General features: G+C 42.4%; 2 protein-coding genes and 1 long non-coding RNA gene across 5 annotated transcripts; 2 read left to right on the plus strand and 1 right to left on the minus strand.

Annotated features, from left to right (window-relative positions):
* The first annotated feature begins 18,106 nt into the window (after window positions 1-18,106).
* On the plus strand, window positions 18,107-82,234 carry LOC134882813 (dihydropyridine-sensitive L-type skeletal muscle calcium channel subunit alpha-1-like). 2 transcript variants are annotated; one of them, XM_063910767.1, is made up of 42 exons: window positions 18,107-18,450; window positions 18,836-18,941; window positions 21,862-22,001; window positions 23,469-23,611; window positions 25,448-25,600; window positions 27,752-27,957; window positions 28,683-28,786; window positions 28,940-29,085; window positions 32,246-32,327; window positions 35,552-35,712; window positions 37,018-37,243; window positions 37,594-37,801; window positions 37,920-38,040; window positions 38,236-38,350; window positions 39,069-39,171; window positions 39,273-39,342; window positions 39,436-39,568; window positions 39,769-39,898; window positions 40,014-40,073; window positions 44,097-44,203; window positions 58,305-58,392; window positions 58,474-58,581; window positions 58,687-58,739; window positions 59,982-60,128; window positions 60,271-60,472; window positions 60,620-60,778; window positions 64,912-65,022; window positions 65,332-65,415; window positions 68,961-69,008; window positions 72,172-72,198; window positions 72,289-72,414; window positions 72,492-72,557; window positions 72,882-72,973; window positions 73,547-73,706; window positions 74,927-75,054; window positions 75,967-76,063; window positions 78,106-78,208; window positions 78,892-78,993; window positions 79,528-79,658; window positions 80,878-80,994; window positions 81,475-81,620; window positions 81,861-82,234. In XM_063910767.1, the coding sequence occupies exons 1-42, from the start codon at window positions 18,263-18,265 to the stop codon at window positions 81,868-81,870; spliced, it is 5,007 nt and encodes a 1,668-aa protein (XP_063766837.1). In that variant the 5' UTR covers window positions 18,107-18,262; the 3' UTR covers window positions 81,871-82,234. The 2 variants fall into 2 exon arrangements, with proteins under 2 accessions (XP_063766837.1, XP_063766838.1); XM_063910768.1 differs by lacking the exon at window positions 68,961-69,008.
* On the plus strand, window positions 53,651-54,334 carry LOC134882815 (uncharacterized). Its single transcript, XR_010168195.1, has 3 exons — window positions 53,651-53,787; window positions 54,012-54,104; window positions 54,232-54,334. It is a non-coding gene; the product is annotated as an uncharacterized LOC134882815 (long non-coding RNA).
* An 817-nt stretch (window positions 82,235-83,051) lies between the features above and the next one.
* optc (opticin) lies at window positions 83,052-120,541 on the minus strand. 2 transcript variants are annotated; one of them, XM_063910770.1, is made up of 7 exons: window positions 120,395-120,541; window positions 114,640-114,864; window positions 86,525-86,672; window positions 86,260-86,418; window positions 85,968-86,170; window positions 85,103-85,198; window positions 83,052-83,530 (listed from the first exon to the last, which is right to left on the minus strand). In XM_063910770.1, exons 2-7 carry the CDS (start codon window positions 114,835-114,837, stop codon window positions 83,363-83,365), a joined length of 972 nt encoding a protein of 323 aa, XP_063766840.1. In that variant the 5' UTR covers window positions 114,838-114,864; window positions 120,395-120,541; the 3' UTR covers window positions 83,052-83,362. The 2 variants fall into 2 exon arrangements, with proteins under 2 accessions (XP_063766840.1, XP_063766839.1); XM_063910769.1 differs by having other exon boundaries at window positions 120,402-120,525.
* Between the last annotated feature and the right edge of the window lie 1,355 nt (window positions 120,542-121,896).

The following is a 121,896-nucleotide window of genomic DNA, read 5'->3' on the forward strand; positions in this document are numbered from 1 at the left end:
AGCTCTTGAGAGACCCCTGCACATCTCATCCAAGCACACAGGCAACTTCAGCTGAAATACAGGCTTCTCTGCGAAAAAGTGGTGTGGCTGTTTCAAGATGCACAATAAGGAGGTACTTGAACAACAATGGGCCTCACTGTAGAGCTGCCAGAAAAAAGCTATTACTGCACCAACGCCATAAAACAACCACACCAGTTTTTTGCAGAGAAGTCTGGCTGAAATCACTGTTGGTTTACGTCACCGTGGCTTGCTATCAACAGACCCTAATTTTTACCCCACCCCCCCCCAATTTTCATATTTTTGTACACCAACACAAAATGATGCAGATCCATGCCCTACTTTTTAAGCTATTCACAAGAGTTACACCTCGTCTTCAAGCCAATTTTGGCCAGCAAGTCTAACCTTTGTGGCGCTCGCAACAGCACCACCGTTTCCATACCAACACTATTGTTACACTGCTCGTTTTAACTAGTGAGCCGGCTAGTAGTTAGCCAGTCAACCAATGAAGCTTATAGCCAAAGGTGCATGAAATTATGTTTGGTATTGTGATTTTACTAGCATACCAGCTATAGTCCATGAGCCACAGGGGTCGTCCCTACCATTCGGGATGGGATCGTATATTTCAGAAAGCTATGCATCGCTGGAGAATATTTTTGTATGTTAGCAACTTACATACCTCCCGCAAGTTGCAGACTGCAGCTTGCTTGCTGAGCAGGTTCTTCAAACACAAAAGCTGGTGATCACGTGACTAAGGGGTGACGGACACCTTCAGAGCAGAGATAACAAGTTCACTAACAAATCTCCGTTTCAATACAAAAGCTTTATGTTTGGTTTAATCCAGGTTTAGTGTTTTTTGGCCGATGAAATTAACATCACATTAACTATTTTTGTTTGGTTGCTTAACAATTAAATCCCGAACAGGTCTACTTGGCAACTAAATATTCTAGAGCTAGTTGACAGACAGCCGGCCAAAAAATACTGCCAGGTTTATAAATTGATAAACTAACCAAACGCTGAAAAGTTCAACTTCAATAACTTACGGGCTAAGAATAAGAAATAGGTTACAACTAATAAATAAGATGCCAACCAGTCACAGGGAAGAACAAGCCTGGATGCACTCAACAGGCAGGCTGTCAACTGTCTCCGCATTGAATGTCGGGCAAGACACAAAGTCTGGCGTAACTTCAGCTATTGGCATAATCCTATTTATGTTTTGACTAAATGTAAAATGAATATAAATGCATTCACCTGTTCTCTTCTCTTTGGTCTTCACAGGGTCGGATGGAACAGCAGGTGGAAGATCCCCACAATTGAAATTCCCAATTATTTTGAAATAAAACTATAATAAATTGATATGTGATGCTGTACAGCTGTTTTTTCTTTTGAATGGGCTTGGGGTCAACATCGCAGGTAAAATATGAATGTGATACTAGATTTTGGGGGTTCTAGGGCAAATGAGGACAGCACCATGCAGATCCGCCCTAATGGCAACGTTATGGCAACATTTCTCAAGAAGATTGCTGCAACGTCGCCAAGATATGTTGCGTCTTTCACCCACACGTATCGGCAACTTACGTGGCGGCAATGTATGTTTGCTCATAAAGTTACATAACTGCAACGTAGCGGCGACGTAACTGTGTTAGCTGGGAAGTCATCAAATTCATGACTTGAGTCTGACTCGAGTCCAAGTCATTTGACTCAAGTCCACAACTCTGGCACATACAAAACACAATGGTTTAGAGCAGGGCTATTCAATTACAAATTTAGTTGGGCCAAATTTTCAAACCAAGATATTGAGCTGGGCCAGACATTCTCGGCAGCCAGTAAGCAGCAGGTAATAACACATTTTAAAACAACACAAATGAATGTATTGAAAAACAAGTAATATTTATTCATTGTTTCCTTCTTAAATGTGGTCACATCTAACACAGGAACATCAAAAGTACATACAAAAATAAAAAAGCTATAACTACGCAAAATCTTTGGCAGTAGCAACACTTTTTTCCACTTTTGAAATAAAAAAATAAACATTTTGGTCATACCTGACCGAGGAACATCTCAAAGTGCATAAAAACAAACTAGTGCACATTCGCAGTAACGTTTGTTTCCCTTTAGGAATAAAATAAAAAATGTGCTCACATCTTACCCAGGAACATGTCAAGGTACATAAAATTAAATAGTGCAAAGTATTACAAATAACACCAGTATCCATTTTGAAACAAAAAAATATATTTTGTTCATATATGACCCAGGCACATCACAAAGTGCATGTAACAGAATTAAAAGGAACCATCAATTCTATCAAAGCTATCAGTGCATAAACCCACACAAGTGATAACAGTAACTAACAGTAAATAACACATGAATACAACGTCTACTACTGCACACTGAGGGAACACGTGTGATTAGGCATGGCTTTGTTACACATCCCACATACACCGATCAGCCATAACATTATGACCAAATTAAATTATATTAATTTGGTGATTACTATTGTCTCTTTTAGGCCACCCTACTAAGATTCAGAGAGCCAAAAATATGGAGACACCTCTCAAGATAATGCACTCCAGTTCAACACCAGTTCAAAATACAACTTAAATAATCACCATGTAGTTGAATTAATTGTTATTATCTTTGCAAAGGCAGAATTAATGGCAGAGCTGTTGTATTGATCACATTAGATTGTACAAGTGGTCATGATGTTATGGCTGATCGGTGTATGTTGATATGTAATCTATAATCTGATGACCTTCTTAGTGGGAGAAGTGACATTTTTTGTTCTGAACAAGAGCATTGACTTTTGGCTCATACGATGTTAATGCAATCCGAAGGCATTGGTGAAGAGTGCTGTCAGTCAGAGAGCAGCGAGAGCTGCTTTTTATTGTGTTCATGTGTGAAAAGCTTGATTCACAGGTGTATGTTGATCCAAACATATTGAGCATGATAACTGCTACTTTCCTAACATTAGGGAACTGATGGACATTGACATCCATCAGTTTGCAGGCCCGTGAGTGCGAAGCTCCCGTGCCATGGTTATGGAGGACTGCATGTCAACTAGCTCGAGAATGAATTTCCCCTCGTCAATGGAAGGGACCACGTCCTTTGCTCTGGTGGATAAGTCCCCTCCTGTTGCAGCGGTGAACGGGTCTCTGGCAAAGTCCATCACCTCTGTGGGCAGAGGAAGTCCATCGAATCGACCGACAAAGTTCTCTTTCAACCTCGCAATAAATTCTTTCATCGTATCCGCGATTTGTGCCGGGGATGAGATGCAGTTGCGGAGTGTCGGGAAATGCAGCATCCGGCCTGTGGTCAAGTCAGTCGCGAAAAGGTCCAGTTTGACTTGGAATGCGCGCGTCTGTTCCACAAGTTCAGTGACAGTTTTGTCTCTGCCTTGTAGTCCCACATTTAGGTCGTTAAGGTGTTTGAATATGTCGCTCAGAAAGCAGACATGGGCCATGAAGTTGTTGTCGTCCAGTATGCGATTTAAGTGTGTTTCTGCCTTTTTCTGCTTGCTGCTGCGGAGAAAAGTTGTGATCTCCTCTCTGAGATTGCAGAAACGCTCCAGTGCTCTGCCTTTGGACAGCCATCTGATGTCATTGTGAAGAAGCAGGTCGTGGTGCTCAGCGGACATTTCTGACAGCAGCATGCAGAATAAGCGGTGTTGGAGGCTTGATGTGGAGCGGATAAAATTAATTGTTGCCATCACGCTGTCCATTGTCGTTTTAAGCTCCCCGCTTAGTTTTGCGCACAACACCGTCTGATGCACAATGCAGTGCAAGGATATCATCCTTGGTGTAACAGCAGACCAACGTGCTGCCAAACCATTCACTTTTCCTGCCATAGATGGTGCCCCATCAGTCACAAGCATACACACACGTGTGGAGATCGTATTGAAACGCAGGAGACGTTCATTACAGTTGAGCACACGAATGCGTGTCTCGTTTAATCACAGTCAAAGTTAACAAAACAAGATGGCGCTGTCCTGACCAACAAGCATGGGGCTCCACGTCATCGTAAACACAGATTAATTAAAGGGACCACGATCCCTTTTTACAGTTGTACTTTCAAGCATAAACCAACGGTCATACTTACAGGCATGAAACAACAGTGTGTAGAACCACACTTTAGAAGGAGGTGAATTATGTGTATTACAGTCACTACACACGCTTCATATCCAGACCAGTGTCTTTGAAAAAAGCTGAAATTTTCTCAAACAGTATCTCGCCAGTTGTGACCTTCCAGCGGCAGTAGACCAAGCAGTTCCTCTCGGAAGCAATTCCCATCAAAAAAACGGACATATATGCACAACTGTGCGGTATCCGTTTTGTCTGTGGACTCATCTACAGCTATAGACATCACCTCAGCTTTCCTCAGGTCTTCTAACAGTGTTTCAAACACATCTGTGGCAAGAATTTCCACCCTTCGAATGTTTGAGGTGTCTGACATGGGTACATTTTTAATAGCAGATGTCACACTCGTTTTAATTTTGTCGTCATTTATTACTTCATCCACGATGGCCAGCATGCAGTCTTTGACAGTTTCTGAGTCTGTAAACGGTCTTTTCTTTTTGGCCAAGATCCAGGAGACTCGAAGGGAAGCTGCTGTAGCTCTCTCTTGGGCTGTGCATGACCGTACCATGGTAGTACAGCTCCGGTTGTAAGATGCAACCAAACTCTGCACTTTTGCAGCCCTCTCCTGGGATCCCTCGGGAAAGTTTGCGCGGAAAGTCGGGTGTTTCTCAACGTGGTGCCTCCGCACGTTGTAATCTTTTAGAACCGCGACACACTCATTACAGATTAAACACATCGGTTTGGCATTTAAACTTGGCGGTAATATAAATAGATAGTTATCAGTCCAGGCGGGGTTAAACCGACGGTTTTCATTTTCAACTGTACGTTTCTGCTTTGAGAAAGACATGTTTGTTACTACCCGCGACTACTACCACTTCTGTCAACAAAAACGCGCTGATTTATGGGTTGCTAGGATACGCGGAGTGTTGCATTCAAGGTCTGTACGACTGTAGGGATTTTTAAAGACTCCCGAAATGTTTTTTATTTATTTTGAATATGCGGCTCTCACTCTGCCTTTCTGGTGGGACCACGGGCTGGGCCACTCGGGTGTTGCCTCTGGGCCGCATGTGGCCCGCGGGCCGCCATTTGAATAGCCCTGGTTTAGAGTATCTTGACTCAACATAAAATTCAACCGAGAGCGACTCAGGTCTCCCAGAGATTTCTGAACATAGCTGTTTTATACCCCGAACCCAGTTCGTGTATCTCCGGGAGGTTTCCTTTACCCCGAATACCTCCCAGAGGTTTCCTTTACCGAACCCAGTTTGTGTATCTCCCAGAAGATTCCTTTACCCCGAATATCTCCCAGAGGTTTCCTAAACACAAGCCCAGTTTGTTTCTATGTCCACACACTCTAAAACACCCGGTGCGCCCACATTCACACACACACACTCAGACACACACATAATCCAATGCACTCCTACCATATCATCAGTCCTACTTGTTATTTCACTTCTATCAGGATACAACTCACTGCTGGCACTCACACCTACTATCTAATTCCAGTGTTGTGCCAGTTCACAGCTTTTCTGAACTAGTTCAAGTTCAGTTCATACATGCTCAAAGTGAACAGTTCACGTTCAAAGTTCACAATTTTAATTCTGAACTAGTTCAAAGTTCAGTTCATTTCACTTTTTTCGTGAGATATTCAAATAAATACTTTTTTTCACACTACGAGCTAGAAATCACTATAGGCTACGTTCTTTGAAACTGTTCATTGTAGACATTTGCTCATAACACTGCTATTGTGGGTTTCTTAACAGGTGCTGAAACTTGTAGCAATACAGACAAGATAGACCAGTTCTATACTTAGTGCAATGAAATCTACTAGCATTCAATTAAATAAAGAATATATAATATGAAATATGAATATATTATTTGATATATATGATATTATATATACCTATGTGTGTGTATGAAATGAGCAAAACTCTTGAATTGCATTCACACTGGATGGATGTTTTAATTCAATGTGCCGTTTCAAATTCGAGAAGGACGTTGTCGATGTCCTAACTTGTTTTTGCTGCGCAGGTGGACACATCTTACACAGGAAGGAAAGATTTTTGCCGTCGGGGTCTTGGTTTGCAAGAGTGTAAAATTGTTTTAAATGTTCGTGAGGAGAATCGGAGTCCGTCTCCGTGCCATCACTTCCACTAGCCATCTTGTTTGTTTTTTTTAAATCGCAGCGCTTTCTCTCACTCTCGTCATTGGTCTCTGTATCTCTCTCTCTCTCTCGAGCCTCCAGCCCTCCGCGCTCTCGGCGTTGCTATGCCTAAACCGCTCTGCTGCAATTCATCATGGGTAACGTCGTGCGGAAGCCAGTACGTTTCAACTATTCAACTCAACTATTCTCAGCCTCAGCAATGCATTGCGCATACAGTGCCAAAACTATTTCTGCGTTGATACATGATTTAAGCGGCACCTACAGGAGGGAGGAACTTTCTCTCTCGTTGCGTTTCAAAAGAGAAAACAGATGTCACTCAGTTTTCAATGGAAAACACATGCCAACGTTCATTTACAGTGATGTCTGCCGTTCATGACACATAATGTGAACGAATTCACGTTCAAGTTCTTTATTGAAAAATGTGTTGCGTTCAGTTCAACGTTCACGAAAAAATGAGCGTGTTCAATGAACGCGTTCTTTTGAACTCGTTCACGCACAACACTGTCTAATTCTAAGCTATGCAGTGGATAACACCGGAAGCCACACAGACTTTTCAAAATAAAACAAAGAGGCACAAAACCCTTAAATAAATTATTCAGAGCTAAAATAATGATAAAATAATAAAAGTCTTGACACCTCCCACTTGGCCTATTGATCAAAGATCCAAAGAGGCCACAATTAACAGTCATTTGAGTCTCTCTGTAGGTATCTCAAACGTAAAGGTTAGGTGTTCTTCATGGGTCCAACATGAACACAAAAGCTAACTAAGGAGGTAGGCACCACCACCTTTCCTCCTACTGAGTGTAGGTTTGTCCTCTAATCACTCAGTTGCCTCCCAGGGTTGCCTACCAACTAAACAACACAGTCTTTTGGGTAACCCTTAGCAAGGACTTATCCAACTTCTGTTGATCCTCAAATGGAATCAAGACCACCAGCCTTCGCACATCCCTGCGAAGGACGATGGTCGTAGGCAAATCTGAGTTTTCTCTCCGGACACTGGATACATGGGGGCCGGGAAGTCCCATGCAGATTTTCAAGTCCACGTCCCGGACGATCCCTTTCTTATCAGGATATGTAGCGATGACTCAGCCGAGCCGGAACTGTCCTCTCAAAGTATTTTGGTCTGCCATCCAGACCATATCTCCAACCTTGACGCTTCTCTCCGCTCTGTGCCACTTGTGCCGGATGAACAAGTTTGGACCTGCCAGCTCACTCCACTTTGACCAGAACTTGTCCACTCCAGCCTGGACAGCCCTCAGCCTTTGCCAAGGGTGGGTTTCCACGTTGATTCCGTAGATGTCTCCTCCCTGTTCGGTGCGTCCCAGGATAAGGGAGTTAGGAGTCAAATACTCTACTGCGTCTTCCTGCTCCTGCGCCTTGGCGTCAATGGGTCGATCGTTGGTCAAGTTAGCTGCAGAGTAAAGAAGGTTTTGGAATTCCCCCCAGGTGTAGCAGCTAGTTCCACAAAGGCTGTGAAGCTCTCTTTTAATGAGCTTAACCGCTGCCTCGGCTGCTCCATTTCTGTCAGGCGCGTCTGCAGGATGGAAGTCCCACTGCCATTCTGTGCCATTCCTGGCGGCCATGTTCTCAACAGATGCCTTCTGCAAACAAGCGAAATGTCTGTGTAGCTCTCTCGGTGCAGGCCTAGCGCCCACGAAGTTTGAGCCTCTGTCCGACCATAGCTTCTTCGGATGCCCCCTCAGAGCAGTGAATCGAGAGTAAGCCTGAAGAAAGCTTTCAGAAAACTGGTCATCGACGAGGGCGGTGTGGATAGCTCTAGAAGCCATGCAGCAGTACACTACTCCCCAGACCTTTTTTTTGACTTTCTTCTTTACAGCGTTTCTCACCTCGAAGGGGCCGAAGAGGTCTAGTGTGGTGTACTCAAATGGGTTTGCTCTGCTTGTACGTTCCTAAAGGAGGTTGCTCATCACTTACTGGCACAATCTGGCTCTCTGCTTCTTGCAAGTGAGACACTCATTGATCACCGTCTTGACTGTCCTCTGACCTTGCACCACCCAGGCCTTTCTTCTTGTACGCAGAAGTGTGGCAGCAACGCTTTCATGATTTGACTCATGAGCTTCTCTTGCCAGCAAAGTTCCCAGTCACGACTGGAAAGGGAGTAACGGTACAGCTGTTCCGTCTTCGTTCCAAGACTGGACTCTACCACCACACAGCAATAGTCCTGTATTGACATCCTTGAACACAACCAGGCGGTTTAAGAGTCGTGTCGTGGAATTCCACGCCGTCCTGGGCTGCAAGGACAAGGTCTTGGAAAGCAGTTGCTCTTTCTTCTGCAGACAGCCTGGAATACTTTTCTTCCCACTTTGCTGGATCTGAGATTTGCCGTTCTTTATTTAACCAGGATTCTGCAGCTCGTCGTGTCCAGGCAACGGTCTCACACAGCTTTGACAAGGTACTGAACCGCTTGGGTCCAACAAGGCGCACAAGATCTACGCCCCAGTGTTTCCTCTTTTGTCTCTCTGCTGCTGAGGTTGGACCCTGACCTTCATTCAATGAGTCTTCCAAGTCTACGCTAACATCAGCTTTGCTGGGGCTTCTGGCCATCTTCGGAACTCAGGACCTCTTTGCCACACTGACTGTTCATCGAGCTCCTCAGGAGATGCTCCCCTTGTAATGATGTCTGATATGTCTTCTACTGGTCCAGCCTTCTGGATTTCCCCGATATGATTCGCGAAGAAGGTCTGATAGCCATAACTGTCCTTCTGGATCGCTCCCAGGATTGTTTAGCTATCTACGAAGTGGATCCAGTGCTCAACATCGATGCGGCAGTGCTTCTCAAAGTACCTTTTAAGACGAGTTGCGAAGACAGCGCCGCATAACTCTGCCTTAATCACGTCCGCCTTTTGGTTAAGGGGAGTAAGTTTGGCCTTTGACTCAACCACTCTTACGAAGGTAGAGCACAGCTCCGTAGGAGGCCTCACTTCCATCTGAAAACGTGACTCCCACTGGGCGGCCTATGGCTCCTGGTGGCGCAAGGCTTCTCTCGAACTTGACGTGACCGAGTCTCACGTACATCTCAAAGAGTCTTATGGACGCCTCGCAGAGTTTTGGCGAGAGAGGGTAATCCCAACTATCTTTAGTCGTGTTGTTTCTCCCTGCTTCACCCCTTGCTGCTTAGTTGGTGTGGCTAGACCAATGGGGTTGTAGAATGCAGCAGTCTGACTTAGCAACACTCGCATTAAGGAATTTGGGGTGTTACTTCTGACTTCGTCCTCGCGCAATTCGAGTCCCGTCCTCATTTTGCCTCGCTTCTTCGAGAAGTTAATTGACATCATAATCCGCAGTTTGTCAGTCACTCGTTCATAGCCAACTCCTAATGCCTTGCTTTCTTCGTCCTGCATCAGGTTTGACGTTTCTCTCATAGCAACCTGAGCTATGCAGCCTGCAGGCTTATCACCGATGTTGACCCTTACGACGTCAAAAGCCTCGATATCATCCTTCGGGTAGTCTCTCCAGAGGAAACGGTGAAGATGCACTTCTTTGTCTTTTAGACAAACGGGGTTGTACATTTTTTTCACATCGCCTAAGGCAGCATACAACCCACTCCTGAACCTCAGAAAGACTCCCCTGATCGGATTGAGGACGTCTGGACCCTTGTGCAGGAGGTCGTTCAAACTTACCCCCAAGCACTCTTGGCTAATGTTCCAAACAATCGTTACAGGGGTAGTGGTTGAGTGAGGATTAGGAGCGACCAGATGACTGATGTACCACGTCAGTCCCTCCCAACGGTCGATTTCGTCTTGTCCGCTTGCACGTAGGTGAGGCACTCTTTGATCTTTTCTAGGTCCCTTTCCTCTCCTAGCGTCTTTTCTTTGCCTCCAGGGGGACACCTATCGCATCTGCAGCCACCACATTGAGGATCACAAGCCGCGCCAACTGAACCACTCGAAGACTTCTTTGTTGGTAGTTGCAGCACTCCGGATGATTGTTTCTCCATTCTCCACTTGGGCTTCGCTAGGTCTTTCCAGGTCCACAAGGATCTCTCTGCACGCCCTTGAAGCTGTTCTCATTGACCTCGCAAAGTGTGTGTCAGACCTATGCACTGCGAGGTCTAAATCTTCAAGAAGCTCAGGGTGAGTTCCACCGACAGTCTTACCCAGGGGTCCATCCCAGAGGACAAGGTCTCCCTCCACTTTGGTTGGCTGTGGGACCAGGCGACCTTCCCTGTGACTTATTAAAAGATCAATCTTCTCGGGACGGATCAAATCCTTGGTTGCAACATCAGGGAAGAACTTTTGTATTTGCTCCGATGTGACTGCTTGGTTCACCTTTGCAATGTTATCCAAGCCGTAGCAGAGGAGTTTGTGCTCTGTTACTGTACCCTTGGGTTTTTTTATTCTGAGCCTCAAGGTATACCTGTTAGTAGTGACTGTCTTTTTCATTCCTCCAACTCCTTGAACAATCATCTTGATGTTCTCACCATTCAGCTTGAGACGCTCCGCGGCTTCAGTTGAGATGTAATTCGTATCTGACGCAAGGTCAATCAAAGTGCCGACCAGCTGGCCTGAGTTTATAGTCACTTCCAGTAGCATCATTATGACTGGGTTCTCTTTCGGCTTATTACTGTTGCTGGCGCACACTGTCGTTGAAACTTTGTTTGAAAAAGCTTCCTTGAACTCTGCTATCAGCTCTGGAGAGAGTTTAGCAAGAAGCTCCTCTTGTTTGTCAGTCAGTCCAAGTCCTCTTCTCTGCACTTTTGGATCACTCTGCTCTCCGCTTGTTTTATCCCTCTTCTTGATTGGTGGCTTTGGACAGGGCAAGTAGCTGTTATCTCCTCTTCGACAGTCATCCCTTGAGCAGAGATACTTGAGGGTGCAACTGCCATCTTCGCCATGGTGGCGCAAGCACTTGAAGCATGCTCCTTCCTTCTTCAGGTTAGTCTTTTTACTAGACAGGTTGAGCCTTTTGAAGACTTTGCAGGCAAACCATTTGCCCGCATCCACAACGTCTCCACACACGATGCATGAATTTGATGAGAGTTCTTTTGAGTGTTCCCCGATGTAGCCCTAGTGAATGCTTTCTTTTCCCTCATCCTCTCAGGTTTGTTCACTGGGCTGGGCTTCAGCTGATCTATCTCCTCAAGAATGTCTTCCTGCCTTTTCAGGTACTGCAAAAAAACAGTCGAAGTGGTTTTGTGATGAAAAGCCGCTTGCAGTGTCATTCTTGTGTGTTAGCCACTTTTCCTTTAGGGAATCAGGGAACTTACTCTCAATCGACTGTGCTACTAGCCGGTTTTTCACAGCATCTTCCTCCCCAGGACTTGGAGGTCATGAAGTGCTCTCTACACTGCCTGAATCAGTTCAATTGTCTTTCTGGGTTGGTTTACCTTTATGGGGGGAAGTTCTTGCACTTCTTTTGTGATCAGCAGCACTATTTTTGGCTTGTTTCCATATTTATTGTCCAGGACCCTGAACACGTAGCCGACGGATATACAACTGGACAACACAAGGTCCCTTTTGACTTTGTCGTCTAAGCTACCTAAAAGGTGGAATTTCCTCACATTCTCCAATCCGTGTGGGTTTCCCAGTCTCTGTAAGTCTTCCCATTCAGCTTTCCAACGGTAGTTATCCCTCAAGTCACCGGACAATATAGGCAGGCGTGCCCTCTCCAGACTAAAAAGGGGCTTGACATTGTAAGTCCCAGAGTTCATGCCGGAACTACCTTGCCGTGCTTTGAAAGTTCCATTTGGTGTGCTCACGGCATCTGGAACTACACCCTAGCTGAAATTTGGGGGTACACTGGGCAAGCTAGGCTGGATGCCTCCTACAGGAAGTTGAGTGTTCCCAGGGCCGAACAGGTCAGGGTTAGGTTGAGCACCAAGAGACGCTGCTTCCTCACCGGGCTTGCTTCGTTGTTCATCTTGGTTTTGCTCTACCGCCTCTTCTGGTTCCTCCTCTTCAACACCGGACAGGACCCAGCCTTGAGTATTGCCTTTCCATGCCCACTCATCCCAAAGTTTCTCACGTTGTTTCTTCAGCTTCCTAAGAAATTATTTTGTGCGGCACTATCATCATTAAAAGGAAACTTTCCGGTGAAATTACAGCCCCCCACTTTTGGGGGAAAACATTTGCATTAATTTGAATGGCGGTCAATACAGATTCTGAAGTTTTCGGCAATCACACGCATTAAGACCGCCTCTAGTGTCAGATTTTGGAAAATTGGGGATTTACTTCCTCTTGACACCGTCGGTTATTTACAAAAAAACACCCAAATACACTTGTTATGTCTTTTCATCTGCTCCGTCAACTCCCTCAATACTCGCTCTCTTCTCTTGATCGCCCTCTCACAAAGGGGGACCAATTCACTGTCCCGCTTCATTGTAGGATTTCTGCCATATCTCTACCATTTTAGTTTGACCATCTGTTATTTAGTTATGGAATACTAAACAAATAAGTAATTCGATACCTTACCGTTACTGCGCTCATAAAGAATGATAAGAATAATGGGTATTGAACTGGTTTCTTTAATTAGTGAGTTTATTTAAGGTAAATAGTCAGAAGCCCTTTTTCCAGTTTAGAGCAATAGCCCCTCCAAGTGTCTGCGCACGTCCCTGATGGGAGGAGTGTTAGGAAAATGTTTGTTGTTTGAAGACCAAGAGTTATTGAAAAGTAGACCTGGAAACTGCTAGGTGAAATTTAAAAGTATTCATTAAAGCAACATTGTAGTAGGTTTGCAAAGGGGCACAGCTGCGGTCCTCCCCCACGCCACTGGACCACAGGCCACATTTAGGCAGTTAGCTGTCTCCCAGCAGCGCGGAGGTGAAGAGGCCGATGTTTTCCCTACATCAGGCACTTCTACTCTGTGTTCGTTCCGGTCTCGTCTTCTCTCATTGGTTGGCAACGGGGGCTGGATCCTGTTGGTCCCTTGTCCTCACATGGGTGTTTCCCGGTCTCTTGTATTGGCTGACGTCGTCGGAGGCGCGTCCTTTGCAAGATCTGCATAGCGCTTATGACGTCACCGTCGCCGCCTGTTGGCGTAGTCATGAAGCTTCCACCTACGATATTCTTATTATGCAGTTCTTCTTAGGTTTATGGATTATTAAAGACGTAATAGTATAATTGCAGCATAAACGAGTGAAAGGTAGAGGCGGTATGTTTAGTATGTAACTCCACGCGTCTTTCTCCCTCTATTCATATATACAATACAATATTAGTTACATGCTATCTGAGGCTAAAAACACAACATCCAAAAGTACTACCGGAAGTCCACAAATATGATCCGTCCAGAAACAGTGAATTATATATTTTATGTTCCGTCACAATATATTAATTATTCTTACAGTAGGAGCGGGGCATAAAATTCACTGAGGATGGGTGGGAAAGGGCTATAAAAAGGACCCATGCGAGATCTGTGTGTGCCCGACTTGGACTCATGCAGTTTAAATTCTTACACATGGTTCAATTTTCTAAGACCCGCCTGTCTGAGATATTCCCAGGGGTTGAGAACGAGTGTGACAGATGTCATACATCTCCATGTCACGTAAGTCTAAGTCTACACATGCGCAAAGTTAATAGATTTTTGGCAGGGCTATTTTAACACCATCTCTAAAATATTTAAGATAAAATTACAAATCTGCCCCTTTATTGCAGTATTTGGGGGCCCGCAAGACTAGTATATTCAATTCTAATCAGTTGGCCTGACAAATCCACGCTCTATGTTAGAGGCGGAGCTGGGGTATGAAGGGCGATCAACTCCAATCTCAAGGGGGGAACTCACCTGGGAGGGACTCGGAGTACAACCGCTGCTCCTTCGCGTTGAAAGGAGCCAGTCAAACAACTCCACAGTGGCATGCTGAAGGCTCTGGGTGTTGAGGGACTGTCATGGTTGACACGTCTCATCAACATTGCGTGGAAGTCGGAAACAGTACTGAAGGAGTGGCAGACCGGGGTGGTGGTTCCCCTTTTTAAAAAGAGGGATCAGAAGGTGTGTTACAGAGGCATCACATTACTCAGCCTCCCCGGGAAAGTTTACTCTAAGGTGCTGGAAAGGAGGGTCCGGCCGATTGTCAAACCTAAGATTGAGGAGGAACAATGCGGATTTTGTCCTGGTCGTGGAACGACGGACCAGCTTTTTACTCTTGCAAGGATCCTGGAGGGGGCCTGGGAGTACGCTCATCTGGTCTACATGTGCTTTGTGGATTTGGAGAAGGCGTAAGACCGGGTTCCCAGGGAGATACTGTGGGAGGTCCAGTCGACTCCATCCTCTCCTGTCTCATCGCGGGTCCCGCTGACTTCTGATCCTGTCTGATCAAGGATCCCGCCGAAACCTGTTCCGTTGGGGGTCTTGCCATCACCTGTTCCGATGGGGGTCCCGCCAACACCTGCTCCTGCTTGGTTGGGGGTCCCGCCGTCACCTGTTCCGATGGGGGTCCTGCTAACTTCTGCCCCTGCTCCGTTGGGGGTCCTGCCGTCAGCTGTTCCGATGGGGGTCCCGTCAACACCTGTTCCTGCTCTGTTGGGCTCCTGCCGTCACCCGCTCCGATGGGGGTACCACCAAAACCTGTTTCTTGTCCATTGGGGGTCCCACCATCACCTGTTCCGATGGGGGTCCCGCCGTACCCTGTTCCGGGTCCTCCGGAGCGGTCCCGAAGCCCTTCAGGCCCGTCCTCCAGAAGCGTCTCGCCATCCTCGAGCCCCACCTCCAGAAGCTTCTCACCGTCCTCTGGAAGCGTCTCGCCGTCCTCCAGCCCGTCCTCCAGAGGCGTCTCGCCGTCCTCCAGAGGCGTCTCACCGTCCTCCAGAGGCTTCTCACCACCCTCCTGCCCGGCCCCCAGAGTGTCCCCGCCGCGGCCTCCGTCGCCTTCCTGCCCGGCCCCGAGAGTGTCCCTGCCACGGCCTCCCCCACGGCCTCCGTCACCCTCCTACCCGGCCCCCAGAGTGTCCCCGCCGCGGCCTCCTCTGGCACCGTCTTTGGCCCCGTCTTTGGCCTTGCCTCCTCCCCCCAGTGTTCCCTCGCCGTGACCTACGCCCCTGTCTCTGGGGCTTCACGGCCTCTACCTTGCTCCCGGGCCGTCCGCCCGAATCCCTCCTCCGGACCCCCTTCACCCATCCTGCTGGGTTTTGATTACTTTTTGTGGACGTCTGGAATCCGCCCCTTGAGGGGGGGATTATGTTAGGATCTCAGCTTCTGTATTTATAGTTTACTGTTTTATTTTGAAATGTATCTTGTTTTGTCACTTCCTGTCTTGTCTAGTTTACTTGCTGTCTTTACTTTCCCTCCTGTCTGATTGTCTGATCGTGATCATCTGTTGCCCCTGTGTTTCACCTCCCCCTTCCCAGCTGTTTCCTGTCTTGTGATTACCCTCCTCTGTATTTAGCCTGGTCTTTCCTTTGTGTTCTTTGTCGCGTTGTCGTCATTGTTTTCTGTTTCCCTGTGATGTCTTGGATCTCCTTTTTTCAGCCCTCCTTTTTCCACCGCTTTGCCTTTGTTTTCATTCGATACTTTTCCTTTGTTCCGAGTTTTGCATTTTTGTTATACGCTTTTTATAAATAAAAGCTCGCCCTTTGTTATACCTTTGTACCCCTGCCTCCTCTATTGCTTCTGCGCCTGGGTCCTTCCCCCCCAACTGTGACAGTTTTGCTATATCACAAATAAATGCCTCCAATCTTCAGTCACATTTGAATGTGTTTATTTAACATTTTTAGTAAGAATTACAGAAAAAAGGAGTGCAAAAACAAATTAAATGTATTGAAATGTGAACCAGAAATGATCAAAGATGGACCATCAAAAATGTTTTATATGAAAAACGCATAATATACAGAAGGTGTCAACCTATTAAATGTAACAGTAAACACATTTTGTCAAATAAAGTGACTGGGCCTGTGCAGGAGGTAACAGCTATGCCCAGCATGGGCTGATGGTTCTGTAGGTGCAGCTGGTGCAGGTCCTCCTCCCTCAGGCCTGAGCCTCTTTGCAGGGAAGACCCTCAGTCATCTCTGGCCAAACTGGCTAAACCAACAGACAGGACGTCCATCACACTGAGGTTTCTCCCCCAAGTCTCTGCAGAAATTAATCGCTTTGAATCCAAAATAGATCGTTTGTGTGATTTGTGCAGATCTGCAATATATGCAAAAAATGCTTTGGGTATGAGGGGTGGTCCGGGACTCCAAGTAATATGCGACTGCGAACTGTTCTATGGCATCATGACGCGCAGGGTGTTGTTTTTTTTAATGGTGCGCGAGCTGTGTACTCAAGTCTTCCTGTCTGTAAACGCCGCTGCGATGGGGGACCTACGCCGTAGGTCCTACGGGTGCGTTCATTTATAGGCATTTTGCGCACTGCAGTCACTCTGGCACAGACTTGACTGTTGGTGAACGCGGAATGCTTTTGGAACTGTCAAAACGGCTGCTTTGATACTTAGAGCAGAGCTCAGTGTCGGAGCTGTCCCTCGCGCTCTGCTGCAGTGAATGTTTCAAAGTTACTTTTTCGTGATATTATTTTATAAATCGTTTAGCTTGCTAGCTAAATAGAAAACATTGTCACTAACTCCTAACACTCGCTCCAGTCTGTAGTTTTCTAACTGATTTGTTCATGGGCATTATGTTACATACCATCACATGTCAATATGGATATCCTTTAAATACTATGTTAAGGCTATAAACAGAGGTAGGAGAATTACTCAGTTTTGTACCCAGATCTTGTACTTAAGTAAAAATAGAAGAACCAGAGAGTAGAAATATTCTGTGACGTGAAGTAAAAATCCTGAAATAAAAATGTTATTCAAGTAAAAGTACAAACATTATAAGCATCTAAATATATACTTAACTTAGCGACAGTAAAAGTAGTCATTGTGCAGATTTGTACATTTCAGAATAATATATCTGGTATGTTTTGATTAAAATTATTGATGCATTAAAGTGTTATCAAAGCTGGTAAAGGTGCAGATAGTTTTAATTACTAAAGATGTATTTTCTCTATTTAATGGTTTTAATGCAGCCCTAGAAGAACATAATACATATCTACTGTTTATATTTCTGTAAAGTTCAATGTTATGCGACAATAAATATTGCCGAAATGTTTTTTAATTGTTAATTTTTCAGTCAGTTGTTGATTACATGCAGACATTAATACAGCGATTAGGCTACTTCAACATATATATCACACTAAATGATAATGCAGGTTTGACATTATGATGTTTCGGACCTTTTTCTTGAGGACCTTTTCTTTAACTGGACCTCGTTGAATTTTAGTTGAATACCCCTGCCTTAAAACATGAATGTTTACTCCCTATTTGAAACAAAGCAGATTTTGAATAAACAAGTCGCTTCTTGCGAAATAGGTCACTTAAAAGAAATGTTTTAACAGAAAGTAAGCATAGCAATTGTCAAAAACTACACAGTTTTTCTTTTCAGTAGCTAGTTACTTAAATAGTAGCTTGTAGACAAGTTAGCTACCGTAAACTTTATCTAACATTTCCAGCCAGTGAGAGCCTTCTCTGAAGCAGAGGCCACCATGGAGAAATGGAAGTCTCGCTGTGGCTTCACTTGATGTTGTTAGGCTTGTGAAGTGTGGACATATGTAACATAATATATCATTCTTAATTTTAAATGGTATTGTAACATCCTGCTAGTAATCTGATCAGAACTTGATTTTGTAACTGTAACAGTATACATAAACACCTTTACATGTATTCCATTACTCCCTCAGCCCGCCCTCTCTACCAAGACTATATCTGCGCAAATGTTCTCCTTTGTCACCCTATGCTACAACCACCACGCTCATTGTCTATATTTATTCTCTTGACCAAACAGCTGCTCAGTAAACCAATCCCTTACAAGTCGGGGGGACAGCTGCCATTCCACAGATAGAGACAGAGAAAGAGAGGGAGCTCAAGCCAGCCATCAGAGAGAGAGTGTGACTGAGATGATTGAGACAAGTTGAGAATGGTAACAGATAAGTGGACAGACAAAGCAAACAAGACTACTGCATTTTGAAAGAAACTGCGACGGACTATTTGGAATATCTCCTCCTATTCAAGTAAACTTGGTACAAATACTTTATTGAAGTTGCGATGGCAGAAAGCAGCGGTTCACCATTGTCATCCTACATCATGGATGAGGAAACTCTCAAGAGAAAACAAAAAGAAAAGCTGAAGAAGTTGATGGCTACAGGAGGCAACCCAAGGCCTGCACGCTCTCTCCTCTTCCTGTCACTGAGGAATCCCTTCCGTAAGGCATGCATCAGCATTGTGGAGTGGAAGTATCCTACTGTAGCAAAGGGTCAAAAATATAACATTTTTTAAAGTAATTGTAGCTACCACAGATTAGCATGCGGTAATCAAAAGATGTTATATGTGCAATGTTCTATTTTATTTCAAGATGTGTGTGTGTGTGTGTGTGTGTGTGTGTGTGTGTGTGTGTGTGTGTGTGTGTGTGTGTGTGTGTGTGTGTGTGTGTGTGTGTGTGTGTGTGTGTGTGTGTGTGTGTGTGTGTGTGTGTGTGTGTTTGTGTCTGTGTGTGTGTGTGTGTGTGTCTGTCCTTCTGTCTGTCTAGTATCTAGTAATATCTGTCAAGTTGTTTGCTCTTTAATTTGGCCATGTCTGTGAACTGCTATGGTATAGAAGCTTCCTATAACTCACTTCCAGGCCATTTGAAATCATAATCCTACTGGCAATCTTTGCCAACTGCGTGGCCCTGGCCGTGTACCTGCCCATGCCCGAGGAAGACAGCAACAACACCAACAGCAACCTGGTGAGTCTGCCTGCTTCTGCTCTCTTTCTATTGTACAGCAACACTGACAGTTGTCTTAGGCCAGTGGTTCCCAAAGTTGGGACCCTGGGCTGCCTTAAGGTCAGCCATATGGTTAGGATCAGTCCATGTTTACTCCTGTTTGCTTTTTGTTCCATTCCAAAGTAGTCCACATGCTCTCCTCAGCTGAACCTTGACCCATAAAAGCATGCTATACTTTGCCCCATGGCTAATTATTATGCAGAATGATATCAGACATTTACATTTTTTTTTACTAATGGGACCTGCCCTGCTGTTTTTTGGAAGAAATGTTTAGATTTAGTCATGCTGAATCAGATCAGGGTAAGCCAACCAGAGGCAGGTCATACGTTTGTGCAAGGAACAGAAGCCTTTAGCTCTTTTTCTCCTACTATGGCAGAGAGTGTGTGCTGTAAACAGGCACTGTTTTCAGGATAATGGGCTGTCAGAACATTTTAACTATAGGGGTTTCAGTATATTGTCCCTTATGGCACTGAAGGTACTGATCTGAGTGAACATAGAGCTGAGGAAAACATTGTATGGAAACAAACAAACTCCCATATTTTTTTAGTATTTTGGACTTTATCAAATAAGTCATTTACACTATTACACTTAAATCTGGTGCTTTCAAACAAATCAACATAGAAAAACGATAGACCAATAAATATAAAAATCATTGGCTTTAAAACTGTTTCATATGCAGTTAAAATTAAGTTATGCCGCAGCTAATAACATGACAACTCACAGTTGTTGTTTGTGCTAGAAACACAACACACCATCCAGCTCCAGTTTGACAGGAGCTCAGCAGTCACAAAAATACTGAAAATCAGAGCAGCAATAAAAGGATTAGTGTTGCCAACATATTGTGTGATATGGCTACCTGTATTCTCTAGTTTACATAAAAACAAAAAGGTCCCGACGACTTTACGAACAGTCTTTTCGAGTCGTTCACATTGATTACAGCTGATTTTAGTTTGTGAGGAAATAAGAGGAAGACCTTTAAAGATTAGCAAATGTAATTGTATTGAAGTAAAATATGAATATGTAAATCTTCAGAGCAAATATTGGATTTAATTTGGAGTTATTGAGAATGATTTAACTTACAATTGATATGATATAGAAGCACAGTAATCATGTTACACAGCTGGTTGTCCTGGCAGGCAGTGTTCCCATAGAAGAGAATAAACCCTTCGTGGTCCCACAGAGGGGAAATTCCCATCCTGCATTTGACCCATCTAGTGTTAGGAGCAGTGGGCTGCCATATGTAAGGTGCACAGGGAGCAGTGTAGGGAATGGTGCCTTGCTCAGGGACAGAAAGCACTTGGTCTTTCGGGGACTTGAACCAGTAACCTTAATGTTCCCAAACCAACTGGTTTAAGGACACTGTCCTTATTTCGTATACAGTACTCAGTGCATCGTCTATTTCTTTTGTTATTACCTATAACTTGACCATTATGACACAGTTAGTTCTAACACACTGCAACAGAACCATCTTGATTTTCTTGATTCAGTTATTTCCACAATTACTGCAAAACTGATTTTTGTTCAATGTTTTGTTAAAAATTGTCAATAAGACATCACCTACTGAAATGGCAATCCAACATGGCTGCAAAGCCATTCGAACATCATATACTGAAATTGTCCAAATAACTAACCTGGGAAAAACAATAGGAAAAACTAAAAACAGGCGGAAAACCAAAAAAATTGCTTAATTTTATGTTTTTTTGGTTTTAAAAACAAATTGGGGAAATTGAGAGAACAGAAAAACCGATATTTTAATTCAACCCAGTGTTTGTGACCGGAACTGGTCATGGAAGGCGATGAGTAATTTGCCAGTTCATAGCAGTTCCGAAACTAATGATGAACTATTAGGACCTATGCATATGTACAGTGATTCACCCGTAGGCAAGGGCTGCCAACTGCTGCCAAGTTATTTTTAACATTTAGATGTTAGCTACAACACATGGTAAAAATAGCCTTTGCAGAGTCAAAAGTCACCACCGATAGGTTATCTATTATGTGTGCTCTGTTGGTTCGTATAACCTTTCGTGCAGCGATAGGACTACTGTGGTTTTAAGGCTTGGCTATAATAATAATACAAAATACCTTACCTGAAAAATCATGCTGATTTTGGCTGAGGAAAGGTCGTCTGACATTAGGCTGAGCTGCCGACTCCCTCGGAACATCATAAAAGACACGTTTAACAGTTTTCTGGTGGAAGTTTAACAAGGCTAATAGCACACATTGAAATAACGCGCCTGCACCTTCTCCTCGTTTTCCCAGCATTAACTGGCTTATCCGTGAATCATACAAACAAAACAAAAAGTTGATTTATCTGTTTTTCCGTTTGGTTTTAAAACAGAATAACGTTCGGGTTTTTGGGGGTTTTTTTCCGAACGAACCATACACAGATTTTTATAAAATGCTGCAATGATATGTTTTGCGTTTCAGCCAGTCAGAGACATGTTCTGTATATATATATATATGAGACCTGTAATATATTGTTGAAAAAGAGGATAATAGGGGAGCTTTAAAACATTATGGTGGTGTTTGAGTTTGGAAGTGACATAAGTAGAGAAAAGTAGACTAGAGGGCTCAACATCAAACTCTCATGAAGAACAATTAGCTGGGATTTTCCCACTAAACTAAAACACAGTTGAAAAAGAAATGTAATGCTGTTTTTCTATAAAACACAAACAATGGACAATGGAAATATCTCTAGAACTTAATTGCTCTATCCTTAACAATGTCTCATATATGATCTATTATTTTATTATTATACATTTTATAAAGTTATATCAGAATGTTAAAACAAATGCATGATATAACACTGACGTATCAAAGCTATTTAGGGCTAATTCACAAAGTAAGGCATATTCAAAGAAATGCTATTGTTGTCTTACAGGAAAGCCTTGAGTACATCTTCCTCATCATCTTCTCTATAGAATGTTTCCTGAAGATCGTTGCCTATGGATTTCTTTTTCATGCAGATGCATACTTAAGAAACTGCTGGAACATTTTGGACTTTGTATGTGTATCAGTTGGGTAAGTAATTAAGTTTGCATTGAGTCCACTTGAGTCTGTTGTTTAATAATGATTTGAATGGCTCAGGGGTTAGATTGTAACAGTTTGGACAACATCTGCTAGCTACACCCAATTCTTAGGAATCCTAAACACTTTGGGACTCAGAATGGTCCCAACAAATGGAGATTCGATTTTGCTGTTTTTGGAGTGTTGTGCTGGAATTGCCATATTGCACCAACCAGGTGAGGAGGTAGCTCCAGAAGTGTAAGGTGCGGAAGGCAGAGGGTCCAGAAGGCATAATCTTGAGGTTCCTCAAACCCTGGGCAGACCAGCTGTGTGGGATTGTGGAGTTTCTGTTCAACCTTAGCCTGAAGTAAGGGAGTATGCCGCTACTGTAGAAGATGTCCTGTGTGGTACCTGTGCCAAAAATCTAGCTGCTACCGGCCGGTGGCGCTGACATCGCAGCTGATGAAGACGCTGGAAAGGCTGATCCTTGGATACCTTCCGCCTCTTGTGAGACCATCGAAGGACCCGCTAGTTTGCCCCCCAGCTGAACATCGAGGTGGATGACGCCATCATCTACCTGCTGCAGAGGTCCCTCTCCCACCTGGAGAAGGCTGGGGGCACTTTGAGGATCATGTTCTTTAATTTCTCCAGTGTCTTCAACACATCCAGCCTCTGCTCCTTGGAGACAAGCTGCAGCTCCTGGATCCTAGACTACCTCATCAACCATCCACAGTACGTGAGGACAAAGTCAGTCAAACACCATCATCTGCATTACAGGGCCCCCACTGGGGATGGTTCTGGTGCTGTTTCTCTTCATCCGATACACTGCAGACTTCACCCACAACCCTGCCAACTGTCACTCTTGAGAAGGCAGTGACCAAATGCGAGGTCATTCAGATGTAATCTGTAAGAGGAGTTTGTTACAGAGCCAGAAAATGGCAAAAATACATTAAATAATGACTATAAATAAAAAATGGCTGACTTCCTGTTGGGTTTAGCTGTTTTAGACAGCTTTCTTTGTATCTGACAATACAACACATCGTACATCTAGGTGAAATGTACAGCAAGGGCTGCTTTGTCAAAGTTTTGAGGGCGGCACAATTGAGTCACCTTGGAACACAAAAAAACAATCACAATATCAGTTGAACAAGCAAAGAAGTATTTATGCGTGTGCCATGAATTGTTTGTGTGCATCCCTAAGCAATGAAACGTCATCGTTATCATGGATAAAAAGATTGCAAACGAATTACAAAAGAATTTACAAACATATAAATCAATGCAGATCAAGTTATTTTTGTTATATTATTGTAGTAGTATTGCTTTGATAAAAGTTGGTAAAACCTTTAAACTTGAAGCAGCAGTCAATGAACATCGACAGGAAAGATGCACACTGCCTCAACCTCTGTATTCTGCAACTGTCAAATATATCAGCAACCACAGTGTGTCACTTCCAAAGAAAACATCATGTTTTCATTGTTCCAGCTTGTTCACTGTGGTAGTGGATGCCATCAACCACATCAGTGGGGTGGAGGCTCCGGTCGGAGAGAAAGGTGGAGGCTTTGACATGAAAGCTCTGCGGGCCTTCAGAGTCCTCAGACCTCTTCGTCTGGTTTCTGGAGTGCCAAGTGAGTAAATACAGTTTCTGTAGGGGAGAGTGGGGTAAGATGAGCCAGTGGGTAAGTTGACTCACCCCTTGTATCTAGGCAACTGTGCACATTTGTTGTCATGTGACCATACATTCAAGAAGCACCCATCATTTCATTTGGCTGTGACGGAGAGAAGCACATGGTAAAGTGGTAAATGTGTTTTTTCACAATAAACCATGTTCTGCTTTTTCTAAAAGCAGAACATGGGATATAAGATTTTCATTGCCAACATATACGTTGTATATGCTGTGCATATGACAAATAAAACCTTGAAACCTTGAAACCTTAAATGTTTAACATGTCAGGTATTATAACTTTTCTGTCAAAGCAAATGTATCCAGCTCTGAAAATGTGTATCATACATGTTGGTTATTTAGCTAAAAGTTAGCGTGTCTCTGGGGCAAAATGAGCCAGTGGTTCAACTTAACCCTGTCATGATCCTTGTTTCGTATCTGTCATGTCTTTGTATTGTGTTTTTATTTTGAAATGTTTCCCCTCTTGTGTCACTTGTTAAACTTCACTTCCTGTCTGCGTTTCCCTCCTGTGCCTGATTGTATCATTGTGTTCACCTGTTGCCCCTGTGTTTCTCCTCCCACTTCCAGCTGTCTCTCGTCTTGTGATTACCCATGTGTATTTAGTCCCTGTTTCCCTTTTGTCTGTTGTTCGGTCGTCATCATTTCTTCCCTGATCTTGTCCATGTTACCTGCCTGTTCCTGTCGCCCTTCATGTCTGGAGCTAAGTGTTTTTCATGCCCTGTGTTCCCCTTGCTTCTTGTTTTCATCAACAGCTTTTGAATAAAGCTCGCTTTTTGTTTTTGACCCTTACCTGCATCCCCTTGATTTACTGCACTTGGGTCCTGTTTCCCCAACCCTGACAAACCCCCCATGAGGCACTGACATTACGTTTAGTCTCTGTAATATAAAATGGTATTTCAGTGTAGTTTTACACAACTGATTCGTTTTTGATGTTTTAAACATTGTACAAACAACAACATTCCTGTATCAAACAGCTGGAGAGAGAAGGGTTAAGCAGTTAGGGGGTGCAGGAGATCACATAATCTAGTAGTCAGCTCAGGGTAACTGTAGATTAATACAGAATCTGCATAGAATTAATTTTACTTTTTTAGGTTTAGATTGGTTCAATCATTTTAAGGCTCGCCTCCCTCTTTCCTGCCGTATGCCTGGCAGGAGTTCTTTGACAATCTGGTTAAAGTGATTGACTGAGTAGCAACTAGTCATAATAGTTATTCATGTTATAAAATATCGTTAATCATGATTTATATAGGCTTGTCACTAGCCTATATAAAACAGTAAAGTAAACATACAACAGACTGGCACATCTGTTACATTTACAAGGATATCTATTTATGGCTGTTTAGTTCATTCTGATCTGGCTCTCAGGTTTGGTTTACTGGCATGCATAGATGAAACGGCTGTCACTACAGTGCAGGCAGTGGCAGAGAAAGGATGACCTTATGTTTTACTTGTGCTCAGGTTTAAACTTGATAAAGTCGATTGGTCAGTTTACCCCCTGGTGGATCAACTTACCCCTTAGATGGGGCAAGTTAAGCCACACAACACCTCTTCTGGGATGTCATACGTTCATGTCCCATTGATTATAGATGCATTATTTTCATTTTAATTGACAGAAGACCTGAAGTAAAGGTTGTTGTTCATTTGTTCATCTTACCCCACTCCCGCCTAAAATAGACTATAAGTTCATTATGCTATTAACAATATCAATTACATATCGGCAATAAAGGTTTATGAAATGAAATATTATGATGATTTGGTTTGTTCCTGTTATTCCCCTCAGGCCTCCAAGTGGTGATGAACTCCATACTGAAGTCCTTGCTGCCTCTCTTCCACATCGCCCTACTGGTCCTTTTCATGGTCACCATTTACTCCATTATGGGATTGGAGCTCTTCAAATGCAAAATGCACAAGACCTGCTACTACACAGGCACAAGTAAAGTATGCAGCACAGGGTTATATAGGGGAAATACTAGAAATGCTCTGCAGTTCATTGGGGGAAATACCGACCTAATGTGTAATGTTTGGTCAAGAAATGTTCAATCCAATTTGGGTTTTTCATCACTGTCAGTAACTTTCCTAATATTTCACTTTTTTATTTAAAAATTGTTTTGGGCCAGTTTAGCCTTTACTAGAGAGTTGCAATGTTGAAAGGGGGACATAGAGGAGAGGGCTTGTATAAGAAGACTCTTCAGCAAGGACTGAGCCCAGAGCATGGGCTGTCAGCTCAAACCACGGAGTTATGCAGCATGGATATCAGCTTTCAGCTATTGTATTTTCTTCTGTATTACAACCTGCAAAACATCACTTATTACTATTTGCAATTTGGTCACTCAAATAGTATTGATGCAACATTAGTCTGGTGGAAAATTGAGACTCCCCTTTTTTCCAGGCAGTATCTTAAAAAAACCTAGAAATTGACTAACAATCAAGAGATGGATATCTTACAGCTGTGTTGTACGCATTTGTCCATCCAGCCAGACGTGCAACATCATGTCCTTGGCGTTCCCTTTTCAGGCGGTGTGCCATTGTTGTGCTCCTCTTCCTCTTGCTGAGAAGCAGCATGGAGCGGAAGATTCTGCTGCATCGCCCAGGATGTCTAGCCGATTAGCTTTATCCAAAGTCTGAACCTGCTGAGCGGTCGCGTAGACGACTCTGAAGTCCACCTCAGTTTTGTTTCCCTGAATAGGTGGCTTACAAAGAACTGACCATTCCTTTGGAGGAGACTACATGAACATCTTGTACGTTTAATGGAAGAAAAAATGTTCAAGCACCTCAAGATTTCCTGTGCTGGCCGACAGTGAGAGCTCTGTGGTGCATAGTCAAAAGTAGACACTTCTCTTCGATCATCATCATTGAATTCAGGTGTTTCGTTCAGTCCTATTGCTACAGGTGTACAAATCAAGCACCTAGCCATGCAGTCTGCCTTTACAAACATTTGTGAAAAAATAGGTCGTTCTAAAGAGCTCACTGGATTCGGACTTGATCCTGTAATAGGATGCCACCGTTGCAACAAGTCACAGCCAAGCGTGGGATGGAGGGGCGTAAAGCAAGCCACCACTGGACTCTGGAGTAGTGGAAACGTGTTCTGTGGAGTGACCAATCACACCTCTCTATCTGGCAGTCTGATGGACAAGTCTAGGTTTGGAGAATGCCAGGAGAACGTTACCTGCCTGACTGCAATGTGCCAGCTGTAAAGTGTGGTGGAGGAGGAATCATTTTATGGGATGTTTTTCTGGGGTTGGCCCCTTAGTTCCAGTAAAGGGGATTCTTAATGGTTCCTCTCACATCATTCTGGACTATTCTATGTTTCCAACTTGGTGGAAACAGTTTGAGGAAGGCTCTTTCTGTTCCAGCATGGCTGTGCCCCAATGCACAAAGTAAGGTCCATAAAGGCATGGCTGGATGAGTTTGGTGTGGAAGCACTTGACTGGTCCGCACAGAGCCCTGACCTCAACCCCACTAAACACCTTTGGGATGAACTAGAATGGAGAGCCAGGCCTTCTCATTCAACATCAGTGTCTGACTGACGATAACTTTCATTTTTGTGCGTTACAGACAGAGTCTAAGCCTGTAACTCTGCACAACCACTGACAACACTGTGTGAGGATGTTTTTCAGGCAAATCTGCTTTCTGTAGTGTATCATGAGAAGAAATACCACCAGAGGAGTTTCATCCACAACGTTGCTCATAAGAATAACAGTGGAAGACATTCTCACTCTTGCTCTTCCTTCTGCTCTTTCAGTTCAATTTCCTTTATTGCTCACACAAAAGGGACCTTTGTACAACATACATTTTCTTCAAGAAAAAGCACTGGTGTAGAATGTGTACTGAATGAGGGCATTTATTGGAGATCTTAGAGTTGAAAGGGGGAGACAGAGGGGAGGATATGACTGAAATGTTCGGCCGGCCCCTGATTTGACCCGGCTACCTGGTATGCATATGAGCCGCCAGCTCTAACCACTGAGCTATCCGACTGCCCGGTGTACTGTGTATTGACCAACATTGAATTTAGGGGAAGATAGCTTTGGGAGAGTGTGTACAATTCACACTCATAAATGTCCACTTATCCTCCCTTGGTCTTTAGATATCATCGCTACCGTGGAGGATGAGAAGCCGTCTCCATGTGCCCAGGCGGGAAATGGCCGGCGTTGCACCATCAATGGCACAGAGTGTAGAGCCGGATGGCCAGGTCCAAATGATGGAATCACACACTTTGACAACCTTGGCTTCTCCATGCTGACTGTCTACCAGTGCATCACCACACAAGGATGGACTGATGTCCTCTACTGGGTAAGGTCTCAGTGCGGTCTAAAAGCATATGTTATCTGGAGTTCTTATTTCAACGATCATTTGTTGTCAGTATGCAGTTGAACAATAAAATGAAGGTTTTAATAGGAAAACACAAAATGAAAGACAAACATCAGTGCATTCCTGCATTGCATTTTATAAATTGGCTTCAGTAGGAATGTGAAAGGCAGAAACAGAAACACCTGTGAATGTTAATTTTCCTTTTTCTTAAACAAAATATACAGTGTCCAAGAGAAGAAAAACAGGTGTGCAAGTTGTCCATTTGTTTAACCCCTCCACAGATTCGGACAACATTTATAGTACAAAAACATTTAAAATGTAGAAAACAATTGTTTGAAATCACAGCACAAAAAAACACATAAAAAGGTCGAGGTAAATGTTGGTCATGGTTGACTATAGTAAATCTGTATTCTAATTCAGTTTTTCTTAATAAATAAAAAGCGATGAATCAGTTAGGGAAGAGTACACAGTTTTCATGCAGATTAAAAATGGTTGCCATGCCCTATAAAAAGTGGAGCCACACAAAGTACACTTTATTTTCTCCATGTGTAGAAACATCATAAGTTCTGTCACCCACTGGACATGAGTGGGAGTAAGTACACTTTTTAAGCCATTTCTCAAATGTTAAAGTGTTCTTTTAATTGTTGCTAATTACAATATTCAAGTTACAACAACCCATTTTCTACAAAACTGTTCTTCTTGTGCAGGTAAATGATGCTATAGGAATGGAATGGCCATGGATCTTTTTCACCACACTGATCCTTGTTGGCTCCTTCTTTGTGCTGAACCTGGTTCTTGGAGTGCTCAGCGGGTAGGATGACCCAAACTACACCCTTCCATTCATTTTGTGTGCACTATTTGCTCTGTCCACATTACCCTGCCTTCTTTTTCTGTCTGCTCTTCACAATACTTCTCAGTGTGATCTGTCTTTTTCTGTCTTACAATTGTCTTTTTTTCCCACTAGTGAGTTCACAAAAGAGCGAGAGAAGGCTAAGTCGCGTGGGGAGTTTCAGAAGCTGAGGGAAACTCAGCAGCTGGATGAGGACCTCAAGGGCTACATGGAATGGATAACTCAGGCTGAGGTCATGGACATGGACCAGGAGGGACAAGGTGAGACACAAGACACGTTGTAGAATACCTGTTGATTGAACACAGTTCAAGGGAAGAGAATGCCTAGGAAATCAATGGAATGATGTTTGTAATGGTTGAGCTCTAAACGCTATAAGTTTCCTCTATTTTTTATTTTGTAAAATTAACATTCAGTATAGTTTTTATCTCTAAATATATTTTTGTGGTGAATAAACCCCTGTGTTTCTGAACCTTAATCAGAACCAGCTTTGTTGCCTGGGAGGCTTACATATACATGTACTTTGCCTTGTATTTTTTATATTGCTCAACATCCAAATTATACAAAGTAAGGGAAAATACCTCCAACCGATCTTTCTACACCATGTCAACAGATGGTCCATCTTCCCACCTGTAGGGACGTATCCCCAACAGCATGTAACTCATCTGTTGCTTGAAGAAGTTGTTGACTTCACTCCCATGATGGAAGAAGCATTCAGAGTGGTTGGAGAGAAGTTGACAAGTATAGCTCAGTATAGAGTGTGTGTTTGAACTGGTGGAGGAGATGGTATCAAAACTGTCCCCTCCACAACCAGAGGTGGAGAAGTACTCAGATCTTGTATTTGAGTAAAGTAGAAGTACTCAGATCTTGTACTTGAGTAAAAGTAGAAGTACTCAGATATTGTATTTGAGTAAAGTAGAAGTACTCAGATCTTGTACTTGAGTAAAAGTAGAAGTAATCAGATCTTGTACTTGAGTAAAAGTAGAAGTACTCAGATCTTGTACTTGAGTAAAAGTAGAAGTACTCAGATCTTGTATTTGAGTAAAAGTAGAAGTACTCAGATCTTGTACTTGAGTAAAAGTAGAAGTACTCAGATCTTGTACTTGAGTAAAGTAGCAGTACCAGAGTGTAGGAATACTCTGTTACAGTAAAAGTCCTGCATTCTAAATGTTCCTCCAGTAAAAGTAGAAAGTACTCTCATCTAAATGTACTTAAAGTAGCGACAGTAAAAGTAGAAGTACTCAGATCTTGTACTTGAGTAAAAGTAGAAGTACTCAGATCTTGTACTTGAGTAAAAGTAGAAGTACTCAGATATTGTACTTGAGTAAAGTAGAAGTACTCAGATCTTGTACTTGAGTAAAGTAGAAGTACCAGAGTGTAGGAATACTCTGTCACAGTAAAAGTCCTGCATTCAAAATGTTCCTCCAGTGAAAGTAGAAAGTACTCTCATCTAAATGTACTTAAAGCAGCGACAGTAAAAGTAGTCATTGTTTGATTGGTCCATTTCAGAATAATATCTCTGATATGTTTTATAATGATTGATCATTAAAGTGTTCTCAGAGCTGGTAAAGGTGCAGCTAGTTTGAATGGCTTTGTATACTGCAGGGTAGCTGCTGGATTTACTGCAGGTGTACTAAAGTCTGATTTAAGGGCTGATTATATTTACCATCATTAATCCAGATCTGTAAAGTAACTAAAGGGATTACATACATGTAGTGGAGTAGACGTACAAAGTAGGAAAAAAAACTGAAATAGTCAATTAAAGTACAAGTATCTCAAAATTGTATTTAAGTACTGTACTTAAGTACATCTACTTAGTTACTTTACATCACTGCCACCAGTCACCAGTAGAACTGATCAGCTGTTTTTCCAGTGTTGCGCCAATCGCAGGTGAGCTGCTGCATGCCAAGGGCAATTGTTCTTCTCATCCTGTCATATTCTTTCGTAGAAGTTTGAGGCAATAGGTATGACCAAACTAAGTGTCAAAGCAGGAACACCAGGGGCCCGAGGGTGATATGAGGGTCAGAGGCAGGGAGACAGTGCAGAGGTGTCAGCAGAGGAGCTCACATCTTGTCAACCTGGTGAACAATAGCTGAAATACCAAACAAAGACAACAACTGTAAGAATTGGTGGAATCAGGATTTCATCTGCTCTCTATCTGGGCAAAGGTTAGTCAATGAAATGCATTATTAGGAGTTGAATGTTCAAACTGCGAGCAGACAAGCATTTCACAGATGGGAATCACATTTATTCACTTTAAATGGCCAGAGCAGAGATGAATATCAGATTATGTAAGGACATGTACGCCAATTCTGTTAATAAGTCAAAGGAAATCATGAATTATTATAGAAAGAGTAAATACTTACAAATCACCATGTTACATTTAACAGTGTAGTTTGTACAAGTTTATACCCTGTGCAGAGTGCATCAGACATTTGAATGTTAGAATAAAGCAAAAAAACGTTGGATTTCCTTTACCAGTTTGTCATTTATTTCTCTATTTCTCGTTACGAATGCCATAGATTTGTTTTATCTCATCCAAAAAATAAAGTAAATACTACTATTTTAAACTTCTGAGTAATCATGAATGATCACATATTACTGTGGTGGAAACTTCTGAAGCAATGGAGGCGAAACAGAGAGGCGCTGGAGAGCAGGAACTTGATGGCAAAACACTGTTGGGTTTATTCAGAGTTACGGCCGGAGAATTGACAAGACATTTACTGTAGACACGAGTTGCCACAGCAGTTGCCAAACCAATTCTGAAGGTCTCAGGGATATAAAGAGGTTTTAAGTAGTTCCAAATGGGTAAGAAACATTCTCAGAGCAGCAGACTAAACAATCTAGGACAATATATCAAAACTTAACCTCACATCCCGGTCACACATAGGGTGTCTAACGAAGCATCTGGGCTCAGCCCTCAACAATAAAACCAATCTAAGAACATGCGTGAGCTTGTACCCACTGTGGGAACAAGGCCGCGGAAGCCCAGGCTGCCCCTCCTTAATGAAGATAACAGCACCTGCAAGACCATAGAGCCAGGTCGAAGGAGGATAGAGAGAAGAGATGCAAATGAGCTAAAGATTTACAAGCTTACAAAAAATATTCCCTAACAATTACAACCGCATTAAAGCCTTGAGTTTGCCAGAAAGACTGAAAGCGGCGCAACTAAGATGTGGGACAAGGTGGTTAATACACCAACAATTCTGTTTTCTGAAAATGAGTGCATATAAAACAATCCAAAAATATGTGTGTATGAACCTGAAAGATTATGTTAACTTTGTAAACATCTAATGAAATGTTCTAAATCTCCCCCAGATCTGCTTTCTCACTAGGATGGATACTACAATAGAATATCTTTAGTGATTAATAACATCAACAATAGTATTTAACCAATGTGTCTGTGTGTGTGTATTTCCTCAGGTTTGCTCACCACAGAAAATGGAGGATCAGAAACCGGAAGTGTGGGCAAAATGGACACCATGCAGCTGATCGTCTATTACTAGTCAGTAGCGTGTTTTTCATCTTTAGGGTCATTATCATTATAAAGTGCCTTTGAGACGTTGTAATTTCGATAAGAAAAGGGTAAGATTTCCCCTTACACTTTATAATCATGTTATTAAGCTGCCCCTAGGGTGTTAAAAATACATATTGGTCAAGCTTAAATACTTTTTATGAATTAAATACAGAATGTCAAAATATGGGCATATTGCAAAATATGTCCACCCTGTCGGGGACAAATGTAATCTTCAGATATATGTTTTTTATTACATAATTATAATAAAACATACCTTTTCAGAAAGGTCTTTTGTCCCTTTCTAGTTAATACGTTTCAGGTAATGGGAAAAGTCTTTGGTAAATACTACAATTAAAATAAAATTGCAGTTTTATCTAAGCGATGGCCATAGGTCTTCTTTGATTTTAAAATAAAATGACAAAAACAAATCTAACAAGCAAAACTTTTTAATGGTATTGTTTGATAATCATTTGGACATCAGGAAACACACACAGGGTTACTGTATATTCAATACATATTTTGTTTTTTTTCATTAAACTTAAATTTGACAGGGTGGACATTGGCACGATAGGGTGGAAAATCACATGACAGGGTGGACAAACGCAATTCATTAAGTACAGAAAAACATTAAAAAGGATGAGTTAGGTACAAACTGTACTCAGTTAACATCAGAACACATATCAAGGGTAGGCTACTCATCAGAACATCAGGACATCTAGGTCTACTGTAATTGGTCCTCCATGTACTTCCATACAGATGGCTCAACTGAGAAGGCACGCCTGTTCACAAGTTGTGGTTCCGACATGAGGCACAGAATCTGCCAATCCCCATACCAGTTGATGTCATCACGAGGACTTGGCCAACAGAATTTGTTGATGCCTTTGTTGTGCATGCATTTCACTTTCACATTGTGCTCCTCTACATCAAGAATGATACCAGGGTATCCATCATTGTCATAGTTGACTACACACCATTCACCAATGTGCTTCTCCTCGATGGCTTCTGGCCTCTGTTCCTTCACATTCAATTTTTTGTATTTCTGCGCTTTGGCTCTCTCCTTTGCCAGGATTGCCTCCAATTCAGCTATCTTAATTTTCAGTTTCTTATTTGCACTCCTTCGCATACTTTCCCCTCTGCGTCTTTGTCTGGAAAACAAGATAATTATAAGGATTTTCTTTAAACATATCCATTTTTTTATATCATGACTTTACCTTTCTATACATACTTTTCTCCCTCCTCTATTCTCACTTTCATTCCCTGTTCTCATTTCATTAAATTTCGCGCAGTATTGGCCAAGGAGCCAGGTTTCCATCTCTGCACCTGTTCCCTTCTGTATTCTCCCCTCCCCCCTTCCTCTCATCATATTTGAGATGTAATGAAAAATCCTTAATCTCTTACAAACTTAACAACTTCTAACCTGGAGGGCCCTGGCTCGGGCTGAGTTTCAGGAGTGCTGGGTGGTGTCTCCGACAAAAGCAAAGCGCTGGCCCTGGACTTTGCTCTGGCTGCTTTTTTTGCCTCTCTCCACTTCTTTCTTTTTGCCCTCTTCTCTCGCTCACTCAGCTCATCAATGCCCTTTTTCTTTCCAGTGTCTCTGTCCTTCTTCCACCTGACCCTCTCTTTTTCAAGATACTGTCTTTTTCTGTCAGGGTCAGCATCACGGCGCTCCCGGTAGGGTTTTGCTATTTCAGCTCCTCTTTGACGCATAACTAAAACAGACGCAAGACACCCTTAAACCAGCAGTCTGACTTCAATTGTTATTGTTAACAAATGGTGTGTATAATGTTATTTTATGACGTTATTATTGTCATTATAGTCAAAAAACTATCCACCTGTCCCCCCTGTCATGCATCATGTCCACCCTATCAGGGAAGTATTAATGACAGGGTGGACAACGATAGGGTGGACATTTTCAGCTAAGATTAGCAATTGATAAGCACATGGGGGCCCCTCAGCTAGCAGAGATAGCAGTAGTGAAGGTGACCTCAAAATAAATGAGAATATTTAAACATTTTGAAAAATAATAATATTTTTTAATATATCCCCATGATAGGGTGGACATGTTAAGCTCGACACCTTGCAACAAGAAAGACAATATGAAGAAAATTGTGAAATTAAGGTGTAAATACTTACTGATAAGGGGTCATGTGTGTCAACCATCACTGAAGAGTGTCAAAATGGTGGTCATGATGTCACCGATGACATCAGCTACCGCATTAAAGGGCCAGTTACAACATAATGACAGGGTGGACACTGATTTGAGGGACATGTATTAAATACTTAATATCTATATTAAATATTTGTTGAAGACTACTAGAATTACCCATTTATGAAAGTTCTTGTCAATAATAATAAGACCATAAAAAATCATTTTAATTTTGTTTAATTTAATGACTTTATTATACTCATAGTTGCTCCCACTATTGTGTGAGGGACATGGCAAAATCGCCTACACACACTTAAAGAAAATGGTACAAATTAATACAAAATAACTCTAAGATGGTAAATATAGTATAGATGTATGTCTTAATGATTATACATTTGAAATACAAACTCAAAACATCATTATTTTGCATTAAATTGAAAATAAATGTGTGATTCTGACTGGGACCTTGAAAGGCACTTTATAATGATAATGACCCTTTACAGTTTGGATCTCTTCTTATGAAGATTTAACTTCAGCAGATATGTATTTATTAAAGCTTTAGCATTTCTTTTTAATTACATAAAATAATTACATTTACATTCGCATTTTATAAATTCTGCCTTTGTTTTCAGTAAATACTGGTGACAGTTTTCAGCTTAACTTCAATAAAGTAATACTGGGGTGCAATTCACAATGGAAAGGACATCGAGGACTTCCCATTTCATACCTGAGGACTCCTCTGTCCCCGTGTCTCGTCCTCGCGTCTCTCACTCGCATCACGGGGGTGGAGCAAAGACGCGAGGAAGAGAAGAGAGTGAGGGAAAGGAGGAGGCGAAATAAACACATGGGATGAACCTGTTAACACGCGCACAGGACAGAAGGTTCCATCTTAAACTGAATTTGTATTCATTCAGTTATGCGACGTGACGGACTGTGTTTTGATGGCACCAGTAAATGTGATCTCCCAGGCCCCTTGTTTCACATGAAGGGGGGGGGCAGATCTTACTTTAAGTGATATTTAGTACTCCTTTCTCCTTTTCAATTGGTGTTTTCTCCCTTTACGCAGTAAGCTTGCTCGTAAATGGAATCGTTGGTTACGGCGTAAATGCAGAGTGTACGTGAAGTCCAGACTCTTCTACTGGTGGGTGATCATGCTTGTCTTCCTCAACACACTGGCCATCGCAACGGAGCACCACATGCAGTCCCAGAGGCTCACCAACTGGCAAGGTCAGCACACACATCCTACACATCTCAACTTGCTTTGCAAAAGGACAGGGGCCCAGTGTTCACAGTGTAAGGACAGTGAATTTACACAGCATAAGGCCCAGTTACAATCCTGCCCCTTACTCCCTCCCTACCCACTTCAATTCTATACCCTTTGTAGTGGCCAAAATCCTAGAAGCTATAAAAGAACATTAACTTAAAGGTAAACTGCCGCTGAGGCACCATATAGCGAATCTTACGCAGGGAAAATGATCCAAGGCCAGACAAGTCTATGTTTGTGCATTTATTTGCAATGAGCCAGTATCAACCAAGAACACAGTTTCCAATTCCTGTTCTTGAGCCTTTGCTATGGCTCTCCTGCTAGCTTGAATCTGACTGGTAAAAAACGATGTGCCTACTGTTGCCCTGCTCCCACCACCACCTGTCTCCAATATATACAGTTACACCAGGTGCCCTAATAACCCAGTGCCCAAAACCTCCTTCAAAATAACAGCATAGAAACAAATGTAACTCACTTAAATAACAAGACTAAATAATAATAATAATATTAATAATATTAATAATAATAATAATAATAATAATAATAATAATAATAATAATAATAATAATAATAAAGTCATTATAAACAAAAACAGCAAGTAAATAAATGATTAACTATTAAATAATATAAGGCAATTTATAGCTCCAACACCCTTCTCTAGTGTAAAGACGGGTTCATTTCATTTCAATCCGTGTTGCATAAACTAAGAAGATAATCCACAGAGTTAAAACAAAAAGCAAAATGCTACATAAAAAATTTACATCGTTTTATTTTAAGTGCAACAATGAAAAGCAGGGCATAACGGGGACAGGTCCTAGTAGGGCTGATAAGAAACGGGTGTATGGGGAAACTCAACTTTCAAAAATAAAACAGGAAACATACTAAACACTAACCCAAGACCAAGACACAATATGAGGCATTATCAATCAATTAAAATTAGGTTTATTAATTAGACAGCACACAAATCCCACAATTCCCACAGAGAGAAGAGCTTCAGGACAGACTCCAATGCTTGTAGCAGAACTTCTAGCTGAAGCAAGGAAATATCCAAAAATGAACTTTGGATGCACCCAGAGTATCCCTAGTATCAATATATTTTCATAGTGAACACATAACTATCATTTACCATAAAAAATGTGTACATTTAAGATTTCTTTATGCTCCAAATGTTCCACGATGCAAAGTTCTGATAGAATCTGTGAAACTCGGCCTCTTTCTGTCTCTCTTTCCACTGCCTTCCTCTTCATGCTGGCCTCAACCGTCACCAGACAATGCCAACAAGCTGCTGCTGTCCATGTTTGCGCTCGAGATGTTCATGAAGATGTACGCTCTTGGTTTGCCCTCTTACTTCATGTCTCTCTTCAATCGCTTTGACTGCTTCGTGGTGTCCACTGGCATCATGGAGCTAATCCTCGTCCATACAGGCGTAATGTCTGTGATGGGCATATCTGTGCTGCGCTGCATACGCCTGCTCCGCCTGCTCAAAGTCTCCAGGTGAGTGGCAATGTGTCTTCATCAGGATATCATCAAGAGAATGTTCATGACAAAGTTGCTTTCAGACAAAGAGCACATCATAAGGTTTATATAAAAAGTAAACTGATATTTGTCAATCCAAAATATCTCTTAACAATGCTGAAATCAATAATTATAAATGATTAACAATGCTTATTTAATAAAGAGACAGCATTAAATAAACATAAGGATCTGTATCATTGATTTAATGGATGTTTGTTCTTCTTTTTAATGTTGTAAATGTTCTAGTGTAGTTTCAAAACCAAATGTAAAACATAATCCCAATGTGATGTTTGAAAAGCTGCCGCCTTATTGACCCGATGCTGCCCCAGGTACTGGACGTCTCTCAGCAATCTTGTGGCCTCCCTGTTGAACTCGGTCCGTTCCATCGCCTGCTTGCTGCTGCTCCTCTTCCTCTTCATCGTCATCTTCTCCCTGCTGGGCATGCAGGTGTTTGGAGGGAAGTTTAACTTTCCCAACCAACCCAAGCCCCGCAGCACTTTTGACAGCTTCCCTCAGGCCCTCATCACTGTGTTCCAGGTACAGTCACAGCCAATCATATTACAACCAATAATACAACTGATGAAAATAAAAAAAGTATTTTTGAAATAATATTGAAATATTTCTCACTTAATAAAGGTTTCCTCACGTGTTTCAGATCCTGACAGGAGAGGACTGGAATGCTGTGATGTACGACGGCATCAACGCTCATGGAGGACCCAGCATGCCTGGCATCTTAGTCAGCATCTACTTCATCATCCTCTTTGTCTGTGGAAATTGTATCCTTTTAAAGTGTGTGTGTGTGTGTGTGTGTGTGTGTGTGTGTGTGTGTGTGTGTGTGTGTGTGTGTGTGTGTGTGTGTGTGTGTGTGTGTGTGTGTGTGTGTGTGTGTGTGTGTGTCCCAACAGTAAACTCTAACCATGAGAACTGCAGATCAATTCACAATACTGTCAAACTCTTTGACCTGCTTTCAGTCATACTTCTGAACGTCTTCCTGGCTATTGCTGTTGATAATCTGGCGGAGGCTGAGTCTCTGACTCTGGCACAGAAAGAGAAGGCGGAGGAAAAAGAACGAAAAAAAGCACTCAGGTGAGTCTTCCTAACTATTACAAATTAAACAGATTTAGTTTATCAAAGCCCATATTCACATACATGACCTTTTACCTATGAATAGGTGCACATTTACACATATGTTCCAACAGAATGTTTGTGGTGGGCTAATAATAACAGTACTTAACATTTGGACTGGATACTTAAGCAACTTTGAGTCCAAGAAAAGCGATATAAATATAATTAACTACTATTTAGAAAACAGGATGTTAATGCGCTGCCTGGATTCAATCAATAACTTGAAAAAACTATAAATGCTCTGAAGTCGGCTTGAGCTATGACATTGTGTTGGCTTTGTTCAAGTTTCTTATATGAACTCTTTAGCCTCAGAAAATGCAGTTCGGGAAGATTTGTAAGATTGTTAGTCCTCTCTTAGAAAACGCTGCATCACTAAAGTCATTGGAGTAAAGTTTTATAATGTGAGAAGCCAGTAGTGTGCTGGTGATTTGGTCCTGGTGCTCCACTGCCTGGGTACACTATGTTTTTGTCGGCTTGATTCTGCTTTGGGTAAACACTTGGTCAGCCTTCTTCAGGATATGTATGCTGGCTTTCAGAGAAAGGTTGATATAACTCACGATACCCCAAAGCCTTTTGTGAAACCATGAAGCACATTTGCTGCATCCATACATAAAGATACAAGGGGTAAAACACTGCTATGTTCTTAAATGCCTCATGCCGACCACCCGTTGATTTACAGGGCCAACATGCCTGACAAGGCATCAGAGGAGAAAGCAAATCTGGCAAAGAAGTTGGCAGAGCAAAGGGCCAAGGGTGTAGAGGGCATCCCCACGACTGCTAAGGTGAGGCGTCCGAGAGCAGAACAATTGTGATAAAAAATATACCACTTTGATATATATTTTTCTCTTTTTACGTTTTATTTATATCAATTTGAAATATGCAGCTCAAAATCGACGAGTTTGAGTCTAACGTCAATGAGATTAAAGACCCTTTCCCTCCAGCAGACTTTCCTGGTAAATCACAGTCACTCGATACAGTTAAGAATTCTATTCTAATCTCAGAGGTAGAAAACGCCTTTACTGATCCATTGTTTTTTTGTTTGCTAGGTGATGATGAGGAGGAAGACCCTGATATCCCAGAAAGCCCTCGACCTCGTCCAATGGCAGATCTGCAGCTGAAGGAGGAAGCAGTGCCGATGCCAGAAGCCAGCTCATTCTTTATCTTTGGGCCTCAGAACAAGTATGACAGCTATTGTTTGGGTTGATAGTGAAACAAGATGTAGTGATAATAAATACCTTGACAATGGGGAGGGGCTCATTAGAGAATAGGAAGGAAAAAAGGCAATTGAAAAGTACACCATTTACTATGATCACCTTTTATGTATTTCATCTCACAAATTCTTTCAACATACTCATGAAAATGTTATTTTACCATTTCAGGTTCCGGAAGCTCTGCCATCGTATAATCAATGCAACAACGTTCACCAACATCATCCTCCTCTTCATCCTGCTGTCATCTGTGTCTTTAGCTGCTGAAGATCCCATCGACCCCATGTCCTTTAGAAACCAGGTAACAAGTACATGCCTGCATCATTGTTATATAAATGTTTAAGTCATTCATATTGTCAGTATTTAGTATGCATATTATATTAATATTGATATTGCAACTTATGTCACATTTTCAGGTGTTGGCCTATGCTGATATAGTCTTCACTTCGGTGTTCACGGCAGAAATTGTGCTCAAGGTAATAAAAAGCACCACAGATAACAGTGCTAATAATGACAGGTGGTAAATTAAAGAAACCTGAAGAAGGGTGGAAAATATTGTGAACCTAGATAACTCTTAACACTTCATGAAGCTTCACTGAAGGGTCTGAAAATGAACACATATGTGAATCATATATTTTTGCCTTCACAGTCACTGAATCTCAACCCAAATTAACATTAACAATAAAGATGTATGCAATGTATGTAAGTTGGTTATTGCTGTTCTGGATATTTGTCAAGGAATATCTTTAGACACTGCATGTTGATTTATTTTATTTGTATCTGAAATCAATATGGGACCGCTGTCACCGCAGATGAATTTGTTCGACAGGAAGTGGCTGAGCTCGGTCATCTACCTTCCTTAAAGGTGGAAGAGATGGGAAACTGAGTAAACAAAAGTTCTAGAAGGCAAACCTCCCCAGCAGTGTTGATTTAGGCTGATTTGGGATGTTTAAGCCCTTTCCGAGAACCAGCACCTTATCGTGGTGGAGAGGTTTGTGTGCCCCGATGAACCTGGGGGCTGTGTTGTCTGGAACCTTGTGTTCCTGGTAGGGTCTCCCATGGCAAATTGGTCTCAGGTAAGGGGCCAGACTAAGATTGGTTCAAAAAGACTCCATGAATAACACAATTGGAAGCGAGGATACCCGGCCCGGAGGAAGCCCGGGGTCCCCTTCTGGAGCCAGGCCCCCTTCTGGAGCCAGGCCGAGAAGGAGGACTCGTCAGCGAGCGTCTGGTGGCCGGGCTTGCCACAGAGCCCGGCCGGGCACAGCCCGAAAAAGCAACGTGTGCAACACCTCGCTTCTCTGCGGGAGGTGAAGCGTTACCAGTTGGATCTGGTGGGGCTCACCTCTACCTATGGGAAACAACGATGGGGTCGGGTGCGCTGCCAGAAGGGTGGCAGTGAAAGCAGAGGGTCTCGACGGACCAGACTCAGGCGACAGAAGTTGGCTTTGGGGACGTGGAATGTCACCTCTCTCGGGGGGAAGGAGCCGGAGCTTGTGCGGGAGGTGAAGCGTTACCAGTTGGATCTGGTGGGGCTCACCTCTACGCACAGCGTCGGCTCTGGAACCTTACTTCTTGATAGGGGTTGGACTCTGTTCTTCTCCGGAGTTGCCTAAGATGTGAGGCGCCGAGCCGGTGTGGGGATACTCACAAGCCCCCGGTTGAGTGCCTCTTTGTTGGAGTTTACCCCAGTGGACGAGAGGGTCGCCTCCCTACGCCTGCGGGTCATGGGGGGAAAACTCTGACTGTTGTGTGTGCTTATGCACCAAACAGCAGTTCAGAGTATTCGGCCTTCTTGGAGACCCTGAAAGAAGTCCTGTATGGGGCTCCTGAAGGGGACTCCTTAGTCTTGCTGGGAGACTTCAACGCACACGTGGGCAATGATGGAGACACTTTGAGGGGTGTGATTGGGAGGAACAGCCCCCCTGATCTGAACCGGAGTGGTGGTTTGCTACTGGACTTCTGTGCTAGTCATGGATTGGCCATAACAAACACCATGTTCGAACATAAGGATGCTCATAAGTGTAGGTGGTACCAGAGCACCCTAGGCAGAAGGTCCATGATCGATTTTGTTATCGTATCATCGGACCTGAGGCCGCATGTTTTGGACACTCGGGTGAAGAGAGGGGCGGAGTTGTCAACTGATCACCATCTGGTGGTGAGTTGGGTCGAGTGGCGGGGGAAGCCTCTGGACAGACCTGGTAAGCCCAAACGTGTAGTGTGGGTGAACTGGGAACGTCTGGAGGAGTCCCATGTCCAGGAGGCCTTCAACTCACACCTCCGGCGGAGCTTTTCAGGCATCCCTGTGGAGGCTGGGGACATTGAACCAGAGTGGGCGGTGTTCAAAGCCTCTATTGCCGAAGCTGCGGCAGGGAGCTGTGGTCTCAAGGTCTTAGGTGCCTCAAGGGGCGGTAACCCTCGAACCTTGTGGTGGACACCGATGGTCAGGGAAGCCGTCCGACTGAAGAAGGAGGCCTTCCGGGATATGTTATCCCTGGGTACTCCTGACGCAGTTGCAAGGTATCGACAGGCCTGAAGGGCAGTAGCCTCAGCCGTGGCCGACGCAAAGCAGCGGGTGTGGGAGAAGTTCGGAGAAGCCATGGAGAAGGACTTTCGGTCGGCACCAAAGTTGTTCTGGAAAAACCGTCCAACACCTCAGGAGGGGGAAGCAGGGTACCATCCAAGCTGTGTACAGTAAGGATGGGGCGCTGTTGACCTCAACTGATAGTGTGTTAGGGCGGTGGAAGGAACACTTTGAGGAACTCCTGAATCCGACAACTCCGCACTCTATGTCAGAGGCGGAGCTGGAGTATGAAGGGGAATCAATTCCAATCTCACGGGGGGAAGTCACTGAGGTAGTTAAACAGCTCCACAGTGGCAAAGCCCCGGGGGTGGATGAGATCCGCCCAGAAATGCTGAAGGCTCTGGGTGTTGAGGGACTGTCATGGTTGACACGTCTCATCAACATTGCGTGGAAGTCGGAAACAGTACCGAAGGAGTGGCAGACAGGGGTGGTGGTTCCTTTGTTTAAAAAGGGGGATCAGAGGGTGTGTGCCAATTACAGAGGCATCACATTACTCAGCCTCCCCGGGAAAGTTTACTCTAAGGTGCTGAAAAGGAGGGTCCGGCCGATTGTCGAACCTCAGATTGAAGAGAATAATGCGGTTTTCGTCCTGGTCGTGGAACGACGGACCAGCTTTTCACTCTCGCAAGGATCCTGGAGGGGGCCTGGGAGTACGCTCATCCGGTCTACATGTGCTTTGTGGATTTGGAGAAGGCGTATGACCGGGTTCCCAGAGAGATATTGTGGGAGGTACTGCGGGAGTATGGGGTGAGGGGGTCTCTACTCAGGGCCATCCAATCTCTGTACTCTCAAAGCGAGAGCTGTGTCCGGGTCCTCGGCAGACCGTCGGACCGATTTCCGGTGAGGGTTGGCCGCCGCCAGGGCTGCGCTTTGTCACCAATCCTGTTTGTGATATTCATGGACAGGATTTCGAGGCGTAGTCGTGGGGGAGGGGGTTTGCAGTTCGGTGGGCTAAGGATTGCACCACTGTTTTTTGCAGATGATGTGGTCCTAATGGCTTCATCGGTCTCTGACCTTCAGCACTCACTGGATCGGTTCGCAGCCGAGTGTGAAGCGGCTGGGATGAGGATCAGCACCTCCAAATCTGAGGCCATGGTTCTCAGCAGGAAACCGATGGATTGTCCACTCTAGGTAGGAAATGAAGCCTTACCCCAAGTGAAGGAGTTCAAGTATCTCGGGGTCTTGTTCTCGAGTGAGGGAACAATGGTGCGTGAGATGGGCCGGAGAATCGGAGCAGCGGGAGCGGTACTGCAGTCGCTTTACCGCACCGTTGTGACGAAAAGAGAGCTGAGCCAGAAGGCGAACCGGGCCATCTTCGTTCCTACCCTCACCTATGGTCATGAAGGATGGGTCATGACCGAAAGAACGAGATCGCGGATACAAGCGGCCGAAATGGGATTTCTCCGCAGGGTGGCTGGCATCTCCCTTAGGGATAAGGTGAGAAGTTCAGTCATCCGGGAGGGACCTGGAGTAGAACCGCTGCTCCTTCGCGTTGAAAGGAGCCAGTTGAGGTGGTTCGGGCACCTAGTGAGGATGCCACCTGGGCGCCTCCCTAGGGAGGTGTTCCAGGCACGTCCAGCTGGGAAGAGACCGAGGGGTAGACCTAGGACCAGGTGGAGGGATTATATCTCTGTGCTGGCCTGGGAGCGCCTTGGAATCCCCCAGTCAGAGCTGGTTGATGTGGCCAGGGAAAGGAAAGTTTGGGGCTCTCTGCTGGAGCTGTTACCTCCGCGACCCTGACGGAAAAGCGGGAGAAGATGGATGGATGGATGGATGGGATGTTTAAGATTTCATACTAAAGACATAATAAATGTGTACATGATTTTCCTTTATCAGCAATGTGTTACTTATACAACAGGAACTTCTTATTTGTACAGTTTGTTTTTTCATTATGGATAACAAGTATTCTTTTCAGATGACAACATATGGTGCCATTCTCCACCAAGGCTCTTTCTGTCGGAACTCTTTCAACATCTTGGATCTTCTGGTGGTCAGTGTATCTCTCCTCTCAATGGGCATGGAGTAAGTGGATTTTAAAATGTACCTGATCTTACTCCTCTTTCTCACTTCTCACATACATTCCCCGAATTAATAACTCTGCAGTAGTGTGTAAATTGTGATTGACAGTGTGTCATTAGGGTTGTGCAGATCATAACATACAATACGTCACAACAACACAGTCGGCTTGGTCATGCAAAAAAACAAAAACAAACATACTATCCTCATCTCTTCAGGTCAGAATAAAAAAATGAGGAAAGAAAATAAATGTAAAAAAGGATATTTTTAATTTCCTGGAGGATCTTCTCAGTGTGGCATGGATTTTTTCAAGCTGTAAATTATTTTAAAATGTCTCTTATCCACAGAGTGTGGGAAGGTGGTGATATGCATCTTTTTAGAATAAGACGTCTTGCTAGTAATGTTGCAAAGGCTATAAAGAGCCTATAATGCAGCTTGGGGATGCCAAATACTGTGGTAATGGCGTTTGGCTCTATACGCGTCCCAGTTACCTCTGACAAAGTACTGAACATTGAAGTCCAGTAGTTGTGCACAGATGTACATGACCAAAACATATGCACATGGTTTGCAGGTGTTTGATGACATTTTTCACAAGAAGGATCTATATTGTCAAACACTTTGAACAGCCTGACTGTAGTCCAATGGGTGCGGTGAACAACTTTACACTGTATCAAACCATGTCTGGCACAGATGGATGAAGTGTGCACACGCTTAAGAATATATTGCCCCAAAGATCCTCTGAGGTCTTCCACCCTGAATCCTCCTCCCAAAGAGCTTTCACAGAGTTTAGAGAGGTTGAAGATTTGATTGTTAATATACGAGATCATCCCTTTCATCACAGGGACCCGAGTGAGAGAAGCATCTAGAGGCGTGTCATCAGGCAGGTTAGCAAACTGGGCATATCTATTGCGAGCAAAACTCAGAATTTGCAGGTTTCTAAAAAAATGATGTTTAGTTAGAGAGAACAATTCTGAGAGCTGATGAAAGGATGCAAACGCGTTCTCAATATATAAATCTTTAAATTGTTTAATACCAAGGTGTGACCGTATAGAAAAAGCACCATCTGATATGGAGGGGGGAAAACATAATTTGCAGCCAGTGGAGCCGAGGAAGAAAAAGCTTGCAGACCAAAGTGATGTTTGAACTGATTCCGAATCCTTATGAAGGTTTTAACAACTATATTTTTAACTTAGAGGGAAACAGGGCTGTTGATGGGGGAGTGTACAAGCAATATCAATGACACAGGCTTAGAGGAAAAAGACTCCATAGCCAGCCAAGCGGGGTGAGGATGAAATGTATCAGACCCAAGCCAATAATGTAAGATTCTAAGTTTCGAAGCCCAGAAGTAAAATCTAAAGTTAGAAGAGGCCATTCCTCGAAGAGGCTTTGGCCATTCTAGAAGGTATTTACAGCTTTTTGTTTCAAATAGACTCAGACTTTGAAGTACATTCAGCAAGCTGATAGGACGAAACGAGGCACAGGACAAAGTGTCCTTCCTCCATCGAGGCCTGAGTGAGAGTCTGGGGTAATTAAGAGATTCAAATGAGGCATTAAAATATGCTGGCCTTGTCTCCATGTTCATAATAAGTATATCTGGATTTCAGTAGCATTTCTGTTGTGTGATCCGTAGCCAAGACCTCAAACTCAGTCTGTAAGGAGAGGCGCTCCTTGTATGGATCTGGAGAAGGAGAAGTAGAATAAATCGTGTTCTGCTGTGCAATGCGTTTCATTAAATGATTATATTTTTCCCTCTTCCCATTCTCTCATAGCTACTGTAAGAAATGATTTCACCTCCGATGTATTCCTTTAGCGTCTCCTACAGCAGTGACGCACACACATCAGGAGTTTTGTTCATACTAAGAAATAAACTGAACTCGTCACTTGAAACGCCTTTGAGCACGGTTGTTATCAGACTCTGTGAAATGTATCCTCATAGTGACTGGGGCATGGTCAGATATAACTATGGCATCATGGGAAATTGATTTAACAGAGTGAAGAATTCTATTGTCTAAAAGAAATAATCTATACGAGTGAAAGTGTGGAAAATGTTCCTTTCCTGAAAGATAAAAAAAAACGCCAGGGGTCAGAAATGGTGGTATGTAATGTGGTAAACAAACCACCTTACCTCCCACCTTGGCAGAAGTGCCTCCCAAAACAAAGTGGAGCATTGGAGAAACACGTTTGACATCCTTGGTGCCCGTGAATCCGCCCCATTTTTATTTATTCCACAAATATATACAATACAAGGAGATATATATAAATAAAAATCACTACTAATAATATGAAAATAAAATATATACAAGACAAATAAAAAATAAATAAACAAATAAAATAAAAGGAGGTGTTTAAAACACAGATAACAATTGTGTTATTGGTCTCCATCTTCTCTAAAACAAATTCCAGTTACAGTTGAAGTCTTGCTGTAGTTTTTTCCATGATAAAGACCTTTTTTACTCTGTATCTCCATTGCGTTATGTTGGGGGGGTTGTGGTTTCAACCACGAGATTGTGATCATTTTCCTTGCTATCAGGAGTAGGACTCTCAATTAAGTAGCTACAATTTATGTCTGTCAGATCCTCAGGTATTATCCCGAGTATGTACAGGTTGGTTCAAGATGTAGGTCAATACCCATCATTTTCTTTTTCTTTTTGCACGTTTCCGAAAAATCTAAGATCTTTGGGTAATCCCAAAATATATGAGTGAAGTCCCCAACCTTCCCACAATTCTTCCAACACAAATCAGACGTTTTATTATATTTTGAGATGATAGACGGGGTGTTAGAAATAACGCATCTTCACCTTCCAGTCAAACTCTCTCCACTTGGAGTGTTAGTTCAATTATGCCCAGAGCTGAATATCTCCTCCCAGTCATCATTATTACATTTGCGTCCAGTTCCCAGTTTTCTTTAACATCCATATTATTGTCATTGGATTCATCTTGTAGTGTTTTATAGATTTTTGAAATCAGCCCATTTTTTGACTCTTCCTCTGTAAATTTCATTAGCAGTTCTTCAATTTTGGTTGGTTCTTTGCATATTTTTTTCCACTCAATATGTTTCTGGAGATATTTTCGTAGTTACAAATATTTATAAAAGTCATTATTTGGAAATTAAATTCCTGTTCAAATGGTTTTAAAATTTGCCGGTTTTTAGCGGGTATAAAATCTGGGTTTTTGGATATCTTTGTAGCTTTGCTTACAGAGCTCGATATATTACCTTTCTTTTGTATTGCCGCCGATATTTTCATTGTTTCTGTAATGCACTCATTTCGAATCTTAAGCTTCTTTTGCACTGCTTTTGTTACAAATGGTAGTGATTCCAAAGGCCCATTTGGGAAAGCCTTTTGCTCCATTTCCACCCATATTGTATCTTTGTCTTTAGTGATCCATAATATAAGAGCTCTAAGTTGAGCTGACCAATAATAGTTCCTTAGATTTGGTTAATATAACCCTCCCCTATTTTTGGGGGATGAGTGTTTTATATTTAATTGTAGTTTTTTTGTGTTGCCATATACATTTTGACATACATTTGTCCAACATTATAAAGGTGGAGCCAGTAATCATAACTGGAAGTGACTGACACAGAAATAACATTCATTCTAATTGTTTCTATCCTCCCAATGAGAGTCAAGGGTAAAATCTCCCATCTATCGAAATCCTTCTTAATTGTTTTTATCAATTTACCATAATTAGCCTCATACAACTGTGAGACATTAGGAGTAATAAAAACACCCAGGTATCTAAATCCTTTGTCCGTCCATTTAAAATCATCTTTTTCTTTCAACTCTGTTGGACATTTTCCTGAGATCATCATAGCAATTGTTTAATTTTCATTATTCAAATATCCTGACATTCCTCCCTATTCTTTAAGATTCTCCAACAGAGATGGTATTGATAGGGTTGGATCTCTTAAAAGTAGTAATAGATCGTCGGCGAACATCCCTTATTCCCAATATGCGATTGTTTTGTCTTATTGTTTCGGCCCATGGTTCTATACTTATAGCGAACAGTAATGAACTCAAACAACCCCCTTGTCTGACTCCTCTTTTTAGGCCAAAGAACTCTGAGCAGCAACCATTATCCCAAAGGCTGATAGTGTCTGATACAAAAAGCTCCATTTCACTTTGTCAAAAGCTTTCTGGGTGTCTAGGCTAAGCATCATAGAAGACTGGGAATTATATTTTGTGCTTTAAATGATATGTCATATTCTCCTAATGTTGTTTGCTCCCTGCTGGAATGAACCCAGTTTGATATGTTTTAATTAATTTAGTTATATATTTCTGCATTCTCTTTGTCATTATGCTTGTCAGAATTTTTTGATCGTTGCAGATTAAAGTTACAGGTCTATGTCCATCACATAAAACTGGATCTGACATGATGGCTTCAGACCATAATTTAGGTGGGTTCCCAGACGTAAGAGCAAAATTAAACATTTTACATAACACAGGTGTAATCTCCCCTCTACATTTTTTTATAAAACTCTCCTGGAAACCCATCTGTCCCAGATGATTTATTATCTTTAAGAGTTTTTATAGTGTCCAATATTTCCTCCGTAGAAATTGGTTGAATCATGTAAGATGCCTCTTCTTTTGACATAGTTGGTAAATAATTTATTTTAAGGAAAGTTTGTGTTTCACTAACAGAGAGTATCTTCAGAGTCGTCATATACAATTTTATAATAATCTGCAAAGGCTTCTGCAATTTCTTTGGGTTTTACCATAGTTTGTTTAGATGTGGGGTGTCTTCTTTTTGAAAGTTGAAATGCTAGTAAACGACTAGCTCTGTTACCCATTTCATAATATCTCTGGCTTGTAAAACGTAGGGACCCTTCAGCTTTAAATGTTAAGAGTTCATCCAATTTGTCTGTGGTTGTTTTTAACTCGCAAAGTATCGACTTATCTATGTTGTTTCATATTCCTTCTCCAATTCTTTAATCTTATTCTCCCATTCTATTTGTTCCTTTAGATTCACTTTTTTTAATCTAGATGTTATTTCTATAATTTTCCCTCCTATCACTGCTTTTCCTGCCTCCCATAATATCGATGGTGATACCTCACCATTATCATTTATTTGGAAGTATTGCTTTAAATGTTTCCTTATTTCTCTTACTACATTTTCGTTTCGATACATTCATTCTCCAGTATCTGAAAAGGGGGTCACTTCCCAAATCTATAATAAGTGTGATAGGTGCATGATCACTTTTAGTGATATGGTCTATAGCAGTGGCGGCTGGTGAAAAAAAATCTTGGTGGGGCTAGTGTGCCAACAGATTTCCCTGCCTAATCTAGCATAAGCATTCAAATGAACAGTCGGAAAATGACTACAGTTCCACAATAATAATTTAATTTCACAGTTTCCAGCTTCACAGAAAAAGTAACAATTTACAGCTATATTAGACTTTATGCTATCAAATACTATACAATACAATCAAGGGATAAATTAACAACAAGGGTATGATTTCAGCTGAATCTATACAAATCAACAGTGAGTGAGTGAATGAGTGAGTGTGGGTTGAGAAGAGAGAATGAAACAGAACTTTCCTATTAAAATGTAACATATACAAAGAATTTAGAACCAAGTTATTTTCAAAAAATGTTACATAAACAGATTATTTTAATACCCTCTCTCAAGGAAAAATGCATTTACTTGGAGAAAACAGCATCAGTGCCATACAGTTGTCATTGCATGTCACAGCCTGAGAGAAACAACAAAGCGTCGTCGCGCGTATTTTTTCCCCACGTAGCGTAGGACAGAGTCTGGGAGTCGCACTACGAAAAAAAACTATCGCTGGCTCCTTATGTAGCTACAGCAATCCTAAACCTTCACGCATTTTACGTAGCAGTTGGGGCTAAATTTCCAGCGCCCCACCGGCGTTAAATTTGGCGACGTTGATAGGCCAATTATTCATAATTTCCCCCTAGCAACCATAACCGGATTGGCTGTTTAGCTGCCGGTCAGGGGCACTTTGCCGATCGCCCCATGAGAGAATGATACACTGCCTGTCAGTGGAAATTCACTGTTTAATGAGTGTTAGTTGGTGGAAATGTTGTTTAAATGATTTAAATTGCATGTAGGCACACACACTATTAAGTAAAACTGACATTGATTTAAAAAAAAATATGCAAAAAATATTTTTTCCCCTCAACAGCTGGTGGGGCAGAGCCCCAGCGCCCCCTATGGGCCAGCCGCCTCTGGTCTATAGCCTACCCATTGGCGGCACCAGGGTAAAGCCCAACCAAGAATTGTGTTAGCCCTACCGTTAGCCCTCCCATAAAACCAACTAATATTCATGAGTCAGGCCCACTTGAGGGAAATTAAACAACACGAAGGGAGACCAAGTTGATATAGATTTCAAATAAATAATTTATTAATTCAAATACAAGTCAGTAGATGTTTGCCAGCTGCGAACACGACTTGTCTTGCTTGGGGTGAAGTCGTTCCGCCGTACTCTTACCATCCATTCGGCTCTCACCGACACATCCACTGGAAAGCTATGGAAGCTTATAGTACTATTGTACCTCGGCAAATTCGTACAAAGTGGTACACAGCAATGGAGTGCGGTCTTTTTCACGCGTTGATACGCCAACCGCCTCTCTTTCACCCGAAATCCACTCATATTTAAACTTTGTCAATCAAATTATTAGCAGCTGCTCTAAACTAGCGTTTCCAATCTCCACAACAACACAACCTCCCGGAAGTAGTCAAGCGTACACTCAACACATGGAAGTTAACCGGAAGTTCTATTGTGCTCGTAGTCTATTAAGCTCAGGTCAAACTGTGTCACGGATAAATTTGTTTTTAAACGTCGTTGGACGGAACAACAGATGGCGGTGGCGGACATGTTGGATAAGGACACACCTTTTGACACCTGCAGTGGAAGACGACCACTCCGGTCCCGCGTCTTCCATGTGCCAGGCTTGGCCGGACGAAGATGGGCAAAAAGAAGAGGAGATGGAGCAGGGGATGGAGCAGCAGGAGCAGGAGGAAGAGGACGAGGAAAGGGGCTGGCATGGCCAGCCACAGCCAACCACTGCGGCCCCGGACTCTGGCCATGATGCTAATGCTACCACTAACATTAGCCAACAACCCGGGGATGGACCGCGGCGCCCCTTCAGGAAAATGTACCCTTCAAGGCTAATAGGTAACCAGCAAAGATCTTTCAATGCTGCCTGGTTTGGCACATACAGCTGGCTTGAATATTCGGTTGAGATGGGAGCAACTTTCTGCTTCGCCTGCTGACATTTTTTGGGTAGTGGTGGTGCTCTTCCTTGCTGCGGTCTTGTTGCCTAATTAGCATACTTAATTGGTTAGAGATGTGTTTTGACACTTGGCTGTTGTGTGGTAGACTATGGCTTTAGGACAACGTAACTATTAACTATACCGTCTGTCTGTCTGTCTGTCAACAATATAACATGTTTTTTAAAGTAATTGTAGCTACACTCAAAAAAATGATTTTTGGGTGTAGTAATATATATTAATTCAAAAGTAGTAATTTTTACATTGAAATATCAAGTTTCAGCTAGAACTAGTTAAAAACAGAAGTATATACCCAGTATATTCAGGTAATTCATTAATTGAGTGGGAAGAGTACATATTATTAGAGATTTGCTCATACCATTTACATGCTTTATTGTCATAGCACCAACACCTGAAAATATCAAGTAACTTTTATTCTGAAAAGTTCCATTTGAAATCGCGCGTGCGTCGTTTGACCGCCAAAATCACAGAAGTCAGAACTTCAGACGGTTGGGCTGAAGACGGTTGTGATGAGACACTGGAGTCGCCGTTTTCTTTTTATTGAGAGTAAAGCTGTAAGTATTGCCTTCTGTTTTAGATTTGTGATAATATATGGAATTCTATGCATTTTTATAGTTTGAGTCTTGCTGCTAAACGCAATAATACGTGTTGTTAACGTTAAGGTCCGTAGCTAGCTAGCCCACTGTAACGTTCAATGCATATTAGCTAGTTGTGATGCCATAACGTTAGCTAGCCCTTTTGGTCTGGACAAGACTATGACAATGTATTAGGTCTGTAAAGAGGTGAGCTGCCATTTATTTGGATAAAAAGTACAATAAAGTTTACCACGCGTACCTTAATATTTCTCAACTCAAAACGACGAGTTGTTTTTATATATATTTAGGGGTTTAAGGTCTAGATACATCTAGTAGAAAAAAAAATACCTCTAAAACTTTTGGCGGCAATGTTAGCCATGCCTAACTTTGATAAGTTAGCACTAACTTAGGCTGAAGTAAGCCCACATTTTCCTACTAAAATGCTTAGACTTAAACTGGCTTCTAATGTTGCATTACCTATGTGAAATTTATTTTACTCGACCTACACCTAAAAACTCAATTTTATAAGGGAGTTCTGCATGAGTGTTGCAGAGTTAGATCAGAGATTCACCGAGTTTCTAGCATTCCAGAACAGAGAATACATTACTCGTTTTAAATAGGCTCTTTACATAGACCTATTTAATGTATTTAAACAAAAATAAATATATGTATGTTTATGCTGTGAAAAAACTCAGAACGCATCATTGCTTTAGTTTAGACTTAAAACATTGTATTTATGAAGTTAATCTGTATTTTGTGCTATTAATATATTTCTCTCAACAGAAAGAAGTGAGTTGAGGTGTCACTTGTTGGAGGATTTTTGCAAGAGTGGAGTGGAGTGTGAGTTCAGGGAGTGTGAGTCTCATTCAGGCAAGTACAAATCTATGCATGATATAATATTGCTGCGGTTAGTATTAGCCATTATTCACTCTTAATATTTTAAATTGTGATTTACAGGGTGACCTTGCAGGTAGGATGAGGGCAGTGGACAGATTGAGGACAGATTAAAGGGTTTCCATGCTGGCATCATCAGGGAGAAACAGTAGGAATGTTATGCTATGAGATGGTCATGCAAAAAATGTGATTTCAGTGCCTCAAAACGTTTAGATCGCATAAAGCACTATAGATTAAAACATTGCCACACTGGTCAAGGTCGGACAATACCCTGCTTGTTCTCAGATTGTCCTTGTTCATTTAAAAGTTGGGGGGCCCTTCATACCCATTTGTCTAGAGATCATAGGAAAGCAGAACAGTTAGGGCAAATTAATTCATTTTCATGTCTTGTATGCAATTCATATAGTGTTCACACCGAGAGGCAATATTTTGAACACATTGCAGTTCATCTAAAAAAGCACGAAACTGTTCATTGTGTTTTTAAGGATTGTGATTACACTACTAATATTTATTCTACTTTTGCCTCACACAAAAGTAGGAAGCACAATCCTCACAGCCTTGACGATTTTAAACATGCTATATTTCAGACAGATTCAAGTCAGGGAACAGATTTAAACAGGTTTAAATTCTCTCATAATTTGAACTTTCATTTAGCACCAGATTATTGATCTCCTTTCCTGATTATTGTATTTGTCATTTATGTCATTGCAGATCAAGGAAGAATTCAGGAGGATATCTACAATGTCCCTGGAGCAGAGCTTCATGTACAAACTTGACAACTACACACCGAAACTTATTACCCTGATGAAGGCAAAGGGAGGTGTTTTGGGGACCACGCTGAGACCGTTTTTGTACAGACTAAGTCAGGTGTGCTTGCTCACTTTTTTGTAGGAAGATGGACCTTCAGTTTTCTGACTCTCTTCTCACACACACATTCCTAAGCATATACAGCACAAATTCTCACACTCAGTAGCTTCAACACTGGCTCACATGACTCCTCCGCATGTACAGTATGCTCTTGTGGTTTCCTGAGACAGTTCATTGTTTATGAATAAGGCTTCAATATTGACACTATATTAAACTGTTAACAGAACCAAAGCATTGAGGAGAAACGTGACACTGTTATCCGCAGCCTCATTGTGTACCTGGGTGAGAAAGGGGAGGACCTTTTTGAAGATTGCCAGGTAAAGTATGATTACAGCTCAGAATCAGCTTAATGATTTACTTTCTGGAAATGACGTCATTATGAATGAAGAAATTCTGATTTGTCGCTCAATAGAACTGTCTTTTTTTCTTGTAAATTGTATGCAGGAGGACTGCCGCAGTGATGCCATGCAACATGTCCTCAAAATCCTGGTGGTTCATGGTGCAGAGGATCCAGCTGTGTCCATCATTGTTGAAGGAAAGGAGATGATCGAAGGATGTAGATGCACCGCTAAAGCATGCGCATTGCTTATGGGACTCATTTATGCCCTCAACCTTGCATATCCACCAGCTCTTCGATACACTTTTGAAGTTTTCCAAAAACTTTTCTTGGATTTGGATGGCATTAAGCTGTCCCCAAAAATACAAGCTTTAAAGTCCAAATTGCTGGCTTAAATGCTTCCACCTGATCACCATCTCAACCAGTTGTTGAAAGTTGTCAAATGCTTTTGGCTTCCCGTTAAGTTGTGTTGTGTGTTGTGTTGTATGTGTGTTTGTCTTTGAGAGCAAGATAATATTGACACAACCACATCTTTGTAATATTTGCCGACAAATGGAGTGTTTTATCTTTGATATATTGTAATACTTGGAGACAAAAACATTGGGTTGGAGTGGCATTGATTGTTAATTTTACTAATGGTAAAACATATTTTCCTTTTAGAATTTTGGTGGTGTTAGCTCTGTCGCTGTAAAACTTCACCTCCTGTTGTGTTTTTTTTCTTCCTTGTGATATTCTCATTTCTATTTGATGCCCTTAAAACATGGGTTAAACATTTTGACAGGCAGTATGTATGGTCACCACCAGTGATATTTTAGTTATTTAAAAAAAAAATAATAATAATTGGTGAAGAAAAGCAGTCATGTGAATGAGCATTCAACGGACCTCCGACATTTTTTGTTGCCCCCCGCCCCAACGTTAAGATAATATAATGTGTGAATGATGGAGTATCTCCATCAGTGAGCATGGCTGTTGTGACTAAATAAACAGTTAATTGCATTACATTTTAATTGTGTGGTATGTGGTAGAAGTATATTAACTGCATAAGGTTAAGATTTATCAAAAGAAAATAAGTAACATTGCATAAGTAGAGTGAGTAAAACAACTTAATACAACTACGTAATTATCAAACAGAAAAAATTAGTAAAATCTACTTATTCACTTCATAACAGTAAATATTACAGACATGTAAGATTTACTTAATATTTTGATAACTGATGGTCCTTGTATGAAAATAATTAAATAACATTTACTTAATATCTTCACAAATTTTAAGGTTAGTAGTAAGTACATTGTACTTGATACTGGTAAGTAAGTTATACTTGATATAACAGGATTAAAATTTACTTAGAAAGTTTGAGTGCAAATACTTACAAGGATTTTATTAAGTAAATTCTACAAGTTATTTCTTTGAGTGTACCACAGATTAGTATGCAGTAATCAAAAGATGTTATATGTGCAATGCTCTATTTTAATTCAAGGTGTGTGTGTGTGTGTGTGTGTGTGTGTGTGTGTGTGTGTGTGTGTGTGTGTGTGTGTGTGTGCGTGTGTGCGTGTTTCTAGCTGTGGGAGGGTGTTTTATTGAATATATATTCACATTGAAATTATGGCATTGATTTGAGCCCCACCGCAGTATGGGTTAGCCCCACCTTAGTTGAACGAGAAAAAATACTCTGGCGCCGCCACTATCTATACCACATTTCAATACCGTTTTGATATATTAAAAAAATCAATCCTAGAATAGCTTCCTTGAGGATTCAAATAGAATGTATAGTCTCTTGTTTTTGGATTGTTATCCCTCCATAAATCAGTAAGACCAAGCTCTTTAGTAATATTGTTTAAAACTCTAGATTGTTTTGTGCTTGCTCCCAGCTCTGGAGGAAACCTGTCTAATCTGCCATTCTGTATTGTGTAAAAATCTCCCCCTATCAGTATCGTCCCCTTTGCATTACTGGTTATTATCTTAGCTAACTGTTTAAAGAGTGACTCTCTCTTTTCACTTGGGGCATATACATTTAATATTGAAATAGTCATGTCACCTATAGTTTGTACAATCATTACATGTCTTCCCCTATTATCCTTTCTCTCTTTTTCAGTCTTGAATGGTGTACCTTTACTAATTAAAATAGCTACCCCTCTTCTTTTACCACATGAGGCATGAACTACCTGGTTCACCCATTCCCTTTTTAATTTGTTATGCTCAGTCTCTGTCAGATGCGTTTCTTGTAGTAAAGCTATTGAACATTGTCATTTTTTCAGTTGGCTCAGTATTTTCTTTCTCTTAATGGGATGGTTCAGACCGTGTACATTTAGGACACAAAGTTTACACCCACAAGCACTACACCTCATACAAAAGTAAGAAACTGCACAAGATATCCCACAATAAAAAAAACACAAACAAGGAATATACATCTCCATCAGACCCAGAACTAATGTACAACAACAGGAACAGGAGCACACACGTGTGACTCCCAAAAGTCCCATTGTCAGAGTAGTTTTCTCTCTGGGGAAAAGCACTAAGTGCTAATACAACTTCCTACCAGTTGCCTAAAGTTACTAACTAAAAGCTTTGATTTCGCTCCAAGTAAAACCAACATTTCTGTCCGTTTGACATGTAGTGCATGAACTAGTATCTCTCATGTTTACCAACCCTTGCAGAAAGGAAAGGTGTGTTCATGATTGCCCAGCTTTACTTTAATGTATATCTTTTTGTTTTGTTTCATATATTTGTTATTTTACCAGTAGATGTGGTGAGTTTAGTCCATGAGGGCATGTAGGTCTGCTTCTGTGATGTGGGGCCATCTCTGTCTCCCTCTCTGTCCTTCCACTGTGGTCCAGCTGCTCTGCGTCATCACTCTCTGCAGCCTCTCCATCCTGTCCTCCTCCACGTTAATCCCCATGTCCTTTAACATAGGTGCTGCATCCTTTAGTGTAGTAAATGTCTTTGTCCCTGTGTCTAAAAACTCCTTCAGCTGGGCTGGATAAGGGGACTGCGCCTTAAGGTTTTTCTCCTTCAACTTTTTGATGACATCCCTCGCCTGTTTCCTCTTCTTTTGAAACTCCGTCTGATAGTCCTGATTAAAGTAAATGGTCCGTCCCTCGTATGTTTTGTTCTGTTTCCAGGTTTGCTGTTTCACGTAATTCTTCACTCTGTAGTCCAAAAAGCGAACAATAATTGCTATCGGGGTGCCCGTTCTGTCTTTGGGTTTAGCCACCAGAGAGCGGTGTGCCCTCTCGATATGTATTTCCATGTCGTCTGTGATTTGTATTTTGGACTTAATGAGTCCCGTTATGAAGCCTATGTTGTCGGTCTTCTCTGCACCCTCTGGGATGCCGTTTATACGTACAGTATATTGTTGCACCTCATTCTTGACTCCATGTCGTTGTACCTCACAGACAGTTGGGCAGTTTGCTGGAGTAGAAAAGCAATGGAGCACTCCAGCCGTGTGGTCCTGTCCTCTGTATTTCCCATTCTTTCCTCCACGTTCCCGTTCTTTGCTCAAGGGAGACTGTTCTTTCCATACGTTCTTTCATGCTCGTTTCGAGCCTTGCCATAGGTCCTTTGTTATCACCTGCTGCTTCGGCATGCTCTTTTCTTAATTTGCGCAATTCCACGAGTATTGCCGAGTCATGCTCGTTGCTAGCCCCCTCCACATCCTCGGTATAACTTTCCTTTACATCCTCGTCTCTTCCCGGCTTGTTTTTCTTGCCCATATTCTCCATAACTTTTGTTTGTCATCTCATTTTTTAGATTTACTCACTTCCTGACATTTTCTCTTTAGTTAATAGCTAGTTTAATTGGTTTTCTTGAGAGCCACTTTTCTCACTGCCTACCACAACATGGCGCCCCTGGAGTCCCCCCTCCCCATTTCTTTTTAACTTGACAGATATTCTAAAATATAATTCTGTATAAAATCTGTATGACACCTTGTTCCGCCCTAACATTATCTACTGTGTGATAGAAATGACATCAAATGTGAGACAAAAAAAAAAGTAAAACGTTTAATTTTGTAGGAAAAACAGTTGACTGGCAATGGAAAGGAGTCTCCTGCCTATTGTTAAACTGATTTTCCCTTGTTTCAAAATCTTTGTCTACAATCAAAGTTTAAACTGACTGTCTCTCGTCTTTAACTTGTTGACTCCTGGATTTATCAAGCGATACCACTGCCTTTGTATCCTCTAGATCCAGTGCCATCTCGGTGGTGAAGATTCTCAGAGTGTTAAGGGTACTTCGACCATTAAGGGCCATTAACAGAGCCAAGGGACTCAAGGTATAAGATGCTGATTAATTGCAGTTTGAAATGGCCTTAATACTGAACTGATGTATCCTAAGTAATATCTCTGTCTTGCAGCATGTCGTCCAGTGTGTGTTTGTTGCTGTGAAGACCATTGGAAACATTGTGCTGGTCACCATGCTGCTGGACTTCATGTTTGCCTGCATTGGAGTCCAACTTTTCAAAGTCAGTAAAAGGATATGAAAACATTAAAAAGGAGAATGTTGCTTAGCACTGTATTTTGTTACAGAGAGACGTGTCTGATTCTTCTCATCCTTGCTAACTTTTCAGGGCAAGTTCTACGAGTGCACGGATCCTGACAAAATGACTGAGGAATCATGCAGGTAAGAACTTTGTTTTGTGTGCTAAAGCAGTGATGCTGAATAATGCCTCTGTATTTTTTTCTTTTATAACAAAATAATTGGATAACCTTGAATTTAGAAATCAGAAAAGAAGCCACACATTTGTGAGTGCAGGTTTAACCCTGTGTTTATTTTAATAAGGATTCATTTGGAAAACCAGACAGGTTTACATGCACGGAAGCAAGCAATGAATTCCTATGTACTGGGGAATCAGAAAAATAAACACTTAGACACCTAAAACAAAGGGCACCTAAAAATAATTAATATATTAATATTTTTTTATTTTGACCAAACGACTTTGGTCAAAATAAAAAAATTGCTTTATTGCGGCACAAAAAGATGAACACAAAACAACACACGCATGGACACGGCATGTTCCAGTTAATGAATGCTTTTCAGCTGCAGACATGTCCCCCCAGGACACAGCCTACTGCAAGACAGACCAGAACCAGGTTAACAACATGTTTTATATCATGACCTAATTACCTGATTCAGATCAGCTGCCTGGTCTCCAGCCGAGCCACTCCCATTACTCCAGCAGTGGGCGCTCTATCCACACCCTGCTGCCACATGAATATATTTAGAATATTTTTACCAATTTATATTGTTGTGAGACAGCCCCGTCTGACTGAGAACTTCTGGCGTAACTCTTTTTGCTTCTCCGGACTGGGACCAGGCCGGCCCCTATCTTTAGTGGAGAATGTGGTGTCTATAAGCACCAACCCACTTCAAAGTATCAGATCCCTCTCATTAATCCACCAACCGATGGAAGTCTGAGCCTACTTCCACTGCTCAAGTTTCATACTGCTGAACTAGGTGTGCTGAATACAGGAACATATAATTCATCAGATATGATTTGCCTTCAGTCCAACAGACCATTTCTGGGAAATAATCATCAATTCATTGACTATTATCACCCCTCTTAAACATCTCAATTTAGTATAAATCATATCTTAATTAAAAGTAAACTTAGTAGTTTGTGTTGACATAATATTTAGTGTTGCTATATGTGTTACTAGACAACCATTACATTTTTTGAATTTATTTATATGAATTTATAGAAATTATTGGTGTAAATTGCCTGAAAATACTGTAAAGATACCTTGGCTAGTATGGCCTTTAAACAGGTTTTCAAATTCTAGCTTTGTCATATTGAAAGGTCCTGTAATTGTTCAAATGAAGTGGATCTTGACTAGCCCTGCCTCTGCTCCCTGTGTGGCTCAGAGGATGGTATATAAGATTCCAGGAAGGAGCACTACATGAGATGGAGGTCCATGAGAGGCAATGGACCAACGCAGGACTAAACTTTGACAACATCCTCAACGGAATGCTAGCACTCTTCACCATTTCTACCTTTGAAGGATGGCCAAAGTGAGTTCTGGATTATTCCTAATGATGTGCTGTATGCAGCATCTGTATATAAAGTGTAGTCATCTGAACATCTGCCAACCACTATTTCATGTATTCTTATTTCTTCCTGTGAACTTTACTTGTTTTTGATTTATTTACCCAGGATATTATATAAAGCTATTGATTCGAACTTAGAAGATAAAGGCCCAGTGTACAACAACCGAGTGGCCATCTCTATCTTCTTCATCATCTACCTCATCCTTATTGCCTTTTTCATGATGAACATATTCGTGGGCTTCGTCATCGTCACCTTCCAGGAGCAAGGAGAGCAAGAGTATAAGAACTGTGAGCTAGACAAAAACCAGGTAGGTCAAAAACTACTGGTGATGAAGCAGAACATGGACGCTCTTCTAAGCCCAGATTGAGAGAAGATAGAACAATGACGAATAACATCCGCTCACATGCTTTTCCCTAATCTCCAGAAAACATGACTTCTTTTTATTCCCCTCCAGCGCCAGTGTGTGCAATACGCTCTCAAGGCCAGACCTCTGCGATGTTATATTCCTAAGAACCCCTACCAGTACCAGGTTTGGTACGTCGTCACCTCCTGCTACTTTGAGTACCTCATGTTCCTCCTGATCATGCTCAACACCATGTGTCTGGGGATGCAGGTATGAACACAACACACATGATGTACATGTTATGTTATTTTTTAGCAGATTTGATGTATTTTCATCAAGCTGCACCATCTTCTGGCATGAAAATTGTTTACCAGCTTCAGGAAAGTTCATGGAGATATTTTTTTTATCAAATACAAACTATTATAGTTAATACCTTTACCGCTGATCATCACCATGCTTATAGACCTCGTCAAGAACTTAAAAGAACTTTAGTTTGAGAGCTGTAGCCCTCACACAGAATGCTGGCATGAGTCCAGCTGCTCAGAGTTGGGGGGGGTGGGGCTATGTCTGCTGCATCTTGTTCAGACTGTGGGCTCTGCTCTTTAGAGAAACAATGACAGCTGGATGACTCTCTCCTCAGCTGTTAGTGAGGCGAGAGCCTGGGTCATGTCCTGGGTAACGGTGCTGTAGCGGTTCATGTTGCTCTACATTTCTCAGCCACATCCGTCTGGCAGAGTCTCCCTTCCATGAAAGACTGGATGACTGATCTACCATGACAAAACCATTTATGAAGAAATGTGAATGTTTGATATAGAAAAGCTGATGCTTCGCTGCATTCCTGAAATCCCAAAGATGCTAACATTTCAAGGTTGAATGGAATATGAATTAAGGGGAAATGGGAGTCCTAAAGCAAATACTTAAATGAAATTATTTTTACTGAGAGGAGTCAAGCCCTGGCGGGAATGATAAAGCACTTTAGTTTCTGAAAAGTAATCTGTTAACATACAGTGACTGTTGGGCCAACCCTTATTCCACCTCTGAATCCTGTGAATGTAAAGCGGCAAGGGGGCTTTCAATTGAAAAGGGATGGGGGAAAGGGGGGTTGTGAATCAGAGGGGAGAGTCCTGATGAGCTAAACGTTTTAAAGATGGAAGGAACACTCTAGGTCAGTGGTTCTTAACCTTGTTGGAGGTACTGAACCCTACCAGTTTCATATGCGCGTTCACTGAACCCTTCTTTATTGGAAAAATAAAATGTGATTTTTTCAAATTCAAGACATAGGTATATGTTTTACTGGTGCACAAAATGAACCGTGCATCAACATCACTGTGGTCAAAGACAAAACCAGCAAAACATGATTTTCACACAAAAACAAAAACATAATAATGAATACTTACTGCAAATCAGTGTGACTTCTGCTGTTGCCTTTGAGAGACCAGGTCAGAAATTGCCACTCTCATGTCATTTTCGCAACAAAGTCTGTTCCTTTTCTTCGTTTTTATGTCCAGCATCCTCAAAAAGGATTGCTCGCAAAGATATGTTGTAACAAACGGTGTGAAAATCTCCAGGGCTTTCTGATCAATAACGGTACGTTACCGTTTGTTGACACCAAAACGTTGAGAGGGTTGTTGTTCTGAAGAGTTGCTGTTGAACCTGGCTCTGCTGAATTTCAATGATTTCGTCGAGGTACTCATCATTGACATCTGCTGTCTCAACACTAAACGTGAACGGCTGTCTCACCCATGCTGGATATGACTCTCTTGTAGGGAAGTATCCGTCAAGAGACTTTGCAAGCTCATCCAAGTGCGTGGCAAATGCTTGCTTCAGCTCCGCGGGTACAGAAATGTCTCCGATTCCAGACACATCTTCGATCTTACTTCCAGCACGGGAAAGTTGGGAAGTTATCGTTCTCTGTTCGTCGTTTCCATAACGGTAGCTTTTTTTGAAAAGCCTTCAGGTTTTCTTCCGCTTCGATGAGGTTGACTCCATCGCCCTGCATCTGCTGATTGAGACGATTGAGAGCTGCGAAGATATCAGCCATGTACGCTGAAAGGAGAATGAACTCAGAATTTTTGAAGCAATCTGCATGACAATGTTGGGGCTCTTGCAAAAACAGGTCTAATTCCACACGCATGGCAAAAACACGATTGAGCACCTGTCCCCGGGATAACCACCGAACGTTAGAATGGTACAGAAGTACCTCGAATTCAGAGCCCATTTCTTTACACAGCTCACTGAAGATGCGGTGCCTCAGAGCACTATTTCGCGCATAGTTCACGCATTCCACTACAATTTTTAATACTTCTGCCAGTTTTGGAGGCAAGGTTTTTGTTGCCAACGCATGCCTGTGCAGGATACAATGCGTAACAATGATGTGTGGTGCATCGGCTTTCACTAGCGCACCAAAATCAGACTTTCTTCCCAGCATGACTGGAGCTCCGTCCGAACAAACTGCGGAAACCATATCCCACGAAAGATTGTTGTCTCTGAAGAAGTCATCCACAAGTTTCTTCACATCGGCTGCCTTAGTTGTTGTTGTAAGACGCTTACAAAATAAAAAATCTTCCTTTATCATGTCGTCTTTCACATAGCGCACGAATACAGGAAGCTGGCTTAGATTGGAAACGTCTGTGGTCTCGTCGAGTTGGAGGCTGAATTTTGCCGGGCTTGAAATCAGATCTGCAACTACTTGAGCCAAGATGTCTTTGCTCATGTCCTCTATTCTGTCGCTGATGGTGTCATTTGAAAGAGCAATTTGGGATAACTTAACTTCAGCCGCTTTTCCCAGCATGATATTCGCCATCTTCAACACAGCTGGTTTTATGAGTGTGTCACCAATGGTGTGTGCTTGCCCTGCTTTGCCATCAGGTAAGCAACTTCGTACGATGCTGTGAGGATCGGTTTGTTGATGGGTACAAAGCCGAGAACAGGCAGAGTAGCCTTTTCATCGAATCTGGCTCTCTTCACCTTGAATTCAGCAAGCGTTGTGTTCTTGTATTCCCCATCTCCATGCTGCTTAAGGAAGTGTTCCCTTAGTTTTGCCGGTGCTAGACTAGAATTGCTCAACTTGGCATTGCAAATCATGCAGTTAGGACGCTGACTCCCATCATGTTCCGTTATACATGTGAATCCATATTGTACATATTTGTCCGACTACTTTCTTTTTTTCCTCGACATAGTTAGTAAGAAGGGATTAAAATATTAAGAAAGAAATCCCACGACGTACCATCACGACAGTCACAAGTCGACTACTGAGCGCACCAAATTCCCGGCAGCACAGATAGGCCAAGCGATGTAGCGTGATCACCTGCAGCCCGTGATGGCCAAGCGGGGCGTTTCATCATGAATCATATGAGTCGGGTGTGTGTCTTCACCTCCGCCGAACCCCTGAGACTGACTCACCAAACCTCCGGGGTTCGATCGAATCCAGGTTAAGAACCACTGCTCTAGGTTAATGTGGAATGAGTGCATTTCCTGCTGTAGAAGAAAGCAGATGCTTCCAACTATCACAGCAGTCTCCCAGGGCGGCACCCCCCTCCCCCTCCACTCAGATTGTACAGGGGTGGGGCAAGGAGTCATCTCAATAAAAAATAATAAGTACATCCTTGCAAGCAGAAGTTATGAAAGCACAGTTTGGGCTAACACTAGCTGCTGAGCAGTGAATCACAGAGGGGCTGAGGATGGTGACTGGGCTTTCTGTTGAGAGCATTAACGCCAAAGTTATCAAAGAGAAATGTAACCAGCTCTGGAATAAGAATGAGAAAATGGCTGTTGCTCAATAATAGAGCAGTATTTAGCACATTATAAAGGTGGCTGTTTTATATTATGCTCTTTATTTTATCATATATTTATCGAATATAAAATATATGTTCTTTCTGGAATAAGTAAATGCAAGTGTCATAATGTTCCACTTTGTACATGATAGAACTTTAAAGGAGAAAACAACATTAAATAATAATAATAATTGAGAAAATGTACATTAAAAAAAGTACCTGCAGGAAAATGAAGAGAAGACATGAAAGTACCGGCAGTAATAGTTTACAGAGTCAAACTATATAGAGGCTGCCAGTAAATCAGGGTGGAACCAACAGCCTGAGAACGTCCTTCAACATTAAAAACTGAAATGCTTCATCTCTGTAAAATCAAACTAATGTGGTAAGAGCCAAGAGTTAACAGCAAGTTGAAACGGGGATGCTGTCAGGACTTCAATGCGTGGATAAATATTGCTCAGGAATTAAACTTCTTCAATGTGTGCCTGTACAGTCGCAACGGGAGAAATTAACTAACCAATCACAGCTCATTGAGAAAGTTCTGATATAAAGATACAAAGAGCCTGCTACTTAGAGTCCAGATGTTTCTGTCTCACTTTCCATTCATGCATAAATCTGTGTTCCTGCCCACAGCATTGCAACCAGTCCGACCACGTGACTCACCTGTCGGACATGCTGAACGTCATCTTCACGGTGCTCTTCACTGTGGAAATGATCCTTAAGCTCATGGCCTTCAAAGCCAAGGTCAGTCAGACCTTGATATATTAAAACCATCTCAAGGTAAATCTATCCAGAGCTAACTTTATATTTCAGTGTGTGTTAATGTGTATCACTCCTGATCATCATTTGAATGGGTGAATGTTTCATAAAGACCAGAAAAGCTCTAAACATGCTGGGATGTCATTTGGAGGGGATTATATGATTTGAATCTGCATGCTTGCGGAAAAAAAGAAACACCTGATTGAATATGCTGCACATATGCATGATTACAAGTGATGTCTTAGCCAGTGACTTTCAAAGAGACACACATCCATTCTGTTCTTGTTTTTCAAGGGATATTTTGGAGACCCCTGGAACGTCTTTGACTTTGTCATTGTCATTGGTAGTGTGGTGGACGTGATGCTGAGCGAGATTGATGTGAGTATGATTGCATTGCTCTGTCTTCACCTTTTCGTCCCGCAAATAAAAGAGAATATGCTTGAAACTCTGGTAGGAAAGGCGTTTGTGTCTCTCCATCTGTCTTCTCTGTAGTGATGTTGTGTAATGGAACAGTGCTGCAGGTGTTTCCTATGAACTGGTTTTCACATTCCTCAAGTTTCTTCTAGCTAAGAGGTTTTTGAAGTTGTATTACTGCAACACGGTTTGACAATGACTTTTTGACTAACCCTAAATAGCACTTTTCACAAATTGCTTTACAGAAAGGCATACATCACAAGTTAAAAACAGACAACAAGAACAGATGTTTCAGACCAATTCAGATACATGCAGCAAAGTAACAAAGTACAACATTTTAACAGATTAAGACATACATTCTACATATCTGCAAACTAGTCACCTTTCGGCGAAAATCGCCGTTTTCAACTCAAAATATGTCATTGACGTCAATCGTGTAGATCCGAAGAGTTTTTTTTTAGGAGTGGGGGGGGGCGGCTGACCGACCAACCAACCATAGAATGTATAACGGACTGTATAATGAGCAAGAAACAAGTTTGCTATCTTCACAATAAATAAAATCTTTGTTCAAATGACTCGCGTTCCACGACCACCGACCAATCATAAGCAAGATAAACCACAGCGCGTTCTTTTACCCATCGGTCCCTCTTGGAGTGGAGTGCTCAGTCGTCAGCGAGTGGTTCTTCTGGACAATTTTCGGGATACTTTACAGATACAAGTTTTGAGGTAAATCTAGTAGCAGCTAATCTGGCAAAAACATTGTATGCTGTATCATTTTAACGTTGCTGAAGTAAAATTATTTGAGCCAAATAAAGTGTATTAACATGCTTCAGCTTATCAGCTTGTTAGGTTGCTAGCTAACCTCAGTGAATTGTGTTAAAGTTAGCCTAGCTAGACCCGTTCTACGTCACCTCGTTCAATGCGAAAATAATAGGTTTGTGAAGGCTGATCTCCACAGCATCCGTCCTGTTACCTGATATTACTGGCGGCTGTCATTGTGGTCAGATCTGAGAGGGATGAAAACGAACACGTAATGAACAAATACACATCCGTGTGTGGTTTAGTGAGTAGCTAGTAGTGGTGCAACGGATCATCATTGATCCGTGATCCGTTCAGATCAATTATTTCGGTTTCGCATTCATCAACTTTTTAGTAGCTACGAAAAGTTTGGAGTTACGAACAAAATCTACAAACGCTGGCGACCGTGTGTAGAGTTAGTTTACAGTAAGCACATATAACGCTTCACTGTTGGAAATGACAGTATTCATATTGCGCTGTGTTATGTACACAAGACGCAGATGCCTTTGAAACACGCGATCTAAAAACGAAAACATGTTTTATATGTAGTAACAATTGTTGGCAATTGGCAGGTTTAAGATCCAGATTAGGTTCATGGTTGTGAATTATCTGTGTAAATCGACTCTATAGATTACACGTTCATTCTACATGTTGAATGATGATAGCGTAATACAAATATAGGCTATACATACAATGACAAAACTGCCGTGGGCTTTATGTTATCCGTATCCTTTGTTAAAGTTAATGTTCAATAGCTCTATGCCAATGGGAACAACAGAACGTGCGCATTACATATGGACCAATGCACGTTCATTACGGCCGTGGACCGATAAACACTCAGTACCGTACGCACACCAACCGGCATGTGCGTGTTTAACACCGTGTTTAACACTGGCGTTACCGCCGCTTAACTTAAATAATGAAGAACTGCTTTTAATTACGACTTGGCCGAGATCTTAACGTGCTGTTCATGCGTTTCCCATGAATAGCCTACTACTATAACTCGGAGCGGAGCAGGATATAATGCGCATGCGCGGCGTTGCTAGGCAACGTGTACAAAGGCTGGGGGGGGGGGGGGTGGGGGGGGTTTAGTTTGTCACCTTTTTCCAGCCCTTCTGAGTTTGCAGGTATGATTCTAGCAAAGGTATGGTAATATAATAATAAACGATGCAATTATTAAAAGACCAACTTAAAAGGACTTTGCTATTAAAACTGTTACTTAAATAAAACAAATTCAAACCCTTTAGGACCAATAAAACAATATAAAAGTAGGTAAGTAATAAAGACTAAAAGAACATTCAAAATGATTGCTCTGCTAATAAATAGCTAATCTAAAGAAATGTGTCTTTAGCTGTCGTTTAAAAATGTCCACTGAGTGGGCCTTTCTGATATTTCCTGGGAGGATGTTCCACACTTTCGAGCGTAGTGTATAAAAGTGGCCTCACCCATTTTATTTTGGGAGACTTAAGGAATATTTAAAAAGCCAGCGGACGAGGACCTCAGAGCTCGATTATGGACATAAAAAGATAGAGACTCTGTGAGGTACGCGTGAGCCAAGCCATTAAGAGTTTTTAAAATCAGTCAAATAAATTTGAAATCAATTCTAAAAGACTCTGGCAGTCAATGATGTGCAGCTAAAACAGGAGTAATGTGCCCTCTCTTTCTGGTTTTGGTTAAAAGCCTGGCTGCTGAGTTCTGGATAAGCTGGAGCTTTTCGATTTATTTTTTGGGAAGAGCAGTAACAAGAGCATTGCAGTTGTCCAACCTACTTGATATGAACGCATGGATATGTTTTTCAGCATCTTATTGGTTTAAAAATGATGAATATTTCTTAGATTGCGGAAAGCTGTCTTAGTTACTTTGCTTATATAGGCCTATGAGTACAAATTTAAGTCTGCATCTAGAATGAATCCCAGACTTGTGACTTGCGTTTTAGTCTTAGATTACCTAACCTGTCCGAAAGCTTGTCTATTTTGCCTTTTGGACCAACTCATAACATTTCGGTGTTGTTTCCGTTAGTTTTTAAAAGTTATTACTCATCTATTGAGTGATGGCAGATAGGCATGAAGTCAGGGAGCAGAGTGCATCGGTGTTATTAAGCTCGACGGAAATGTACAATTTTGTGTCGTCGGCATAGCTGTGAAACATTATGTTCCCAAATGATGTTGCCTAATGGTAGCATGTAGTACAATGAGAAGAGCAGGGGACCAAGACAACTTCCTTGTGCAACACCTGAAGATACTTCATGTATATTAGACACATGTTCTCCCAGACTAACATAAAATTGTCCTTCAGTAACATATGATTTTAACCAGTTGAGAGCACACTCAGAGAGACCAACCCAGTTTTCAAGGCGATTAAATAAAATGCGGTGGTCAACGGTGCCAAGCAGCACTCAAGTCTAAAAGAATAAGAATCAATACTTTGTTTGCTGCAGTGTTAAGATGGAGATCATTAATTATTTTTGTTAGTGTTGTCTCTGTACTGTGAGTGAACATTATGTATAGTAATGAGTTCATAAAGAATTCAATCAAATTAAATTGACATGAAATGAAGATGTAATGAATGTGATGTGATAAGTTTTGGCAAAGCAGCCAGTATGTTTTATTAACAGAGACTTCGATATCTTTCCTCACTGTCACATGTTGTACCACAGACACACCTTCCTTTCCTCTGACATCACGTCCTGAATGTGTTCTTCCCTCCCACAGGCAGCTCTGGCCTCCTCTGGAGGACTGTACTGTCTCCATGGCTGTTCTGTAACTATTCACTTGCTTCACTTTTGCACGGCATTGACATGTTGCTTGAAGTGTGTCTGAACAATGATGCGAATGACAGAAGTATAAAAGGCAGGGCCTCATTTTCAAACAGCATGATAGGGCTAAGATGATCGTAAAACAATTCTTACAAACCTTGCACTGTTTGTGTGTATGCACATCCTTTGTCCTCCAACACTGTTTATAGGAAACTATCAGAAACACAGGTTTCAGGCAGGTTGTTCACTCACCATCTCTCAGCAGATTCACAGTGAGGCTGAAACACCGACCAGGCCCAGCGAGAGAGGTTTCCAGTTCAGCACTGGTTTCGGTGGAATAGTCAGTTTAGTTTAGGAAGGTTACTAACGGAGTGGAATGACCCGGAAGTCCCTCTGTGACCGCCATGATAAGAGCTGTTTGAATTCTCTAGATGATAGGAAAGGAGCTCTGAAACTTCCTTTATAACCTCCTTTAGTTTAGGAAACACTCGACCTTCCTTTAGGAAAGGAAAGGAGAAAATGCTGTCCCACAATGCCTTGCCGCAGCAACATTCAGAACATTCGGCCGCTCACAGAAACAACCGATCGTGACGGAGAAATGCGTATCATGAAAGTTACAGAACTTAAGCAATTTAAAATGTATACCATGCTTTGTTCTGAACGTTCAGCAAAAGGAGAAATATGAACGTTACTTTTTTACTGAAAGTTTATAATAAATACATTTGTATTTATTTTAAAATATTTTCATATAATCATACATACTGGGATTAATGTGGATTAATACGTTTGGATCGGGGAGGGGGTTATTTCAATCCAACCTTTGTAATGAATAATATATGTCTCTCTGTTGTCCACGTTCATAGAGCATAAACAACATCATCAGAGCACGGTGCAGAGTCTCTACAGTCTTTCAGTAGTCCTGAACAGACAACTGTAGTTCCCCACGGCAGACGCACATTAATAACGTCCGCTGGAGGACTCTCTTGAAGTCCGGTCGTCTTAACCTTAGACCTTTTGAACTCTCCTATCCACTACTCCTTAACCCTGTGACGTTTGTGTAGTGTAATTTCTATAGTAAGATGGTAAAAATAATCCAAGAAACTTCTCATCTAAATTTAACAGGATTTATTAACACAAATTATATGATATGTCTACAAGGGAAACACAGCTGTGGTCCCCCCCCCCAACGCCGCTGATCCAGAGACCACGTTTAAGCAGATAGCTGTCTATCAGCAGCACGGAGAAAAGGCCTCGATCTCCTGTTTACATCAGGCATTTCTTTGGCAGCGGGGGCCGGATCCTGTTGGCCCCTTGTCGTCACATGGGCATATCCCCATCTCTTCTATTGGCTGAAGTCGTCGGAGGCCGGTCCATGGCACGTTCTGCTTATGACGTCACCGTCGCCATCTGTTGGCGTAGTCATGAAGCTTCCACCTACGATATTCTTATTATGCAATCCTTCTGAAGTTTATTGGTTATTAAACACGTAATAGTATTAGTGCAGCATCAATGAGTGAGAGGTAGAGGCTGTGTGTTTAGTATGTAACTCCACGCGTAATTCTCCTACTCATAAATACAATATACTATAAGCTACATGCTAACTGAGGCTAAAAACCATAACATCCGGTAATATCGGAAGTACAAAGATCTGGTCCATGGGGAAACAGTGAATATCCTTTAATGTCCTGTTTCAATATATTAATTTATTCTGACACGTTTCACAGAGAGGTCAAGGAATAGTAGATAGGAATAGATGATAGGAGCTGATTCTTGGACAATTCAACCGTACCCCCTGTCTCTCTGTCTGTCAGCGTTGCACCCCATCTGATTCCACGCACTCACAGGTGATGATCACATGACAGCTCTTGCTTCTCTCTCTCACCCAATTTTCTAAAGTGAGGTGCAACAACAACTCTTTTGTCAGATAGGGTCAGTGAACCCTTTTGGTCTGGCCCCTATCCCTACCACTGTGCCGGGGGACCTAAAAGGATATTTTGCCCCAACTACAAAACCTCCCCCATGGTCACACACATCCCCCCAAAAATATAAGTCCTATGTTTTTGCAAATTAACATAACCATATAGCAGGGTTTTCAAGTGTCCGGAAATAATTTATTTTACCGGACAAATTGGAAACTCACCAACAGATGTTACAAAAGCAACTATAATGTTAACAATTTTTTTTCGCCGCCCCCCGAAGGCTTGAGCCTGATTCAGCTCTGGTTTTTCACTGGTAAAATATCCCGCTGTTATTGTTGTTATCGTTTTATGCCACAATAAGATGACAACAGGTAGTCAAGGTAGTCAGATTAGCTTCGGCTGCTATGCTAACAACACCGGTCTTATACCAGACAAACTTTCATAATAGCATTGTGATGCCAAACAGTGTCAATTCAGACTGAACCACATACACTGATGGGGATGGGGGGTATGCATCAGCTGCTTGTGTGACAGTCAGACAGTGCATACTTTCCAGCGGCCACTGCTGCGAGCTAACGGCAGACTAAACGCCAGTGGAGGAGCAGCACTGCAGCGGGCGGTAAATGCCGCTGAAATACATTAATAAACAATGAACCACAGGGCTCTGGCGAAAAGGATAAGGTTAATTCAATCTGGCTTCGTATGACAAAAGCAACACGATCATCGACACGACGCAGCCCCCGGCTGTTATTGTTGTGAGCGGCATTGGGGAGAAAATCAGCGAAGTAAACGGTGATGTCATGACGCAGCACCAGTAATGTAGCTGTCAAAACACAAATGTCTAGGGATAGCCTACGTTATCTAAATGTTGAATGAGCATTATTACCAGACATTTTGAACGGCAGGTTTTGAATTTACCGTTTTTTTATACATTTTACCAGCTCAGAATGGGTAATTACCGGCTTACGGAAACCCTGCCATATAGCCCTGGTTTGGCGCATATGACGCTGTCGTCCTACAACTGATTAGGAACCTAACCTAACTTTAGTTTCTGCATATCTGCATAATATAAATCTTCCTATTGTTTGATTAACCTCTTGCTCTGCTTCTCATGCACGTTTTTTTTCTTCTTTGGGACGAATAAATAAGGATGTGTTCACTCACAGTTTGAAACATTAGCATAAAAACAGTTCAAACCTGCCATTCTTTATAACTGCTGCTTTCCAAACATATTTATATATTCCACAGGCAGTGGATCCAATGCAAGCCATCGCCGTGAGTTGCTTTAACGTTTTTAAATCCATTTTTATCTAAGGAATTTGGGACCATCATTTGATTTATAATGTCCTCTTTCTCTCCAATAAGTCTTCTGAGAACATGAGCGTGTCGGTCACGTTCTTCAGACTGTTTCGGGTCATGCGACTCGTGAAACTTTTGAATCGCTCTGAAGGGATACGGAATCTTCTGTGGACCTTCATCAAATCACTGCAGGTCAGTCACAAGTGTCATCATGATTCAGCCCGTCCAGACATGACAGTATGTGGGACAGTGTTTCTGTTGTGTTGCAGGCTCTCCCCTACGTGGCCCTGCTGATTCTCATGCTGTTCTTCATATATGCTGTGGTTGGAATGCAGGTACACACACACACACACACACACACACACACACACACACACACACCACCTGTTATGATAATTGTTATTATTATTATTTCAGTTTGTTCAATCCTAGTATGTTTGGATTAGTAGGAAGCTCTGGTTTTCAGTGTATGGTCCAATACTAATCCATTGGTGAGGATGAACTCTTAATCAATCACGGTCAAAATCATGAACTGTTGTAATTGATCACCCAGGGGTTAAAAACACTCTGCCCAGAGTTAAGACCCCCAGTGCTAACCAGGTTACCCAACGTGTAGTTTCATTTTGTATTGTTTTATTAAAACAATTAATTTCCTGCAGATATTTGGAAAAATAGCGTTGGTTGACGGCACATACATCAACAGGAACAACAACTTCCAGACGTTTCCTCAAGCTGTGCTGCTGTTATTCAGGTTGGTGCTTCTTCTCTTACTATACACCATCAGTACTATTTCTATTATTATTATTATTATTATTATTATTATTATAATTATTATAATTATTATAATTATTATATTTTTATCCTTATTATGATTATTATAATCAAGATTATGATTATGAACATTATACTTATTATTATGAGGCCTATGATTATTATTAATATTTGTATTATTATGATAATTATTATTATTATTACTAGTATGATTATGTACACAACATTGGGTACAGAGTAGCATTTCTATTCAGATTTTAGGCCATTTTCATTTGGAAAATCAATTTCCGGAAAACTCATTTAATCCATAGAGCTACGTATACAGTATGTGTGCATCATTACTGATTGATCTTTCAGAGGTTTTTAAAGCGTGTGATTCTCCTGCATGTATGTATATAAACTCACTTTTGGATTTTAGTCTTGACTGACTGCTCTGTGTGTTAATGCTGAGACAGTTTTACTGAAAATAAATCAAATAACACTGTCACAACTCTTTAGCTTCCGGGTGATTTTCAGAGTGTGATTGAGACCTTTGGATTCTTCTGTTGTGTAGATGTGCGACAGGCGAGGCTTGGCATGAAGTCATGTTAGCATGTATGTACGAGAAGAAGTGTGACCCCAAGTCTGATTACCTGCCCGGGGAAGAGTACACCTGTGGATCCAACTTCGCCATCATCTACTTCATGAGTTTCTACATGCTGTGTGCCTTCCTGGTAAAACAACCCCCCCTCCACACTCAAAACACATCAACATTAGAACCGTCAACTTCCCATCACCCCTAGCGCCCTCGGGTTGCTCATGTTCCGTCCCAGCATCGACACAGGCACTATATGTTTATGTATTTGTTTTAATTATTTGTGATACGTTTTGAGATCTGTCTCAACTTTCCAGTCACTAGTTTATTAACTTTCCAATTGCTTTAAGAAGATTGAAATTAAAAATACATTTTATAATTCATCAATAAATTGTAAGCTTACATCAAAAAACAACTAAAGAATTAACACATTGAAATAATGGAATTTTTTGGAGAAGAAGAAAACGAGTGTTGTTTAATACTGGGAATAAAGCAACTCTCCATTTGTTTGGCCAGGCCTGTCTATTGTTGGGAAAATGTTCGTTGTTTGAAGACCAAGAGTTGGTCAAAAGTAGAACAGTAAACTTCTAGTTTAATTCAAAGAGTATTTATTAATGCAATAGTGTAGTAGGTTTACAGGGGAACACAGCTGTGGCCCTTAAATCCAATTCACTGGTCCACAGTCCACACAAAGCAGTCATCTGTCTACAGTTGCATGGAAAAAGAGAGCGTTCCTATTTGAAACATCATGTTTTATCTTCCCCCTTATATTTGGCCTTCCTCAACTGGCTGACATCGGAGGGGCGGGTCCGTGAAGTATTTGAATATGTCATCTTCTTCCGTAGTAACTTCTCAAATTACCTTTGTTCACGTAATTTATCCACCATTTAAACACACATTAATAATAGTAATATAATGTTGTTGAGTGAGAGTTGAAAAGGTGTGTTTAGTAGGCCTATGTAACTCCACAAGTGATTCTCCCTCTACTCGTATATTGATTATACTATTAGCTACATGCTAACCGAGGCTAAAAAAAACCAACATCTGGTACTACCGGAAGTACATAAATGTGGTCCGTCAAGAAACAGTGAATTATCTCCTTCAATGTTTCGTCAGAATATATTGATTATCCTTACACTATCGAACCTAGCTAGCTCCAGCTCGTGATATGTCGGCCTGCTTATAAAAAGAGCCATCAAAAATAAGCAACAGTAGGCAAGCAAGCGTGGAGTGAATTTTGAGCACAGCATTATACATCTGTTTCTATATTTACACCAAATACTTCCGATAAATGTGTACACGTTTACCAGTGCAAAGGCCTCCTGGTTAGTAAAGACATATCGGCGCTCTCCTTCACAGATCATCAACCTGTTTGTGGCGGTCATCATGGATAACTTTGACTACTTGACGCGTGATTGGTCCATCCTTGGCCCCCAGCACTTGGATGAGTTCAAGAAAATATGGGCAGAATATGATCCTGAGGCCACGTAAGTGTTAGTGTGTGTGTATCCTGCTTATCTCTGCTTACCCATTCTACCTGCCATAACACTCTAAATTATAACCCTGCTTTGTTGGAGCATAATGAGATGTTGCCTGACCACTTACGGCTATGATGTTGAGGAGATTAATATCAGATTCTATTCAGGGAGCCAGTGCAGACAAGCTCAAATATGATAAATATGAACCAGTTGTTGTCAGTATCAGTAAGGAATTATTACAATAATCAAAGTGACATATTCATGGACAAGTTTTTCTGATTTTAAAGACAGGATGCCCCTGATTTTTGCAATTTTACAAAGATGAAAGAAGGCAGTCATTGAATCTATAGGGCAGTTTGATCTTTTTTTAAAGACATTATGAATTCATTCTTAAAATCGCAGAAAAAATATGTATGTTTTAAACAAAGAAGAGCAGAAGTCTTTCTGAAAGGCATTACAGGTATTAAAGTCCTAAAGGGGTTAGTTAACCAGCGCAATGAATGAATCTGTTATTCAGGCGCCTGTGGTCAGGATCAGGCATAGAGGAGGGGTCCCTGGGCAAGACACTTCATCCCAAGTCCTCCACTCCTGTGGGGATTGAGCACATTATTGAGAGTGTGTAAGTCTCTTTGGATAAAAGCGCCTAACTAGTGACATGTAATGTTATGATGTTTCTAAAAAGTGTAGTTAAAGCAAGTTGTTGATTCAAAATGTACGGAAGTGTTCGGGGGGAGAATGGAATCACAGAGAATCATAGGTTTCACTATGCTCCATGTTAATTATTTTTCCCATTATTATTCCATAAATGTCCAAAAAGTGATTTGGAGAAAAAAAGCTCGATATATTTAATTTAATATTCTCAGTTAGGTCAATATAATCTGTGTGTATGTATGACACTATTAAAATGTTTTTGTTTTTCAGCGGGCGTATTAAGCATCTTGATGTGGTGACACTCCTACGAAGAATACCTCCTCCTCTGGGTTTTGGAAAGTTTTGTCCTCATCGAATCGCCTGCAAGGTAAGAAAGATGGGTGGATGGAAATCATGGCATAGCAAAGAGTAGAATATACACGGTAGATACTGTATACATATACTAATATTTATTCAATACACAGTACAACATATAAAAGAATACAATATATTATACAAAACTACAACCAGCTGAGGACTTGCAGCTTGCGTGTACTGATTGTATGCATGTATACATGTTTGAGAGCTTCTACCTTGCCTTGATTTTTTTCTTGTGAAGTTAATTTAAACGGTGAGTCAATAGATTTATCTCTGACACCCTGGCAGAGACGTCCAATCACAAGGACTTAATGTTCTCAGAGTGGCTGATGAGTTCCAGGTATGTTCAGAGAGAAGGACAATGTGACAGTTTGGAGATGTCAAATAAAATCAAATAAAAGTTTTTTTCTTAATATCATCTGCAGAGAGCCAAATGCGGCCCTCAGCAAACTCAAAAGTATAATGGAATATGGCCCCTACCTGAAACTTGTGTTTTTCTTATATTGCTCATCTTGAATATGTATGTAAAAATTAGGGCTGTCAAACAATTAAACATTGTAATGTAATTAATCACAAGGTTTCTTGAATTAATTTCGATTAATCATTAATTAATCATTTTCTGAACATAAAGCGGACCGTTTCTTCTGAACAATATGGCCTGCGACTGAGAAGAGTTGTTCGCACGGAACCTTGGATGCAGGAGTCACTATATATTTGCGGGCAAGCAGGGCCAGCTTGTCATGTGCTCCTGAATGAGCAGCCCACCACTGCATGGGCAGTCCTCCGTACTTATGACGCTCTTCTGTTTTCATTACGGTTAACGCAAGCGACTTCAGTTCCCAGGTTTAATGATGTGATGCGCTGTCACACCCAGATAATTGTTGTTACTCACGGAGGTCCAGTGGTCTCCTGTCAAATCAACATATTCCGCTGAAGCCAAATCCTCTTCCTTCGTTTTCTTTTTAGCGTCATATAGTTCGTTGATTTTAGTCATCACTGTACCTCTCGACTGTGGCTTGTAGAATGCGTCTAAAGTTGCCACTTTCAAAACTTCTGCGAGGACCGTGTCCTCCACAATACTAATTGGTTTACAGTCCTTGGCTATCCATCTGGCAATTGTGTCTGTCAGCTTCTCAAACGTAGACTTACTTAATACCCTGAGTGCGGTGGGGGTGGTCTGACACATGCCAGGCGTAACACCTGAAGTTGAAGCCCCAACAAATGAATGCTTGGCGTTAAGATGATACTTAGGCTTGAGGTGCTTCGGTGAAACGAAAAGTCCTTCCTGCAGCGTGAGCAAACCACAACATGTTTGTTTACTGTTCCATCTTTGTTTTTTTTATACTCGAACTGTCCATCCAGAGGGCCAACGGGTTCCACGGACTCCTCCATCTTGCTCGTGTCAGCCATGCTGTTTACGTGACGAGGAATGACGCAGCGGGGGTTGAATTGTGGGCAAGTCAGGGCGGGAATGCGTTAAAAAAAAATTATCGCCGTTAATTCCAGAAATTAATCATCTCGCGTTAACGCGTTAATTTTGACAGCCCTAGTAAAAATATATTACACAGTAGTATTCATACGTTAATAATCCACTTTTCAAATAATTTCAGTCAAAGTTGAAAACATTTTTTCTAACAAATCTTACTGGATGAGATGAGAAAAAGCCTAATCATTTATGTACATAACAAGCTTGAAATATACCCATCATATTTCCCCTTATTACAATCTGAGGTTTCTGTTTTAAGGAATGACCTGCCAACTAAATAAAGTTAACCCAACAGAGAGCTGAGATGTAGGCTGTTGGTTTTCTCAAAGCATTTTCATGTACCTACATTTGAGGCAATATACCTCACCTCAGCCCGTGATATGTTTTTCTGTATGTGGCCCTCGGTGAAAACACTTTGTGTGTGTGTGTGTGTGTGTGTGTGTGTGTGTGTGTGTGTGTGTGTGTGTGTGTGTGTGTGTGTGTGTGTGTGTGTGTGTGTGTGTGTGTGTGTGTGTGTGTGTGTGTGTGTGTGTGTGTGTGTGTGTGTGTGTGTGTGTGTTGTACAGAGGTTGGTCTCCATGAACATGCCTCTCAACAGTGATGGAACAGTCACCTTCAACGCCACACTCTTTGCTCTGGTTAGAACAGCGCTGAAAATAAAGACAGAAGGTTTGTGTCCTGCGTTCTGTATGTGTGTTTCCTCGTGTCATTTCTATGAATGTGGAAACAATGTAACAATGGGAGGTGGTTGTAACACTACAAATAATTATATCCATGATATTCATATGCAGTTCATTGCTCCTGTTGTAAAGTTCAGCCACTGCATGCTAACTCAGTTACTGTGGGCAGCGTGGGAAACTGGGTCTTTAGGGAACTGCTGATTCATCTGATGCCCCTTTTACACCAAACCGGTTCCAGGGCCGGTTCCGACCAGAGCCTGATTAAGCTCTTCTTAGCCGGTTCTTAGCTGGCCGCACTCGGCTGCCTGGCAAGAACCAAGAACTACGTCACGCTTACGGCGGAGGCTGGATTAACCTGATCAACAACAACAAAATGCCGCAAGTTCGTAAACGGTTACGTCATCGTAGTGGAAACACAAGGGGTTACGTCATCGTAGTGGAAACACAAGGGGTGCTGCAGACCTGAACCAGAAAAGCACAAGAACGGTTCTTGAACTGAAACAAGTTTGGTGGAAAAGGGGCATAAGTGCCACGTTATTATCAACCCAGATATATTATTCCATTATTATTATTTGTTTTATTGGGTATTTAGGGGAAATATCCAAACTTTCTTCTACACAATCCAAAGGCTTTTTATCGTCATGATTCTCATTGCCCTTTTCCATTTTTCAGGAAATTTTGAACAAGCAAACGAGGAACTGAGGGGAATTATCAAGAAGATCTGGAAGCGCACCAGCATGAAACTTCTGGACCAAGTCATCCCACCTATAGGAGGTCAGCTTTATGAGGGCTAATAGAAGAGGGCATTGTTCAGGAGGCACACACAATCAAAACATTTAACTAAACTAACCCACACACAGCTATTTAGTTTTCTCAAGGAAGCAGTGGTCCCATTAAATTGTGCTAAGTCTGACATATTGTAGTAGTTTCAAAGTGTTTCAGTAAAGTTTAAGTATTTTGTAAAATGTCCTAACCAACTCCAGTCCAACGTAAATGTATGTGTGGTGCCATGTGTTCATGTGTTACAGGCATATAGTGGGCAAATATAAGTGCACATCATTCAGATTCAGTGGAAATACTTTGATTTGGAGATATCTTCATGGCCCCGTGCATTTACTAATGTCTGTCTATAACTTCTTTCCATTAACTTTAAATGTGCCAAATGCTTCCTGTCACACCTTTCCCCCCGAATAATGTAACGTGTTAACAGATCAGTCTGGGGGCCACTGTACCAGGGATTAAACTGCTTTCAACTGAATGGATTTGATGGCATTCCCACAGTTGACATGGGTTTCTGTATTTGAGCAGATGATGAGGTGACAGTGGGAAAGTTCTACGCTACCTTCCTGATCCAGGATTATTTCAGGAAAATGAAGAAGAGACAGGAAGAGTACTATGGGTGCCAGCCCACCAAGAAAAGTGCTTCTTCTGGGATACAGGTTAGTACAATGCCTTGTGATGTCCAGTGAATGGTTTGTTTATTCCTGATAGATTTTTAATACACATTTAATTCATGGGAAGGCAATACAAAACCGTGAGTCAGGATAATGGTACCAGCATGTGTGTGTTCTCTTTGAGTGTGTAGGGCATGATTGTGCTGCAGAGATGCTGTGCTGTTCATTAAAAGTGCATAGAAGTAATGCTCAAGTGTAATATAGCATGAGTTGCATGAGGAAAAGAACTGTTGAATAAAGTTCCACTTTTGGAGATAGACGCTGATACCCTGTGGATATGATCTCTCTCTCTGCACTCTGTATGTTATTGTTTAAAAATAATAAAATGGTGTCGAACAGGAATATTATGTTGGCACTTTAAAAAATGAATAGGATCCTTAAGTAAATAAGACTTTTTATTAACAGTGCGATTGTCAGTAGTCACACTGTGCTAGCCACAAGGTTTTTTAGGTCACATTTCCCTATATACTGAATATATTTGTACAATTTAAGGTTTTGCTAAAATATACATCCTGTTTGTGATGGTCCTAACAAAATGTACTCATGCAACAGTTTTTTTCTCCTGGTGTTGAAATGAAATCAAATATTTAAAAGGCTCTAGGATTGCTATTAGACAAACAATTAGAAATATGGTTCACTCAGTGATTTGACTCAATTGATACCAGGCGATCAGTCAGCATCAGAGCAGCAGCATGGCCTACAGCTGGAGTGCACACCGTGAGTCTCAGGGCAGGTTCTTGATCCGTGCTTCCAGTTTTACTGCAAAAGTTAAAAAAAAATATCAGTCAGGCCTTCTGTGTCGTTTCTTGAAAGCATATCCCTGAGCGACCCTCCCCTCAAAGGCCCCTCATGCAGACAGATAGGTGCCATCCCTAAAAGATAACAAAGGTAGAAGGACTGTAAAGTCAAGGTAGAATCCACATGATGTAAAACTACGAAAATACATATGAAGAAGAAATGTTTTATCAAGCAGGGCTTTTCAGGTTTCACTCTGTGGTTCAAACACACACATGCACACACACATGCTTTAACGGAGAGGTGTCGAGTGAAAGGGGCTGTTTCGCGCCGGAACAGCTGGGGCTTGTTTGGTCCCTTGCTCAAGCCCCCCACTGCACTGCAGTGCAGATGATGGTCTGCACACACTCATCGGCCAGAATGACTCTGCTTGTAGTTTTCTTCAATACTTCTTTCTTGATGTCCTCAGGCAGGGTTGAGGAACATAGAGGAGGAGGCAGCTCCAGAGCTCCATCGGGCGATCTCTGGAGACCTTGTGACTGAAGAGGAGATGGAGGGAGCTGCTGACGAAGAGGGCATCTTCAGGGTAACAGGACAGGGTGGAAGGATGGGAGAGAATGAAGGATGAGCTGCCTTCACCCACACAGCAGTCTGAGACCTGATCTGATACAGGCCATTGGACTGTTACAGTACCTCACAGAGTTCAACATCAATCCAAATCTTATTCTTGTGGTCACACACTGCATGGTAGGAGAAAACTGAGCCCTTCAGCAGAGTGTAAATAAATACATCCTGTAACACCACAACCCAGGCCAGCCACTAAAGGTAGACCTACAGATCTGTATCCCTAACCCTGAGTTACAACAATTAAAAATGCAATATGTATTGTTGTCATGTATAATTCAGGCACATTTAAGCAGCGGTAGTTGAGTGAGCAAGAATAATTCTTTGCAAATAAACACACAGGCGCATGGGGCAATATAAATGTCTCATCTGTTAGTACTTTCTGTGCTCATTTGTATTGACGTCATTTGCCAGAATAACTGTGCTACCTTCTCTTTAACAGAGACAGGGAAGTCTTTTTGGAACATCAGACCCTTTTTCTGCCGAGAGTGAGGCAGCCAATGCCAACCAGGCCACCAGCCAGCGGCCCCTACAGAGGGCAGGGGTCAACAACAGTTTGAATATCACCGACGGCAACCCGAGTCAAAGGTCTGTGTGCTCACAGTGATGTAGTGCACGTAAACAGTTTGGTTTGCTGAATCCTTAGCTGTGATGCATTATAGGAGCATAGCTCTGTACTGCTCTGAGAGACAGATGAACACAACAGGGCTTTAACAGGATTTCTCTGAATATATACTGTGAATGTCACCTCACATGGATTGTTTTTTATCTGAGTTCTCATATTCTGAGATCATTGAGTGTGACATTACGTTCCCTGTCTTTTTCCAGCCTTTATTAACATCAGATTGAAAATTTGGCCTCGGATCCTTGCTGTTTGTTCAGGCACTTCAGAGCCGTGGCTCGGTGTTGACAGGAGCTTCTCACCTAAGTGAGGCTAAGAAGTGATGCCCGGAGCTGCCAGGCTTAGAACCAAGAGCACTCCAGAGCTGACCGTTACCTTGACATACACAACCCCGCTGTTACAGAAAGAACGTCCCTGTCTTTTAAATCAGCAGCATGGTGTAACTGCGAACACAATATTAACATATCACTGACATTCAGCCATACACATCATACACAGGATCTCCTGCAGGAAGTAACCGTTCAGCTGCTTGTAGTTAAAACCTTTTGTGTGCCAAATAGCAATAAAGAATTAAACAGTACGTAACTGTCTCTGTGGTTTCACTGTCTCATCCTGTGGTGTTGGCTGTTGAGCCTTCATATTGTTTACTGACATCAACATCACATGAAGCCATCTAACATCCAGCCCGTATGAAGTGCTCTCAAACACTGGCACGCCCTGAGCCCTGGGTCACGAGAGCAGGGGTTCACTGAGGGCCACATACAGAAAAGTATCCGAAGGGCTGGGCCCCAAACCCAATGTGATATATGTTCAGTTAAGTTTTATTATATCAATCAAATGTAAGTAAATGATGCTTGATACTTGAATATGCTTTAGGAAACAAATAGTCTACCTCAGAGCTTTCTATAGTGTTTCATTATTTTGTTACAAAATATAGCAGCTCCTTCCTTAAAACAGAAGCCTTGGGTTGCTTATAAGGGGAAATATGAATCAGAAACAGGTTTATTACCAAGTCGTTTAATATATATGAGGAATCTGTCATGGTGTTATTTCTATGTTGTTAAGGAAATACATTTTTATTATCAATTAAGATTTGTTTGAAAAGGTTTTCAACTTTAATTGACTGAATGGATTTGAAAAGAGGGTTTATCAACACATGAATACTGTGTAATATATCTTACATATATATTTAAGAAGAACAATATAAGAAAAGCACAACTTTAATGTGTGGGACGTATTCATTATAGTTTTTTCATTAGCTGAGGGCCAGTTAGAAATGGACAACGGGCCAAATTTGGCCCCCGAGCCGTAGTTTCGACAAACACCAGCCCCATATGGAATCTGCAGAGCCAAACCCAGAAACAAGACAAAGGAAAAAAGAAAACAAAAACATCAAAATTATTTGTAATATTTATAATTATTCCAGTCATTTGACACTATCACAGTATTTCAACAGCGGTACAGTTTCCACAGGTCTTCTGGTGCTGGAACACGAACACTCGCAGCTAACTTTGAAAATACAGACGTGTGTGTGTGTGTGTGTGTGTGTTGAAAAGTTGGGACACAGAATAAAATATATCCAAGAACATTATTTTAACTATGACATGACTAATAAGAGTTTATCTGAGTAACCTCACATTTTCCAACCCCATAACCGTATCTATGGCCTCCATCCCTTCTGTCCTCGACCTCCTGGCCTCTCCATCTCTCAGTGGCTCCCTACAGGCAAGCGGGGCAGGCAGATGTAGGCCTGGGGAAACAGCTGGATGTTCAGGGGGTTGCCATCCAGGCGGATATCCTCCAGCTTACGGCGGATGAAGTTTCGGTCGTGGCTGTTACAGAAGGTGTCCTCCTGCAGGGTCTGGATGTTGTTATTCTGGGGGGGCACATGAAAGATACAGTCGATGCTTTAAAACCGAGGGTGTTAGCGTTCCACATCTGTGAAGGGTCTGCATTGAAGCTACATCACTCCCTAAAAAATAAGAAACTATGGTTTGAGTTAGATGACTTAAGGCAGTGGTTCCCAATCTTCTCATTACCACCCTTGGGTAATTGAAAATATTTTCGAGCCCCCCCCTAACCCGGTTCTGACCTACATTTATAGGATTAATTGTACAAACATTACATTTTCTCTGCTAAAATATCAAGACACAAAGATCCAACCTATAATTTTATATATTTTCATGGATAGAACACCCATTTGTACGTAGTTGGTTCTATAAAATGTGTAAGATAATTGATAGAAATAAGAAATAAGAAATCTATTTTTTTAATTATAACAAAGAGCAACCGATGTTTGTTTACAACTTCCTCCCAAAGCTTCACGTGTAGTACCTCCGCGTTGGAAACCACTGGCTTAAAGGATGAAGTGATTATTGCCAGCTCAATAAAGGGAAGTCAGGGAGTTCTACAGAATCTTGTTTGAGCAAGCATTTACATACATTGTATAGTTTAAAAACAAAATACATTTCTGATTGACTTAAAATTAACTCAAAAAGGATTTTTTGTATGTGCCCAAATGTAATGCTCAGCTCCTGGTAACTCCTGGCAGCTCCTGGTAGCTCCTTGTGGCCCCTGGCAGCTCCTGGTAGCTCCTGCAATTTATTTTGCCATGTGCTTACTCTTCATGCCCTGCAGTTACCCCATCCAGGCTGTACGACGAAGCGAGTTCAACAGACCCTGGATATGTTTGAGTTGTCTGGCTTAACTAAACCTAACAAACGGGATCTCGCTAAGCGGTCCTACGACACTGGTTATCAACTCGGTAAGTCAACCCAGGGTTTCTCTGTCCGGCTGAGAACGCGTTCACATGAAAGGGGCGGGGTTAGCAACATTTGACCCATCACAAACCTGGTGAAGCATCCTGACAGCGGAGCGTCATACTTCATGACTGAAAAGTAAACTATCATGTTAGACAAATAAGAAGTTAAACTTAAAAAATCCATGAATTAAACACTTAATCCAGGATAAAAGTTGAAGCTGGAGGTGCAGGAAAAACAGCTGGTAAAAACCTACCAACTGTTTGAATGCGTAAATTGACAGGTTTATAATATCACTGCCGCCGAGAGTAAGCCCTGAAGTTACCTCGCTAAACCTAATCCTGCTTCGTCGTAGACGCCTCAGATATGACCGACTGAATAAAGCAACAATCAATAAAACAGGTGAATGGCAGAAGACCCCAGCTCGGTCATTATTATTTACCTGGAATGTGTTACGGTCTAACAGAGCCATGTCAAACAGTTGAATTATCCTGGCATCCTGGTGTTGGTGAACTGGCAGATTATTTTTCATATCCATACTCTAAGTAATCTAGATTTTAATCACATCAATATTGAATTGACCAGAACCCAATTTCCCCCTGGGATAAATAAACGATTCACATTCTGATTCTTAAATCTCCCTTTGAAGCCAACAAAGAAAAATTGGCATGACATGAATGTGCTTCTACCTGCAGGTGTAAAACTCTCAAACCCAGGGGCAGCGGTACAGGAATGTAATCCAGTTTATTGTCCGACAGATAGAGGAACTCCAGCTGGCTCATGTCCTGCATGCAAGGAAAAGAAAGACACAAAGGTCTCATGAGAGGGATATTGAATGATTAGACCTTGAAGAATTCATAGAATTTACCATGTAGGGTCTTTATATGGTCCCTGTTTCCCAACATTTGATTATTGTTTCAGTAAAAGGCCTGGCTAGAGGCTGCTAGGAGACAGTTTACCACCAATCACTGTATACCGAGGTGTCATGGTACTTCTGATCACGCTTCATGCTTTAGACATAGATGAAGGAGGGGTGATGTTACGTTGCGAGTGATGTGATTATAACCACTGTGTGTCTCCCCCTTGTACGCCACACAGGAGTCAAAAAGCTGATTACAATTAAACAAGAAAGAACTTAACATATACTACAGGGGAGCATGACTGAGACAAACATGGAGACAACAAGAAATTAGTTACAGACCATGGGGAAAGCGACGACGACCGAACAAGGAGTAAAAGGAAAGACAAGACTAAATACACAGGAGGGTAATCACAGGACAAGACACAGCTGGGGAGGGGTGGATAAACACAAGGGCAACAGGTGAACACAATGACACAATCAGGAACAGGAGGGAAACTCAGACAGTAACTGAAACTTAACATGACACAAGAGGGGAAAACTATTTAAAATAACACAGGAAACAACAAACAAAACAAGGATCATAACAAATGCAAACTTGTTCCATATCCAGAAAACAGTGGTGATTCTACAACAAATAAACTAATCTTCATGTGTAAAGTTAGATTTTTTAAATGTAGATGTAGGATATTTACCTTGAATCCCTCAGAATGTACCCCGTTACTGATCAGCCTGTTGTTGCGTAGATCGATGTGTTTCATGGTGACTGGCAGCTCAGGCAGTGCCTGCAGGTTGTTATCAACCAGCAGTAACTGGTGGAGCTGTGGCAGAGAGCGAAACACATCCTCATCCATCCCTGAAATCTGGTTCCCTGTCAGATCAATGGACTGGAGTTGATCTATATCAAAAACAAAATGTCTTCAATCATATCATATGTCATTTCTTTTAGAGTGTATGGTGCTCAAAGTATTCAAAGTGGTTGCTTACTGAGGTAGTTAAAGTCTGTGTTCTTCACATGTCGAATGTTGTTGAAGCGGCCATAAAAATGGGTGGTGCTTTTGGGAAGGAGTGGGATCTGATCCAGGCCAATGTCATCACAGTACACACTCCCACCAATACACACACACAGCAAGCAGGTAGGCATACCTGCACATACAGAGGGCACATAGCAGTAACACAACACAGCTCAGACATGTATACAAACACTTTATACTAACCTGCAGTTGTACACACAGTTGATGCTTTGACCTACCAAGGCCAGTATCAGGGCCAAAGAGACCCGGTCCCTTGAAGTCCAGAGTGACGGGAGCTGGAGGCAGGGTCAGCTCCTCCGCATGGTAGTCAGCTGTGGGCAGGCTTGCTGCAGAGGGGGGGTCTGGAGCTACGGTGCCCACCTCAATCTGTTCTCCATGGGCAGCAAGGAAGAGAGAGACCGTTTCAATTCATTTTCATTTGAATGTAACAGATATATTTTATCTATTTTTAGTACCATAGTTTTGGGAAAAAATGTCAAACATTTAATATAACACAGATCATTTTTTTTCATTAGTGTAAAATAACAAAACAATGTTCGACTCAAAATAAGGTTAGTGTCTGCATTGTAGTGACAGCAGTTTCATCAACATTATAAATCATGTTGGAAGGAATTCATGCCAGTAAAACAAAGCTGAAAGAACCAGCTCAGAATAAGAATTAACTAAACAGTACATGTACTGAACTGAGTTAAATAGGCTACTCAGTGATAGTTATTCATGTGGTTATTCTCTAACTGTCTATCACTTTAACCAGATTGTCAACGAACTCCTTGTAGAACCTGATAATGTAATCATTTCCCAATAATGTAATAAATAGTCCCATAAGTCCATTGAAAATGTAATAAAACCTGATAATGTAATAATTTCCCAATAATGTAATAAAGTGTTACATTAACAGGTGGTTATTACATTATCAGGTTAGCCTTCATTGTGCAGAACCTGATAATGTAATAATTTCCAAATATTGTAATAACTTTGGCCAATGCTGCATAGTAGCAGGCCACCAATTACTTATCGTCAGGTAGAACTTGAGGCTAAATGTAAAGTAGGGTACTAATGCATTTTTTATAATAATTTGATAGGCCATCTAGATTAGGAATCAGATTGGTGCCGCCGCTGTAATGTAATAATTCCCCAATGTTGTAATACTGTAATAGCAAGCCACCAATTACTATTACAACTTCAATTAATGTCTCTGCCAGTCTTTTGTACCATTCTGGTACTCTAGTTTGTATTGTTGTGGGCCAAGCAGCTAAGCTGCATAAGCACCCATTATGTTTCCACTTTCTCCTATTAATATTCCTCTGTCATTGGAGTCTGAGCACTTTGTGACATTTGGCACCCTGATTCGGGTCAGCTCCATGATCACTCACACCACTTCGAGCTTGTAGCTCGAACTCTCTAGCGTCGCCAACAGGTCAAGTGGATTGAACATATTGGATTTTATTGAAACTTACAAAGAATCTTCGGACAATAACCTGGTCTCAACCAGCCTTGGTGCCATCAACTATACCTGCACACATCTTGCACTGTCAGAACGTATCTGTAAACTACTTTTCCACATGTCACTTTCCATTTGCTCATATCCAACCTGGTGTCTCATTTGCTCTTCCTTTTCAGTTATTGATTAAGGAATTGATTTGTTTGTGAATCTGGCCTATAAATGTTGGTAATGTCTATATTTGTTGAGCTGTGATTGGATCCTTGCCTCACTGATGCCTGTGTAAAAAAAGCGTATCATTATTTTTCTTGCCCCTGAGCTTTTCCTTTTTGTTATGCCATTCTCCACCAAGTTTGGAATTGAGCCTCTCCTTACAACAATTTTTCCATCACATAGGACAGTCTTTCCGAGAACCAGCACCTTATCGTGGTGGAGAGGTTTGTGTGCCCCAATGAACCTGGGGGATGTGTTGTCTGGAACCTTGTGTTCCTGGTAGGGTCTCCCATGGCAAATTGGTCTCAGGTAAGGGGCCAGACTAAGATTTGTTCAAAAGACCTCATAACAAACACACATGGAAGCGAGGATACACAACCCGAAAAAACAACGTGAGCAACACCTCCGCTTCTCTGTCCCGCGGGCCCACCACCTATGGGAAACTGCGATGTGGTCGGGTGCCCTTCTGGCAGTGAAAGGAGAGGGTCTCGACAGGCAGAAGCTGGCTTTGGGGACGTGGAACGTCACCTCTCTGGGGGGGAAGGAGCCAGAGCTTGTGCAGGAGGTGGACCATTACCAGTTGGATCTGGTGGGGCTCACCTTGACGCACAGCGTCGGCTCTGGAACCTTACTTCTTGATAGGGGTTGGACTCTATTCTTCTGGGAAGTTGCCCAAGGTGTGAGGCGCCGAGCGGGTGTGGGGATACTCACAAGCCCCCGGTTGAGTGTTGCTTTGTTGGGGTTTACCCCAGTGGACGAGAGGGTCGCCTCCCTACACCTGCGGGTCATGGGAGGGAAAACTCTGACTGTTGTGTGTGCTTATGCACCAAACAGCAGTTCAGAGTATTCGGCCTTCTTGGAGACCCTGAAAAGAGTCCTGTATGGGGCTCCCGAAGGGGACTCCTTAGTCTTGCTGGGGGACTTCAACGCACACGTGGGCAATGATGGGGCCACTTGGAGGGGCGTGATTGGGAGGAACGGCCCCCCTGATCTGAACCGGAGTGGTGGTTTGCTACTGGACTTCTGTGCTAGTCATGGATTGGCCATAACAAACACCATGTTCGAACATAAGGATGCTCATAAGTGTACATGGTACCAGAGCACCCTAGGCAGAAGGTCCATTCTCGATTTTGTTATCGTATCATCGGACCTGAGGCCGCATGTTTTGGACACTCGGGTGAAGAGAGGGGCGGAGTTGTCAACTGATCACCATCTGGTGGTGAGTTGGGTCAAGTGGCAGGCGAAGCCTCTGGACAGACCTGGTAAGCCCAAACGTGTAGTGCGGGTGAACTGGGAACGTCTGGAGGAATCCCAAGTCCAGGAGGCCTTCAACTCACACCTCCGGCGTAGCTTTTCAGGAATCCCTGTGGAGTCTGAGGACATTGAACCAGAGTGGGCGGTGTTCAAATCCGCTATTGCTGAAGCTGCGGCGGGGAGCTGTGGTCCCAAGGTCTTAGGTGCCTCAAGGGGCGGTAACCCTCGAACCTCCTGGCGGACACCGGTGGTCAGGGAAGCCGTCCGACTGAAGAAGGAGGCCTTCCGGTATATGTTATCCCTGGGTACTCCTGACGCAGTATCGACAGGCCCGAAGGGCAGCAGCCTCAGCCGTGACCAAGGCAAAGCAGCGGGTGTGGGAGAAGTTCGGAGAAGCCATGGAGAAGGACTTTCGGTCGTCACCAAAGTTGTTCTGGAAAACCGTCCGACACCTCAGGAGGGGGAAGCAGGGAACCATCCAAGCTGTGTACAGTAATGGTCGTGGAATGACGGACCAGCTTTTTACTCTCGCAAGGATCCTGGAGGGGGCCTGGGAGGTACGCTCATCCGGTCTACATGTGCTTTGTGGATTTGGAGAAGGCGTATGACTGGGTTCCCAGGGAGATACTGTGGGAGGTGCTGCGGGAGTATGGGGTGAGGGGGTCTCTACTCAGGGCCATCCAATCTCTGTACTCCCAAAGCGAGAGCTGTGTCCGGGTCCTCTGTAGCACGTCGGACCGATTTCCGGTGAGGTTTGGCCTCCGCCAGGGCTGCGCTTTGTCACCAATCCTGTTTGTGATATTCATGGACAGGATTTCGAGGAGTAGTCGTGGGGGAGGGGGTCTGCAGTTCGGTGGGCTAAAGATTGCCCCACTGCTTTTTGCAGATGATGTGGTCCTAATGGCTTCATCGGTCTGTGACCTGCAGCACTCACTGGATTGGTTCGTGGCCGAGTGTGAAGCGGCTGGGATGAGGATCAGCACCTCTAAATCTGAGGCCATGGTTCTCAGCAGGAAACCAATGGACTGTCCACTCCAGGTACGGAATGAGGCCTTACCCCAAGTGAAGGAGTTCAAGTATCTCGGGGTCTTGTTTTCGAATGAGGGAACAATGGAGTTTGAGATGGGCCGGAGAATCGGAGCAGCGGGAGCGGTACTGCAGTCGCTTTACCACACCGTTGTGACGAAAAGAGAGCTGAGCCAGAAGGCAGAGTTCTTTGTCTACCAGGCCATTTTCGTTCCTACCCTCACCTATGGTCATGAAGGATGGGTCATGACCGAAAGAACGAGATCGCGGATACAAGCGAAATGGGATTTCTCCGCAGGGTGGCTGGCATCTCTTTTAGGGATAAGGTGAGAAGTTCAGTCATCCGGGAGGGACTCGGAAAAGAACCACTGCTCTTTCGCGTTGAAAGGAGCCAGTTGAGGTGGTTCGGGCACCTAGTAAGGATGCCACCTGGGCGCCTCCCTAGGGAGGTGTTCCAGGCACGTCCAGCTGGGAAGAGACCGAGGGGTAGACCTAGGACCAGGTGGAGGGATTATATCTCTTCGCTGGCCTGGGGCGCCTTGGAATCCCCCAGTCAGAGCTGGTTGATATGGCCAGGGAAAGGAAAGTTTGGGGCTCTCTGCTGGAGCTGTTACATCTGCGACCCTGACGGAAAACCAGGAGAAGATGGATGGATGGATGGATAGGACAGTCTTGTCATCATCGTCTTGAGAGAAGCCGTCCCTGCTCCTCCAGAATCTTATTACAGCATTGCTTTGCACTTTTGTTCACATTTTAACAGGGGTTTTAAACTTCCGTCCATTGGTTGGTGACCATAGCCACAGCTAGTGCTGCGTACCGGTACGCCGAACCGGTACTGGACTTGTAAAAAGTTTCGGTTCAAGTCCAGTTAAAACCGGAATGTTGGGAACCGGTACTTGGACTCGCAAAAAAACTAGCACTTACGTATATTCTCCTTTTTATTCTAAAACATCTAAAACCTTCCATAGTTCGAGAAATTTGCGCTGAGAAAAGACGAAAAACATCGTGTCGGCTTCTGATATGGCGGCCATTACTGAACTCACCAAGTCTCGCAAAATATTGCAACTGCTCGCGAGATCTGTGTGACGTCAAGGGAAGCTAGCGATGTGATTGGGTTATTTGGTAGTGTAGCTAACTCCTTTGTTTGGTTTACGGCGTCACGGGTCATGTAAACACAATGCCGCCGGGCTTTAAATCCAGCAAGCTGTGGGATCATGTGACGAAACTGCTGCTAGATACTGCGAAGTGTAACCTGCGCGGGAAAGTGATCAAGTGCGCTGGGGGAACAATAACATCGAACATAGTGAGGCAAAACCACAAAATAGACATTACTCCACATGCAGCCTCAGCCACATTGGCGGTGATGTTTGGCGAGCAAAATAACAACGATCAAGGTAAGCTGAACAATACTTTTTGGAAAATAGGCTTTAATTTTAAATAGGCTTGTAAAAAATTGGCATTCTTAGCATTATGTTATAAGATATACTAGTAGTAGCATCGGGACTAGCCGACTAGGGCGTTTATTCAGCGTCATGTTTTTGTGTGCGGGGAGCAAAACAATGTACTTAATGCAAGACAAAGACACTGTCAGCAACTCAGCATGGCCAATTTCTAGTAGTCACAGTCACAGTCCGAAACACACGTAGGGGTCATATTATCAACTGATTTTTAAATACCACATTTATTTTAAAATCATGGCAAGTTTGCAACGGTAGGTATTATGAAATCTAGGATAGTCTTTTTTATTTTGCATGATCACCTGGCAAGATAACTAATAAACAAGTAATAATATATTAAAGATTGCTTATTTCCTTTATTATTTACACAGTAACCCTGAGAAAGTAGGACTATGCTTTGGTTCAATTGGTTAATCAATTTTATTTTGCTTTGAGCCCAGACCCAACCTCCAGGTGCCCCACAGCCCCCACCTGCGTCCCACACTACCACTACTGGGACACCTGCCTTACGATCACTAGATTCATTACCGTCAACGTCAAGTTCCACTTCCACTGTGGCCAACACTACTGTAAAGCCTTTCAGCTTGGCAAAGCTTACCAAGATGCCTGCAGAGAAACAGCATAAGATAACCGGCAGATTGTGTCATTACATTGTAAAATCACTGCGCCCATTCTCCATCGTGGGAGACACATACTTTCGGGCATTCCTAAGCGAGCTGAACACATCCTACAAAGTCCGAAGTCGTGGAGAAGTATCAGACAGGTTCATCCCCAAAATGTACGAAGCAGCCCTTCTTAATCTCAAGACTGAGCTGCAAGAGGTGCAGTACGCGGCCTTGACTGGAGATCGTTGGACATCTAGGGTGGCTGACCATTACTTAACACTGACTGTCCACTACATGAAAGACTGGGAGATGAAAGTAAGAATCCTACAAACGTTGAAGGCAGACGTTTCCCAGACAGGGGACAACATCGCGGCCAAGATTGGACAGTGTTTGGAAGACTTCAACCTAAAGGGCAAAGTTGAGGTAATGACCACTGACAATCCGTAATTGCTTGGAAGTAAGATGGCGCAACGGCACGGTTGGTTGGGCTGCGTGCCCGCTGTAACACTTACCAAATCAATTAATTTCCTACTCTCCGCTATTTATCTGTCAGTCAACTTTTTAACGACAAACCAGCAATGGCTTTATGCCAAGGAGCAAAACATTAATGTGCATGGGGGCCAGAAACGGCGCAAAGAATGCCAGCACGCTTCAAACTATCAATGCCTGCGTTTTTACCTGCTGCTTACCTGTTTTGCATTGTTCCTCGTCCCTATCATGGTTGGATCTCTGGAACTCTTCAGCAAGGACTCAGCTGGATAAACAAATGAACTGTCTTGTCCCTGACAATCTCCATCTGAATTACTTTGGATATGGCCACCTTACCACCTACTGTTCAATTATGAAGTTTAAATCTGCGTGTATTGTGCGCACAAAAGCAAGTGACTCAAACTGCACTAAAATGGACAATTCACACGTGACAATATATGTTTCTCTTTCAGTCCTGCTAGCGGGTGACATACAGCTTAATCCAGGTCCACATGCCCTTAGCCTTTTGCACAGCCAAAACGCTGCCTGCACAACACACACAAAAAATGCGAGCTGGAGCTTGGTGCCGGTAGGCTGATATGCGCGCTGCTAAACTGACGAGCCATCTTGAGCCAGAGCTTGCCGATCTGACTGCACTAAACTTCAGCGTGGAGATGGTCGATAAGCGTTCAAGCACTGCCGCCGGTGAGGATGGATCATCTACTGCTAAACAAACAGGCCAGGCCGACAACGGCAATTGTCAGCGAGCAGTGGTGGCGCCAGAGTATTTTTTCTGGTCCAACTACGGTGGGGCTAACCCATACAGCCGTGGGGCTCAAATCAATGCCATAATAAACAACACCATCCCACAGCTAGAAACATGCACGCACACACGCACACACACACACACACACACACACACACACACAGACAGAGAGAGAGAGACGGTATACAGTAGTTAATAGTTACGTTGTCCTAAAGCCATATATAGTCTACCACACAACAGCCAAGTGTCAAAACACATCTCCAACAAATTAATTATGCTAATTAGGCAACAAGACCGCAGCAAGGAAGAGCACCACCACTACCCAAAAAATGTCAGCAGGCGAAGCAGAAAGTTGCTCCCATCTCAACCGAATATTCAAGCCAGCTGTATGTGCCAAACCAGGCAGCATTGAAAGATCTTTGCTGGTTACCTATTAGCCTTGAAGGGTACATTTTCCTGAAGGGGCGCCGCGGTCCATCCCCGGGTTGTTGGCTAATGTTAGTGGTAGCATTAGCATCATGACCAGAGTCCGTGGCCGCAGTGGTTGGCTGTGGCTGGCCATGCCAGCCCCTTTCCTCGTCCTCTTCCTCCTGCTCCTGCTGCTCCATCCCCTGCTCCATCTCCTCTTCTTTTTGCCCATCTTCGTCCGGCCGAGCCTGGCACATGGAAGACGCGGGACCGGAGTGGTCGTCTTCCACTGCAGGTGTCAAAGGTGTGTCCTTATCCAACATGTCCGCCACCGCCATCTGTTGTTTCGTCCAACGACGTTTAAAAACAAATTTATCCGTGACACAGTTTGACCTGAGCTTAATAGACTACGAGCACAATAGAACTTCCGGTTAACTTCCATGTGTTGAGTGTACGCTTGACTACTTCCGGTAGGTTGTGTTGTTGTGGAGATTGGAAACGCTAGTTTAGAGTAGCTGCTAATAATTTGATTGACAAAGTTTAAATATGAGTGGATTTCGGGTGAAAGAGAGGCGGTTGGCATATCAACGCGTGAAAAAGACCGCACTCCATTGCTGTGTACCACTTTGTACAATTTGTCGAGGTACAATAGTACTATAAGCTTCCAGAGCTTTGCAGTGGATGTGTCGGTGAGAGCCGAATGGATGGTATGAGTACGGCAGGACGACTTCACCCCAAGCCAGACAAGTCGTGTTCGCAGCAGGCAAACATCTACTGACTTGTATTTTAATTAATAAATTATTTATTTGAAATCTATATCAACTTGGTCTCCCTTCGTGTTGTTTAATTTCCCTCAAGTGGGCCTGACTCATGAATATTAGTCGGTTTTATGGTAGGGCTAACGGTAGGGCTAACACAATTCTTTTTTTTTTAAAGATATTTTTGGGGGGCTTTTTGCCTTTAATCAGATAGGACAGTGGAGAGTGACAGGAAAGTGGGAGAGAGAGTCGGGGTGGGATCCGGAAAGGACCACGGGTCGGGAACACAAGGCCAACACAATTCTTGGTTGTCCTATAGCCCAACCAAGCCCTACCCTGACGCCGCCTATGTCAGCGAGGTTACAGCTGCAGTTACTGACGGAGCAACATATCATCTCCGAAATCCACGAGAAGAACCGAAGCTTGCCGAGGAGACACTGTCGGACGTCGGCATGATCCAGGTAGCCGGTGTGTTGACTGGATCGCCTGCAGGCGACCGGAAGGATCTTCCCCAAGACGACTGGGACCAGTTTGCTGATTTGTTTACACCGCATGTTAGTGTGGAGGGAGTAGCGGAGACTGGGCTGGTGCGTAACTGTAAACTAACCTCCAGCACTTACCGAAAGCTACCAAAGAAATCCACCACTAATGTAAGAAGAGCCCAAGCACACGCACTGACTAAACAAAGACAGAACCTATTTTTTCAAACTGTTGACCATGCCAAAGTAGTTTGGGATCCAACCGTAAAACCCAAAGGCATTTTTGGGGGGCACTTAAACATTAGAAGTCTCGCTCCCAAATGTGATGAGATCAGAACTCTCCTAACCGGCTCCAATCTCGACTTTCTGTGTTTTAGTGAAACATGGTTGCATGATAACATTTTAACCAGTATGATTGACGTCCCTGGATATAAATGTTTTAGAAACGATAGAACTGTGGGTAGAGGGGGCGTGGCAATATATATCAAAGATTTGTTTAAAACTTAAAAGGTCTCACTATGTGATCTATCAATTGAATGTCTATGTATAAATGTTTCACTGTCCCCACGTATGGAGTTAAATATTGTTGTAGTGTATAACCCCCCTTCAGGCTGTGCTGTTACGTTCTATGATAATCTAGAAGAGTTGTTTAAAAGCTTCAAACACAATTGTGAGGTGCTAGTCTTTGGAGACTTTAATATAAATTGGCTGGACAAACACTGTAGAAAAAACTTAAAGATCTCACATCAAAATATGATTTCCATCAGATGATTGACAGGCCCACATGTCTATCCAGGAATACTCAAACACTAATAGATTTAATTTTTGTAAACAAACCTGATCGTGTCACAAAAAAATATAATTTAGTTAGTGGCTTGTCTGATCATAATATGATACTAATAGCAAGAAAACTTACAAAGAAATGTCTAGCTGGGTATTTCACCAACAATCACAAAGCAGTAAAACATGAGATTCCTCGTAAGGATCTCACCGAGTTTGAGATTGAATTAATAACAGCTGGGATGAGGTTCTACAACATGGCCAAGTAAATGAATGCTGTAATGAATTGATGTCCATTATCGGTCGCATTGTCGACAAGTTCATTAAACAACGTAAAAAGCCACAGAGAAAAATACAGCTCCCGTGGCTAAGTGACACTGTACGTCAGATAATGAAGCAAAGAGATTATGCACTTAAGACCTTTCTCAAAACTCAAAAGACACTGACTTAAAATTATTCAATGGGCTGAGAAATCAGGTTATTAAGGAACTGCGTATTTCAAAGGCAAATGATTACATTAAGGTTCTATCAGAGGCAAAAGGGAATGGTAATATAATCTGGAACCAACTACATAGTCAAATAAAACCAAAGGTCAGTGTCTCCTACAAACATGAACTCAGAGCTGGGTTAGAAATCATCTCAGATCCTGTACAAGTTGCTAACAAATTTAATGATTTCTTCCTTCAATCTGTTAAAGATCTTGCCATGAACTTCCCACCTACTAATGCTCATAGGAATGTTGAAGCTTCTGATGAAGATGTCAACTCATTTGCTATCAGGGAAATTAACCAGTCAGTGGCCCAGAAAGCTATTAACGACTTAAACACCACTTTCTCTTAGGCTATATATAACGTAGATACTGTATTCCTAAAAAAATACTGTAGCATTGTGGTTCCGCCCCTTACACATCTTATTAATGTTGCCACCAAGACTGGTCAATTCCCAGATGGATGGAAAAATGCCTTGGTAATGCCTATTTTAAAATCTGGGGTTGCTAAAGAGATTAGCAACTACAGACCAATAAGTCTTCTTCCAGTCCTGTCTAAAGTGTTGGAGAAGGTTGTGTCAGAACAACTGCTACATTACATGGAGACAAACCATTATTGGCACCCTCTACAGTTCGGTTTCAGACACAACCATTCCACAGAGTCAGCAACTTGTCTATTATTAGAAAAACATTAAACAGTCACTCGATAAAGGAAATGTAGTGGGTGCAGTGTTCCTGGATTTAAAAAAGGCATTTGACACCGTAAATCACAACATCTTAATTTCAAAACTGTCAATGTACAATTTCTCTAAACTTTCACTGGCATGGTTTGATTCTTATTTAAAGGGTCGTGAACAGTGTGTTGTGATCAATAACATCAAGTCGGTTTTTAACAAAATTGTAACTGGAATCCCCCAAGAAACTGTCTTGGGTCCTATGCTTTTCAGTTTGTATATTAACAAACTTCCATTAGTATGCCCTGGTGTAGGTCTTCAGATGTATGCTGACGACACAGTCGTCCATGTATCTGGCAAAACTTGTGATGCTGTTGCAGATAAGCTAACCAAAAATTTAGAAAAGCTTTCAGCTTGGTTTGATGCCTCCTGCTTGACACTAAACACTAAGAAAACAAAGTCCCTCTGTTTTTCCATCAAAACGCTACCTGCAATAGAATCCCTGAATGTCAGAATTAAAGGTGAGCCCATTGAACAAGTATCAGATATGAAGTATTTAGGGATCATTTTAGATTCTCAATTACATTTTTTAAATCATGCGAAAAAGATTTGCAAAACAATTAAGGCTAACCTTAGCTGTTTTAAGATAATAGGACATTGCTTGACATCTGACTACGCCTTCATCTTTCTTAATTCAATGATTTTTTCACATCTGTCCTATGGTTTGGCGGCTTGGTCCCAGGCCAACCAGTCTGTAATTAAATCCATAGAGAGTCTTTACAATCGGGCCATGAAAATCTTGGACAAAAAGCAAATAAGGTATCATCATTGCCGCATTTTAAGGAAATACAAGATTTAAAGTTTTGCTAATTTTATTGACTCTCTGCAAATACATCCAGAGATTACAGAGCTGCGGCAGATCCACCAGAGCAGCTTCTAGTGGCAATTGTAAGGTCCCATTCTGCAAAACATCTTTTGCTCAGACAGCTTTTTCTGTGAAAGGAACAAAGTCCTGGAACTTGCTACCTGATCACTTGAAATCTGCTGCTAACTTCACTGCTGCTAAATGTACCCATGTCCAGTTTTAACGTTTTTAATGTATGCATTATTGTATCTTGCAGAATTCTGTTTAACTCTATTTTACCTCACTGTTGTAATTTCCTAGTTCCATAAAAGCACTTCTAGGGGCGAGTGTTTCAAACTAGCATTCGCTATAAACACTACGATACTTGCATCGGATAGCTGTTTTCAGTCTGTCAATGTATATTGTATCTGTCCCTACCAAATAAACGATAAGTAAATAAATGAATGCAAAAGTCATGGTCAATGCTACTACCAGTGCAGGGATTTCACTGTCTCTAGGATGTTTTGCCCACACACTGAATCTTTTTACACAGAAGGCAATGAATGTGCCAACTGTAGGCACATTGTTAGCTATCATCCGACCTCCCATCATATTTTTCCGCAACTCATATCTTGGCAAGGTAGTGCTAAAGGAGAAACAGAAGGCGCTGGACAGGTCATCTCACAGCCTAATCCTGGATTGCAAAACCCGCTGGAACAGCTCTTACATGATGGTGGAGAGGTTCGTGGAGCCAATACCCAGCAATAGTGGCTGCATCATTTGATGACAGACTTAAGAAGAAAGACAGCTTTAAGAAGCTGCAACGATGCACAGACAAGGACATTGAGAGTATGGAACACTTCCTAGAGGTGATGAAGCTCCCTTACATGATAACTGTGGCCATGTCATCTGAGAAACGCCCAACATCGGGACAGGTGCTCCCCATGATCGACAAACTGGAAGTCCATCTGGCTGAAAAAGAAGAAGATGAGAAGTTCATCAAGGACATCAAATCAGCAATCAGGAATGATCTATCTACCCGGTACCAGGATGATGCAAGGAGAGAATTCCTTCAAGAGGCTACCGCCCTAGACCCCAGGTTCAAGGGTTCCCCTGTTGTGACCGTGGATGTGTGGGATCGGCTAACAAACAAAATCGAAGTTGCCAAGGCCCAAGTACAGGTGAAGAAGGAAGCTGAGGAGGGTGGAGCTATGCCACAGTTGCCACTACAGGTCGAACAGGATGGTCTTCGTGACACTGACACACCTCCTCCCGCTAAGAAGGCAAAGCTAACAGCCATGGAGGAAATATTCCAAGATGAAGACGATGTCATGGTGACCCACGTTGAGCCTCCCCTGCCTGTCCGACTACGTATTCAACAGGAGATCCTGAAGTTCAAATGCATGCCAAAGCTGAAATCAACAGATGATGTTATTGTTTTCTGGGGGGGGGGGATAATCTGATGAGCTACCATTGCTCAGTACATTCGCAAGGAAGTACCTGATTGTTCCTGGTACAAGTGTGCCAAGTGAGCGTGTCTTTAGCACTGCTGCTAATATAGTGTCTGCCGAAAGAGCAACACTTGACCCAGACAATATCAATATGCTGTTGTTCTTGAGCAAGAACACATAGACGTGTACTCTTGCATATTGAGTCTTGACAGTCCACTGTCTCCTCACCCCTCACTGTCCGAGTGACATAGATGATAGATGCTTAAGTCAACTATGTATGACATTTGTATCAAAATTGTATGTATGTATGTATGTACATCACTATGTATGTAGTATGTACACATGTAGAGTTGTAGAAAAGACATGGTGTACAGTACACTCTAGACTGTACAGTCACTACAGTCTATACTGTCTGTATAGTAGGTGAGTAACAGTGTAATGTGTATAGTCTACACACTCTACCTTTCAGCAAAGTTTTAGGGATTTAGGCTCAGTCAGCTCAGGGACTGTTTGATTACTTTAGTTTGGTAAATGAAATAAATGTTTGAACTTTGTAGTAGACTAGTAGTTTACTGTAGTTGATGTCATAAGTCATTTGTAGACTAAGTGGCCAAAAGTGTGTGTAACTTTTTTTTTAACATTTGTACTTTCTAGATGTAGACACAAAGGACAGTAGCAGAGAACACAATAAACCGGACGAGTTTGAATTTGAGTTGATTGTGAGTTTATTTTCAATTGATAATTAGCTTACCATAAGTTCACTTTAGTTACTCACACAAGCCATGGGTTCAGGTCCGGACTTATAAGTCCGGACCTGAACCTGAACCTCTGGACTTGAGTCCGGACCTGAACCTGAATGTGAATCCAGGTAGCAGCATTAGCCACAGCACATGGCCATGAGAGCCAGGAGCAAAATAATCCCACATTTCATTCTGAAAAGATATTAAAAGATATTTATTCATTATTTTTTATTTATTATCATTAAATTAGAATGCTAATATTTTCCTCATATGCTTGCCATGTGTGATTTCATTATGCTGGATTGTTAAAGTAAATATTTTCTTCTAATAAAAAAAGACATTTCAAATTAACAAGCATGACTAGCATGATTACTTCTCTACTGTTATTAGCATTAATGCCTGTTCAATCCTAAAAGTATTTAATGTTCTTTCCAAAACCATCATATCACAACTCTATAACCATTTAATGTCCATAGGTGTTGAGTTTCGAATTTGAGATGATCTCATACTATACCTTATAAATGATCATGATAAAAAAATGCATGAGTAGAAGTAGCTTGAAGGTAGCTTCGAGGTAGAATAGAGATGTAGCTCTCCTTGAGCTCTATCTACTGGTCATATACTGAACTGGTGTATCCACTCGTAAGCAAATAAATATATTTCACAGGTAGAACTTGGGCAAAATAGTAGGGTACCAATGCAATATTTTTGCAGAATAGGATAATTCAAGGGGTGCTGTCTCATAATATGACGGGTGTTGCTCTCGCATCCTTGACCATGTACACATTGAAAATCATTGTGAATGCAAAACAATATAGGACTATGTACTGGCCATGGCACTGAAGGGGGTCGGACATGTCTCAATGCAGGTTTACTCCCATCTACACATCATTGGCTACAACCAATATATGGCTTATTCACCATACATAGCTTCCCCAGAGGCCAAATTGTATTAATATCTGCCTGGTTTACAAATACACAGCACAGGCCCATTCGTGGGTCATGGCTATCAAAGTAATTAAACAGTCTAAAATACATATTATCTACAAAACCTATTCACTCTACTGGTGACATAACATAATTTGTGAACCAGAACGGTACAAAAGACTGCCACAGACATTAATTGTAGTTGTAATAGTAATTGGTGGCCAGCTATTACAGTATTACAAAATTGGGGAATTATTACATTACAGCGGCACCTGTCTGATTCCTAATCTAGATGCCCTTAACTATCAAAGCAAAAAAAAAAAAAAATGCATTAGTACCCTACTTCACATTTAGCCTCAAGTTCTACCAGACTATAAGTAATTGGTGGCCTGCTACTATGCAGCATTGGCCAAAGTTATTACAATATTTGGAAATTATTACATTATCAGGTTCTGCAAAATGAAGGCTAACCTGATAATGTAATAACTTCCCGTTAATGTAACAGTTTATTACATTATTGGTAAGTAAATTATTACATTATTGGGAAATGCACTTCATTACATTATCGGGAAATTATTACATTATCAGGTTTATTACATTTTCAATGGACTTATGTGCAGATTTTTATTACATTATTGGGAGTTATTACATTATCGGGAGATTATTACATTATCAGGTTCTACACTCCTGCCAGGCATACGGCAGGAAAGAGGGAGGCATGCCTTAAAATGATTGAACGAATCTAAACCTAAAAGAGTAAAATTCCATCCAGATTCTGTATTAATCTACACAAGGCCAGTTAAAAAACTAATCAGTTGTGTAAAACTACCATGAAAATAGCATGTTATGCCACAGAGACTAAACTTAACATCTGTGCCTCATGGGGGGTTAAGATGAACCACTGGCTGAAATTTGTTTGAAGAGCTTGCTGTTTCTTTTATAAGCAGCTGTCTGGGGTAGGGGGAGGGGTACATCACTGCTTGCAAAAAGTCTACGGATACGGACGAAATTGTCAGTTCAGCTTAGGAAGGTTCTTTACGGAGTGAAATGACGCGAAAGTACCTCAGTGGAAGCCACAATAACAGATGTTTGAATTAACTTTACTTTTTACCACACTTAATGTATAGGATAGTAAGTTTGGGAATTGATGTTCAGTTTGTGTGGATACCAGTGCATGTGGGTATTAGAGCGAATGAGGTAGTGGATCAACTGGCTAAAAATGTATTGAAAACAAGTCAGATAGAATTAGCAGTATCTATCAGTAGGGTAGAAGTAAAATTGTTTATCAAAGTTAATATCAAGCCACAATGGCAAAAGTTATGGGACAATAACACAAAGGGAAGACACTTATACCAGGTATAAAGGAAAGTAGGAATGGGAAGCATTTTGGGGAAAAACAGAAGACAACCAAACATAATAAGCAGGATAAAATTGGGACACTCCAGATTAAACTCATCACTACATCTTATTGGAAAACATCCAACTGGCAACTGTGATGGTTTCCAACGATCAGAGACAACAGAACACATATTTTTTAGTTAGTCGGAATATTCAAGAGAAAGATGCATTCTGACAACTGCAATGGAATAAAATAACATTAAGGACATGGATCTCAAGTCAATATTTGCAAGAAACACAGGAAATTAAGTTTGCCCCCTGCCTTCCAAAGCAACAGTCGGGCCATAGCCAGCCAGCAGGGAGATGACCCATACAGCAGCCGCTGAGCTGCCTGTAGTCGAAAAGCAGCAGTCCTGGCCGTGATGTCCACAAGGCCCTGCCCCCACTCTGCCACAGGTAGGTACAGGACCGATGCTGGCACCCAGTGATGTCCCGACCAGAAGAAATCCACAAGAAGCCGCTGCAGTTGATTCATGATCAGGCGGTGGGGTTAGTACCTGGAGTCTGTGCCACAGAGATGAGGCGACCAGATTGTTGGTTATGAGAACTCTTCCCCTGTAGGACAGCTGGGGTAGCAGCCATTTCCATTTGGATAATTTAGCTTGCACCTTTCCCAGCACTTCCTCCCAGTTCTGTGCCACCATGTCCCCAGTCCCAAACCAAACTCCCAGGACCTGTAAACCCTTGTTTCCCCACCTGAGGTTACCAGGAAGACTGGGCCTATTCTCTACACGCCACTGACCTACCAAACAAGCCTCGCTCTTCTCCCAGTTAACTTTGGCTGAAGCAGCCTTACCATACAGAACTAGACCGTCTTGTAGCTCCTGGATGTCTTGCTGACCCTGGATAAAGACACTGACATCATCAGCATAAGCTGATACAACCACAGGGGGGCCCTGAGCTGACTCTGGCATACACAGGCCCCTCAGCCGGTTCCTAAGCCTGTTCAAAGGGGGCTCGGTGGCAACACTGTAATAGGCCTGAGATAGGGCAGCCCTGCCTGATCCCCCTTTTAACTGGTACAGGTCTGCTCAGCCCTCCCCCACCTTCACAATACAATATGCATCACTGTACAGCAACTTCACCCAGGACAAAAAATTCGCCCCAACACCAAAAGCCTGCAATGTGGCAAACAGAAAGGAGTGATCAACACGATCAAACGCCTTCTCCTGGTCAATAGAAATGATACCAACATTTAGGTTATACAGCTCACAGACGTCAAAAGTGTCTCTCATCATAAACAAATTGTCCACAATTGATCTGCCAGGAATGCAATATGTCTGATCAGTACCAATAAGAAGTTCAACAAAACACTTCAGCCTGTTGGCTAAAACCTTTGACAGTATTTTATAATCTGTACATAACAGGGCCACAGGTCTCCAGTTCTTCAGCAGGGTTAAATTTCCTTTCTTACGTAACAGTGAAATCACCGCACGCCTACAGGAAGCTGGAAGAGCCCCTTTTCCAAAGGACTCCTTAACCACGTCCAACAAGTCATGTCCTAAAATACTCCAGAAGTGTTTGAAAAAGTCTGCAGGTAAGCCGTCTATGCCTGGAGCCTTGCCGGAGGCCATCTGTGTCACTGCAGAGTTCAGTTCCTCCAGAGTAATGTCAGAACCCAGGGTGTCACTTTCTGCTGAACTCAACTGTGGAAGACCCTGAAGAAGTTAATCAGCAGCTTCCACATCACAACCTTCGGCTTTGAACAGGTCTGTGTAGAAGGACACTGCGTGTCTCCTCACCTCAGCAGGTTCAGAGGTTACTTGTCCATCAGGAAGACGTAAACATACCATCTGCTTCCTTTGGCCCACAGACCTCTCCAGGTTGAATAAAAAGGTGGTTGGTGCATCAATGTCTCTCATGGAAGTAAAACGGGCTCGGATCAGAGCTCCTTTGGCTTTCTCCTGAAGAAAACAGCTGTTGTTTTTTTAGGAGGGACTGTTCTATGTTTTCAACAGACACCCTCTCTAACTCACTGATCTCCCTCTCTAACTGCTCTATAGCTCTTCTAATGTTTGCAGTGGAGTAGGATGTATACTGTTGGCAGAAAACTCTAATCTGAGCCTTTCCTACCTCCCACCACCGACTCAGGGAAGGGAAACAGTTTCTCTCTGATTTCCAGTTAATCCAGAACAATTTAAAATTGTCATAGAAATTGAAATCTTGTACAATTTTAACATTAAAGTGCCAGAACGATCTAGGTTTTTCTGGAGTGGATAAAACCAAATCTAAGGAAATTAGATGATGATCTATGAAACCAACAGGTTGGATGTGACAGTTCACTGCTCGAGCGATAAAAGAGGCAGACATGTAAAATCTATCTAACCTGGCTGCACCATAGACTGTATATATTGATGGACAGAGGTTCGTCCGTTAAAAGTGAAGCAAGCGCTAGTCCAGAGCCCCCTGGTGGCTGGCTGCAGTACAATGCGTAGCTCCGCCCATTCCCATGTATTTTCAATGGGCAAGTAACCAACTTTCTATGTCACTTTTCTCACCTAAAACAAATTTTGCATCCACAACTTTTTATTCGAAAAAATAGCTTTCAAGGTGCTTCACATCACACCATTTTTCTTTTTCCCGAGAAATTATTTTCTTTAATGTTATTTTAATAAATATAAAAGGGGCGTGGTTACACTTTGATTGACAGTGCAGCCGCTAGCAACCTCCTTCAACATTTCATTTCATTCAGAGTAGCTGTAGGCTCGGCTGTAGTGGTGTTCTTTTGTCAGGCAACTCATATTGGTTTTATTTGCTGTTATTACTTTACATTTATATATTGACAGTCATGTCGTGTTGTGCTGTTGATTGCACTAACAGGCCATCTCAGGGGAGCTCTGTGCAGTTTTTTCGGTAAGTGAATATTAACTTAATATTAGCTAGCGAACTCATTAAAATGACGGTAGTGATAGCTTAGCCGCTAACGTTAGAAAGTTAACTGAATTTGACAGTAATCTATAGATTTTCGGACATCCTTGAAAGGATTATGGTCATATACCAACGAAAAACAGATAGATTTGTATGTTGAAGACGCTCGAAACATCGAGATTTCTAATGAGAAAAAAGTTAACGTTAACGTTTAAATATTCTAGGCTGAATATTTAATGACAGCTGTCACAGCTGGCTTTGCGATGAGGGTGTTTGACGTGCTCTGTGAAATACATGAGGTGAAATGAACAAATAACATTATTCTTAGTGACATTAGGTAGAAGGATGGTTATTATTGTTATTATTTATGTCTCTTATTTGACATTGTGCCAGGAATAGCGATCTAGTTGGCAATCTGTTACGTTACGTTACCAGGTTAATTTACCTCAGCATTCAGCGGTACTATGCATTATTAATTTAAAGATAGAACTAGTCTAATCATTGTCAGTATATTGTCAGTTTATTTTATGTATGTATGTTTGTTTTACATACGTTACACTTACCGGAGAAAATCCAAATACCCAGACCGAACTGGGCACTGTAGTTTCAGCCAGTTTAGCCCCAGAGAGTCGGACTCGGCCTGTGTGTGTGGTGGGGAACGGACGGAGAAGGGGGCGTGTTTCACTCGATAAGGGGCGTGTTTCACTCGATGAGTGGGCGGGTCTGATCGCGACCTCCTCTTCACTGCGCATGCTTCAGATTCTACTGCGCAAGCGTACTTCGAACTGGCTCCAAATTTTCAAAGATGGCGTCGCCTCGGTTGCTTCAATTCTATAGAACACAGCTAAATGGAGCCACTCTGTCCATCTATATATACAGTCTATGGGCTGCACTAACGCCTCCAACTAGCTTTCTCACCCAGGTGTATTGTTTAACCAAGGGATGTTTCATCCTCCACACATCCTCTAAGTCAGCCTCTCTGATCACGTGTGACAATAAAAAGGAAGACTGAGGATGAGGCTCTTGTCATATTCTGTCTAAAGTGACATTGGTGTAAGCGTTCCAGTCCCACCCCAGTATAACACACTCCCCCTGTGCACTTGTGTCTAGCTTGTCTTTTAGTACCTGAAACAAAGATAAGCGTTCAGAGCCTCAATGTGGTGCGTAAATACGAATAACAGTGAAAATAAACTGTAAGTTCCACTTTCACCATCAAGACTCTACCTGCCACTATCTCCGTGCTGGAAACAAGCTTAACATTTAAAGAGGGGGAGAATAAAACAGCTACTCCAGCACTAAGGTTAGAGCCATGACTGAGTACATACTGACACCCCCACCACATTCCCCAGTCTGTCTCATTCAGGCTGTCACTGTGAGTTTCCTGCAGTAAGATCACATCTAATTTTTTCTGATCGAAAACCTCTGACACTAAAGCCATTTTCTGAGCACTTCTACCCCCGTTAATGTTTAAAGAAGCAACCCTCAAAGCCTGCATTAGAGGAAAGACACAGAGAAAGAGAACCGACAGGTACACACAGCAGAGAGGAGACACCCAGTGTTGCATGATCATGTTGAAATTATCTAGACTTTTTCAGTTGCTTCCCTCTTTTGCTTCCTCTTGCACCTTTTTTCATAGCAGTGACATGTTTTCTGAGACGATATCGTTTCTTTTCATCCAACAGATCCATCCCTACAATTTTCTGGAGAGTGCTCACTGTCTGAAGAAACTTATTAGTGTCAGGAAAAAAATCCCTCACTTCCACTGACTTGCCAAAAGACTCATTCAAAAAGACATCAATCTCTTCCAAAGAATATAAATCCGTATTCTGAGAGACACTATCTGCAACAGAAACAATGTCAGAATCCCCCTCACCGTCTGTGTCCATCTCTGCTACCTCACTGTTTTCTGGAGCCTGTATCAGCTCTTCTTGCTGATCAGAGCCAGCCGGCAGCTCCTGCTGTGTGTCAACAGCCTCCACCTGTCTCACAGCACCAGTCCTCACCTGTCCTGCTACCCTTTTACCTGTACCCACATTTTTAGCTCCACTCACCACACTCTCCACCGTCCCGGTTTGTTCTCTCACAACACTCATCTATACTAAGTCCGCAGCCTCCGGGGCCCCGGCAGGTGCAGCCGCAGCACCCGCGGCACTGGTTCCCGCACCGGGGCCCGTGTCGGGCTCAACCGCCCCGGGATCAGCTGCCCCAGATGCACCAGGCGGAGCGGTGTGCCGTCTATGTGGACATGCAATGCGTTTGTGACCCAACTCCCCACACTCAAAACACTTAACGTTCCCAGAGCTGGCATACACCATGTAGAAACCATCTTCGTGTCTCACACGGAAAGACACATCGAGTGTCTGAGTGGGACAATTCAGAAACATGAACGCTTGTCTCGCAGAGATTGAACATGTTTCAGTTTTTTGTCTTTACACCCGAGAGCATCAGTGCGGAGATTACTGGCAATCTTACCAAACCGCTTCAGCTCCCGTTCCAGCGCTTCATTCGGTATGAACGGAGGAACGCCGGAAACGGTGATCGGCGTGGAAGGTGTCGCCAGCGGTGAAACTTGAGTAAATTCCTCATCTAGGGTTAATCCGCTCTCCATGAGTTCCGTGACGTATTTCTGGTCTTTTAGAAAGACCACGACCGCTTTATTCATGCGGGAAGTATAAGATATGTTTTCATGACCGACCTGATCCCCCACAGCCAGCAGCACCTGCTCCACGGTCCTGGAGGCCTGAGCCACCAACCGCACTCCGTGTCTCAGAGACACCAATGGCGTCCCGGAGGACGTCATCCCCGCCACGAGGCACGGGAAAACCACCCGTGAAAACCAACTAACCTACAAATAACCCAACAAATGATCATACAATTAAACACAGTAGAAAAAAAAGAACGAAATAACGTTCCAAAAATAAAGTTTCAAAAACCCCTCTTCCCTCTTCCAACACACCACCACCAAAGAAGAAGAAAAAGAAGAACAAGAAGAATTCAGATGGAGCACATTGTGTTAATATTAGACCTCACAAGAACAGCAATGGAATTTATTTACAGCAAAGGACTTTTTTGCATTGGTTCCACCGGGTCTAACCAACAAAACCATGACTACCCGGGTAGAACATTGGTTTATTATGTTTGTTTACCTTCAGAGCTCTATTTTTGTTTAATTACTTTATTCCTTTTTCAACTTTAATTTCGTTGAAAGAGTTGAAAGACATTGTGTTTCACCGGTGTGGGTGAGGGGTTTGGTTAAAGTCTTGTTGTTTAATAAATCCCGCCTTGTTAAATTGAAATAATCATTCCTCTATTTGTATTTCTTCTACTCCTCGTTGAAAATATAGTTTTACATACATAATTGTATTGTGTATTGAGTCTTACATAGCAATGCTACAGTTAAAAATAAAATAAATCAACATGCAGTGTCTAAAAAAGATGTTCCTTGACAAATATCCAGAAAAGCAATAACCTACTTAGCATACATCTTTATTGTTAATGTTAATTTGTGCTGAGATTCAGTGACTGTGAAGGCAAAAATAAATGATTTACATATGTGTTCATTTTCAAATGTGTTGGGAATCATCTAGGTCCACTATGTTTTCCACACTTCTTCATGTTTTAGTTTGCCAGCATGAAATCCACTCTGAAAACTACTCAACAACCCTTTCTGTTCCAGTACATGTGGAACAATGGTCTTTTCCATCCATTTATATATGTGTGATGTAGAAGATATTGGTTTGTAGTTACTAAGGTTAGCTTAGCTTTCCCTGGCTTATTGAATGGGAGAACAACTGCTGTTTTCCACAAACTTGGTTTATCTCCTTCTTTCCAGAAGAGAAGCAAGGCAGGGTACCACTACTGTGGAAGGCATCCTGTGTGGTACCCGTGCCAAAGACCCCCACCCCAAGGACTTCAACAGCTACCGGCTGACATCACAGCTGATGAAGACCCTGGAGAGGCAAGTCCTTGGCCACCTTCGGCCCATTGTGAGACCATCGATGGACCCGCTGCAGTTTGCCGTTATTTTCCTGCTGCAAAGGTCTCCCACTTGGAGAAGGCTGGGGGCACTGTGAAGATCATGTTTTTTTTATTTCTCCAGTGCCTTCAACACATGCAGCCCCTGCTCCTGGGAGACAAGCTGCAGCTCTCGGGGGTGGATCAGCACCTCACCTCCTGGATCCTGGACTACCTCAATAACCGTCCACAGTACGTGAGGAGGGGGTCAATCAGACACCATCATCTGCAGTACGGGGCCCCCCAGGGGACGGTGCTCGCATTTGAATGAAAATTAAGGTCTCTTTAGGGTGGGTTTTCAGGTGTTTGTTTACATTTGTGGTGTTGCCACAGTATTTATTTATTTTTTCTGCAAAAATTGCAGCTTGCAGTGTTTTGATATGCAACTAAATAAAACCAAACAGCGCTCCTTTTCCTCTCTGCCATCATGCAGCTATCAGCGCACTGCTGGGTCACGTGACTGCACGGCGGCAACACTCACAGTAAAGCAGAGGAGGGGCAGAGGGAGATGAGCGGTGTGTGCACATGCAAAACCACTATGATATAAAGGCAGAAGTGTACTGAACAGTGGTATAGTGGGGATTTGTGAGGGTACGCTATTTGTGACGTCACCCCCCAAACACACACACACACACACACACACACACACACACACACACACACACACACACACACACACACACACACACTCCCACCCAAAAAGCCATACATATATTCAGCTTCATCACATCCACGTTCTCGTTGTTTTTTTTTTGTCTTGTTTTAAGTGTCAGGTTGATGGCGATTATCGAATGTTCATGTTATGTTCATGTCGTAGCCAATATAGGTCACGGCATACTGGGGATGTCTTATGTAGCCTATGTAGGTTGTTCTCACCATTGCCAATATCTCCGGATTTACATTTGAGTTGTAAGCTATTTTTTTTATTTTTTTTTTTAGTTGTAGCCTAAGCTATTTTATATTTATTATTTTTTTATATATCACGTCGGGAGAAGTGGGTGGACGGCGTACCCCCGCGTCCAACGCCCACTACACCCCTGGTACTGAATCTATAAAAGAGAAACTGAAACTTAAGTATCGATCTCATCGCGCAAGTATTGATCGATACTGATACCAACGCTGGTATCGATACATCGATATTTTAGATCGATCTGCCCACTACTAGCTACTGTTTGCTGTGGTTGAGGGCTCTGGGGAGCATGAGTAAGTTACTTGTTTGCTGTGTGTGGTTTACAGTGACAACACCTGGTGAGTATTTTGTAGTGCACTAGCTTACTTAAACTAGCCGGCCACCCCATTTACAGACCTCTACCCACCAGGGTTTCCGCTATGATTTTTTCTTGCTCTGGTTCTTCGCCGGTAAAATATCCCGCAGTTGTTGTTGTTGCCGCTTTATGCCACAATAACATAGCACAGTGGTTCCCAAAGTGTGGGTCGCGCCCCCCTAGGGGGTCGCGGAGTTATTGCAGGGGGGTCGCGGGGGAGGGGTACGGTTTGCGTGAACTGCAGAACCGCGTCTGTTGTTAAGGTGGCACGTAATACAGTTGTTTAGTCTACATGCCACCATGAGCCTATACCACCTTAACTAACGGACCACTCACCCTGGGGTGCGTTTCCCAAAAACGTTTTGATAACAGTAGCCATGCGTGAGTCTGAGAACTGAACATTTTAAAATGGAAAAGTTTTTAACAGCGGGTCCAATCGAGCGTAAGCCTAGTTTACAGTACGAGCCATCAAGCACTCCGACTCAGAAAAAGACGAGGAGATATGACGAGGTGTACATCGGGCTGGGCTTCACTAGTACGCTGGTAGGTGGTGAGGAAAGACCGCAGTGTGTTCTATGTTTAAGAGTGCTAGCCGCTGACAGTCTAAAACCCAGCAAGCTTAAACGTCACCTGGAGACCACACACCCTGAGCATAAAGACAAGCCGGCTGATTTCTTTCAGAGAAAATTAAATAACTGTCGTATCCAACAGACTAGTTTCGTAAAATCTGCGTCTGTCCCTGCCAATGCTCAGCTTGCCTCCTATAAAGTGGCCTACCGTGTCGCACAGTGCAAAAAACCACACTCAATAGCTGAGGAACTGATACTGCCCTGTGCTATCGATATGGTTGCCACTATGATTGACGAGGCAACAGCAAACAAGTTAAAAGTGATTCCTCTCTCTAACAACACTGTTGGGAGACGCATACTTGATATGTCAAGTGACATAGCGGAGCAGGTCAACGATATGGTGCGTGCAAGCACCCGGTTTGCTCTGCAGGTGGATGAAGCCACCGACAGCAACAAGGACTGTTTATTAATCACATACGTCCGATTCATTGCTGCAGGGGACATGAAAGAGGACCTGTTCAACGGGCTCCAAGCGCTCATAAAGCGTGTGTCGCCCAACGTTCATTGGACTCACTGTATGATCCATCGAGAAGCGTTGGCTTCTAAACAGCTGAGTCCCGAATTGAACGAGGTGATGACGGACGTCATTGCCACAGTGAACTACATCAAAACGCGCCCTGTTAAGGCCCGACTTTTCTCTGCGCTATGCGAGGAAATGGGATCCAATCACACAGCTGTTTTGTTTCACAGCGAAGCGCGATGGTTGTCACGTGGGAAGGTTCTGTCCAGGGTATTTGAGCTGCGGGAGGAAATTCGGATTTTTTTGGAGGAGGAGGGTCATGACCTCGCGGTTAATTACAGTGATGAAAATTTTCTTACGAAAGTTGCCTACCTCAGTGACATGTTCCAGAAATTAAATGAAAACTAAATCTGCAGATGCAAGGAACCAACACCCACCTTCCGCATCTTGCAGATAAAATAAAATCATTTTCAAGGAAATTGGAAATGTGGGAGCGGAAAATTGGGGAGGGAAACATAGACTCATTTCAGAACCTTCATGCTTTTCTTGAATCCAACAACATTTAGAACACAATCGTGCCTTGTATGAGAGCACACATCTCTGCCCTACAACAACATTTTCAGAGGTATTTTTCAGTGAAGGATTCAGCACAATATGACTGGATCCTAGACCCCTTCACTGCAGCCGCACCTACTGACTTCAGCACTGCTGAAGAGGAGCAGTTCATTGATATCACATCAGACTCCACACTGAAACTGCAGTTTCAGGCCAAGTTACTGACTGCATTTTGGATTGGGGTGGAGGAGGACTACCCACTATTGGGTGGAAAGGCAATGGCAGTATTACTCCCTTTTGCCACGTCTTATCTTTGTGAGGTGGGCTTTTCTGCAGTGGCCTCCATAAAGACCAAATACAGGTCAAAGCTGGACATTGAGAATGAACTGAGGGTGGCCATCTCACAGTTGCCACCACGATTTGAAAAGATCTGCAGTTCAAAGCAAGCCCACACTAGTCACTGAGATGTATGAAATATTTTATGAAAAAACAAATCTGGGGTATTTTTTCAAATTCAGTGCAGATGTTAAAAAGATGAAATAGGTTCAAAGTTGTACAATTTAAAAGTAAATGTAAGTTACTTTTTTTGTTATTTTGTCACTCAAGAAGAGAAGTTGCAGTTGCAAAGTTGTTAAAACAGTGCTGTTGCACACAAAACACATGAATAAATGTTACTTTGAAGTGTCTTGTAATGGTGATTATGCCCTTATTGTTTATTTGTACTGTTTGCGTGAATTTCAAAATACATTTTCAAGAAACTAAAAGTTTCGGTGTTTAGGGGGGGCTCCAAAATATGTTTAGGTCTTAAAGGGGGTCCCAGCAGAAAAAGTTTGGGAACCACTGACATAGCAACAAGTAGTCAATGTAATCAGATTAGCTTCAGCTGCTAAGCTAACAACACCTGTCTTATACCAGACAAACTTTCATAACATCGTTTTGATGCCAAACAGCGTCAATTCAGACTGAACCACATACACTGATGGGGATGGGGGGTATGCATCAGCTGCTTGTGTGACAGTCAGACATACAGTCATACTTTCCAGCGGCCACTGCTGCGAGCTAACGGCAGACTAAACGCCAGTGGAGGCATAGGCGCCGATTTATGTTTCTGCCGGTGGGTGCTCTAAAAAGTTTAAAGCCCGACCCACGACAATCTCCGTGTGTGCGGTTAAATCTCCGTGGGTGCTCGGCAATCTCCGTGGGTGCTCGGGCCCCGAAGCACCCACGGTATCGGCGCCTATGAGTGGAGGAGCAGCACTGCAGCGGGCGGTAAATGCCGCTGAACCACGGCTCTCTGGAGAGAAGTATAAGGTTTGAGAAGTAGTTCTTTAATTCAATCTGGCTTCGTATGACAAAAGCAACATGATCAACGACCCGACGCAGTCCCCGAGTGTTGTTGTTGTGAGCGGCGTTGGGGAGAAAATAAGTGAAGTAAACAGTGATGTCATGACGCAGCACCAGTAATGTAGATGTCAAAACACAAATATCTGTAAGTGTATGAGCATTATTACCGGACATTTTGACCGGCAGGTTTTGAAGTTACCAGTTTTTTACACAGTTTACCAGTTAAAAATGGGTATTTACCGGCTAACGGAAACCGTAATCACTTCCAACACTAGAACCGCAAAGGCCCCCCCCCCCCCCCCCCCCCCCCCAGCATTTTCAATTACGTGTAACTTTATTTAAAGAAAAAATCTACATCCTTTATTTTATGACTTTTCCTAATATGGTTTTATTTTTCATCTGGTGAAATATGGGGTGTGTGGTATAAAAAAAAGAAATTATTGTTATTACTGTTCTCTTGTGGTTAAAGACCAAACGATATGTGTGGCCTTATATCTGATACATGGATGTCTCCAAACTATGTAGTTGTACTGCAGCTAGCTATGTTTAGTGTCCCTTGCACATAAATTCATAATGTATAATGTTTGATTAAGTGCTATTTAAACTGTTTTTTTTATTTGAGTGTAAGTTAACTTAGTTAACTTGTAGATTTTTTTTTTTTTTAATTTTGTCAATTTATTCAATAATTTTTTAATCAAAGTTGTTGAACTTACATTTTAATCAATTATATTAATTGTCACTTTGTTGCCACAATTTTATTAAGTAACCAATGGTCTTATTGTTTAGGGTGTATGTCACCTTAGAGGGAATCCCATGACCAAAGTCACAATTACCTCAATGAGTTTATTATTAAAGGCAATTTGCATTCTCAGCATTTTGATCAGCTCCTTTCTCTTCTCATCAGAAGGATGGACACTGAGGACACTGTTTGGCAAAAGCATTGGGATTTCAAAGTACTTGTTCTCCTTACTATTCATTGTACAAATTTATAACGTATCAACCCTATTTCATCCGCTCCTCACCTCTTGGTCCAAGTCATCATAATCATAACTGTCTCCGTAAATGTTGACATCTTGGTTCTCCCAGTCCATCTCACTGTTCAGGATGTAATTTTCAAGGTCAAAAGCGTCATCATTCGTCAGACCTGTAGGGGCTGCCATGTTAGGGGAGGGGCCCATGAAGACCACGGCCAAGACAAGTGCCAACATCATCAGAGACATCCTCAGCTCAAACAAGGGGGCTGCCTTCTGTAATCAAAAGAAAAGAGTGAAGGGTCAATTTACTAATGTCAATCTGTTCATTTACTTAGTATTATGTTAAAGGTCTCCTATTATGCTATATTTTAACAATATATTGTGGGGCCATATCTATACAAAGCATGTCTGTGAAGTGTTTTGCTCAAAATACCAAACAGATTGTAGCATGCTCATCCCCCTCTATTTCAGCCCTGTTCCTGAAGTGCTGATTCTGTGACTGTTGCTTTAAATTTCAGTTGAGCTGAAGCTGGCCACGCCCTGAACAACATAATGTCTGTCTTGTTGATAAGGTTATATTTTGGGATTAAAAGTATAAGTGTAGCTATGAGTTGAGATAATTTATTGCCACAGTATATCGCAGTATTGTCAAAGAGTTGTGTTGTGTTGAAGCTGAGGAGGAGTCTTGGAATTGGGACAGCCTTGTCTAGCGGCTGTGACGTCACTTGTGTATGAATGCAGCCTCCGAATGGGGACACAGCTTGTTTGTATAGAGAAGGGGTTTTCAATTTGGGTGAATGTGAGCCTCCCCTTAGAGTAGGAAAGGACAGCCGAGGCCCCCCTTCCCCAAAATCCCGTCCGCCTGCCCTAAGCCACACACACCTCTGCAGTAAATGCCATCTTTTGTGTGTTCCAGGCAATGACGAGTTTCATTAAAAACTGATAAAATGTAAATATTTTTTAATATTGTATTTGAAGACATTTTATTTTCACAACTTTTTAAAAAGTGCATTCATAAACGATCTTTGCAACAGCAAATACCTTCAAACTTCATGCAGGTTTAATTGAGGCTACTTTCAAAATCACTGAACATCAGTAGGCCTATCCACAAGTCCAAAAATTGGCACAGTGTGTCTGGGCCTTAAGCGCACATTTGAAGGAGATGCACACCATCTCAAATAAAATCAGCACAATTGACAGCTCTCTGATCAATGAACGACAATGCTGGTTGTTCAAGGAACACATAGCATTTAACAGTCAACTGCATTGAGTGCATGTTATCAGACAAAGCAGATTCACATATTTTCATCACATTTTTAAATGTTTTCAGCCACATAAAGCCTCAGGTTTAACCAACAAACAAAATGACGCCATTCACGTCATTTGCGCTACAAGAGCGAAATCAACACTATGGCCCAACCAATTTATGCATTCAAGACAACACAACTTTGAGTTTCAATGTAATCGTCCATATCAGTGGGAACAATGAGGCCGCGCTTTAGATGTGCAGAGGTGTTCGATGCGGCCTTGATCTGTATTTGTTTTTAATCAGGGTCAGTGCGGAAAACCAACACTCACACAAGTAGGTGGAGGTGAATGGGATTAAGACTTTCATAGCCTTTGTGGAGATCTGGGGAAACTCGCTGTCCACAGACAACCAGAAACGCGTGATCGGCATTTCTCCAAGTCTCTGCTTCAAGTCCATATTCGAGCTGAGCTCGATCAGGGCCTCCTCCTCCTGCAGGCTCAGTCCATCACGGGGTGTGGCTGGGAAAGAGAACGGATTTCTCACCCACTGATTTCCCATTGCGTCCTCTCCAAAATACTCGCCAAACTGGTCACGCAACCCATTCAAATGCGCAGTGATGACCGGTTGGACAGAGTTGAGAGGCAGCCCTGTCTTCTCCGCAACATCCTCCAGGGTTGGGAACATTCTGAACCTCGTTCAAAACGAGCACACCACAAGTCCAGCTTTTTCCTGAACCCAGACACTTGGTCGTGTGCCGAAAAGACGTGGCACTCTTTGCCCTGGAGAGAGGTGTTGAGGGAGTTGATCCTATCGAAGATGTCGGAGAGATAGGCCAACATAGCAAGCCAGTTCATGTCTGCCAGATGTTTTGCAAATGGGGAGTTAATCTCTGTGTGGAAGAGGAGGACTTCCTCGCCCAAATTGCACAGCCTGGTCGGAGTGCAGGAGCAGCTGCTGGAAGTGAGTGCCCATCTCATTGCAGAGGATCGAGAACCGACGGGCGTTTAAGGCACGCGATTAAATCAAGTTCACAATCCTGGCGGCCTCATCAAGAACTGCACGCAATTCTTGGGGCATCCGTTTTGTTGCTAATGCCTGGCGATGGATAATGCAGTGTTTCCAGACAGCAGCAGGGGCAGCTGCCTGTACATGTTTAACGATACCGCTGTGACGATCTTGCCCCATCAGTATATATGCTACAACATCGGCCCCAGTCAAGGCAATTAGCCTGGTAAAAATTATTCAAGGCCTTGAAAAGTTTGTCAGCTGTTGTGCGGGCGGGTAGAGGAACGCAATACAAAAAATCTTCCTGCACACTGAGCTCTTTGATAAACCAAATGTACACCATCAATTAAGCACAGTGTGCGACGTCAGTGGACTCATCTAGTTGAATAGCGTGAAGGGGCTTTCACGAACACCGTTCAGGACCTGCTCTTTGACATCACAAGCAATGTCTGATATTCGTCGCTGGATGGTATGGTCAGAGATAGGGATCACGTCAAGTTTAGCAGCAGCTGCTTCTCCCAGCTTCACTGAACACATATATCTAGCTGCAGGGAGTAGCAATGTTTCGCCGATGTTATGGGGTTTGCCTGCCTTCGCTATACGTAGCGCGACACGATAAGATGCTTCTGTCGCCTTCATGTTAATCGTGCCAAACGACTGTATTGTGCTTTTTTGTGACTGAAAACCATCACGCTTCCTCTCAAAATACTCAACTGGCTTGTTCACTAAATTCGTGTGCTTAGTTTTAATGTGACGCCGAAGTTTGCATGGTGTCATGCTGTCATTTGCCAGCACCTCCTTGCAGACCACACACTGCGGCAGAGGTGCAGCCTCGGACCCCGACTAGGTGAAACCTAACTTTAAGTACTCAGGATCATATTTCCTACGTTTTTTGCTGGGTCCTGTCTCCTCCCTTACTGCTGACTTCTGTTGACTTGGGACAAGGCAAAGATGCATTTTACAGCTAATACACAAACAATTACCGATCTCAATAGAGCTGCATACAGATGTGTATGTTATTTATTCTTCACGCATCGCGCCTCCCCTGTGGCTCTTTGGCGCCCCCCAGGGGAGGCGCGCCTCACCTATTGAAAATCACTGGTATAGAGCATACGTGCCAAACTCATACAGCTACACGCCACTTTACAGAAGCTCATTGCCCATAAACTACATGTCCCACAATTCATCTCGTTTTGTGACATGCGCACTGAAGCGACTTCAGTCCGTCGAGTGAGGCAGTGAGTGACAGAGCTTAGTGACAGCAGCACAGCACACCCAACACGGAGCAAAGTCTGCTTCAGCAACAGAGACAAGAAACAAGAAACACTGGAACCAGAACCAAAAAACGACTGATCCTCACAGAATGTGCCGCTCTGTTAACATTCCGGTGTCGCTACGTCTCATTCAGAGACACACATGGATTTATGTTTTTCTTTTATTTATTTTTTACTTGCATTACGGTTATTTCCACTTTTGTGATTTGAGAAAGATATGAGGTCTTGACTTGCGGCTTATGAATTTGTTTTCTATATATTCAGACGATAAATACTTGTAAATACGTGTGTAAAGTTTGTGAGGGCAGGAGGAAAACTCCCGCGGTCACTGTCTCCTCTCTGTTCCTCCTCACCGCCCCTCCCCATCCCTCACAATAATGAGTGACAGGTGATACACACCAAGTCTTGACTATTCAAATATTTCAAAATTCAAATTATAAATACTTAGATAGTGCTTGATCTAAAAAAACAAAACAATAAGGCTAATTAATCTCATAAATTCATGGGATTTATTTAACAGACAGAGAAATGTAAGTGTGCACCCTCATACAGTATTTCTGTGTTTACGTGCACCAGTTTTAACGGTTGCATATTTTCCCTTGCAATTATTTGCCTTAGATTTCTGCTTTCAGATGTAGTTATTACCAAAACCAATATCCAATGCAGCAGCAATTATGTAATATAATACATTATTTTATATATATTATATATGTATATTTATATTTTCTTAAAGTTAACACAGGCGCTTTGAGTGCAACCATGATGCTAATGTGGCCCGCAATGAAATTGATTTTGACACCCCCTGGTATAGAGGGAGTAAATTTAGCAACCTGAAACACTTGCACATACAACATGCTTTAAATCTAGAGCAGTGTAGCGTGTTTGAATCCTTTAACAAAGCTGCTGAATAATGTTTGCGTTGCATCTTCGTACCTTTTTATACAATCGATCTGTATTAAATGCATTTGTTTCGTCTCCGACGAGGGAGAATAACAGCGTGACTTCAGCGCAGTCACCCAGTTTATTGTTAAGTTGTTGGGTAGCCAATAGACAGCAAAGCAAACATCACTAACTACTTGCCACGTAAATTAGCCTAACTGAACTTTACAAACGTACAGTACATACTTGTGCACTTGTGTGTCTGCTCAGTGTGGCTTCCAAAAATTACCATAAATAAATCATGAATAAAAAATGGTGTAAAGTAAACTCCGTAGCCAGCGGTTTGTACATTTCCTCTGCTTCCCTGACAATTGCTGCTGTGCAATGTGCATCTGTTCAATCAAAAGGTATTCTTTAAGGAGTTTTGAAAATATATAGCCTACTGTTTTATAGAACGGTAAGGATGCCACTCTGAGGTAGTGACTATGCTTTTGGTGGTTTGTGAGTCCGCTTTACTAAATGCAATTGTTGCACTTCCTTTTCCAATGTTGATATTTAAATTCCATCTTACATTTTTTAAAGTTTATGCAAGCTACTGTCTACCACTGCCAGTGCCGACATCACCATGGTATCCTCGCTTTAGTCATTGTGGCCAATAATCATCACACTCCAAATTCATCTTTGCTATCGCTTCATGTGACCACAATCCTAAACTCTGAAATGAATTTACATTCACATTCTGCATAACTAATGATGTATTACTATCTTATTATGTAAAATACTTTTAATAGCAGACCTGCCCGGGTCCCTTTTCCTTATTAGTGAGAAGCATTGTGGGCTGTTGGGTCATAATACCACAGGAATGTTTGCTTAGAAGGCTGCCAGCACTGTGTGAATGTTGGCCTGCTGGGATAGTTCTACAAGAGGTTTTTAACCACTCATGTCAGGTTATTCGTTACTAATATAAGCACATAGTTTTGTTTATCTGAATGGTAGCAACCAAGACCTCTGACTTTCACACAACAAAATGCAGTATAGTTGTGAACAGTTGTATTATGTAACATGTTAGGTACCTAACATGTTACATAATACAACTGTTCACAACTATACTGCATCATGCAATACACTCTTCTAGTCTCTTGTTCAGAATCCGAGCAATCCTTAATCTTACACCGCTTATGCTGCATTGTAAGCAGGTTTTAGTACACAAAAAAATAATAATATTCCCGTCACTGAAACTGAGGCACATATCGGTAATAAAGCAGTATCAATCTATTGTGTTCCAGGCAAGTGTATAACAGCAAATGATCATCACCAGACGCACTTCAATGCCACATGATTTTACCTTCCTGCATAACATGAGGAAACAAAAGAAAATAATGTAATAATTGCATACCACTTACTGCTCTGTTTCTGCTGTATGCTGAAGACTTCAACATTCAGTTGTTCTGATCCTGTTGCTATTCTTGGCTGCTTTATCCCCTGGGTGCTCTCAGACTGGTCTCAGAGTCCCTGCGGGCCCCTATGGTTCATTTGGCTTCAGAGTGGCCTGTGGACAATGCGTTATTGTAAGGTGGGAGAAGGGGGATGACGTGGCAGAAAAACAGGGGGGTTGTGCAGGTCATTTCAGTCAATGTAGACTCAGCTGTTCCCACTGCCCCCTTAAAGACACGAACACACAACACACACACACACACACACACACACACACACACACACACACACACACACACACACACACACACACACACACACACACACACACACATGCACACACACAGTTAGCAGAGAGTCACCAGAATTAGTGCTGAATCACAGTGGGTTTGTGATAACTATAGAGCCTTAGTGGCCTCCAAGAACTCATCAATGGTCCAAAAACTGGATAAAGAAATACAACCTCACATACATAAGTGTCCTCCAAGCTTGCAGGAAAGGTTGTTTTTTGTTGGTCTATTAGGGATACGGTTAGTACAGGGACACATAGACAGCTAAAAAGAAAACGAGTTGGGCAAAGACAAGGGACAAAAAACAGGGCACCAAAGCAAACCTATTGTTATCTATTGATACCACACAGTCAGTCTTCTCCCTGACAGAGACTTCTGAATCCAAAGTTATTTCTATAATTTCTTCTTTAAAAAAATCCAAATCAAAAGACATTTTTGGACTGGATTCTCTGTTTCTAAAGAAACATATTACCACTTTTACAGGGACAATTACTAAAATTATGAACACATCTTAGGGAGGGGAAATTCCCAAAAGACTGGAAGTCAGCCATCGTGTGCCAGTCCACAAATCCGGTGACACAACTGATGTGAACAACTATAGGCCCATTAGTGTTTTACCTGTCATGTCTAAGATCTCTGAGAAATGTGTAGCTGAGCAATTGACTGGACATCTTAACAGTAGTCCTTTCACACTATGCAATTCGGCTTCCGATCCAATCATTCCACTGAGACCACAAATTGTTTCCTTGTGGGAAACACAAAATCAAAAATGGACAAAGGAGGTATTATTGGAGCTTCCTTCTTAGATCTTAAGAAAGCTTTTGATACAGTCAATCATGAAGTACTCATTCACAAAATGTCTTTTAATTTCTCACCAAGTCCAATCGACTGGATGAGCTCCTATCTGTCAGATAGAGTTCAGTGTGTAAGGGTAAGTGGCCAGACATCACCACCCCTGAGGAATGAGCTAGGTGTACCACAGGGATCTATCCTGGTTGTGACATTAAAAACTCTTTAGCAACTTCGAACTCAGCGTCAATTATAGTCGATTGTGACAGATCGAGAATATGCTTCACAGCTGGTAGGAGGGGCATCAATGACCGCTAGGGGGGGCACGGCCCTCGAATGCCCCCCCTTTGCGCCGGCACTGTGTAACACCTGAATCTTTCTTTTG

The sequence above is a fragment of the Eleginops maclovinus genome, chromosome 20 (assembly GCF_036324505.1).
Source record: "Eleginops maclovinus isolate JMC-PN-2008 ecotype Puerto Natales chromosome 20, JC_Emac_rtc_rv5, whole genome shotgun sequence".
Classification (NCBI taxonomy): domain Eukaryota; kingdom Metazoa; phylum Chordata; class Actinopteri; order Perciformes; family Eleginopidae; genus Eleginops; species Eleginops maclovinus.

Coding starts and splice junctions, on each gene's coding strand:
- optc (XM_063910769.1), bottom strand. CDS start 120,437: ATGTTGAAGTCTTCAGCATACAGCAGAAACAGAGCA. Junction 114,865..120,401: donor CATACAGCAGAAACAGAGCA/GTAAGTGGTATG, acceptor TTTTGATTACAG/AAGGCAGCCCCCTTGTTTGA. Junction 86,171..86,259: donor CACAGACTTTAACTACCTCA/GTAAGCAACCAC, acceptor TTTTTGATATAG/ATCAACTCCAGTCCATTGAT.
- LOC134882813 (XM_063910767.1), top strand. CDS start 18,263: ATGGCAGAAAGCAGCGGTTCACCATTGTCATCCTACATCATGGATGAG. Junction 60,473..60,619: donor GTGAGCTAGACAAAAACCAG/GTAGGTCAAAAA, acceptor ATTCCCCTCCAG/CGCCAGTGTGTGCAATACGC. Junction 78,994..79,527: donor AGTCATCCCACCTATAGGAG/GTCAGCTTTATG, acceptor GTATTTGAGCAG/ATGATGAGGTGACAGTGGGA.